Source organism: Euleptes europaea, chromosome 1, assembly GCF_029931775.1.
Source record: "Euleptes europaea isolate rEulEur1 chromosome 1, rEulEur1.hap1, whole genome shotgun sequence".
NCBI classification, from domain to species: Eukaryota; Metazoa; Chordata; class Lepidosauria; order Squamata; family Sphaerodactylidae; genus Euleptes; species Euleptes europaea.
Window position 1 is genome coordinate 180,808,162 of NC_079312.1, and position 119,271 is coordinate 180,927,432.

The 119,271-nt window shown below is 50.8% G+C and overlaps 3 protein-coding genes, 1 non-coding gene and 1 pseudogene across 4 annotated transcripts; 3 read left to right on the plus strand and 2 right to left on the minus strand.

Moving 5' to 3' along the window:
* The first annotated feature begins 24,882 nt into the window (after positions 1 to 24,882).
* Positions 24,883 to 24,954, plus strand: TRNAA-GGC (transfer RNA alanine (anticodon GGC)). The gene has a single exon. It is a non-coding gene; the product is annotated as a tRNA-Ala (tRNA).
* A 452-nt stretch (positions 24,955 to 25,406) lies between these two features.
* On the plus strand, positions 25,407 to 73,864 carry MAST1 (microtubule associated serine/threonine kinase 1). Its single transcript, XM_056855021.1, has 26 exons — positions 25,407 to 25,513; positions 32,628 to 32,716; positions 33,905 to 33,980; positions 38,882 to 38,960; positions 39,578 to 39,738; positions 41,354 to 41,429; positions 42,859 to 43,068; positions 44,061 to 44,162; positions 46,695 to 46,827; positions 52,843 to 52,910; positions 54,991 to 55,076; positions 56,644 to 56,852; positions 58,189 to 58,327; positions 58,496 to 58,628; positions 60,059 to 60,224; positions 62,112 to 62,213; positions 62,962 to 63,084; positions 64,382 to 64,491; positions 65,567 to 65,730; positions 66,946 to 67,214; positions 69,443 to 69,646; positions 70,961 to 71,190; positions 71,315 to 71,437; positions 71,561 to 71,697; positions 72,479 to 72,666; positions 72,765 to 73,864. Exons 1-26 carry the CDS (start codon positions 25,431 to 25,433, stop codon positions 73,862 to 73,864), a joined length of 4,560 nt encoding a protein of 1,519 aa, XP_056710999.1. The 5' UTR covers positions 25,407 to 25,430.
* Positions 73,865 to 87,240: 13,376 nt separating this feature from the next.
* LOC130493625 (U2 spliceosomal RNA) lies at positions 87,241 to 87,318 on the plus strand (annotated as a pseudogene).
* A 1,620-nt stretch (positions 87,319 to 88,938) lies between these two features.
* Positions 88,939 to 90,291, minus strand: LOC130493199 (nuclear factor interleukin-3-regulated protein-like). The gene has a single exon (XM_056866899.1). It carries the CDS (start codon positions 90,289 to 90,291, stop codon positions 88,939 to 88,941), a length of 1,353 nt encoding a protein of 450 aa, XP_056722877.1.
* A 17,229-nt stretch (positions 90,292 to 107,520) lies between these two features.
* LOC130478359 (uncharacterized) lies at positions 107,521 to 109,820 on the minus strand. Its single transcript, XM_056850509.1, has 2 exons — positions 109,772 to 109,820; positions 107,521 to 108,627 (listed from the first exon to the last, which is right to left on the minus strand). The coding sequence occupies exons 1-2, from the start codon at positions 109,818 to 109,820 to the stop codon at positions 107,525 to 107,527; spliced, it is 1,152 nt and encodes a 383-aa protein (XP_056706487.1). The 3' UTR covers positions 107,521 to 107,524.
* Positions 109,821 to 119,271: the final 9,451 nt, after the last annotated feature.

Below are 119,271 nucleotides of genomic sequence, written 5' to 3' on the forward strand. Positions count from 1 at the left end.
TGGCTGGGGGGGGGGGAAGCGGCCCTGCCCTGCACCACGGGACCGAGCCCAAGCAGGTCTACTTGGGAGGAAGCCCCTTGTGTGCCAAGGGGGCTTGCTCCCCGGGAGAGTTGCCATAGGATGGCACCCCCAGCGTGGCCAGGTTTATGCGGCTGGGTGCCAGAGAGCAGCCTCCATGTCGCCAGTTCTAGGCAGAGTGTCCATCTTTCCCATCCTGCGGCTGGGAGAAGCAGAGGGCAAAGGCCCGTTTGCCAGTTTGGTGAGGGGCTGCCCAGAAGAGCCATAACTGAGGATGGGAAGCAGGGGGGGGGGAGCACAGCCATGCCCTCCTGGGCCTGTGCTTTCCCCAGCCAAGCCCCTGGGACCTGGCGGGAACCAGCGCGGGCCCAGGAGGGGATGCCAGCCATCACCGCTGCCGTTGCCTGGGCAGGAGCCGATACCCTGCAGTCCGTTGGCACGCTCCCCCTTTGTGCCGCCTCGGCCGGAGAACCAGCCCTGGTGAGGCCGGGTCTCCCTTGGCGTGTGTGCGGGCAGCCGTTGGTTTCTCAGCGTAGCTCGGGCACATAAACAAGCCGGGCTGCCTACCCCAAGGAGTTTGTAGCTGGAGCATAAACAGGGGCGAGGACTGTGGAGGGAAGGAGGGAAGGCAGCCTTCGCTGGAGGGGAGCAGATGTCAGAAGGAGCGGAGGGATTTCGACGGGAGAACCCGTGGGCATCAGATGACAACAACAGATGGACAAAAGGAAATACTTCTTTACATGGGGAGGGATGAAAACGTGGCATTCGCTGGCCATGGGCATAGATGGCTTTAAGAGGGGATTCGACAGATTCATGGAGGAGAGAGGTCTATCAGGGGCTACTAGCCATGGTGACTAAAGGGAATCTCCATGTTCAGAGGCAGTCAATCCTCTAAATCCCAGTGCCAGGAGGCAACATCAGGGGAAGGCCTCGGCTTCTATGCCCTGTTGCTGGACCTCCAGAGGAACTGGTTGGCCCCTGTGTGAGACAGGATGCTGGACTAGATGGGCTCTCACTGGCCTGACCCAGCAGGGCTCTTCTGATGTTCTTATGAAGGGAAGGGCAGTGGGCCGATGGCACCGTGGGAGTGTGCTGGGAGTTCATTTCAGGCACAGGAGAGCCCACCGGTAGCCAAGAAGAAAGCCTGGCTGGTAGTAGTAATAGCTAGAATCTGCTGCCGATGGGTCTATTACTCTCGAAAAGCCAGCAATAATATGCGGGATTCGTTGCCACTCATAGCCACGAAGAGTGTCCTGCAGCAGTGAATTCCGCTGGTTAATTCTGCATTATAACGCCTAGTGGCCTCTGTCGAACCCTCCACCTGTCAGTTTCAACGGATGACGGCAGGTCTCCGCATCCGAAGCCATGGCATGTTTTCCATATTCCACTCGTGTTTGTGGTTTTATCGCCCTGTCGCGTGCCTCTTCTGTACCCGAGAGCCAGGGTGGTGTGGTGGTTAAGAGCGGTGGTTTGGAGCGGTGGACTCTGATCTGGAGAACTGGGTTTGATTCTGTTGTGGGGGTGGGGAAGGGAAGGTGGTTGTAAGCCGGTTTGAGTCTTCCTTAAGTGGTAGAAAATATTTTCTGGTAGGGTATGAGCTTTCGTGAGCCACAGCTCACTTCTTCAGATACAGCTAGAATGGGAATCCATAGGTCTTTAACATTCTAGCTGTATCTGAAGAAGTGAGCTGTGGCTCACGAAAGCTCATACCCTACCAGAAAATATTTTTGTTAGTCTTTAAGGTGCTACTGGACTCTTGCCCTTTTTGACTACTGCAAACAGACTAACACGGCTACCCACTGTGAATTAAGTGGTAGAGAAAGTCAGCATAGAAAAACCAACTCTTCTTCTTTTTCTGAGTTGGAGATGGGCTGGCTTTTTCTGCTGGGAATCTAATGGGTGGGGGGCTGTCGATGTATCCCCCCCTCCCCCAAAGCACCCTGTTATGTTTCCTGTCTTGCTTGCAACATTCCTTTTTCCAGCAGACGCTTGCGATGCAAACCTGCCTTCCCAAGAGCTCTTCAGGGAAGCCCCCCGGGGCCCAGTCCGCCAGTAGTTCTGTCAAGACAGTAAACCTTTTTCTCTCCTACCCCATTTTCTGTGTCTTTGGGCCAAGGCTCATTTGGTTACTGCCGTCTGGGAAATTTGGCCGTGTGGCCATGATGCTACTTGGTGGTTCTTGCCAAATTCCAGGTTTCTATTCCAACAACCATCGTCAGGTTGCAGTTGGATTTGGGTGTTTTTTTTCTAGCTTCAGGCCTGTTTTCTCCAAGATTGGTGACGAACATAAATTGTCGGGATTATCGTTTTACTTACTTCTTAGTAGCCTTTTTAATCGCGGCCCCCCCCAAAAAAAAGAACTGTCAAAGCTGTTTAGAATAATGTCACAATCAAACATAAGAATATAGAAGAAGAGTTGGTTTTTATATACCAACCTTCTCTACCTTTTAAGGAGCATCAAAGTGGCTTACAATCGCCTTCCCTTCCTCTCCCCACAACAGACACCGTGTGAGCTAGGTGGGGCTGAGAGAGTTCTGAGAGAACTGTGACTAGCCCAAGGTCACCCAGCTGGCTTCATGTGGAGGAGTGGGGAAACCAACCCGGTTCACCAGATCAGAGTCCGCTGCTCATGTGGAGAAGTGGGGAATCGAACCCCCCCCTTCTCCAGATTCGAGTCCGCCGCTCATGTGGAGGAGTGGGGAAACAAACCCAGTTCACCAGATTAGAGTCCATCGCTCTTAACCATTACACCACGCTGAACTTGAGGGCACGTGGTGGAGATGGTAAGCAGTAGATTCAGGATGGACCAAAGGAAGTTCTTCTTTACTCGGTGAGTAGTTAGGATTCACTGCCAGCGGATGGCCAGGAGCATAGATTTTAAAAGGGAATTATTTTCAGGGAGGAAAGGCCCATCCATGGCTACTGGCCATCCAGACTGTTGGGAATAGCAGCAAACCTCTGACGCCACATTGGGGGAAGGCCTCGGCCTCTCTTCTCTGGTCCCTGGCCTCCCGCGGCAGCTGGTTGGCTATTGTGTGAGGCAGGATGCTGGACTTGACTGACCGCTGGTCTGACCCATGAGATTCAGCGGCGCAAAAAACCGAATTGCGTCTTTCCTCCAGGGAACTGGGAGGCTTCTACTTCGAAGGGTTGTCGTGAGGACAGTTAGGGTGTAGGAGACCCAAGATCTCTCAGGGCACTTCAGGGCAAAGAGGGATCTGAACCCGGGTCTGCCAGCCCTTCCGCTATTCCCATCTTGCTTCGCCACGCTGGCAGTCTAGGATGGGGCTTGGAAGTGGCCTTCTGAAAGACTGGTAGTTGGGCCGTCAATGGGCGAGCCAAGCAGTCACTTAAGAGTGGTGATGTTTTTAGGGCATACCCTGTAGCTAAGAGCCAGGGGCTGAGTGCGAAATGGGCCAGCCACAGCAAAGATTTGGAGTTTTAGGGGAACCTCCAGGTTTGCAGGGGAAAAAATGACTTTAATTTCGGGATAACCCCCTCCCCTTGGTTAATAGTGACTTCTGTGCATGCGCAGACACCACAAGAAAAAAATCCCTGGCATGCAAACACTAGCGGCAGGTAGTGGAGTGAGGAGAGGTAATGTGGGGGGGGGGTCAGGAGGGCAGAGACCCCCAGCAGTGAGGGAAAGGGGGAATGGGATTTCCTCTCCCCCATGAGAAGGATTAGTGTGCATGTGTTGTTGCTGTAGCCTTGACCTGTGCCCAAGCCGGCCAGATCCTGCCAGCCCCACAGCGGCCTGCTTCAGGTAGGGTTGCCAATCTCCAGGTGGGGCCTGGAGATCTGGAATTACAGCTGATCTCCAGATGTCAGAGATCAGCTCCCTGGGAGGAAACAGCCATTTTGGAAGGTGGACTGTAGGGCATTATACCAGCGTGGGAGCCAGCATGGTGTAGTGGTTAAGAGCGGTGGTTTGGAGCGGTGGAGTTTGATCTGGAGAACCGGGTTTGATTCCCCCACTCCTCCACATGAGCGGCGGAGGCTAATCTGCCGAACTGGATTTGTTTCCCCACTCCTACACACGAAGCCTGCTGGGTGACCTTGGGCTAGTCACACTCTCAGACCCACCTACCTCACAGGGTGTCTGTTGTGGGGAGGGGAAGGGAAGGTGATTATAAGCCTGTCTGATTCTTCCTTAAGTGGTAGAGAAAGTCGGCATATGAAAACCAACTCTTCTTCCTCCTCCTCCCTCTTCTTCTTCCTCCTCCTCCTCGCCCCCCGCTGAGGTCCCTCCCCTGTCTGAACTCTGCCATCCCCCAAACCTCCAGGAATTTCTCAACCCAGAGATGGCAGCCTTATCTCCAGGGCCCTTCCAACATCCTTGTCTGCCCCTGCTAAAAGTAGCAGAACCAGCGAGCTGCCTTTGATGTTCCGGAGAACTTGTCCTTGCGCTTGACACGAAAGAACGACAAAAGAGGGAGACCGGGAGAAGTCCTCGCCGGCCCCAGGATGATTCAGGGTGCTTTGTGCAGGCACCCTGCGAGATCCATTTGCCCACCTTGTGCAAGATCGCGAGTTGCATGAATGCGCACGGGGACAGGGAAGCGACAGAGCCGGTGCCACATCCTTCCTTTGAGGTTGTACAAGCCGGCTGTTATTCTTATCTGCTTCTAGCGCTGATTAGAACTCCTAGACCCAGAGAGAGGGAGAGATGCTAGTATTTTCAGGCCTGCCGGTTAAGCAGAAGGGGCTCTTTCCAAGCTGTCGATGTTCCACATACCGCGTGCATTTTTCCATAAGCCCTGCTTCCGAATCTGGAGGCCCCCAACTTTTTCCTTCATGGGGCAGTGTTCCTTGAGCAGGGTTGCCGACTCTGGGTTTGGACATTCCTGGAAATTTGAGGGTGGAGCCTCAGGAACAACCAAAATGATCCGGGGGGCTAGAGCAACTGCCCTATGAGGAGCGGTTAAAACACTTAGGGCTGTTTAGCTTGGAAATAAGGCGGTTAAAGGGAGACATGATTAGAGGTCTATAAAATTATGCATGGTATGGAGAGAGTTAAGGATAGGACACTTTGGAGGGCATTGATTCATAGGGTCGCCATGAGTCGGAAACGACGTGACGGCACTTAACACACACAAACTCACATGGAGAGAGTGGACAGGGAGAAGCTTTTCTCCCTCTCTCGTAATACCGGGACGCGGGGTCATCTGCTGAAGCTGGAGGTTGAGAGATTCGAAACAGACAAAAGGAAGTATTTCTTCACACGACGCACAGTTAAATGGTGGAACTCCCTGCCCCAGAGTGTGGTGATGGCTGCCAACTTGGAAGGCTTTAAGAGAGGAGTGGACATGTTCACGGAGGAGAGGGCTATCCATGACTACTAGTCAAAATGAGTACCAGTCATGATGCATGGCTATTCTCTCCAGGATCAGAGGAGCATGCCTGTTATATGAGGTGTGGTGGAACACAGGCAAGATGGTGCTGCTACAGTCGTCTTGCTTGGGGGCTTCCTAGAGGCACCTGGTTGGCCACTGTGTGAACAGACTGCTGGACGTGATGGGCCTGGGTCTGATCCAGCAGGGCCTTTTTTATATTCTTTATATTCTTATCCCCGTTGAGTTCCCTCCAGCAGGGCTTTTCTTATGTTCTCATGAGCGCAGGTTTTGGGGAGGGGAGGGACGTCAGCAAAGTATAATGCCATCGAGTCTATCCTCCAAACCAGCTATTTTCTCCAAGGGAACTGATCTTGATTGTCTGGAGATCAGTTGTAATTCCGGGAGATTTCCAGGTTCCACCTAGAGATTGGCAACCCAGTGCTTTGGGGCTTCTGGGATTCTGGCTGCTGAAGTCAGCCTGTTTCTCTTAATTATGGTGGTCAGGGCTAGGATTGAGATTGAGAAAAAAGGCTTTAAGAATTTGTGCACATAGCGTTGTTTCACTCTCATTCAGAACTATGAGCCACAGCTCCTCTCACCATTGGTCCATCAAGGTCAGTATTGTCTTCTCAAACTGGCAGCGGCTCTCCAGGGTCTCAGGCTGAGGTCTTTTACATCTTCTACTTCCTGGTCCTTTCAACTGGAGATGCCGGAGATTGAACCTTCTGCATGCCAAGCAGATGCTCTACTGCAGAGCTATAGCCCCCTCCTTCCCATGAAGCTGTCTTATACTGAATCAGACTATCAATCCATCAACGTCAGCATTGTCTACTCAGACTGGCAGGGGCTCTCCAGGGTCTCAGGCTGAGGTCTTTCACATCACCTACCTGCCTGGTCCTTTCAACTGAACGTGCCAAGGATTGAACCTGGGACCTTCTAAAAACCAGCGTGGTGTAATGGTTAAGAGCAGTGGTTTGGAGGGGTGGACTCTAATCTGGAGAAATGGGTTTGATTCCCCACTCCTCCACATGTGCACTGAACTCTAATCTAGTTAACTGGGTTTGTTCCCCCCCCTCCTCCCCATGAAGCCTGCTGGGTGAACTTGGGCTAGTCACAGCTCTCTCAGCCCCACCTCCCTCACAGGGTGTCTGTTGTGGGGAGGGGAAGGTGATTGTAAGCTGGTTTGATTCTTCCTTAAGTGGCAGATAAAGTCGGCATATCAAAACCAACTGTTCTTCTTCGTCATGCCAAGCGTATGCTCTACCACCGAGCCACAGCCCGGCCCATCCCTTCCTTGGAGTTCTCTGTGCAGGCCGGAGGGGGAGGGGGGTAAGTCTATGTCTCTGTGCCAGAAAGAAGATGATATGCAGGTGGCAGGAGGTTTCTGCATCTTCTGTGAGCTAATTACTTGAAACCGTAGAGGCACGTATGCTTGCGTTCACTACCTATGATGCATCCATTTATGTTCCTGTCTCGGGCTGAAATGGAATCGGGGACGGGAGAGCATGAGTAGAGAGAAGGGAACGACTGTGGGGCGTGCGCCGCTGTGATTCAGTGACTTAAGTGCCAGTTTGCCACTTAAGGACGCAACGTGGCGTCGGATCCCTTTAATTGAGCCGCCTGGCCACAAGCGCTTCCATTAAGCAGAAGACCTTTGAATACCCAAACGCTACGCGTGGAAGAGTGTGCATTAATATCTTTCTGTGACTTCACCCTACACATGCAGCTGTCGTGCCGAATGGCTAGATTCGGGCCCAGTGGCCTTCCTCGCAAGGTATCTGTTGTGGGGAGGGGAAAACCTCAACCTCAACCCTCGCCCTGACCACCATAATTAAGAGAACCAGATTGTAAGCCGGTTTGATTCTGCCTTAAGTGGCAGAGAAAGTCGGCATATCAAAACCAATCAACTCTTCTTCTTCTTCCTCCTCCTCCTCCTCCTGCTCAGCACTTCACTTACCAGTTTCCGTGGCCTGTACGGACGGGGCAGTCACCATAGCTGTAGCTGGTCAGCTGAAATCTCATGCCTACAGAAACCATGGCTAGAAAACCATGGTTTTATTCTGGTTTGGCAGCTTGACTGCAAGCCAGGTGTCTTAATAAATCACAGGTAGATTTCTTTGATCGTGATGGTGTCCGAGTTGAGCTCTTACCATTTTCAGGTAGGCGATGCTTGGAATGGGGCAATTTCTAACTACCAGTTCATCTAACACCCTGGATGTGGATGGCTGAGGCTAGCCCAATTTCATCAGGTCTCGGAAGCTTAGCAGGGTCAGTCCTGGGTTAGTGCTTGGATGGGAGATCTCGAAGGGAGTCCCAGGTTGCTACGCAGAGGCAGGCAATGGCAAACCCACCTCTGCTCATCTCTTGCCCTGTCCTGGATGGCCCAGGCTAGCCCCATCTCATCGGATATCGGAAGCTATGCGGGGTCAGCCCTGGTTAGTACTTGGATGGGAGACCACCAAGGAAGCCCAGGGTTGCTACGCAGAGGCAGGCAATGGCAAACCCACCTCTGCTCATGTCTTGACTTGAAAACCCTATGAGGGCTCCCCGTAAGTCGGCTGCAACTTGAAGGCACTTTCTCTTTTTTTTTTAATAGAATTTTTATTGAGAAGAAAAATTTTAACAATAAAGAAATTACACTTTCAACTTCCACCGGTTCATCTAACTACATCGTACAGACACATGTTGTTGTATTGCGCTTTGCTTTATTACACTTTGCAGATAATGCATTTTTTACAGTCAGCAGCCATCAACATTATGGCAAGACCCTCCATCAGCAAAAAGATTACAACTCGCTGAAGGCTCAGATGAGGGTTAGCATTTTCTAGTGATAAAATATTTTTTAATTGATGTGTGTATGTTTTTTTTAGACATAATGCTATTGCACACTTAATAGAATTATAGAGTTGGAAGGAACCACCAGGATCATCTAGTCCAACCCCCTGCACAATGCAGGAAATTCACAGCTACCTCGCCCCCCACACACACACACAGTGCCCAGAAGATGGCCAAGATGCCCTCCCTCTGATCATCTGCCTAAGGTCACAGAATCAGCATTGCTGACAGATGGCCATCTAACCTCTTCTTAAAAACCTCCAGGGAAGGAGAGCTCACCACCGCCTGAGGAAGCCTGTTCCACCGAGGAACCGCTCTAACTGTTAGAAAATTCTTCCTAATGTCTAGACAGAAACTCTTTTGATTTAATTTCAAGCCGTTGGTTCTGGTTGGACCTTCTGGGGCAACAGAAAACAACTTGGCACCCTCCTTTATATGACAGCCCTTCAAGTACTTGAAGATGGTTATTGTCTGCCCCCTCAGTCTTCTCCTCTCCAGGCTAAACATACCCAACTCCTGCAACCTTTCCTCATAGGACTTGGTCTCCAGACCCCTCACCATCTTTGTTGCCCTCCTCTGGACACGTTCCAGCTTGTCTACATCCTTTTAAAATTGCGGTGCCCAAAACTGAACCCAATACTCTAGGTGAGGTCTAACCAGAGCAGAGTGATGCCATCACTTCACATAATGCTATTGCACACTTAATAGACTTCAGTATAGTGTAAACGTAACTCTTACATGCACTGGGAAACAAAAAATAATTATTATATGACTCGCTTTATTGTGATATTCACTTTATCACGGGACTCTGGGACTGAGCCCGCTTACGAGATCATGAAGCACATGGGTTTTGTGCAACAAGCAGGCCCGAAAATAGTGTTGTTGTGTACAGGTGGAAGATTTTATGTTTTTAATTTGCTCTTCTTTTGCCTTTGATTTACGCAAACGCCCATGGGTCCCCCCCCCCCCAAAAAAACCAGGGGCTTGTTGGTATTGTGTTTAATGAGTGGAGTGTTGATTTGAGTGAGGCTGCTTTTTTTTTTTTGACAACTGTTTTTAGGAGGCTTAGAAAATAGCACCCCCCACTCTCTAATTATGCAACGGTTTTAAAACAGAGCCACAGATATAAATAGTGCCCTTCCAAACTAGTTTGCGTGTAGCTGTGGTTCTCGTGATTTGCAGCATTAACCCTTTTCTGTGCAGTAATTAAAAAAAACATGGTAAGATTTCACCGTAATCGAGCACGGAGGTATTATCACGGTTGTCCCTGTAACAAAGGAAGCTTTCGGTGCTGAGTCCCGTCCCCCCATAGTGCAGGGATGGTTGTGGCTTCCTTCACGACACTTAGTGAGCTCATGGGACAGGTGAGGACTTGCACCTGGGAACCGTGCTTCGGTGGATGCCTCCGATTGCACCACGCGCTACTTCCTGGGGTGGCGAGCCACAGAAGGCCCTTCTTGGTGGCGGCACCAAAACCAAGACATTTCCTCCACTAGGGCTACCAGCTCCGAGTTGGGAAATACCTGAAGATTGTGGGGGTGGAGCCTGAGGAGGGCGGGGTTTGAGGAGGGGAGGGACTTCAATGCCGTAGGGTTCACCTTCCGAAGTGGCCATTTTCTCCAGTTGAACGGGTCTCTGTCGCCTGGAGATCAGTTGTAATAGTGGGAGATCTCCAGCTAGTACCAGGAGGTTTGGACGAAAACACCAGGCTAAAGAGTGGAACAATATGTAATGAAATAGACAAGAAACATACACAAAATACTACAATGTACAGCAAGACATGAAGAATCCTGGTGGACAGGTAAGTGTGGATGCTGGACAATGATCCAAAACAATGATCCATTTCCGCCAAAGGCTTCATCGGTCGTTCGATCTCTGAGATCGAATGACTGGTGAAGCCTTTGGCAGAAACGGACTTCTAATTTGCATCCGGAACAACCGTCTCCTTCTTTGATCTCTTTTTGACCTTTTTGATCCATTTTGGATCATTGTTCAGCATCCTGTCCACCAGTATTCTTCACGTCTTGTTGGATTTCTCTGTCTTATTTACCTCCACGTGAGGTTGGACCATGATGTTTGTTTATATGCGTGCTTAGACACTCTATAGATTGCTGTACATTGTAGTATTTTGTGTATGTTTCTTGTCTATTTCATTATATATAGTTCCACTCTTTAGCCTGGTGTTGTTGTTTTCGTTCAAACATCGCTTTTTACACCACCTGGAGGTTGGCAACCTTATCCTTCTCGGTAGGGTTGCCAACCTCCAGGTTGGACTTACCTATAATACTGTTGTTTGTTTGTAACAAGGCATAGTCCTCTCTTTGGTGTTACTTTTAAGGCAATAATTAACAACACATGTTTTTGCCTATATACTATCAGTGGTGGATATGTTATTAAATACCACTACTTTATAATCATTGTGTCTAGCTTGTGAAGTGCTGTTTCTAGTTTGCTGAACCTCCAGGTACTAGCTGGAGATCTCCCGCTATTACAACTGATCTCCAGCCGGTAGAGATCAGTTCCCCTGGAGAAAATGGCCACTTTGGCAATTGGACTCTACGGCATTGAAGTCCCTCCCCAAACCCTGCCCTCCTCAGACTCCTCCCCAAAAACCTCCCGCCGGTGGCGAAGAGGGACCTGGCAACCCTACTCAACGGAGAGATTCATCTGTCCTCCTCTATCCATATCGTCCTGCCAGTGGGAGAAGCCTTTCGTTTTGCTTGGCATTCCCTGATTGTCTCCTCTTTCTGTTTTTGGTTGTTGTGTGTGTCTTTTAAAATTTGGTTTAAAGGTTTGCTAATGGTTTGTCGCCTCAAGGGCTTTAATCGGTTGGAAAGGGGGGATAAAAAGAGTTTCACATAGAATGGTAATGCCTGGGGTATCAGCATCAGATCGACTGACTTGTGTGTGAGGACTGCCTTTAAAAAATATATATTTTATTTATTTTATATTAGGGGTACAGAAGGAAAAAAAGGGATGGGTAACCATGAAGGGATGTCCGTCTAAGGATAAAAAGAAAAACTGCATAAACACTTCATCTTAAAATATTAATCTAGCAGACAATGTTGTAACTTTTATAACTTTTCTGTTAGCTATTATCCGGGCAAGAATATAAATGCATTCAAAGAATAGCCATCTTATATGCTTTGTAACTGTCCAAACAATTTTTTGCTCTACACTGGGAGGCTGCCTTATGATTTTATAGTGTTTAATTTTTAACATTATTTCGATTAACCTTCAGCCTCAACATATCTGTAAAACGGTTTCCATTTATCAGTATATTGATCGTGAGCCCCATCGTCAATTTTGTTCATCATGTGGGTCATTTTGGCCATAACTGCCTTTTGATGGGTGATTGTCAGCTGTCATCTGGAGGCCTGGGGGTGGAGCCTGGGGAGGGTGGCTCAGCGACAGAGCCTCTGCTTGGCATGCAGAAGGTCCCAGGTTCAATCCCTGGCATCTCCAGTTAAAGGGACTAGGCAGGTAGGTGATGGGAAAGACCTCTACCTGAGACCCTGGAGAGCCGCTGCCGGTCTGAGTAGACAATACTGACTTTGATGGACCCAGGGTCTGGTTCAGTATAAGGCAGCTTCAGGTGTTCAGGTGCTCATGCGTGGGGTCTGGGAAGCGGAGGGACCTCAGTGGGGTACAATGCCACAGAGTCTACCCTCCGAAGCAGCCATGTTCTCTAGAGCAGCGGTTCCTGACCTTTTCTGTATGGTGACCCACAAGTTCAAATTTATTTGGTTTGGTGACCCATCTCAAGGTTTTTTAGGGCCCTAGCCAGACTATGACTTTAGCCCTAGGGTTGCCAGGTCCCTCTTTTCCACCGGCGGGAGGTTTTTGGGGTGGAGCCTGAGGAGGGAGGGGTTTGGGGAGGGACTTCAGTGCCGTAGAGTCTAATTGCCAAAGCGGCCATTTTCTCCAGGGGAACAGATCTCTGTCAGCTGGAGATCAATTGTAATAGCAGGAGATCTCCAGCCGCCTCCTGGAGGTTGGCAACCCTATTTGACCCCCATCTCCTTCAGCATACCATTTTCTACAGTGGCTAGCCAGATGTTTTTGAGAAACCAACAAACATCGCCAGAAGGACACAGCTGCCCTCCGCCCACTATGAACCCCAAGCAAGTGTTGCATTGTGACCTGCACAGCCTTTGCGTATGGAGGTTACTTTCCAGCCTCTGACCACCTTCTCCTCCTTCGTTTCTCCCTCTAATCCCCACTAAAATTCTAAGAAACTTACTCTAGTAACCATCAGGACACGTTTTACTTGATTAACATGTGTGTGCAATAAGAAAAAAAAGAAATACCAACTAATGTTTAGGGTTGCCAACCTCCATGTAGTGGCTGGAGATCTCCCGCTATTACACCTGATCTCCAGGCGATAGAGATCAGTTCACCTGGAGAAAATGGCTGCTTTGGAAGGGGGACTCTATGGCAGTGTACCCCATTGAAGTCCTTCCCCTCCCCAAACCCCACCCTCCCCAGGCTCCCCCCCCCCAAAAAAAATCTCCAGGTATTTCCCAACCTGGAGCTGGCAATCCTACTAATGTATGACATGGAAAATACTGTTTCCAGGGTCAGATCTTGGTTTCTAAAATACAAAAGAGAGCAATGGAAAGAGGAGGGAGGGCTGGCCCGCCACCCATGTTTGGGTCCCAACCCACAGGTTAGGGAACACGGCTCTAGGAGAATTGATCTCTGTTGTCTGGAGGATCTGTTGCTATTTTGGGGGATCTCCAGCCCCCAGCCTTACATCTGACCAGTGTTTAGATTGATCGGTAATTGTAACTTGGTGTTGCCCAAGTAATCGGGAAAATAAATTTGGAGCAGCGACAGGTCATTAACAAAGCTGTTTACTCTTCTGGGGGCGCTTGTGGAAATCCACTTCACACCTCCTTCCGACTTGATCGTGATTCATCCGCCACCTCCCTCTGGGAACAGATGTCCAAGGAATTGCCAGCCCACAGAGTGACCACACCTCTTTCGAGTTTCTTTGGTTTAAAAGAAAAGTTTTCTTTTGACAACGCCGAGGAAATCTGTCGGCCCCCATTCTGATGGACAAAAATGGCCCGTCCCGTCCGTAGCCTCTCTCTTTGCAAGGCCTCTCTGCTCACTCCAAATTTTTTAATCATATAATAATGATAAAAACAAAACATGGACAAATTATAATAGCAACGGAAATTACCATAAGTGTTATAGAAGGACACAAGCCAAAGTCTCCTTTAAGGATAACATAATAAACATATAATAATAAACATATTATTGCTTGAGAAAAGATAAAAAATGCGAAACTAAATGCAAATATAAGCAATAATAAGATGTATAATAAGATAATACAAATCACCACAATATTTATATTTATCCATGCATGGAATTGGTTTCTCAGATAGTTTGATTGAATAGTTATGGTGTTACTTATTAATTATTAGATTATGTTTCTAACATTAATTAAATTCAACATTCTACTAGTTATTTCCAGTAATACAACTTCAGTTTACCCCATCTTGACTGAAGCATGTGCACAACAATAAACACAGTAAATATTATCAAAAATTCTAAATTTTTGCATCGCAACTTTGTACTTCTCACTATTACCGCTCCCCCCTTTCTTTTTAAGAGCAATATAAGTAACATGCTTTACCATGGAATTCTTTGCTTGGCCTTTTGTTCACATAGTTAGTCAATTTTGCCATCACTGCGCAACTCTGAATTTTTTTCACTGCTCAGTTTTGGGGCGTATGCATAATCTCCACACCGAGAATAGCCCCTTATAGATCTTCATAAATATTGCACATATCATTGAAACCTCTACGCATCTATTTTGAGGCTGTCAGCCCTAACTTGAAATGCTTATGTAGAATCCACTTGTATTATGGACATTTGATTTTTGATGATGGAGATATATGTATATAGGAAAGATGTATGTTAGCACTGGTTTCGGATATGTTGTTAGTTTGTATTATGTTTGAGCACACACACTGAGTAGAACTTATTAATATAAATATTGTATCGTGGCTGTTCTATGCATATTACAAGAAGGCCAGATCAAAATATCTCCAAGTGTTAGTTGGATTTCTTGATTAATCTGATGCGGCTAAGCTGGAATAAATGTTGTCTGATAGAAACCACTGGGTGTAGCATCATAGAATAGAATCATAGAGTTGGAAGGGACCACCAGGGTCAACAAGATCAACTCCCTGCACAATGCAGGAAATTCACAACTACCTCCCCCCGCCACACCCCCAGTGACCAGAAGATGGCCAAGATGCCCTCCCTCTCATCATCTGCCTAAGGTCACAGAATCAGCATTGCTGACAGATGGCCATCTAGCCCCTGCTTAAAAACCTCCAGGGAAGGAGAGCTCACCACCTCCTGAGGAAGCCTGTTCCACTGAGGAACCGCTCTAACTGTTAGGAAATTCTTCCTAATGTCTAGACGGAAACTCTTTGGATTTAATTTCAACCCATTGGTTCTGGTCCGACCTTCTGGGGCACAGAAAACAACTTGGCACCCTCCTCTCTATGACAGTCCTTCAAGTACTTGAAGATGGTTATCCTATCCCCTCTCAGTCTCCTCCTCTTCAGGCTAAACATCCCCAGCTCCTTCAACCTTTCCTCATAGGACTTGGTCTCCAGACCCCTCACCATCTGGGTATCCAGACAGGTAGCTAAATTCTGTCTTGGGATATGTAAGACATGGGGATTAAAGCTGATGCAGAGTTTTAAACCCATTTGACTAGCTCAAATGTTCATGTAGCTATTTTTCTGTTGTATTGAACTATTGTCGTTTTAATGATGTTTTAACTTTGTAATACTGGTCAAGGACCACAATAAATTATACTACTACTGTTTCTGAGCTGTGACATGGAGGACTGGGATAACCAGAGGCTGTCGTTCTGGAGGGAGATAAATGGGGGGGCGGTGTCGAGACAACAGGCCAAACACCACCAACAAATATGGAGGGGGCAACCCCTTCTGCAAAAACGACAGCCAATATTATTGGGGAAGTGTTAGGGATTATCCTGCATCGATGGTCTTTACTTGAATAAGAGCCTCTGTGGTGTAATTAGAGAAACATGAATGGGGGAGTGGAGAATTACAAGGGATTTCAATTTCCCTGCACCAGGCTAGCAAATAAACTTCTTGTTGGGGCCAATTATTTATAATGGCATTAAAACAATTATTTCTGTCACCAAGTTGACATGGAAAGAACCGGAAGACATGCTGTGTTGAATTTGGCGCTCCTAGTTAGGAAAGCTGTAATGGGGAAGACAGTTATTGGGGCTAACCATGGGTCAAGTGCTAACAGATTAGTTGAGCTTGATTTGACCGGAACGGCAAGCAGATCTTGAACTGCAGACGGAAGTATTTTGAGATGCTAAGAAGGTTAATAGACACATTAGCTTAAGGATCCAAAGCTCTTGGTTGCTGAAGGGCAGCTGAAATGTCTTTGGTCACTTCGGCCTGGATTATCAACGGTTTCCTCACCAAGGATGATTGCAAGGGGGTAGCCATGTTAGTAAAATAAAACAAAAGTCCCGCGGCACCTGAAAGACGGTCAACGTTCATTTCAACATGAGCTTTTGTGAGTCACAGAATCATACAACTCATAGAATCATAGAGTTGGAAGGGACCCTAGGGGCCATCTAGTCCAACCCCCTGTTTAATGCAGGATCAGCCTAGAGCATCCCTGACAAGTGCTTGTCCAGCCTCTGCTTGAAGACTGCCAGAGAGGTGGAGCTCACCACCTCCCCAGGTAGCTGATTCCACTGTCGAACAACTCTTACTGTAAATTTTTTTCCCTAATATCCAACCGGTACCTTTCCGCCTGCAATTTAAACCCATTCTTGCTAGTCCTCTGCTGCCAACAGGAGCAGCTCCCTGCCTTCCTCTAAGTGACAGCCCTTCAAATACTTCAAGAGAGTAATCGTGTCCCCCCCTCAACCTCCTCTTCTCCAGACTAATTCCCAACTCCCTCAGATATGAGAGATGTATTTGGAGAAGCGACCTGGGACTCACAAAACATTGAAATAAATATCATTTTTAAAATATCATTGAAATAAATATCATCTTTTAAGGTGCGGCTGGATTTTTGGAGTGATTCCTGCGGACCTGTTTCGCTAAAGGCAGTGCCTTTTCTGGACCCCAGAAGAGAAAGATTTGGTTTTTATACGCCGACTTTCTCTACCACTTAAGGGAGAATCAAACTGGCTTAAAATCGCCTTCCCTCCCCACAACAGACACCCTGTGAGGTAGGTGGGGCTGAGAGAGAGCTCTGAGAGAGCTGTGACTAGCCCAAGGTCACCCAGCCAGCTTCGTGTGGAGGAGCGGGGAAACAAATCCTGTTCACCAGATTAGCCTCCGCCGCTCATGGGGAGGAGTGGGGAATCGAACCCGGTTCTCGAGACTAGATTCCACCGCTCTTAACCACTACTCCATGCTGTCTCTCCAACGCCGAGTGAGCACGTAGTAATGTTCCAACAGAAACGTGGTGTGTGCTTACACCCCCTTGATATGTTGTTCCCAAGAGGACATGTTTAGCAGCTATTTCCTGCCCTGACGTTGATGGGCCAGGCTAGCCTGATATCGGAAGCTGAGCAGGTTTGCCCCCGGTTAATACTTCAGCGGAAGACCACCAAGGAAATCTCGGGCTGCTACGCAGAGGCAGGCAATGGCAAACCCACTTGTGTTTATCTCTTGCCTTGACCTGGATGGCCCCGGCTAGCCCCGTCTCATCAGATCTTGGAAGCTGAGCATGGTCAGCCCTTGTTAGTATTTGGATGGGAGACCGCTGAGGAAGTCCAGGGATGCTATACAGAGGCAGGCAATGGCAAACCGCTTCCTGTTCACCTCTTGCCTTGAGCTGGATGACCCAGGCTAGCCTCCTCTTATCAGATCTTGGAGGGTCAGCGGGGCCGGCCCTGGTTAGTACTTGGATGGGAGACCGTCAGGGAAGCCCGGGGTTGCTCATGCAGAGGCAGGCAATGGCAAACCGCCTCTGAGCATCTGCTGCTTGGAAAGCCCCTACGGGGACGCCATCATTCGGTTGTGACTGGATGGCCCTTTTCACCACCATCAATTTCCCGAGTAGACGTGACTGGTAGTTTCCATATCAACAGCCCCAGAAGCTGCGTTGGCTATTTTGCCATGACCTGAATTAATATACAGTGACTGGCCAGATCCCTGAATTGACAAGTTTTGCCCCAGCGGAAGGAACATGAAACAAGACGTCCTTTTTTATTAGCTCAGGGCATGATCCGCCAGGACTCTCCTGCAGACGAGCCTGCTACAGCACGCAGGAGTTGTTCGAGAGCTTTGCTGTTCCCTTGTGAGTCGGGGTTTGGCTCAGCCCGTCTTCTACTCAGCTACCCCCTCAAAGATGGTCAGAAGCTGCTTCGTACCATAGAATCATAAGAAGCCATAGAGGCCATCTAGTCCAACCCCCTGCTTAATGCAGAATCAGCCTAGAGCAGTGGTTCCCAACCTTTTTTTGACCAGGGACCACTAGGACTTTTTTGTTCGGTGCAGGGACCCCAAGGTTCAAAATAAAAATTCAGAGAATTTGAAAATAAACTTTAATCATAACTGTTAGTTAAACATTAAACTTAGAATAATATTTGAATATATATTTTTATAATAGAGAACTTTTAATTGAAAATATTAACTTATTATGGGTTTATAACTTTTGTTTTGCGGACCTTAATTTAGTTCTCGCGGACCCCTGGGGGTCCACGGACCCCTGGTTGGGAACCAGTGGCCTAGAGCATCCAGACAAGTGTTTGTCCAGCCTCTGGTGTAGTGGTTAAGAGCGGTGGTTGGGAGCAGTGGACTCTGATCTAGAGAACCGTAGTGGCTGAGAGCCAGCATGGTGTAGTGGTTAACAGTGATGGTTTGGAGCGGTGGACTCTGATCTGGAGAACTGGGTTTGATTCCCCGCTCCTCCACGTGAGCGGTGGACGCTAATCTGGTTTCCCCACTCCTCCGCATGAAGCCAGCTGGGTGACCTTGGGCTAGTCACAGTTCTCTCTGAATTCTCTCAGCTCCACATACCTCGCAGGGTGTCTGTTGTGGGGAGGGGAAGGGAAGGTGGTTGTAAGACGGTTTGATTCTTCCTCAAGTGGTAGAGAAAGTCGGCATATAAAAACCAACTCTTCTTGTTTCAGGAGCAAACCAGGTTTGATATTATGCCTGAGCCATTTTTTGTGTGGCGTGCAGATAACGGCAGAGAACAAAAAACACTGGTTGAGATGGTACACGAACTGGGGGGGGGGTTTTCTTGATTCATGGATGGAAATGGATTTGTTGCAATCCATTTTAGTACAATTATATAAAGAGAAAAGGACTCTCGAAAGCTTAAACCCTTGAAAACTTTGCCTTTACGATGCTGCTGGGCTCGGATCTTGCTCCTTTACTGCAGGCTACCCGCCTTATATGTTCACAGGGCCAGTCTCTCCATAGGCCTGTCCTCACTCTCATTTTACTCCCGTAACTAATGGGATCTTTCTTTCTGTTTTGCTTTGCAGAAGGATCTTCCCCTGCCCAGGAAAAGCAGCAGGTAAGTATAGGATTTTTTTTGTGTGTGTGTTAATTCTGGAGGCGTAACAAAGAATCTCAGGATGAGAGAAGGCCCTTTCCCACTTTCCCGGGGTGGGGGTATATTTATTTATTTACTTAATTTATACCCCACCTTTCTCCTCGATGGGGACCCAAAGCGGCTTACATCAATCTCTCTGTCCTCCATTTTATCCTCACAACAACCCTGTGAGGTAGGCCAGCTAAGCAGGATCGGCCTTGGTTAGTACTTGGATGGGAGACCACCAGGGAGAGTGTGTGACTGCCCCAAGGTCACCCAGCAAGCTTCCACTGTACGAGTGGGGGATTCGAACCCGGGTCTCCGAGATCCTAGTCTGATTATAACCAGTGCGCCACACCAGCTCTCAATTGTATTTGCCAAATCCATGTTGCTCTTTCCCCAGCTTAAGAGCCAGTGTAAATATTGTGCCCTGCCTGGTGGAGAGTACCGAAAAGCCCTCCTTGTTGGTGCGGCTGGCGTAATGTTCAAAAGCTCCTTCCTACATGCACAGCCCCATCTGATTGCCGTGTATCCCCGGTAGAGGCAGAACTGGAACGCAGACCTTGCACATGATTGGGGTGTGACCTTGGAGTGTGGACCTTGCAAACGATAACCCCTGCCATATAGAGTACTACTGTGGGAAAAGCCTTCTGACAATCGCTGGGCAGCAGTGAGTATGAACAAGATCTTGGGGTTCGGGTGGACCGTAAGTTGAATATGAGCAGCAAGTGTGATGCAGCCACAAAAAAGGCTAATGCGATCTTGAGGTGCATCAACGGAGGCATCCACATCCAAATCGCAAGATGTCATAGTTCCCCTGCACACTGCATTGGCCAGGCCGCACCTGGAGTATAGTGTGCAGTTCTGGAGGCCTCAATTCAAAATAGAGGTGGACAGAATCGAGCGGGTGCAGAGGAGAGCGACGAGGATGACCAGGGGCCTGGAGACCGAGCCCTACGAGGAAAGGCTGAGAGACTCGGGAATATTCAGTCTGGAGAAGAGGAGGTTGAGGGGGGACACGATTGCTCTCTTGAAGTATTTGAAGGGCTGTCACTTAGAGGAAGGCACGGAGCTGTTCCTGTTGGCAGCAGAGGATAGGACTTGCAATAATGGGTTTAAATTGTGGGGGGAAAGGTACCGGCTGGATATTAGGCAGGAAAGTTTTTTACAGTGAGAGTTGTTGGACAGTGGAATCGGCTACCTAGGGAGGTGGTGAGCTCCCCCTCCTTGGCAGCGGCTGGACAAGCACTTGTCAGGGATGCTCTAGGGCCGATCCTGCATCAAGCAGGGCGGTGGACTAGATGGCCTCTATGGCCCCTTCCAACTCTTTGATTCTATGAACTTCTATTCTATGAACTTCTAAGAGGAGGACATCGCAATATTTCCGGGGTCCCCAGTGTGGTACCCATGGGCGCCACATTGGCCACCGACATCTTTACTGGTGAGTACTTTTAGAAAGTGGGAAGGTTTAGGTGGGGCATTTGCCCAGCAGGGCTTCTGATTGGCTGTGCCGACTGTTCAACCGAGCTTCTGCCTGAAAAGTTATATGTGAGATCGAGCCTGACATTTTGTGGTTGGCTCCACCTCCCACCCCCCAGCAGCTGTTTTGTGGTTGCACCTCCTGCCCTGTGTCAAAACTCCAAAGGTGCCTGTGGGCTCGGAAAGGTTGGAGACCACTATAATATTTTAATTGGACCATACAAATTGCATTAAAATTTAATTTTTGGAATATTCACTGTTTATATCTTAATAAGACTGATTCCATTTTCAAATACCTGCAGGGCCAGTTCTAACGTTCATTCTGCTTTATGGACAAAGACTCTTCTTTTGGCTTCTTTTTTTCCTAATTAATAAGTTTGTCCTAATCGGCAGATGATACTTGTAGGAGACCAGCTTTTCCCCAGACGTCTCAAGTTACTGAACCATATGCTAAGGGGTGTCTTAGTATAGTTATCCGTAGCTGTCTGGGTCGGGGAAGCCCAGAACTGGAGTCTGGAGGTTGTTCTGTTAACCCGCTCTGTTAAATCTTTCTTCATTCTTACACAGACACAAATACTTTGCTAACTACAACTGAAACTTCCTGTATAAATGGAGTATTGTTAGTTACGGGTTTTCATTTGTCAGTTCTGAGGTCATAGAATCAGTTGGAAGGGACCACCAGGGTCATCTAGTCCAACCCCCTGCACAACGCAGGAAATTCACAACTACCTCCCCCCCCACATCCCCAGTGACCCCTACTCTATGCCCAGAAGATGGCCAAGATGCCCTCCCTCTCATCATCTGCCTAAGGTCATAGAATCAGCATTGCTGACAGATGGCCATCTAGCCTCTGCTTAAAAACCTCCAGGGAAGGAAGGCTTACCACCTCCCGAGGAAGCCTGTTCCACCGAGGAACCGCTCTAACTGTTAGAAAATTCTTCCCAATGTCTAGACGGAAACCCTCTTGATTTAATTTCAACCCGTTGGTTCTGGTCCGACCTTCTGGGGCAACAGAAAACAACTTGGCACCCTCCTCTATGTGAAAGCCCTTCAAGTACTTGAAGATGGTTATCATATCCCCTCTCAGTCTTCTCCTCTCCAGGCTAAATATACCCAGCTTCTTCAACCTTTCCTCATGGGACTTGGTTTCCAGACCCCTCCCCATCTTTGTTGCCCTCCTCTGGACACGTTCCATCTTGTTAACACCTTTCTTAAATGTCTTCCAACGTATGAAATTTTTACAGAAGATTTTAGACTCTGCTACTTGAGCAGGATAGCCCTGGCCAGCCCATTCTTGTCATAACTTGGAAGCTAAGCAGGGTCAGCCATGGTTCGGGCAGGCAAACCACCTCTGTTCATCTCTGCCTTGACCTGGATGGCCCGGGATGGCCCAATCTTGTCAGATCTCGGAAGCTAAGCAGGGTCGGCCCTGGCTAGTACTTGGAGGGGAGACCACTGAGGAAGTCCAGGGTTGCCACGCAGAGGCAGGCAATGGCAAAACCACCTCTGCTTGTTTCTTGCCTTGAAAACCCTACAGGGTTACCATAAATCAGCTGTGTCTTGATGGCACTTTACACACAACCAAAACTGCCTCTTTTCACTTTCATGAGTAAAATTCCCCTTGGAGTAAGGAAATTGTGGAGTAGGTACCGTTTTATTTTTTGTGCACAACCAAATATGCAGTAGTCCCTTAAGAACATAAGAAAGGCCCTGCTGGATCAGGCCCATCAAGTCCAGCAGTCTCTTCACACAGTGGCCAACCAGGTGCCTCTAGGATGCCCACAGACAAGACTGCAGCAGCATTATTCTGCCTTTGTTCCAATGCACCTAATATAATAGGCCTGCTCCTCTGATCCTGGAGAGAACGGGTATGCATCATGACTAGTATCCATTTTGACTAGTAGCCATGGATAGCCCTCTCCTCCATGAATATGTCCACTCCCCTCTTAAAGCCTTCCAAGTTGGCAGCCATCACCACATCCTGGGGCAGGGAGTTCCACAAGTTAACCGTGCGTCGTGTGAAGAAATACTTCCTTGTATCTGTTTTGAATCTCTCACGCTCCAGCTTCGGCAGATGACCCCCCGTGTTCTGGTATTATGAGAGAGGGAGAAAAGCCTTTACGCTCCTGAAGAGGCATGCCCCTGTTCAGTCTAGAAAGTGTCTGGGCTCTTCAGGCCTTTGAGCTGCTGAAGAGAAAATGCCAAAAGGCAGGAAACTCAGACTGTGTTGTGGTTCATTTATTGTGCTTGTCCGTTACTATATGGATCGTGGCAATCCTACTTTGTCTCTACAGCGGAATGCCCAGAAAGAATGCGTGTGAAAAATTCTGGAATTACAAATCCATGTTGATTTTCCAGGAAATGCCCTCTAAAAGACTAAATTCCTGGCAGCGCCCTCCGTGAAATTCAGATTTGACACGCAAATGGCAGGAACATGGTGTTGTCTGTGCTGCTTGTTTCTTGTTTCTGCTCGCCCACATTTATTCTTGACCCAGTCTTATTAAACATAGCAGTTGTGGATGTGTGTTGGTTGCTAGGTGGGCAAATAGGTCTGAAAAGAAGGCAGGGATTGGAGTAATGGCTGTTGGTGTCGCGAAGGACACCGGAGAAATAGTGGTATTTTGTCATTCGGCTCCTTGGGGATTTGAGAAGTCTGTTTTGTAAGTTAAAGATTGCAGGTTCCTCTAAAACAGACTGTCATCTTTTCTCCTCCAATTTCCATGAACACATGAAGCTGCTTTATACTGAATCAGACCCTCCTGGGTCCATCAAAGTCAGTATTGTGTACTCAGACCGGCAGGGTCTCAGGCAGGGGTCTTTCATATCATTGATGGACCAAAGAGTTTCCATCTAGACATTAGGAAGAATTTTCTAACAGTCAGAGCGGTTCCTCAGTGGAACAGGCTTCCTTGGGAGGTGGTGAGCTCTCCTTCCCTGGAGGTGTTTAAGCAGAGAATAGATGGCCATCTGTCAGCAATGCTGATTCTGTGACCTTAGGCAGATGATGAGAGGGAGGGCATCTTGGCCATCTTCTGGGCATAGAGTAGGGGTCACTGGGGATGTTGGGGGGGGGAGGTAGTTGTGAATTTCCTGCGTTGTGCAGGGGGTTGGACTAGATGACCCTGGTGGTCCCTTCCAACTCTATGATTCTATGACCTCAGAACTGACAAATGAGGTAGTTGTGAATTCCTGCCATGTGCAGGGGGTTGGACTAGATGATCCTGGTGGTCCCTTCCAACTCTGTGATTCTATGATTCTAAGGGTCTGATTCAATATAAGGCAGCTTCATGTGTTCATGTGAATCCGCTCATCATGGGGTACGATTGTGATGTGTCACAGGTTGTGCTTCTCAGGAAGAAAACCGCACCCCATCTGTTGAATGCAACTTGCGGGGGCTAGAGAATGAAACACCCCCCACACACACACACACACACATAAATATACTTCGCTTAACCTTGCATTAATTCTTCTGCGTGGCTTCCAAAGCTGCGGGTAGCGTTTCCATCTCTTGTCAAACGCTTTCCATCAGTGTTCCAGATCCAAATGAAACCCAAGAGAAGGACAAAGTTGATGAATGCTGCAGGAATGGAGAACAAGGGTGTCTGGGGCAGATGGGCAGTAACTGTGGGCGGGGGGCGGAGAGTTTCGGATAATTCCTCTAGCTCTTTATACACCTTTCCAAGTGTTCTATAACCACTAGAGGCTAGAAACGCCTTTTAAAAGGAAGAGGGCATTTGCTTCCACAGTTAAGAAAGCGAACGTGGTGTAGTGGTTAAGAGCAGTGGCCTCTGATCTGGAGAACCGGGTTCGATTCCCCACTCCTCCACATGAGCAGCCGAGGCTAATCTGGTGAACTGGAATTGTTTTCCTGCTCCTCCCCACGAAGCCAGCTGGGTGACCTTGGGCAAGTCACAGCTCTCTCCGAACGCTCTCAGCCCCACCTACCTCGCAAGGTTCCTGTTGTGGGGAGAGGAAGGGAAGGCGATTGTAAGCCTTCACAGACCACCATGGGTAGAGTTGCCAGATGGGGCCTGGAGATCTCCCGGCATTACAACAGATCTCCAGATTACAGAGATCAGTTCCCCTGGAGAAGAAGAAGAGGAGGAGTTGGTTTTTATATGCCAACTTTCTCTACCACTTAAGGGAGAATCAAACCGGCTTACAATCTCCTTTCCTTCCCCTCCCCACAACAGACACCCTGTGAGGTAGGTGGGGCTGAGAGAGTTTGGAGAGAACTACAACTAGCCCAAGGTCACCCAGCTGGCTTCGTGTGGAAGAGTGGGGAAACCAACCAGGTTCACCAGATTAGCCTCCGCCGCTCATGTGGAGGAGTGGGGAATCAAACCCGGTTCTCCAGATCAGAGCCCTCCGCTCTTAACCACTACACCAAGCTGGCTCTCATGGCTGATTTGGAGGGTGGACTCTATGACAATATACCCCGCTGAGTTCCCTCCCCTCCCCAAACTCTGTCCTCCCCAGGCTCCACCCCCAAACCTCCAGGAATTGCCATGCCTGGAGTTGGCAACCCTGCCCACAGAACTGTCTCAGGAAGCAGGCACCCAATTGACATAACAGCGCACAGTTCATGCTCAGTGGGCCTCCAAAGGAAACGGCGCGCTCGCATATACCTGTGTGGGGAGGGGCTGTGGCTCAGTGGTAGAGCATCTGCTTGGCACGCAGAAGGTCCCGGGTTCAATCCCCGGCATCTCCAGTTAAAGGGACTGGGCAAGTAGGTGATGGGAAAGACCCCTGCCTGAGACCCTGGAGAGCCGCTGCCGGTCTGAGTAGACAGTACTGACTTTGATGGACCAAGGGTCTGATTCAGTACAAGGCAGCTTCATCTGTGTGTTCATGTGTGTTTACCCAGAGCCCACAGGTGTGCGCACCCAGCCAGCGTGTACCCAAATGCGCTCCCGTGGAGTGGAGGCACTCCCGGCTCCCGTTGGCGCACGCCCCGGCCCGGGGACAGCGCCGCCCCCTCCCGCCTCCCCCTCCCTGTTCTGCCTCCCTCTGTCTCTCTTCTCCCCCCTCCACCCCAGTCCTCCTTTCTTCTCCAAAAGGGAAGGCTCGTCACAGATCTCCGTTCTCCCCCCCCTCCGCCTTTTGCTCCAGCGTGGGCCGGGAAGGTGCTCGGCAGCCTGCGGCAACCCCCCACCCCACCTGCCACCATGACCCCCCGGGGGGATAATGTCTGAGTCCCTGTGGACGGCGCTCTCCAATTTCTCTATGCCCGATTTCCTTGACAGCAGCATGTTTCGCCGCACCAAAAGGTACCGAGACGGGGAGAGCATCTCTCCCTCCATCTTCTTCCCTCTCTGGCCCCTCCCCGTCTCCATTCTTCCCTTGGTCCCCGTCCCTCCTGCCTCCCTCTTCCCCTCCTCTGTGCCTTTCCCCTTCTCTCCTTCCCTGGTCTCCATCCTTCCCCCATCCCCGATTCCTCCTCGCCTCCCCCCAACACTGCCTTTTCCCCAAGGATGGAGAAAGGGTTCTTGTTATGTGTGCCTGCAGGGATACAGAGGCGATCCTCCCCTCTCCCCATTCCTCCCCAGTTATGGGCTGGCGGCTCAGAATTTTTTTTGGGGGGTTGCAGTGGCTGGAAGGGTTGTGGCGCAGTTGGGGGAAGGGGAGAAAGATGCGCGGGCAGCGGAGGGTGCCATGGAAACTGACTGCCAGGGACCGGCGCAATGGCTGCGTAGAGAGGACCCAGTGATCCATGTCTGTGGTTCTACCTGGTCCTCGGGTCTGGATGCGGGGGCTGGGAGGGGGGAGCCCCTCCTTCTAGGGATGTTCATTAACCCGCTCTTTGACTGACAAGGTGGCGGCTGCCAGAGGGACAGACAGGCGTGAGCACGGAGAGCGAGCATCAGATGGCGAAGGGGAGCGTAGGATGCGGAGGAGTGCGCGAATGGCTTGGCGGGGGCCGCGTGTTAGTGGACGCAGAGGTGGGAGACTGCGGATGGACAGAGGATGGACGCTGGAAGGACAGAGATGCCCATGGGCTGGAGCAGAGGGAGGTGTGAAGGGGGGCCTGACGGAACGGGGTGCCTGCCGTGGAGGCAGTCAGGTTGTGGCGCTCTGCTTTGCGCCCAGGAGATGCACGCAGCCGCGAGTCCTCCGCATGCCTCTGAGCATAACCTCACGCTCTCGCCCCGACATCTTTTCCTAGCAAGGGAGGCGAGTGCATGGAAAGCTAGGCGTCAGATGACGTGGAGAATCCTCCGGCGTCTCAGTAAAGGACAACTGCGTGCATAACATGTTCCGCTCCCTTCCAGCAATTCCCGCCATGCTCATAATGCCCGAAGGCATCCCAGCCCTACACGTCTTTCCCTTCCCAGGCTATGCTGGGCACATCTGCATTTCAAAGGCTGGCCGAAGGGCACGCCCAGAGTCACCTTGAGGGGTGTTGGCAGAGCTGGCAGTTGAAAAATCAGCCCTCCCTGCTAGGTAGGTCTGTCAGCAAAGGCTCGCTTGGAGCTGTTTGGGTCGGCTCAGTTGGAGTGGTGAGGGTCAGCCGTGTGGCTCTCGGCATTTCCGTGTTACCCTTGTACAATCCCCGTCCGTGCCTTTGAATACTGGTAAATGAAAGGTGAAGAAGAAGAGTTGGTTTCTCTATATGCCGACTTTGTTTACCACTTAAGGGGGCCCCTCCCCACAACAGACACCCTGTGAGGTAGGTGGGGCTGAGAGAGTTCAGAGAGAACTGTGACTAGCCCAAGGTCACCCAGCTGGCTTCATGTGTAGGAGCGGGGAAACAAATCCAGTTCACCAGATTAGCCTTCCGCTGCTCATGTGGAGGAGTGGGGAATCGAACCCGGCTCTCCAGATCAGAGTCCACTGCTCCAAACCACCGCTCTTAACCACTACACCATGCTGGCTCTCGAAGGGAGAGGGTCATAAGAGAAGGGTAGTGTGTGTTTAATGTAAAGAGGACAGAATATGTGTTCTCGATTTGTGGAAGCACATTCATTTTAAGGATTAGGTGTCGAATCGCGGCGCTAGAAGACAACTTGTTATGTGCAGATTCCCAGCAGGCTCTCTCCAAAGACAGACACCCCCACCCCGAGAACGTTCGTAGCAGAGAAGGGGGATTGCTGAGCCCCAAAGGTGGGAAACCAGGCATGGGGGGGGGAGTTTCTGCCCCATTGCTCCATCTACAGGAAATGCGGGTCCTCAGACTAGCAGGAGTAACCTTACCAGACGATTCCATCCATGTGGTTGGAATGAAATAGTTATTTGTTCCCTACATTTTAATCCTTTCCTTCCTCCCCCTCCCAGGGGCTCAGGGGAGCAGATTGGAGGGGTGCCATGTTTTATCCTCATAACAACCCTCTGAGGAAGGTTGGCCATCTTCTGGGCATGGAGTAGGGGTCACTGGGGTGTGTGGGGAGGGAGGGCAGTTGTGAATTTCCTGCATTTTACAGGGGGTTGGACTAGATGGCCCTGGTGGTCCCTTCCAACTCTATGATTCGATGATTCCCTGGTTAGGGTATCTCTGTGCCTTGGGGTTCAAGGTCACCCCGTGATTTTTTGTGGCTGAACAGAGAATTTGGTGGGTTTTCCAAGAGCGTGGACGTTGCAACGCCTTCCCAGAAAACGGATCATACTGCTTTCCCAGTATCAGACGTGGTTTTTCTGAAGTGCTTTAGGGAAGAATTGCTATTCCGCTGTGAAAGAGAGACGGGTCTGAGCATGTATACATGAACAGGTCAACATGCGTAAACAAACATGGGTGCTCTTTTCACATTGAGCTTGACCATAACACTGGATCAGGACAGGAGGACAAAGTTTTTGCTCCAGAGTCGGACCCTCTCCTGAGTTCATCTCCCAAATCCATGCTCACTTTGTCCATGTGGAAGACCTTTTCCTTTGGCGGTGCTTGTTTTAAGTTATGCTCAATAAAGCATCCCTTGTGAAATGTTCTATCTAGTGCATTAAGCCGGACTTAATTTAGTTCATTGATAACCCACCTTTCTCCCCAGTAGTAACCCAAAGCGGCTTACCTCCTCCTCCTCTCCTGTTTTATCCTCACAAGAACCCTGTGAGGTAGGCGAGGCCGAGAGCATGTGACTGGCCCAAGGTCGCCCAGCACGCTTCCATGGCAGAACAAAGATTCAGACCTGGATCTCCCAGATCCTTGTCCAACACTCTAACCGCTACACTACGCTGGGCTGGGATCTTAAAGATCTGAGTTCCAGAATTCCCAGTCAGGCCTTGGGCAGATCTCCTGCAAATGTTTTAAAGCACCGTGAACGTTCAGCGGAGCACACCGTTTCTTATTTGTAGTTCACGAGTGTGCATGACAAAGGACACAGAATCCATTTTGTTTCACTTCTCTCTCAGGGCTATATCGTGGATTACATTTCCACGTGCTTGTATAAGACATTTGCATGAACATGCATCACAGCATTTACATCAAATACCTGCAGGTACAGGGAATGTGCAAAGCTGTGCGCCAGGGGGCCAGGAGTATCTGTATCCAGCACGTTCCCACAGTGGCAGTTGTGCATGCAATCAGGAATATAACGTTGGTAGTAATCATGCACGTAATGCATAATGTTTCTTCCAGCCTCTGGTTGCTTCCCCTGTAGCAGGTGACCTGGGTCATGCGGAGCTTGGCGGCGCATGGGTACTGTGGGAATATTTTGGTTCTATGCACATGAAGAGTGTAGTGTTCGGTGCAGAATTCTGGAAGAGCTCTTTCTTTAAGCAAGATTTTTTAAAAGCCCTTGGTCATGCAGATGCGCCTAAATATGTGCGGGGAAATCCACAGTGGATTTCTGGGGCTGGAGGGCTTACCCAAGCCCTGACAGCCAGAGGATGTGACGTCATAGCCTTACCTCGCCCCTCCCTGTGGTTAGCAGAGCATGAAGGATGCCAAATAAATTATGCAAAATAGGAGAAAGCCTGCAAATGGGTTTAATTTGCATAATTTATACAGGTCATGGTGCAGTTCTCCTTGTGACCAAATTATTTTGCTTGTAGCATGCTATAATGGCCCTTGACTATAATGGTGGCCATTAATTCTTATTCTCTAATAATACCCATCGCAGAGAGATCGGTGCTGCCTGCTGGCGGCGGGTGGTTAAAAAAATGGGGCGTGCCCTTTGTTCCTTCTTTGTGCAAAAGTCAGGGTTCAGCTCTGTCAGGCGGGTGCAAGAGAGCCGTGTTTTGAAAAACCCAAACCTGGGAAGAGGTCTCTAATGCCAGAAGCAGCCTTGGAATTCATGAGCTTTTTGTGTGATTTTTGGTCACAGAACCTGGGTTTGGGAAATGGGCTCTCTCTCCCTTGGGGTTCTGGTCCAGAGTCCAATCCGGCCAGAATCGCTTGTACGAACCAAGCAGTCTTTATTCATTTGTTTGAAACGTTTATTCTTCCCTACGGGGAGCGCAAGGCTCCTTACAATAGAAATACAATGTATAAAATAAGAGTACATAAAAGGATGGGAAACCAACATTTTAAAGAAGATCACTTCTTCTGTATCTGAAGAAGTGAGCTGTAGCTCACGAAAGCTCACACCCTGCCAGACATTTTGTTTGTCTTGAAGGTGCTACTGGACTCTTGCTCTTTTCTACTGCTAGTGACAGGTCTATCAATAAATATTAGAGTCGGTCCTGGTTAGCATTTGGATGGGAGACCACCAAGGAAGCCCGGGGTTGCTACGCAGAGGCAGGCCATGGCAAACCCACCTCTGCCCGTCTCTTGTCTTGAACTGGATGGCTCAGGCTAGTCAGATCTCAGAAGCTAAGCAGGGTCGGCCCTGGTCAGTACTTGGACGGGAGGCCACCGTGCAGGGTTGCTACGCAGAAGCAGGCAATGGCAAACCACGGCTGTTCACCTCTTGCCTTGAAAACCCTTCGGGGTCGCCCTAAGCCAGCTGTGAATTGACAGCACCCTACACACAGACATGTAACAGGAATGACGCAGAGTGGAAGGGGAGGCAATGGCGTGGCTTTGAGCAATGTGGGTGTTGAATTGCAGGCTGGACTGATGTAATGCAATCTGTCTGGGTCATCCCTTGAAGGCAACCTGGAAACTTCATTTGGTATGGAATCCTGTGGCTCATTTATTAGAAGGAGATGGCTGCCGTATAGGTGTTATACCTATCTTAAAGGTAGTATGGTAGCCCGCTTGCTTGTTTCCAGGCCTACTTCAAAGAGCTCTAAGGGCCTTTCATAGTTTGGAATGCTTGTGTCAGCATAGGTTGCCAACCTCCAGGTGGCAGCTGGAGATCTCCTGCTGTTACCAGCTGACCTCCAGGAGACAGAGATCAGATCACTTGGAGAAAACGGCCACTTTGGAAGGTGGGCTCTACGGCATTCTACCTCACTGAAGTCCCTCCCCTCCTCAAGCCCTGTCCTCCCCAGGCCCCACCCCCCAAATCTCCAGATATTTTCCCCGGGGAGCTGGCAACCCTATGTCAGCGGGATCCTTCCCCTTCCCCATACATTACTGTGCGGTAGATAAGGTCCTCAGCTCAAACCCATAATCGGGGCAGATTCAATTGATGCCTGTCTGGACCAGAGGCAATTTCAGAGAGTTGCTATGTTTGGTCTGCAATCGATGAGTTAGATTTGAATCCAGGAGTACCTTAGAGGCCAACAGTATTTTTGGAGTATGAGCTTTGGGGAGTCAAAGCTCTGGTTGTCAGATACTTGATACCTGCAAGGGTTTCAGGGGTATATACTGACCTTCTTGCTTTTCTGATGCCACAGGAAGGAAGATTTATTCAGAAGAGCCTTTCCAGATTAGTAGCTGTTTTGGTGGCTGAATTTGATGTATCAACTCCAGTTGTCTGCACTGGATTTATAAAGCTGTACCTGTTGATGGTTGTTGTTGGTTTCTTGGACGAGTCATGCTGCAATTCACCTTTTTTGAGAGAGGCTTGGGGAAAATGCCCTCAATAAATAAGAAAGAGAAGGGTTTAGCTCAGCTAAAAATGCACCTTTTCTTGTAAATAAAAATGGACCCATTTTTTTATGGGAATGTGTGCGTGGAAAAAATATGCACGGCTGATTTGGTCCAAAGCTTTCTCCCTGATGGGCTGGTCTTGATCAGGAGACTTAAGAACCTCAGAAGAGCCCTGCTGGATCAGACCAGCGAGGGTCCATCTAGTCCAGCATCCCGTCTCACATAGCGACTGACCAGTTCCTCTCGAGGGCAAACCGTCCCAAGTTCAGTTTTCAGCATCACCCAGATCTCAGGTGGCAATTCTGGGAACCTCCTCTTAGCTGCAGATTTGGAGAGAAGCTCTGGGAGTGGCGCAGAGTGGTCAGCTGCAGTACTGCAGTCCAAGCTCTGCTCACGACCTGAGTTCGATCCCGGCGGAAGTTGGTTTCAGGTAGCCGCTCCAGGTCGACTCAGCCTTCCATCCTTTCGAGGTCGGTCAAATGAGGACCCAGCTTGCTGGGGGTAAAGGGAGGATGACTGGGGAAGGCACTGGCAAACCACCCCATAAACAAAGTCTGCCTAGTAAACGTCGCGATGGGACGTCACCCCATGGGTCAGGAATAGCCCGGTGCTTGCACAGGGGACTACCTTTACCTTCTGCCTGGGAGTCAACCTAGTGGGGAGAGGGACCAATGATCATATTCCACGTAAGGCAGCCACGTGGTGTATCATGATGCAGAGGAGGCAGAAGATGTAACCCCTTTGTATTAAAAGTTCCAGTTGGGCCAAAGATTGAGTGGCAGCTGAGATTTCCTGCTGCTGAACACGGTCGTTGATTCATACCCAAGGCAGTGGGGAACCATATTAGAAAAGGCAAAAAACTTGTTGCGATTTGAAGAGCCAGCATGGTTTGGAGAGCCAGCATGTTGTAGTGGTTAAGAGCGGTGGTTTGGAGTGGTGGACTCTAATCTAGACAACCAGGTTTGATTCCCCACTCCTCCACATGAGCGGAGGACTCTAATCTGGAGAACTGGGTTGGTTTCTCCACTCCTCCACATGAGCAGTGGAGGCTAATCTGGAGAACCGGGTTTGATTCCCCTCTCTTCCACATGAGCGGCGGAGGCTAATCTGGTGAACCGGGTTGGTTTCCCCACTCCTCCGCATGAAGCCTGCTGGGTGACCTTGGGCTAGTCACAGCTCTCTCAGCCCCACCTACCTCACAGGGTGTCTGTTGTGGGGAAGGGAAGGTGATTGTATGCCGGTTTGATTCTGCCTTAAGTGGTAGAGAAAGTAGGCATATAATAACCAACTCTTCTTCTTCTGAAGTGGTTGTCCCAGTTGAAGTGGGAGGAGAACCGATTCCGCCCCAGTGAGATGGATCGGCCAAACATTGCAACTCTGGTCGTTCAAGTGAAATCTGCTCTCCCGTTTCATAGTAGACCCTGACTTAGGTCTGTCTTGTTTTCCTCTCCTCCTTCCCTCCTCTTTTCCTACAGCTGCCGAACCAGTAACAGGAAGAGCCTGATCCTGACAAGTACTTCACCAACGCTGCCGCGGCCCCACTCACCACTCCCAGGTCATATTGGTGAGTTCAGCCCCTGGACCTGTTCCATCCTTGCAAGAATCTCATCTTTGATGAGTCTCATTCAACACTGCACATGCCTTTGGGGCCTGCCTCTGTTTCCCTGTCCAGCTGGTGGCTTCCAGGTTCTTCCAAGAAGGCTTAGCTGCCAGTTAGACTGCCTTTGAGAAGGCACGGGTTTTCAACCCCAGTAGCTGCTGCCTGTATTCCAGGACTTGTAGGCATCTTTAATTCCTAACCAGGACCACCTGATACAAGTTCTTTATCTTCCCCTACCTTGTGAAATTTGAAGTTCCTCCACACTTGATCCACGATTGCTTGAACACTGCGGGGTGTTTCGTGGCTAGTGACACACACCTATGTTTTCCACAGTAGGGCAGGATCACCACATAAATCCAAAGGGAAGTCTAGTCACCCCGGTTTCTGGGTTAATGTACAACCAACCACCATTGTGGGAAAAATACTCCAAAGCCAGTCATACCAGGCGGCTCCAGAATCAAGTTGGCCTTGTCGGGGTTCATCCATGTTCCCGGCCACTTCTTGGGGAAGGGCTGTGGTTCATTGGTAAAGCATCTGCTTGGCATGCAGAAGGTCCCAGGTTCAATCCCCAGCATCTCCAGTTAAAGGGACTAGGCAAATAGGTGATGTGAAAGTCCTCCGCTTGAGACCCTGGAGAGCCGCTGCCAGTCTGAGCAGACAATACTGACCATGATGGACCGATGGTCTGATTCAGTAGACGACAGCTTCATGTGTTCTTCATCCAATCTGTATTTTCCCCACTTATCTGTCTTTTGTTTGCCTGTGCATGGGGGCCATCTGTCTTTCCATCCGTTCATTCAGCAGTGACAACATTAAAATCACCTCATCTTCCTATCTTTCTATCCATCTGTGTGGTCATTCATCTAACTCACCTTTTCCTCTGGCTACCTACCTAGATCATTGGTCATCAACCGACCTTCTGTGGTCCATCCATCTTTTCTGCTGATTTATTCAACTCTTTTTACCTGTCCTATCTGTTTCTCTCTCCACCCAGCATCCTGTTTCTTAGTATCTTTGTGTCTTCTGTTTTGATGTTTTAACATGCTCCTTTATATCTCTGGTCCTAAAGGCTTGTTGTTAGGGTCGCCGTGACAGCTTTCACCAGCAATGTGTGATTTTTTTCTGTGTCTTCTTTTCTGGCCCTACTCACAGGTAGCAGCCCCCTGGACAGCCCTCGGAATTTTTCCCCAAATACACCAGCCCATTTTTCCTTCGCTTCCTCCCGCAGGTAAGATCAATTCCCCATTCTTGGGGGGCTCAGATATGAAACGGGTTTGGTGGAGTTTGCATCTGGACACCCTGATTCCCTAAAGACTCTCTTGAAAGCTTATGCTCCCCCCCCCCACACACACACACCAAATCTTGTTGGTCTCTAAGGTATTACTACACTCGAATCTAGCTCTTGATTGTGGGATCCTGCATGGTGGGGGGAGGGTTGGGGTCACTGGGGATGTGGGGGGAGGTAGTTGTTAATTTCCTGCATTGGGCAGGGGGTTGGACTAGATGACCCTGGTGGTCCCTTCCAACTCTGTGATTCCATGATTCTTCCATAAAGACTGTAATACATGGAATTGCACCAAGGATAGAAACTGGGGACAGTACTGGGATGAAGGAATATCTGTCCACTATCCTAGCAGTGTGACTGATCAGTAGTAACCTTGAAGTAGAAAAGCGCCAGAGTCCAGTAGGACCTTAAAGACTAACAACATTTCTGGCAGGTATGAGGTTTCGTGAGCCACAGCTCACTTCTTCAGATTCAGCTAGAATGTGAATCCATCTATCCTTAAGTAGAGATGAGTGAATTACAGTGCATTCCTGAGCTGAATGCCTGCCCCTGCCTTAGGAGGCAACACGGCGGCTCTGCCTCCAAAGGAAGTTTCGGCCTCTGTGAAACCTCCGCCAGGCGCAAAAAACGCCCAGAAACGCCTCCCGGGATGCCGCCGCAGCCTTTGCCTGCGTTCAGACGCCGGTGGAAGGCTCCGTTGCCGGCCCAGCGCTGCCGCAGCAGCAGCCAGCGACCGGCGTCTGGGCCTTCACGCCAGCATTGGGGCCACAAACGCCGGTGTAAGTTGCCCGGACGTTGGTGCGGGGGGGCCTTATGCCGGTGCAGGCCTTGCCCAGCCTCCTAATGGACTTTTGTCCTGGACACCAGCGCAGGTCAGGAATACACTGTTAGACACACAATGGCAGTGTAAATGTAAACAGCAAGTAAATGACATTAGCAGGCATGATTGGATTAGGTGTGATATGCAGAGGGGTAGTAGGCGTGGAGAAATGAGCATTGGTAATGAGACAAGAATCCCAGATCTCTATTCAGTCCAGGAGAATGCATTGTTGTGAGCTTCATTATTAGTTATAATTCAGCAGTCTCTCTTTCTAACCTCCCTTTGAAATCCCTTTGTGAGAGAACTGCTACTCTAAGCAATAAACTTGCGTGTTTTTTTTAAAAGAGAGAGAAAATGAGGATTTTGTCAAGTTCCTGCATAATAAATATTCCAGCTCACTTAACTTATTTACACCAGTTGGATAAAAGACAATGACGTGCCATTTTTTCAGGATTGGTTCTGAATAAAAAATGTGGAAAATGATTTCCTCTTCCTTGTATCTGATGAAGTGAGCTCATCAGAAGAAGCCATCTTGTTGGTTTAGAAAGTGCCACTGGACTTCTTTTCTTTTCTTACAACAGACTAACAAGGCATCCCCTCTGGAATTTCCAAACTTATGGGTTGGCTAGGCAAAGGCCCTGGGTCCACAAGAATGACCATGTAGCAACCAGCGCAGTTGCGCTAGGAAGGAGAATGTCCCACACCCCTGTCCGGTTGGCCAGCTTCCTGCCTCTCGCGCAAACCACGGCAAGATCCCATTCTTCTCATGGGCTCGGGAGGAATGCGGGGCTCTGGCTGTCAGCGTGGAGCCGGTTTGCTCTGCCAGGCCCCCGCGGGCAGAACGTGGCGGCGCGAGGAACATGTGAGGCGGTAGCAGCCTCTGCATCTGCCGCCCCCCACTCCCCATCTGCTCCCTGTTCTTTTTATAGACATGCGCGCGCCACTCCTCCCTCCCGCCTCTGCCCCGCAAAAGCAAGGGAACAGACTGTGAAGTTCCACCTTGCGTTGATAAAGTACCAATTAGATCCACTCTGAGCTGTTGACATCTCTCCGTTCTGTGATTTTCTGCATGGGGCTCAAGTGCATGAATGGTTTTATAAGACGAGGGCGGCTGCAAATTACCTGGTGCCAGGGGGGATGCAAAGTCCCACCTGTTACTCTGCATCTGTGTGAGCCTGTAAAGTCCCTCCTGTTTCTCTCTCTGTGTGTGTGTGTGTGCATAAGTAATACTAGGTCCAATTGTGGGGTTAAGTGGGCAAGCAGAACTTACCTGTGCACTGCTGAACACACCCAGTTGCTGTGCATACAGTGTAAGCACTCTAGCGAACTGGCATTATGCTGCCGGGCTAACAATCACACACATAAAAGCCAAGTTTGTACAACGTGCAACATTGCACATAGTCCTGCCAGCGTCATGATTAAAATGGCTTTTATTTTCAGTGCAAACTATCTGTGAGCGAACCCAGCGTGGAATAATGGTTAAGAGGAGTGGTTTGGAGCGGTGGACTCTGATCTGGAGAAACGGGTTCGATTCCCCACTCCTCCACATGAGCGGCGGAGGCTAATCTGGTGAACCGGGTTGGTTTCCCCGCTCCTCCACACGAAGCCAGCTAGGTGACCTTGGGCTAGTCACAGCTCTCTCAGCCTCACCTACCTCACAGGGTGTTTGTTGTGGGGAGGGGAAGGGAACACATGAACAAACACATGAAGCTGCCTTATACTGAATCAGACCCATCAAAGTCAGTATTGTCTACTCTTAGAGCTCTCTCAACCCCACCTACCTCACAAGGTGTCTGTTGTGGGGAGGGCGATTGAAAGCCGGTTTGATTCTTCCTTAAGTGGTAGAGAAAGTCAACATATAAAAACCAGCTCTTCTTCCTCTTCCTCTTCCTCTTCTTCCTCCTCCTCCTTCCTCTTCCTCCTCCTCCTCTTCTTCCTCTTCTTCACCAATGGTATAAGAAGAGGGTAGTATTACAGTGGGTTCTAGATCAAGTTTTGCCTCTGTAAGTATATGCATGTGGCGGAGGGATGGGGGAAGATGGCCACTGTAGACGTCATCCACAATTGTGGGGGGCCTGGAGATCTCCCCAAATTACAACTGATCTTCAGTTCCGTGAACACGTTCCTTGAACACATGAAGCTGCCTTATACTGAGTCAGACCCGTGGTCCATCAAAGTCAGTATTGTGTACTCAGACCGGCAGTGGCTCTCCAGGGTCTCAGGCAGGGGTCTTTCACATCACCTACTGCCTTGTCCCTTTAACTGAAGGTGCCAGGGATTGAACCTGGGACCTTCTGCCTGTCAAGCAGATGCTCTATCACTGAGTCACAGCCCCTCCCCAAGGTTCTCCAGGGTCTCAGGCAAGGTCTTTCACATCACTGACCAGCAGTGGCTCTCCAGGGTCTCAGGTAGAGGTCCTTCACATCACTTACCTGCCTAGTTCCTTTAACTGGAGATGCTACCGGAGATTGAACCTGGGACCTTCGGCATGCCAAGCAGATGCTCTACCACTGAGCCACAGCCCCTCCCCTGGAGAAGGCTATTTTGGAGGGTGGGCTGTTTGGCATCGCATCCCTGCTGAGGGTCCCTCCCCTTGCCAAACTCGACCTTTCCTAGGCTCTGCCCCCAAAATATCCAGGAACGTGCCAACCTGGAGTTGGCAACCCTAACGTCATTACACATGACCAAATGTCCAAGGAGTTGGAGCCTCATCCCTGTGTGGAAAGGTGAACATGTTGGGGGGCTTTTTAGTGTAGGGGGCTTTTTAGTTTAGGGGCAGCGGGAGGCAAAAAAAGTAGTTTATAAGGCTGTGAATAGTGTAGAGAGATAGGTTTTCTTTCTCATACCCTGGGGCTCCCCCCTTCCCAAAAAAATCTGATTGGAAGCACGTTTAGGACGAACAAAAGGAACTAATTTTTACGCCGCGCTTAGTTAAGTTATGGAATTCACAGCTTGAACACATAGGGCACTTTCACACATGCCAGATAATGCACTTTCAATCCACTTTCAATGCACTTTGCAGCTGGGTTTTACTGTGTGAAACAGCAAAATCCACTTGCAAACAATCATTAAAGTGCATTGAAAGTGGATCGGAAGTGCATTGTTCAGCATGTGTGAAAGCGCCCATATAGTCATGGTCACAAGGTGAGCTTGTTGTTGTTTTTTAAAATTTTGTCAAATTCAAGTCGGGATAAGCCTGTCCATAGTTCTTACCAGTAGAGTCCTGGAGGGACCATAGAGGGCATCTAGTCCAACTCTCTGCTGAAAATCTAAAACCAGAGCCGCGTTAACTAAATGTTCAGCAGCAGCCTGTTTTTGAGTACTTCCATGTTTACAAGCAGTATACCTTTGAGGAAGAAAGAACGGCACGACCCTGTAAGAAGACTTCAGCACAAAAGCTTCCCTCGGAAACTAATAAACAGCTTGGCATGCCTAGGGAAGTTGAGTTTGAAGAAGGAGAATTGGTTTTCGTACCCCGCTTTTCTCTTCTTTTAAGGAGCCTCGAAAGAGCTTACAATCGCCTTCCCCTCCCCACAATAGGCTCCTTGTGAGGTAGGTGGGGCTGAGAGAGTTTGGAGAAAACCGTGACTCGCCCAAGGTCACCCAGCAGGCTTCATGTGGAGGAGCAGGAAATCGAGCGTGGTTCTCCCGAGTCCATTGCTCTTAACCGCTACACCACGCTGCCTATCTTGAGATGAAATGTGCAGTTTGGCATTAAGTGATGTCTGTACATTCTCTACCTCTTTCTGCCCTGAAAGTCAGCATAGGCTTATTTTCCGCAAGGTGCATTTCTCAAAAAGGCAACAAATAATGGATTTTTGTCAGAACGCCTTCTGCCTTTCTCCAAGTAGATAGCTTCAGTAGGGTCCATCTTGGTCTACAGCAGAAGAGCTGGATTCGAGTCCAGGAGCGCCGACGAGATTTTGGGCGGCATCAGCTTTCGAGAGCCAAAGCTCCCTTCGTCAGATACCTTTCTCCAGAACTTTGAGGCACTCAAAGTTCGTTTTGCTCTTGGTAATTTCAGGGCAGATGGCCGGCGCTGGTCTTTGGCTTCCCTGCCGTCGTCCGGATATGGAACCAACACTCCCAGTTCCACCGTATCGGTAAGATCGTCTTTGGAGGAAGGAGACTCTGTCTAGACATTAGGAAGAATTTTCTAACAGAGCGGTTCCTCAGTGGAACAGGCTTCCTCGGGAGGTGGTGAGCTCTCCTTCCCTGTTTAAGGCTAGATGGCCGTCTCAGCAACGCTGATTCTATGACCTTAAGCAGATGATGAGAGGGAGGGCATCTTGTCCATCTTCTGGGCATGGAGTAGGGGTCACTGGGGGTGTGGGGTGGAGGTAGTTGTGAATTTCCTGCATTGGGCAGAGGGCTGGGCTAGATGACCCTGGTGGTCCCTTCCAACTCTATGATTCTATGAGACAGCTGAATCCAGGAACTGTTTAGGAGACAGCAGTAGTGCTAAGGTGGAGAGGTTGGCCTGGATCCAGACAAAATTTTCTGCCAACGGAAGGGGCGGGGGGGGGGGTAATTCCCACCGATTCAGAAGACTTCTCAGCCCACACGACGAAAGTCAGGCTGCACACCAGCACTGCCTTTTGCGCCAGGCGACGCGGTTGCCCCGATGTCAGTTGTGCTCTACTCTGGAGCTGGCGGCCCCTCGACGTCAGCTAAAGTGCGGTGGGGCGGGGAGCAATGACGGTCCTTCTCTTCCTCCAAGTCCTCGTGCTCCTCCCAAGAGCGCCTTCACCAGCTGCCTTATCAGCCCACCGTGGACGAGCTCCATTTCCTGTCCAAGCATTTCGGCAGTACGGAAAGCATCACCGACGATGATGGGGGCCGGCGGTCCCCTGCCGTGCGGCCCCGGTCCCGGAGCCTCAGGTGAGCACGGAACGGCCGAGAATCCCCGCGAGAGCAGTATCCCTTTGTGACCTGGGTACGAGTAGTTGTGTCGGTCTGCCGTAGAAGGCCAAGGTTCAAGTCCTGTAGCACCTTAAGAGACCAACCAAATTTTGGGGGTATAAGCTTTCGAGAGTCAAAGTATCTGACGAAGGGAGCTTTGACTCTTGAAATCTCATACCCTGAAAATCTGGTTGGTCTCAAAGGTGCTACGGACTCAAATCTAGCTCTACTTTTTGAAAATCACCAGGGCCTTTTATGCATGGCTGTTTCCCTTGCAGTCAGCCCCTTCCCCGACTACTTTGGGGCTTTGTTTTGATTATGCATGCATTTGCCGACCTTCAGAGGTCGCCTCGCTCTCCCTGCGCATTTCCCCCGCATTTTCTGGATGCTGTTTAGTCAGGATCCAGAAAACGTGGGCAAAACGCATGAAAAACACATGGGGAGAGCAACCGCTGATAGTTGGGAAATGCATGCATAATCAAAACAAGCCCCTAAATAATTAGGGAAACAGCCATTCATAAAAGGCCTGGGTGACTTTGGGCCTGTTGTGTTCTCTCATCCTAAAACTGGAAAAAGAGAGGAGGGGGGAACCACAGACAGTCCAGCAGTCTGTTCTTACAGGCCAACCAGGTGCCTCTAGGAGGCCCACAAGCAAGACAGCTGCAGCAGCATTATCCTGCCTGCGTTCCACAGCACCTAAGATAATAGGCATGCTGCTCTGATCCTGGAGACAATAGGTGTGCATCATGACTAGGAGTCGTGGATAGCCCCATCCTGCATAAGAACACAAGGAAAGCCCTGTTGGCTCAGACCAAGGCCCATCAGGTCCAGCAGTCTGTTCACACAGTGGCCGACCAGATGCCTCCAGGAAGCCCACAAGCAAGACGGCTACAGCAGCATTGTCCTGCCTGCGTTCCACAGCGCCTAATATAAATAGGCATGCTCCTCTGATCCTGGAGAGAATAGCTATGCATCATGACTAGCACCCTTTTATACTGGTAGCAACGGATAGCCCCATCTCCAAAAGAACATAAGAAAGGCCATGCTGTATCAGGCCAAGGTCCATCAAGTCCAGCAGTCTGTTCACACAGTGGCCAACCAGGTGCTTCTAGGAAGCCCACAAACAAGACGGCTGCAGCAGCATTCTCCTGCCTGCGTTCCACAGCACCTAAGATAATAGGCATGCTCCTCTGATCCTGAAGGGTCTCCCCGCCCCCCCAAAAAACCCACCTGGCACATCTAATGTAAATCAGGGCAAGTTCTGTACAACATCTAGCAGATCATTGTCGAAGGCTTTCACGGTCAGAGTTCATTGGTTCTTGTAGGTTATCCGGGCTGTGTAACCGTGGTTACTACTCTGAAGATGCCTGCCACAGTTGCTGGCGAAACGTCAGGAAAGAAAATTCCAAGACCACGGTTACACAGCCCGGATAACCTACAAGAACCAATCTAGCAGATCGTTGGTCATAAATACCTATTTAAATAAAAATAATGAGTAGAATCCCCCTATACAGGATCGAGGAGCATGGGGGTGGGGTATAAGGGATCAGAAGAGATTGCCACGGACAACTGATGCTTTTTTCTTCCTTCGCAGCCCGGGCCGGTCTCCCTCTTCCTATGACAATGAGATAGTGATGATGAATCATGTTTACAAGGAACGATTCCCCAAGGTAAGAGCTTTTCTGTCAAAGACCCTCCTGTGGGGAATGCCTGACCTGGGAACCTGAGAAATGGCCAAGTGCCTTGCTAGTGGGAAAGGAGGCGACGAGACAGGTTTTGCCCTGGGCCACTTCCTATTGGCAAGACCCAAGAGAAAGGCTTCAGAGTGTTGAACCCCGTTGCCCGTGTTGTGCCTAGTAGAGACAGCCTCTTGTCAAAGAAGGCTTTTTTTTTTTGCGTTGTTCTCTTATAATTATTACAGTATTCCACACAAAAATGTTGAGAAAGACTGAAAAAGAGAAAGAATCGGGACCAGAGTCTGAATCAGAACCCAACAGGGGCATCGATACCTGAATATGAAATGCAATTATTGCTTATATCAGGGATCCCCACGTAGTGCCTTTGGGCACCATAACTCTTGCATATACCTTTCCTGGTGCCCGCCAAGTGACAGAATGCCAGAGGTGCCCCACAGGCTCAGAAAGGTTGGGGACCTCGGACTTACATGAATAAATATGACAGAAAATTGTGTAATCCGCTTTGAGTCCACTTGAGAAAGGCGGACTACAAATAATGGAAATAAATGAATGAATAAAAATAGAATGGTTTTTTTGTGCGTGTGTACCCCTCAAAAGAAAATAGAAGGAGAACCTCTGAGCCTGGATGCTCATTGTAAGATGCTTTAAAGAGAGAAAGGGGACTGTATAAAGCTAGATGATTTATTTTTTAATTAATTTTTTAATTTTCCAAACAACATAAAAACAACTCATACAACATAGAACACCCCCCCCATATACATAGTCAATGATCCATGCCTAAAACAGGGTCTTCATCTATGAACGGAGATACATCAATCTGTATTATCTAGCATTAATCTTTAAATCTTGCCAGTAAATACATCTTACACCAAGCGGGGGCTATATATAATTATCCTCCCCCCCTTCCAGCAAAATTAACAACCATGCGAAACTTAAAAATTATTTCCTTATACTTATATCCATTACTATATCATCAATTATATCTAAAAAATGATTATACAAATTTAATATTATTCAATCTAGAAAAGAAATATGCGTATCTGTCTATAGCTACTTTCCACCATGATGGCATACATTTGTGGCCCTACTTAACATTGGCAATAGCTTTCTATATATTGGCAATAGCTTTCTAAAGCTAGATGATTTATTGATGCTTTCACCTTGATATCTGGTCTAAGGAACGCTTGTGACCTATCAAGCATTTTGCTTAAACATGAAGGTCCTTGTGAGCCAGGATTTCACTTTTTTAAAATTGAGGAGCATAGAGGGCATAGCACATTGTTTGGGAACCTGAATTCCCTGGCTCGCATCTTGGCATTGGAAAGGGGGTTGGGTCTACCCGGGTTGCTTGAACAAGTCCTGTTTTCCCCTGGACACGAACCTCCGTTTCTTACCCAAACAGGCCACGGCTCAAATGGAAGAGAAGCTGAAAGATTTTGCCAAGACCTACGAGCCGGACAGCGTGCTGCCTTTGGCCGATGGGGCCCTCAGCTTCATACACCACCAGGTCATCGAGCTGGCCAGGGACTGTTTGGCCAAGTCCCAGGAGGGCCTCATCACCACCGTCTACTTCTACGAGCTGCAGGAGAACATGGAGAAGCTGCTGAAAGACGTGAGTGCACGTGGATCTCTCACGGGCTCGGCGGGGCTCGGGAGAACGGGCAGGGTGTCAGAAGACATACCCTACTAGTGTAACCATCCAGGGTTGGCTTGGAGAGGAGGTCTCTGGAGAATGCTAAATTTAGGAGCGGATGATGGTGGGGTGGTTTGGAGCAGTGGACTCTAATCTGGAGAACCGGGTTTGATTCCCCACTCCTCCACATGAGTGGTAGACGCTAATCTGGAGAACCAGGTTGGTTTCCTCACTCCTTCACATGAGCAGCAAACTCTAATCTGGAGAGCCAGGTCTGATTCCCCACTCCTACGCATGAGTGGTGGACTCTAATCTGGAGAACCTGGTTTGATTCCCCACTCCTACACATGAGTGGTGGACTCTAATCTGGAGAACCTGGTTTGATTCCCCACTCCTACACATGAGCGGCGGAGTCTATAATCTAGAGGACCGGGTTTGATTCCCCACTCCTACACATATGCAGTGGACGCTAATCTGGAGAACCAGGTTTGATTCCCCACTCCTACACATGAGCGGCGGAGTCTATAATCTAGAGGACCGGGTTTGATTCCCCACTCCTACACATATGCGGTGGACTCTAATCTGGGGAACCAGGTTGGTTTCCCCACTCCTACACGTGAACGGAACTGGGTTAGTTTCCCCGCTCCTCCACATGAAACCTGCTGGGTTATCTTGGGCCAGTCCCAGTTCTCTCCGAACGCTTTCAGCCCTACCTGCCTCACAAGGTGCCTGTTGTAGGGAGAGGAAGGGAAGGCAATCATAAGCCAGTTTGAGTATCCTTAAAAGGTAGAGAAAATTGGGGTATAAAAACCAACTCTTCCTCTTCTTCTGTATAATAAAGCGACCCTAGTAGTCCAAGGGAGGTATCTGGGACCCCAGGAGCTTTGCGTCAGAGGGTCATGGAGGGAGGGCCCTGGTGATTTCCCCCACCAACTCCTTCTCTGACCAACTGCCTCTTCTCTTGCTTGCAGGCCTACGAGCGATCTGAGAGCGAGGAGGTGACCTTTGTCACTCAGCTGGTGAAGAAGCTGCTGATTATCATCTCCCGTCCAGCCCGGCTACTCGAGTGCCTGGTGAGGCATCGAAAGATGGTGGTGGGGGAAGGATGGGGAGAATAGGCAGGACAGCCCAGAAGGATCCGTTACTCCAGCAGAACAGCAAGATTGGAGTCCAGTAGCAACTTAGAGACCAACAAGGGTTTATATGCTGCCCCAAGAATTTAGGGAATGAATCCTGCCCCAAGGTAACTATAGCTGCCATTCTTCCTTCTGGAATTGAGAAGGTGCTCTCTCTGTGAACCTGAGACCTTCTGCATGCCAAGCAGATGCTCTGCCGCTGAGCCACAGCCCCTCCCCTCCCTCTCTGTCTCTTTCTCTCAGGTTCTGTCCCCACCTGCCCCCTTCACGTTCTCCCCTCCTGGGGACAGACTGTGGCCCAGGAAAGGCACTCCGTTCATGCTCGGAGGCACTTCCCTGTACCAGGGTTGCCAGCCTCTTGGTGGGACCTGGAGATCTCCTGGAACAACCGATCTCCAGATGACACAGATCTGTTCTCCTGGAGGAAATGGATGCTCTGGAGGGTGGGCTGTATGGCATTATACCTGCTGAGGTCTCTCTCCCCTTCCCAAACCCTGCTCTCCCCAGGGGTCCCCCCCAAAAAAAATCTCCACAAGTTTCCATACCCACGCTTGGCAACCTTAGTGTGGTGCAGCCATTTCCCAGGTGATAAACCTTGTGGGATTTACTTTGCACGTGGCCTGCAGCAAAGAGGGCAAGCCCGTATTTTAGCCGCGGCACGTACAAGCAGGGCCGGTGCCAGTCTTTTTTGTGCCCTAGGCAAGGCTAACTACTTGTGCCCCCCATTGCTAATCAGTTTTCAAAAACAGATGTCTTGTAGAAAAAAATAAAAGCCTGATGCATTCCTACAAAACTTTTTATAAGACGTTATAATTAATTATTTTCCATAGCACTGTTGTGGTGCTTATCTTAAAATTAAAAAAAATATAAATTGTCAGTTGCATTTTTTCAAGAAATTAATCTGTTCAAAACTGTGCCCCTCGGGCCAGTCCTGCACCCCTCTGAGGTCTGCCCCCTCGTTCGCCTGATGGTGGTACCGGCCTTGAATACAAGCCAGGATTAGACACTCCGTTGGGTTTTGTTCCCAGCTGTTGCTTTGGAGGATGGTCTCAACAGGGTTATACCTGCAGCGGTCCCTCTCCAGGCGCCACCCCCAAATCTCCAGGGATTTCCCAAGCAGGAGTTGGCCACCTTATCCTGTCCTGTTGCATGTTCCACATCTGGGCTCTCCCACTGGAAGCAGAACGCCCCCCCCAGATGTGGCACCGAGCATCGCTCGCTCTACCTGTACAGTCAGCGTTGAAGGTTGCCTGCTGGTTTCCCTAACAACCCTCCAGCCAACCACGAGGCACGCTCGCTTCCTCCACCTGGCTAATTGCCATCCGGCTGGAGGATAAACTGCATCGCCCATCACTTGCGGAGGGATGAGAGGGGGGATGCGTGGTGTTTTTAAAGCATGCATGGATTTTGAACACTTTTAGCCATCCAACTTTTTTTCCCAAATAAAAAATGGGGTTTAGAAAAGGCCCTTCACCTTCCCGGTTTTGCATTGCAAAAGGTCGGACCAGAACCAACGGGTTGAAATTAAATCAAAAGAGTTTCCAGCTAGACATTTCAGAGAAGCAACGTTCAGGTTTTGTGATCCAGACTGCATTTGGATAACTTGACGGTTATTTTTAGCTGGTTTGGACAAAAGTAGAAGAAAAACGTATCAAATTAATTTATGCCTGTTTCTCCTTCTAGTGCTAGTGTTACCTTGCATTTTATTTTTTTGGCAATGAAACTGCTAATAATGTGGGTGCTTGGTGGTTTCTTCCTAACTCAGGCTCCATTTATTCATGGAAGGTTTTGTCTTGGATTTGCCACTCTATAGATGCACATTTCCCCCATCCGAATTCTCAAAACTCTGCATGGGGGCTTATTGTTGAGTTTTGAGAATACGAATGGGGGAAAAGTGCATGTAAAGAGTGGCAACTCCAAGGCAAAACCTTCGAAAAGGTTGTTAACTGGTATTAAACATTTTAAGGGTTTTCCCACTTGTTTGAGGGGAACATGTATATTTTCTTACCATTAAAGACTTGCTAAGAAATAAAATCTGGGATTTGGAGGGGGGGAAGAAAGGTTGGGGGGCCCTGGTTTAGGCAGTGCAAACAGAGAAGATCCTATTTTATCCTATTATTATTATTAATAATAATAACAACAGTAGCAACAGCAGCTACAACAACAATAATAATAATAGAATTTGTTACCGCGCTGTCTATCCAACCAAGGCTGGGCTCAGAGCGGCTAAGATGAATTGGGTTGACAGAATGGCCGGCCCAGGCTTACCCGGTGAGCTTCACAGCTAAGCAGGGATTTGAACTCGGTTCCCCTCCAAGTGTGGCTCTCCAACAACGACAACCACATAGAGCCTTGATGACTTCCACCAAGGAGCCCCTTTGCAGCTAAGATTCTCCCGTTCGGTGGAAATAGTGACGCCTTGATGGGACAGTCCTCGACTCTAATCCTGACCGTTCCGCTGCCTTTCAGGAGTTCAACCCTGAGGAGTTTTACCACTTGCTGGAAGCAGCCGAGGACCACGCCAAAGAGGGGCACCTGGTCAAGACGGACATCCCTCGCTACATCATCAGCCAGCTGGGGCTCACCCGAGACCCCTTCCCAGGTAGCTCAGCAAAAAAAAAAAAAACTCAAAAAAAAAAAAAACCCTCCAGGCAAGCAGGCGGCCTTTTCTATACGTGCCTGGGCCACAATACGTGTCATGGGGTACATTGTCTGTGATTCCATGCATGTTTCCGCATGCGTGCCTTGTGACTTCTGTGGGTACGTGCAAGCCATCCTTCATTCTGGCTGTTGAGTGTGGCGTTACATTGATCCTGAGAACCGCAGGCTGTTTCTCCCCTACCGAGTGCATTTTTCCTCCCGGGTGTGTCCTTATTGTCTCCGCAGTGCTCAGAGTAGTGTTGCCAGCCTCCAGGTAGGGCCTGGAGAACCCCTGGAATTACAACTGATCTTCATGAACACATGAAGCTGCCTTCTACTGAATCAGGCCCTCGGTCCATCAAAGTCAGTATCGTCTACTCAGACCGGCAGCGGCTCTCCAGGGTCTCAGGCAGAGGTCTTTCACATCACCTACTCGCCTAGTCCCTTTAACTGGAGATGCTGGGGATTGAATCTGGGACCTCCTGCATGCCAAACTGAGGCCACTGAGCCACGGCCCCTCTCTAAGGCTCTCCAGGGTCTCAGGCAGAGGTCTTTCACATCACCTGCTTGCCTGGTCCCTTTAACTGGAGGTGCCGGGGATTGAACCTGGGACCTTCTGCAGGCCAAGCAGAGGCTCTGCCACTGAGCCACGGCCCCTCCCCACGACTGAGGTCTGTTCGCCTGGAGAAAAGGGCTGCTTTGGAGGGTGGAGTCTATGGCGTTACACCCTGCGGAGGCCCCTCCCTTCTCCAAACCCCGCCCTCCCCAGGCTCCATCCCCCAAATATCCAGAAACTTGTAACCCAGAGTTGGCAACCCTAGCTCAGGGCGATCGATCGCTCTGTGTGCCGGGTTGTATGGCCAGGTGGTCTGTTTCCTAAGCAGAAACCCAAATAGAGAAGCACTAACAGCCGAGCCTGTGGACATTTTCACGGTCTTAATGAAGAATTGACCCCTATGGGGGGAATAGTGATTAGTGGGGTGCCCCGCAGAGGCATGAGAATGACACAGAATAGGTGCCCTTTGCACAAGGCCAGAAATGAAAAGGGGGGAAAAAACCTTAACCTTAAACAACAACAACTAGAATTAGGTACCATAAGGGTGAGAAACAACGTGTACCATGGGGCTAATATTGATTCAAGTGATCTTATGAATGACATGTAATAAAATTTAATACATACACTAATAAACAACTTATATCTAGCCCTGTTCAAGACTCTTATCTATTCTGAATACAAATGACTGACAGAATTTGAACAATGTACTTCAGTAGATACACGGAAGCATAAATCCAAAATAGGCAACCCTGGATGGAGATTGCATGAGTACATTTTGAATTTTACAAACACCATTTTACTCAGTCACAAAGACTGTAATATTCACATAAATTCAGGTTCTTGTATAATGGCATAGTATTCAGAATTTTACGTTTGTAGACCACTGAAGAAGTTTTTACAACCAAAACGCATCTGGTCAAAGCTTTGGTATTTTTGCCTGGTCGTACTTTTGTGTTTATTTATTTTGTATATTTAATATTCACGTTGGATGCATAGAGGCTCGAACAGGGCTAGATATAAGTTGTTTATCTGTGTATGTATTAAATCTATTATATATCATTCATAAGATCACTTGTATCAATATTAGCCCCATGGTACGTGTTGTTTGTTACCCTTAGGGTACCTTATGCTTGCCCTTTGCAAAGGAACAAAATTATTTAGTGCAGGATTGCCTTGAGCTGTCCCCGACCCCCCCAGCCCAAAAAAGCACACATGCATGCACATTCAGCACATGCGATGGGAGGCGAGGAATGTGACGCTTCCACTATCTCCCAGCAGAACTTTGTTTGGTTCCCCAAACAGCCCCGTTATTTTTATTTTAAACTCCCGCTCCGTTCCTCTCAGCAGCTCTGCCACAGTGAACTGGACACTGTGCCAGAGGTAGCCGGCTATGAGTCCTCGTCTTCTCACGACGCTAGTTCTCGCTGAGGCACGACCGCCAAGTGGAGGCAATGATATGAACCCCCACCTGCAGCCTAAAATGGTATTGCCTAGCCGGAGGCTTGCTACCTCAGCGAGGACTAGGTTCCCATGCACGAGCATGAGCGGGAGCCAAAGTAGATGTTCATCAGGAGCGAACATCGAGGTGCAAATCGCTACCCATGCTACTCTACTGGAACGATCATCTAAGGATAGGGTAATTAATACGTTTGGGCTTAAATTTTGGGGACTGCTCTCCCAGACTAAAGAGCCCCGTGGCGCAGAGTGGTAAGCTGCAGTACAGCAGTCCAAAGCTCTGCTCACGACCTGAGTTCAATCCCAACGGAAGTTGGTTTCAGGTAGCCGGCTCAAGGTTGACTCAGCCTTCCATCCTTCCAAGGTCGGTAAAATGAGTACCCAGCTTGCTGGGGGTAAAGGGAAGATGACTGGGGAAGGCACTGGCAAACCACCCCGTAAAACAAAGTCTGCCTAGTAAACATCGGGATGTGACGTCACCTCATGGGTCAGGAATGACGTGGTGCTTACACAGGGAAAGTTTACCTTTACTCCCAGACTAACTTACGTGTTCTACATGGTACAACCCTGGATAGTACTGGGGGCGCTTTCACTTACTTATCAACTTTTAGGGCTAGTACAATAGACTATATTGCTGTTTCTTCTGCCCTACTGAACTCCGTGGTTAAGTTTGAGGTGGCTAACCGCCCCCTAAGTGATCATTGCCCATTGAGGCTATTTCTTAACATCAATGCCAACACTTTACTAAAACCAGTTTTGCATCCTGATGAAGACACAACGCCGGACCTTAGGAGACTGCTGCTATCATACTGCCCTTTTACAAATCTATGGTGAGACCACACTTGGGATGCTGTGTACTGTTCTGGTCACCACACCTAAAAAAGGATATTACAGAGCTTGAGAAGGTGCAGGAAAGAGCAACCAAAATGATCAGGGGACCAGAGCAACTGTCCTATGGGGAGCGGTTAAAACGGTTAGGGCTGTTTAGGTTGGAAAGAAGGTGGCTGAGGGGAGACATGATAGAGGACTATAAAATTATGCGTGGTTTGGAGAGAGTGGACAGGGAGAAGCTTTTCTCCCTCTCTCATAATACCAGAACGTGGGGTTATCTGCTGAAGCTGGAGGGTGAGAAATTCAAAACAGATAAAAGGAAGTACTTCTCCACACAATGCATAGTTAACTTGTGCAACTCCCTGCCCCAGGATGTGGTGATGGCTGCCAACTTGGAAGGCTTTAAGAGGGGAGTGCACATGTTCATGGAGGAAAGGGGTATTCATGGGCTACTAGTTAAAATAGATATTAGTCATGATGCATGGCTGTTCTCTCCAGGATCAGAGGAGCATGCCTATTATTTTAGGTGCTGTGGAACACAGACAGGATAATGCTGCTGCAGTCGTCTTGCTTGTGGGCTTCGTGGAGGCCCCTGTTTGGCCCCTGTGTGAACAGACTGCTGGACTTGATGGGCCTGGGTCTGATCCCGCAGGGCTTTTCTTATGTTCTAGACTTAGATGGTTGGAACAACTCAATTCTAAATTTTCTTATATTTTTGAAAGCGCTGAAATGGAGTCTCGGAGGAAGCAGATGTTCACTTGGAGTTGGGTTCGGGTTCCCTGCAACTCCGCAGCAGCTGGGGGGAAATGGCCATTAGACAATAAAGGAGAGTCTGTTTCGGCTCGGGACACCATTGCGGGGGGAGGAGGGGTTCCTGCTTCCCCCCCCCCCCAGCCATTTTCCATGCCAAAACAGTACTGGGCATGGGTGGGGGGGCGGTTTGAGTTATTTCCCTGTTTCTGCTGCTCCACATGCACCGAGTACTCCAGAGATTATTCCGGGAAACACGGACCCAAACCGTGAAGCAAGAAGGGGGCTGACGCGCCCATCTTCCGGGTGACCGAAAGCACAGAGATTGGCGGCAAAGTATCAGGAACGTCCTGTTTTTGCATCCAATCCAACATTGCCTCAGCCTCCCGCCTCGTCATGTCTTTTCCCTCTATAATCTTCTTGCTGGCTGTACGCTAAATTGGGCTCAGATGGCTGAATAATGAGCAGAAGGAGTTAACTCTGGGGTTGCTTTGGTTCAGGTGACAGGCAGATCCTACGCAGGGTGCATCTCAAGGGCTGGGGCCGCTTCCTGCTTTCCCCTGGCATGCTGAGAGCCAGACTATGCATGATAAGGGGAATTCTTGTGCTGCTTCTTGGCTTGGTCTTTTCAGGGTGGGGTGCTCCAAATCTGATCAGAGCACCGGCATGGGGGTATGAATCTTTAACCTTGCCTCGTGGGTGAAAATCAACACCCCCCAGCTCCTTTTCTCCCTGCGGGGAAGGGAAATTTGGACCTGTCCTGTCCTGTATAGTTTGGCCCAGAGGCCAGACTACAGTACGTCAGGAAGTGTCTACCTGGATTCAGGATTCTGATACTCAGGGAAGTAAAAAGGTAAAGGTAGTCCCCTGTGCAAGCACCGGGTCATTCCTGACCCATGGGGTGACGTCACATCCCGACGTTTACTAGGCAGACTGTGTGTACGGGGTGGTTTGCCACTGCCTTCCCCAACTGTCTACACTTTACCCCCAGCAAGCTGGTTACTCATTTTACCGACCTCGGATGGAAGGCTGAGTCCACCTTGAGCCGGCTACCTGAAACCGACTTCCGTCGGGATCGAACTCAGGTCGGGAGCAGAGCTTTGGACTGCAGTACTGCAGCTTACCACTCTGCGCCACGGAAGTACAGGTCCAATTTTGGGGTGTCGAGGGGCTTTTGGGGCCCTGAGTTCAGGAGGGATCCCAAAATTGCACAATGAAATAGTAAATGTAGATGAATTACTATACCAACCTGTTGATATACGTTTCTGGCTGTTTTTGTAAGTGTTTGTATGTTTGCCTTTATGTGCCCAGGGTTTCACTGCTGTGTGTATGTTCCAGCGTGAGTGAAACAACCATTATATCTGCTAGATTTGAATCTAGTAGCATCTTAGAGACCAACAAGATTTTCGGGGTAGGAGCTTTCGAAAGTCAAGCTCCCTACATAGAATCATAGAGCTGGAAGGGAACACCAGTGTCATCTAGTCCAACCCCCTGCACAAAGCAGGAAATTCACAACTACCTCCCCCACACACCCCCAGTGACCCCCACGTGCCCAGAAGATGGCCAAGATGCCCTCCCTCTCATGATCTGTCTATGGTCATAGAAGCAGGATTGCTGACAGATGGCCACCTAGCCTCTGCTTAAAAACCTCCAGGGAAGGAGAACCCACCACCTCCCGAGGAAGCCTGTTCCACTGAGGAACCGCTCTGTTGGAAACTTCTTCCTAATGTCTAGACGGAAACTCTTTTGATCTAATTTCAACCTGTTGGTTCTGGTCCGACCTTCTGGGGCAACAGAAAACAACTCGGCACCCTCCTCTCTATGACAGCCCTTCAAGTATTTGAAGATGGTTATCATATCCCCTCTCAGTCTTCTCTTCAGGCTAAACATACCAACAAACATTAATCAGATATGAACTCTTGAAAGCGTATACCCTGAAAATCCTGTTGACCTCTGAGGTGCTACTGGGCTCGTATCTACCTCTTCTCCTGCAGACCAACACGGCTAACCTCTGAAACTCGGCCATTATTTGAACACCTGCGCACACGCAGAGCTAACGTATACATCTTTCACTGTGTCGACGTGCACGAGAGCATGTTTTGCCCGGGGGTTTTGTTTCCGCAAAGGCATGAGTTGCTTCTCCTGATCTGCCAGCTAAACTCACGTTAGCATGCCAGCGATTGCACGTGTGTATCTCACTTGCACGTATAGCATGCAGAGTGTGCGTATGTCTCGACCACATGCATGCGCGCTCGTGTGCATGCATGGCTGTGCACGCCATCTCGGTCTCGTTCCTTTCTGTGCTTTCATGAATGACAACGGGGATGCTAAAGTCTTGTTCCCTTGGCTTTCCCTTTGGCTCTTTCCAAACCCTGTTGTCGTCAGATGTCCTGTATGTGGAGGAGCACGATAGCGGAGGATCCAACACCCCAGAGACAGAGGAGTTCGCGGAGGTCAGTACGCTGGGCTCGGCTCTGCCGGCTCCGGCCCTGCGCCATCCACCCCAGCTTTTCGCACATACACAAATCCCGGAGTCACCTTCGCCTTCACCCCTGTTTACTGTTTCCGCTGCTGCTGTTGCAAACACAACCACGTGAATCGTGCTGGGGAAGGGGTGGTGGTGGAGCGCAGGGGTGGTGGTGGAGTGCACCCCGTTTGGCCAATCGTTCGCTCTCGCACAGGGAAAAAAGAACACGAGGAATTGGGCTCAGGATGAGGTTGCGGAAATACCCCTCTATGGGTATGCAAAGTAGATTTTTGAACCTACCATACTCGGAAAGGACTCATTTGTGCTCTTCCGGCTCCATCGACTCACAAGCTCATGTGCTCTTGGAATGTTGTTTCTGTGTGGATCTTAGATTACGATATATTTCTCCTCTTTGAACAGACAAATCTAATGCCTCTGTATCTGATATAATGCCTTTTTTATTAAGTGATAGAGATCCCCAAGGCTACACTGGCAGTGGCAAAATTTATTTCAGTCCCTATATCCTCCATATAAGATTTAAAACCGTGGTGCTCAAGATAAATGGATCAAAGAGCTTCTAAGGGATAAAGGAAAGGAAAAGTTGCGGAAATTCTCCATTTCCCTGTGATTGCATCTTCAAATGTAGATAACCCCCCTCCCGCAAAAAAAAAAAAAAAAGGTTGAGGAAAGGATAAAATCTGTTGCAATAACATATGTAATCCTAGAAAAACAGCCTTCCTTTAATAAATACGCTGAAGGGATGTAAGTTATCATACAGACCAAAGGAGGGAAATATTTTTGGGGGATATCATGTAGACCAAATGCATTTCAACTAGAGTCTTCCTCAGTGGTCTCTAAAAAAATGGTATTGATTCATAAAATGTACTTATTTATTTTTATTTACGTCACTGATACCCCACCTTTCATCCCAATGGGGACCCAAGGTAGCTTACCCCGTTCTCCTTTCTTCCACTTTATCCTCACAACGACAGCCCTGCAAGGTAGATTAGTCTGATAGTGTGTGACCGGCCCAAGGCCAATTAGCCAGCTTCCCTGACAGGGTTGGTTGGGATTTGAACCTGGTTCTCCCAGACTTTAGTCTGACACTCTTAATCACTATACTGCACTGCCTTTCTGCGTTCAGATTGCCACTGGAGTGACCACAGAGGAGTTCTGTGGTCACTTTTCTCCATTGCCTGTAGGGTTGCCAAATGCCCGGTGATGCCTGCCAATCCACGGGGCTGCCTGCCAACCCTCAGCTGGTTGACAGGTGAAAGCAAGGAAGAGAGCAATCCACATGCGTGCAGTGCGCCGGAATTGCGGGGGACACTCTAGGAATTTCCTCCAGAAACGCTATGTTTTCCATAGAGTTTTTGGAGGAAACTGCTAGAGCATCCCGCACGATGCAGGCACTTGCAGGGTAAACCCAGAAGTGATGTTATCATGCCTTATGTGCACGCGTGCGCGGATCGCTTCCCACAGCCCTGCGCAGAGGAAGCTCCCACCAGTGGCCAGCGAGAACCCGGCCACCCTAACTGTCTGCCATTTTCCTTGTGTTTTTCCTCCACTGCGCCACCAGAGGGCTTAAAAAAATCAATAATTGGGATTGCGTTATAGCTCTGTTACCATGATTATTTTTTAATGCATGAAAGCTGAGGATTCAGAGAGGTCCTAGTAGATTCCATCAATAGATGGTTATAACATTCTCATGCTATAGCAATCTGACTCTATTGGGGGTTACCGCACTTTGTATTCCCAGCGATGTATTAAGAGTTTGAAAATGTTATAAAAAAACATCGCTTTAAAAGGTTTTTTGGATACCACGGCTTATAAATGGTTGGAAGACGTCTTCACAGCTAAAGGGGCCAAACAAAGTGCGAACAGTATTTTTTATAACGTTTTCAAACTCTAAATACATTGGTGGGAATACATAGAAAGTTCTAACAGTATTTTTTATAACATTTTCAAACTCTTAATACGTCGCTGGGAATACAAGTGCGGTAACCCCCTATGTCCGCCTTACGAACCACATATACCTTCTTACCCAACATGCTTGCTCATTACAGAGCCGTGGGACAACTCCGAAGCCGAAGAAACCGCCGGGAGAAGGGGACTTCGAAACCATTAAACTAATCAGCAACGGGGCCTATGGGTAAGTCAGCGGCCTGAGGGTACCAAACCGCTTGGTCATGTCCGCACAGGAGGTTATCCTGGCTTGGGGTTCAGCTCCAAGACAGGGCCATATTCCCTGTTGCCAAACAGAAGGGGAAGGCTGGTCCACCATTTTCACCATGTAATGTGTGATATTTATTGTGTGTGTGTGTGTGTATGTATGTATTCATTCATTTATTTATTTATTATTTCCGCTTGTTAACCCGCTCTCCCCCGCCAAAACCGGGCCCAGGGTGGCTTACAAAATATAAATGTCCCATTAAATCAGTAAAAGCATTAAAAAAAATTTAAAATAGCCCTATGAAATCAGTGTGGTGTAGTGGTTAAGAGTGGTAGTTTGGAGCGGTGGACTCTGATCTGGAGAACCGGGTTCGATTCCCCACTCCTCCACAGGAGCGGCGGAGGCTAATCTGGTGAACTGGGCTTGTTTCCCCCGCTCCTGCACACAAATGCAGCTGGGTGACCTTGGGCTAGTCACAGCTCTCTCAGCCCCACCTACCTCACAGGGTGTCTGTTGTGGGGAGGGAAGGTGATTGTAAGCCAGTTTGATTCTTCCTTAAATGGTAGAGAAAGTCAGTATATAAAAACTAACTACTACTACTACTACTACTACTCTTCCTCTTCTTCTATAATTTACCTAAGGCTCCTCTAGAGTGTAACACAAAACACAAACTTCAGCTAGGCGAGCAGATGGAATAAATACAAATTGAATTAAAAAGATATTACCAAAGCAGGGAGGTTTGGGAGGCCAGTGTTCATATATAGGAACCGTAGCTGACCTCAACCATAAGCCTGGTGGAATAGCTCTGTTTTACAGGCCCTGCGGAACTCTCCAAGGTCCTGCAGGGCCCTGGGCTCACTAGAGAGGCTATTCCACCAGGTGGGGGCCAGGCCAGAGAAGGCCCTGGCCCTGGTCGAGGCCAGCTGGACACTCCTCGGGCAGGGGACCACCAAAAGATAGTTATTAGCTGAGTCCTCTGGGGAACATACCAGGAGAGGCGGTCCCACAGATACGAAGGTCCCAGACCATGTAAGATACCGGAAAAGGTTCTCATAGGCCCCCAATTCATGCGGCCTCCCTGTCTCCCAGTCCGAAAGAAGATGGAGACTTGGGTGTGAATGTGAAATAGCCACATCACACGTTACGTTTCAGGGTAACTGAGGTGGAAGGTGCATGAAATCCCCCACTCTACATAGGAACAGGGTCTGTTTTGTAGATAGTCTGCCTTTCTGAGACTCAAGGTTGGGTTACGCTGTGTAAGTCAAGTACAATCAACAGGATAGGACATCCTATGAATAGCTCAAGAGGGTTTGGACTTCTTCTTCTTCTAAATGAAGTAAATAATGATAAAGAACTGGTGTTGCTGAGGATTGAACCTGGGACCTGCTGCGTGCCATGCAGGTGTTCTGTCACTGAGCCGCAGCTGTGCATGATGACTCCTGGTCTCTGTTTCTTGTGATTTCGGGAGGGCCCCCAGAGTCCTGTTGGCTGGAGCCCAGGAAGCGACTCCCGCTGACTGCGTCTCCTCTGCTTCTTCCTCTCTCAGAGCCGTGTATCTCGTGCGGCACAAAGAGACTCGCCAGCGCTTCGCCATGAAGAAGATTAACAAGCAGAATCTCATTCTGCGGAACCAGATCCAGCAGGCCTTTGTGGAGCGGGACATCCTGACGTTTGCCGAGAACCCCTTCGTGGTCAGCATGTTTTGTTCTTTCGAGACCAAGCGCTACCTCTGCATGGTCATGGAGTACGTTGAAGGTACGGGGTGGAATGCCCTAGTGCTGCGGGCTCTCTGCAGTTGCCTTCGCTTAGGGCTTTTCCGCATTCTCGTTTTCCTTGCTTGTACGTTCCTGTAGCTTCAGGGTTTTTTCTTTTCTGCATGTGTTTTTCTCCCTCTAGTGGTCGATTCATTATTACACCGGTTTATGTCCGGCATATCTCCCTGTAGATTAAAACTGCAGGTTTCTATGCCAGACATAGAGCGATGGAATATCAAATCAACCACTAGAGGGAGCAGAACACATGCAGAAAAGAATAAACAAAGCAACAGGAACACATAAGAGAGGAAAATGAGAATGCAGCAAAGCCCCTAGACCAGGGGTGTCAAACTCAATTGTTACAAGGGCCGGATATGACATAAATGTCGGTTGGGCTGGGGCATGGCTTGCCAGGCCAGATCAAGAGTGGGGGTGAGGGTGGGGTGGCTGGCTCGTGGGCCGAATAAGTGCCCTCAAGGGGTCAGATCAGGCCCGCAGGCCTTATGTTTGACACCCCTGCCCTAGACTGTGCCAGGGGGGCATTGGCAGAGGTTCAGGGAGCAGTTGCCTTGGGGGTCCGGAAAGTTATTGGGGTGCAGGATTTTACAGAGTTAATTCAACATCACATTACTAAGAATTTCAATTAAGAGAAGTCAAACATCAACTACGTTTATTTGATTTATTTCTTATTTACGTTATTTATAGTCCCCCTTTCTCGCTGGGACGCAAGGTGGATGACACAGAGTGAGTCAAATACAGTCAGCAAGATGGGATATTCCGTAAACTGTGCAATAGGACTAGGGCTGTAGAAGCAACCAGAAATCTTAAAAAAAAATTGAATTTGCCATTTCATTAGTCTAGCCCTAGAACCTGCTTAGATTAACGTACCACAATCTCACTTGCACGCAAGAATGTTGTTTTATTTTGTTCTGTTTAGAATAAATTTGTGCTTCAAGCAAAGTTCCCAACACCCACTGCACCCATTTCCACGAAACACCTGCCCTGGTCCTCTCCCTAACCACTGGACCTTCCTTCCAGCATGGTGTAGTGGTTAAGAGCGGTGGAGTCTGATCTGGAGAACCGGGTTTGATTCCCCACTCCTCCACATAAGCGGCAGAGGCTAATCTGGTAAACTGGATTTATTTCCCCACTCCTACACATGAAGCAAGCTGGGTGACCTTGGGCTAGTCACAATTCTCTCAGCCTCACCTACCGCACAGGGTGTGTGTTGTGGGGAAGGGAAGGGAAGGTGATCATAAGCCGTTTTGATTCTTCCTTAAGTGGTAGAGAAAGTCGGCATATAGAAAAGTAACTTTTCTTCTTCTTCCTTCTGGCAGGCGGGGACTGTGCCACGCTCCTGAAGAATATTGGGGCTCTTCCCGTTGAGATGGCTCGCATGTATTTTGCTGAGACCGTCCTTGCCCTGGAGTACTTACACAACTACGGCATCGTCCATCGGGACCTGAAGCCAGACAAGTACGAGACCGAGCAGCGGCCCCCACCCATCCAGTTCTGTTCCTTAAGGGGAGACAGCACTGTTCAGTGGGGAAGGGCACTGATCCCCCCTCCCTAGATCACTTCTTGGTCGAGGGGCTGGCCGTGACGCGCTCTCTGGCCCCTCTGATTCTTCTGCTTCCTCCCCAGCCTCCTCATCACTTCTATGGGACACATCAAGTTGACAGACTTTGGTCTCTCCAAGATGGGTCTCATGAGCCTGACCACCAACCTCTATGAAGGCCACATTGAGAAGGACGCCCGGGAGTTCCTGGACAAACAGGTGGGGGACCCTTGAGGTGAATGCATACGCGTGTCCATGTGTAAATCTCTAGAGCAGAAATTCTGCTAGAAGGTTAGATTTGAGTCCAGTAGCATTTTAGAGACCAACAACGTTCTGGGGGTGGGGGACAATCCTAAGCAGGTCTACTCAGAATCCTAGACAGGTCTAGTGCATCTTACTCTGAAAATAAATCATAGAGTCATAGAGTTGAAGGGGACCACCACGGTCATCTAGTCCAACCCCTGTATAATGCTGGAAATTCTCAACTACCTCCCCTCTCAACCTTATTGACCCCAACTCCATGCCCAGAAGATGGCCAAAACAAACACACAAATCACACTAACACATTTTAAATAGAAAAATAGCAGTCGCATTTTATGCTAAATCTCTTCTAATTTAAACATATGATTATCATCTAGATGATAATCTAGTTTGGTTCTTTACTACTGATGAGATAATCAAACAGGTGGATCTAAGAATACACCTGATATGTGCTCATTATCTTTTCTAAAGCAAGATTAGGAGGCCAGCGTTCACTCTTAACTCTTGGCCTGCTGCCTTTATAATAAAGGCAATGTCTACTATTTCTGTAACTTTTAATTAGCTGTCAAAGATAAAAGTAAACCCTTACGCAATCAGAGTTCACCAACAGTTGAACCTGGTACAAACCCACACTGCAGGAAAACACACATGACCAGCAAGGAAAGGGATGATATAATCAAATGCCTTCCATGGAGATAGATCGCGATGGGTAGCCGTGTTAGTCTGTCTGTAGCAGTAGAAAAGAGCAAGAGTCCAGTAGCACCTTAAAGACTAACAACATTGCTGGCAGGGTGGGAGCTTTCATGAATCACAGCTCACTTCTTCTGAAGATACTTGAAGGTATTTGAGGAAGGTATCTGAAGAAGTGAGCTGTGACTCACAAAAGCTCATACCCTACCAGAAATTTTGTTAGTCCTTAAGGTGCTACTACTAGGAGCCCTGTGGCGCAGAGTGGTAAGCTGCAGTATTGCAGTCCAAGCTCTGCTCACGACCTGACTTCTATCCCGACGGAAGTCGGGTTCAGGTAGCCGGCTCAAGGTTGACTCAGCTTTCCATCCTTTCGAGGCCAGTAAAATGAACACCCAGCTTGCTGTGGGTCAAGTGTAGGCGAATGGGGAAGGCGATGGCAAACAACCCCGTAAACGTAGTCTGCCTAGTAAATGTCGGGATGTGACGTCACCTCATGGGTCAGGAATGACCCGGTGCGTGCACAGGGGACTACCTTTACCTTTTACCTAAGGTGCTACTGGACTCTTGCTCTTTTCTGCTGATATAATCAAAGTACTGCTACGGGCGCACCGTTCCGTGTTTCCCAGAGAGTTCTGTGGAATTGCCCCAGCCTGAGCGCAAGATTGGAGCGAGCTAAATGAACATTGGCGTTTCGACAGGTGTGCGGCACTCCGGAGTACATTGCTCCTGAAGTGATCCTTCGCCAAGGCTACGGGAAGCCTGTGGATTGGTGGGCGATGGGTATCATCCTGTACGAATTCCTGGTGGGCTGCGTGCCCTTCTTCGGAGACACGCCTGAAGAGCTGTTTGGCCAAGTCATCACCGGTACGTGGAAGGCAGATGTTAAGTCGTTTTGGTGCGGCCGGGAGCAGCTACCCAGCCTTAGAACCGGCTTGAGGTGTGGCTGGGGGGGGGGGGTGAGGGGCCCCCTGCTCTTTTCTGGTTGTGAACAAGGGATTGAGCCAGGGAAGAGATGGGGTTGTGCCAGACTGGAGAAGCGAATAATAGAATCATAAAGTTGGAAGGGGTCACCAGGGTAATCTAGTCCAACCCCCTGCACAATGCAGGAAATTCACAACTACCTCCCCCCACACACACCCAGTGACCCCTACTCCATGCCCAGAAGATGGCCAAGATGCCCTCCCTTTCATCATCTGCCTAAGGTCATAGAGTCAGCATTGCTGACAGATGGCCATCTAGCCTCTGCTTTAAAACCTCCAGGGAAGGAGAGTTCACCACCTCCCGAGGAAGCCTGTTCCACTGAGGAACCGCTCTGTTAGGAAGAATTTTCTAACGTCTAGATGGAAACTCTTTTGATTTAATTTCAACCCATTGGTTCTGGTAAGAAGAAGGGAGGACTGCTGGAAATGGAGCGTTGGGGTGGAGGTGTCATTTGATTCTTCAGGTTGAGATAATTTTTGGGACAGATATAATATTTTAGCTGCAGCCATAAGTATTTTTTTTATAGATCGGAAGCCTTTATAAAAATGCCTTTCCCAAAAAAAGGTGCTCCGGCCAATCAATGCAATAAAAATTGGTTTTAAAACACAGAAATGGAAACCACTACATCAACGCTAATTCGAAACAAAACACCAGAACCAAACTGACCGATCGTAAGAGTTCTTTGAAACGAAACAGTGCTGCACCCCTCCCGGAAAACAGCCGGAGAGGGCGCGCTGCTATCTTCCAGTGGCAGCCCGTTCCGCAAGACAGAGGCCGGCAGACAGCAAGGAGACGCTCCGGTGAAGAGTGTCACGGTCCGATGGGCGCCTAGTGAGAGTCAGTCCTTCTGATTAAAAATCTTTTTTAAAAACATTTTATTTTTATATAAAAGGATACCGAAAAAGAAAGGGGGGGAGTCGAATAAAAAAAAGGGTGTCGGTGTCCAAGCTTCAATATAATACCGGATACATTCATCTGTCTTCAACTTTAACTTTAAACTTGCACAATTAAAATCCTATATTGAATTACATATTAAAAAGTTAGAAAATTGGGAGCATTAATAGGTGGCTAATAATCGAGTATTGGCTATTGCAATTTGACTGTACATACCCTTTTTATATCAGTATTCTAAAACAACCAACTTCTAAGGCTAGCCATTACCTTAAGATTCAGCCTCTATAGCCGCAAAAAAGTCAGACATCTTGAAACACATAAATATTTATCATATAGTGGTTGCCATTTCAAGTTAAAATCGTATATTTGATAGTTTTTCATCAGATGTGTTAGCTTTGACATGAAGCGTACTCAAATAACTTATTAATCCATTCAACCATGTCTGGGGAATTACAAGATTTCCAGTATATTCTGATTAAAAAACTTAACGCAGTCTCTGCCTTGGAGAAGTCGCATGCTCCAAAAACCAAACAGACCACAAGCACACCAGATTCCCGCCGGGGTTCTTCTCTCAGCTTGGGCTGGGCATCGGGTTGCCAAGTCCCTCTTTGCCACCGGCCGGAGGTTTTTGGGGCGGAGCCTGAGGAGGGCGGGGTTTGGGAGGAGAGGGGCTTCCATGCCATAGAGTCCGATTGCCAAAGCGGCCATTTTCTCCAGGTGAACTGTTCTCTATCAGCTGGAGATCAGTAGTAATAGCAGGAGATCTCCAGCTGATACCTGGGGGCTGGCAACCCTAGCGGGGCAAGATGGCACAGCCGGGGTTCCTGCCGCGTGCGACCCCTCCCAAGAGTCTTCTCTCTGATCTGCCGCTTTCAGATGACATCTTGTGGCCAGAAGGCGAAGAGGCGCTTCCTGCCGACTCCCAACACCTCATCTCCTGCCTCCTGCAGACCAGCCCCCTTCTGCGTCTGGGTGCAGGTAAGGACTGGTACCGACAGACGGGCTACGGTAGGAGTTCGGTGTCCCGGGTTGCGAAATTTCAGACACAGAAAACAAGGGGTTTTCGAACGGTAAAACATACTTTTATTATGCAGTAGCTAGACAATTTGATTGATTTTTATATTTTTATAATTATAACTATACATTTAGGTATATTCTGTTTTACTTGATTAATATTCATGCTTGTTATATGGCACTGTATTTGATTAAGTGTCAAAGATAGGACATTTTGGAGGACTTTCATTCATAGGGTCGCCATGAGTCGGAAGCGACTTGACGGCACTTAACACACACACACATTTGATTAAGTCTATTGTTTTATTGATATGCTACATTGTTTTTGTGTTTTAAACGGTTTTTACCCTTCCCTATATTTTCCTTTCTGTATCCCCCTAATAATAATAATAATAATAATAATAAAGAAAACAAGGGAGTTTTGATAGAACTCCCTCGTTTTCTGTGTCTGAAATTTCGCAACCCGGGACACCGAACTATTGGCCGGCTTTGGGTTCGGTGAGGTCCTTGTGAGCCTTCCCAAAGCACTTGGGACATGCCCTATTTTCTCTGTTTAGGGGCAGTATCGCTACTTTCTAGGCAAGATCACCTGGTCGCCCACCCACTTGGGCACACACACCCTTGCCAGTCTGTCCTGTTCCCCATTTATCATCCCCCCCCTCTGATTCGTGGTGGCGTCCCGGAGAGGAGAGCAGTGTCGATTGTATTGCAGGTGGCGCCTACGAAGTAAAGCAGCACTCCTTCTTCAAAGATCTGGACTGGAACGGGCTGCTGAGGCAGAAGGCGGAGTTCATTCCCCACCTGGAGTCGGAAGAAGACACCAGCTACTTTGACAGCAAGTATCGCAAGGGGGTTCCCCAACATTATGTCTACCAGTATTTCCCTTGGCGTCCACCGAGGTTTTCAGAAAGTGGGTGGGGCCATTGTAAGGCAGGGCTCATTTTTGGCTTCCTTCATTCAGTTGAAAGAGTTTCCCACGGGACAATGAGGAGGACTGGAAAGCAACTGGTGTGGTGGTTCCATTCCCCCTTCAGGGTTCCCTTCTTCCCAGGAGATGTGAGGAGGGAGGTATTCTGTTTGGCTCTGCCTCCTGAGGCAGCCATTTCAGATTTGGCTCTACTTCCACGGCAGCCATCTCATCAAAAGGCTTAACCCGACTCTAGTCCATGAAACCTTGGCAGTCTTTAAGCCGCATTCCTACAGTCTCAAGGTGAAAGATACCACCACAAACAGGAAGATAATGAAAATCTGGTTAGTGTTTAGGGTACCGCCAGGCTCCTGTGGAGTTTTAGACAGCAAGCGCGGCCCTTTTCGGCTTCCAAATTCTGCATTGGCTGACGGAGTGAAGCCGGTGATGATTTTCCACCATCTGCTGACCCCACACCTCTCTCCCTAGCTGCACTCCATGAAGGGCTACCACCCCTTTCCCCCGAAAATGTCCCCTGCTTTGAAATGTTGGCTAGTGACTTGCAGTATCACTTTATTTTCCAAGGCAATGGTAAGCAGGGAGGATGCCATCAGTGGGACTCACTGCCTCAGGAAGTTCACCAAAGGACAGACCCAATGGTTCTCTGGAAGAGCGGCATTACCCAAAATATCCATCCAGTCAGTGGCATTATTGCTGCTCGGACACTCTCCTTTTCAGGGGGTTGTTTAGGTAGAGACGAAATGCTTTTTCAGATGGAAACCGTGTTGATCTGCGTAGAATAGAACAGCGAGATTCAAGTCCAGTAGCACCTTAAGGACTGACAAATTTCCAGGGTATTTTGAGAATCAAAACTCCCTTCATCAGATTTGTTGTGTTTAACAAAGGGAACTGTGACTCTCGAAGACTTCGACCCTGGGAACCTTTCTTTAAGGTCTTTAGTCTTTAAGGTGCTGCTGGATTCAAATATTGCTTTTTTAGATGTTGTCTTCCTATTCGTAGTGGGATCATTCATCTGAGTACATGGATACAGCAGTTTGCTTACTTATAAAACACTGGTAAGCCCACCTCGTTCGTGACCCATTTGGGGCCTTTAGGGGTTCCTGTTCCTGCAGTTTGGGCCGGGCTTAGCTGGGATGGAGCGAGACCCCCCCCAGCACGAGGCCAAAGAACTCTATGAGCTCCAGCAGGCTTTTCTCTTCCACAGCCCGGTCTGACCGCTACCACCATACCACCTCCTATGATGACGACGACACGACAGAAGACGAACCGGTGGAGATCCGGCAGTTCTCGTCTTGCTCCCCCCGATTCAGCAAGGTGGCGTCCTCGTTTGTTGCAGCTCGTTTTAATTTTGTTGTCTAGTCTTCCAATTTTGCTTCACTTAGGAAGCTGCCATTCTTTTTAAACGTTTTTCAATTTTCAGAGGGTAGCCATGTTGGTCCGCAGTGGAAGAGATAGATTTGAGTCCAGGAATGCCTTAGAAACTAATAAGATTTTTTGGGGGGGTAGGGGTATAAGCTTTCAAGAGTCAAAACTCCCTTTGTCAATTTTTTCCCAAGTGTATAATGTATCTGTTTATTTAGATGGGTTTACCCCACTTTCCCAAAGGGACTTACAACATTGTTCTCCTCCATTTTATCCTCACAACAACACTGTGGAGTAGGGTAGGCTGAGAAAGAGTGATTGGCCCAAGGGTGCCCAGTGGACTCAATTGGCAGAGCGGGGATTTGAACTTGGGTCTTCCACATCCTGGTCCGACGCTCTAACTTAGGGGTGTCAAACATACGGCCCGCGGGCTGGATCCGGCCCCTTGAAAGATGTTATCCGGCCCATGAGGCAGCCACCTCCCCAGTACCAAGGTGTCAGTTATCAAAGACTGTTAAATAAAAGGAAATGAGAGCATTATTGTTTTAAGCAAGTTTGAATTGTTAGTAAAAAGTAACTAAAAATAATATAATTAACGGGCTTTGCCTGTGTCTTCTATAAAATTTATATCTCCAGTACCTGGCATTAAATTTAAAGTTACACATGGCCTGGCTCTACCAAGTGATGTTTATGTCATATCCGGCCCTCGTAACAAGTGAGTTTGACACCCCTTCTCCAACCACTATATCATGCTGGCTGCTAACCACTCTGCAAATACAGAGATGGGGGCCTTTATGTGCATGAATGGATAGTAGGGTTAAGAGAATAGTAGCACCTCAAGTTAATTGTTGCAGGGGGTAGTTGTGCCATGTGGATTTTTGTTTTTGTTTCAGGCATCTGTAGTATCTTTGAAGATAGTTTCATAGGGTAGCTGTGTTGCTCTGCACCAGGACGTAGATTCGAGTCCTGTAGCACTTTAGAGACTGACAGTCTTCCTGAGTCTCGTTTTCCCCTGTCCTGCCTGCAGGTGTACAGCAGCATGGAGCACTTGTCCCAGCACGAGCAGAAGGCCCCCGTAGTCACGAAGCGGGACCAGAGCAACAAGCACAAGGATGAGAAGATGGGGAAGAAGGAGAGCCTGGGCAGCTTCACCCTTCGAGACAAAAGCTGGCGCACGAACTCACCGGAGATGTGAGTCTCGGGCAGCGCACTCCTGCAGGGGGGGCTTCTTTCCTAGAGACGGAGGAAGCTGTGTCACTGCACCCCCTCAAACACCCATTCAGATTATCGTGGGGAATTAGCTCACATGTTTGTGCAGGGCACAGCAAAGCGGGATCTTTTACCTAAAGAGGTGGCTGTGAGCAACAAGTCCTTAGAAGGAAAAGGATGACCGAGACTTGATAAAGAGGCAGAGGTAAAGGTGGGGTTTCTCAGATGTTCGAGGGATCCAGTCACACCTTCTTTCCCCCGATCTTTGGTAGCCAGCTGTTTTTAGCCAACATCAAGTAAAGTCCCCTCCTTAACATTATTTCACATTCCCATGGGGGTGGGTGGGTGTCCATGTCAGCTGATTTTTAAAGGTTTGCTTAATTCATAATCTCCCTAACCCAGTAAATCAGTTAAATCCACATATGAATGTTTAAAGAAATGTACATATTATGAAAACCTCAGAGCCTTGTTAAGATATTGAAGGCGATGTGAGATCATACAGTTTGATAAATGAAAGCTGTTGCTCCTTGCGAGGGGGGCAGAAGCTGTCTTTCTCCGTCTATTATTTTCTTTTTCATTTGTTTTCACATTTATTGTTACGGCCATTGGCTGGCATAATTTGTTTTTACAGTAAGACATCTGGTGGAGAAACCTCTCCAAAATAGAGTGGTGGAGAACCCTCTCCAAAATAGAGAGGTGGAGAAACCTCTCCAAAATAGCTTCAGCTCCCATTACAAATGTGAACTCTCTCAACCTGTAGTTCAGGGATCCCCAACCTTTTTGAGCCTGTGGGTGCCATGAAATGGCTTCAGGAGGTGGAGCCGGACGCACAATGGCTGCCACAGCTTGCCTTCAGTCGCACCATGAAGATGCTTGTGATATGGTGGCAGCTGCAGCCAAAGCATTTTTTTAAAAAAATCTGCAACGCCAATCAGGTCTCCAGTGGCCAACCAGAAGCTTTGCTGGGCAAAAGCCCCACCTGGCCCTGCCCGTTTGCTAAAAACTCTTGGTAGGTGCCAGGAAAGGTGCCAGCAGGCACTGTGGGGCCCACGGGTTGGGGACCCCTCCTGTAGTTGATTAGGCTTCACATCTCCATCGAACCAGTTGTGTGGCTATGCCACAGTTAAGCCCCGGCTGAGAGTTTGACTCAGGTTTGGTTTCTGTGGCTTAGCCAGTGTGCTTGCTTCTGTCTCGCAGGAAACGCCTCTCCGCCTCGGAGTCATCCTACACAGAGAGCGATTCCAGCCCCCCTCTGGGCGCCCGGCGGCGTTTTTCAGCCCTGATGGACACCAACCGTTTTGCAGTGCCGCTGGAAACCGAGAGCGAGGCGCCGGCCAAGGGGCCCGCGAAGGCTCCCGCGGAAAACGGGGCTGCCGGGGCCACCCCACAGGCCGAAAGGAAGGAGAACAAGGAAGGAGCGGCGGCTGACGTGGGGCAGTGTCCTGCCGCTGGGGAGGTTGAGGCAGGTGAGCAGGGCCGAAGGTCAGGCTGGAGAGCCTCTGGTGAAAAGCTGTCACGCTGGTAGGTCGAGGGAGTGACGATCCAAGCCTACTATGAGATAGGTGTACAATGCCCTGACTGTGGGTCAAGGAGATTCCTTCCGTCTCCTCTGTGGGGAGATGCGTTTTGGCTCGGAAGGAGACCTCACACCTCTTGTGGAGAGGGAGAAGAGTACGGCCACTGGCATTTAGAGCTCTCCCAAAAGGGTCCAACTTCTCCGGTTGCCTTTTAATTTTATTGTAAACCCCAAGCATGCACTCGTCCCGTAAAGGTCTTCCAGTAGATAAGCGATAACTACACCATTGCTGGTTGGCGCCAGGGAGCGCTTGCTTCAGCTGGTGGTTGCGAGGAAATTGCAATTTCCTAGCATTTGTAGCAGCCAAGTTTTGTGGCCTGGAGTATGTAGTCTCTCTTTTTCTCTCTGTCATTCCCCTGGCAGGCGGGAGGGGGGCGGGCACATCTCCTGACGCAGTGTCAGGAGCAAACATCGGATACAGGCCTGGGCAATAAATATTTTGCTGCACGAGTCAGGAAATCAAAATGTTGGTCCCCTCCCCATTGGCGCAGCGTTCGGTCGTCTCTGTGGGCCTTCGGCAGGAGATCTTCCCAGTGGACAGGATGCCCTGTGGGTCAGATCTGTCTGCCTCCCGCTTGGGGCTACTGCTTTGTGCTTCATAGTCGAGTGGAGGGTCCCCCTGGTGTGCCACAGAAATGAGGAAATAATTGTTGAGTCCTTTAAAAAACAAAAAACATGCAATAGAAAGGGGTGGAACTCTCTCCAGTAACACCCGGTCATTTCATTGACCATTTTCTTTTCTAGGTTTTTTTTGGGGGGGATATAACTTCGTTATTTGAGGGTTGTGCCCCTGCCACCATCCACCAGTATAGGAGCACGCATTTCTCCTTTTTTTTAAAGAAAAGAAAGTGGCAGGAAAACTCCCTTTCTCCCATCCATTCTCTAGGGTTGGGATTTGTGTGCCACTGGCACGGGATTGAGGCCGGAAGCGCTTCTGCCGTGCTAAGAATGCAATCGTGTGAGGTTGTTTTCACGTTTTGTCGGGCATGTTATGGCTGCAGATGTCCTGAAACTCCTAAAATGCTCCTGACGTATAACAGCACAACCTCATACTGTAGCATTCTGATACTGGGAGAATGGAGGCTCAGGCAGTCGGATTCCTGTGATTGTGGCACGCAGCGCCCCAATGGTCAGCATGGAGCCACCTGCCCCCTACCTCCGGTGTAGCGCTTTGGGAGGGGTGGGATGGAGAAGGGGCCCCTCACCTCCCTTTGCATGACACCCCCTACAAGCTAGCTGTTTTGGCTAGGAAGGGAGGGGGGTTGCGATCCCCTACCTGGCATGGCTGAACCTGGCAGCCTGAAGCACCCAGCTGTGTGGCTTCAATCCCGCGGCAGCTCGGGTCGCCCCAACGCTGCTTTGTCTGATCCGTGGGCTCGGATCGCCCGTCATGAGGACTGGTAACTTGGCATTAGCGATGTGTGTATAGCATTTCCGGTGTGCAGAGTGCGGGGGAGCCGTTCCCCACCCCCCTTTTCTTACAATACCTGTGAGGTTCTTCGCTAGACCGGGATTTGAACCCATGGTCTCTGGTCTCCTGCTGGGGTACACTAAATGCCCCCTGCATCCTGAATTTCGTATTGAGAAGGTACGGCCAGGTCGATTTCCCCTAGAAGGTACGGCCAGGTCAATTTCCAATAGAAGGTATGGCCAGGTCGATTTCCCCTAGAAGGTATGGCCAGGTCGATTTCCCCTAGAAGGTACAGCCGGATCTATTTCCCCTATAAGGTACAATCAGATCGATTTCCCCTAGAAGGTACTGCCAGGTTGATTTCCCCTAGAGGGTACGGCCAGGTCGATTTCCCCTAGAAGGTACGGTCAGATCGATTTCCCCTATAAGGTACAATCAGATCGATTTCCCCTAGAAGGTACTGCCAGGTTGATTTCCCCTAGAGGGTACTGCCAGGTCGATTTCCCCTAGAAGGTACGGCCAGATCGATTTCCCCTGGAAGGCCTGACGTCTGCCAGCCGTCAGAAAGGGGAAGTGTGGGGCAGAGCCCTTGAGATCTCCTGGTGGGGTGGGGGGCAGTGCCTGTGGTGGAGCCCCGGGGATCCCTGGAGGGGGGTCCTGTGATGCAGGGCTGGCGTCATCATCCCTCTCTCTCCACTCCCCAATAGGCGATAAATCAAAAGCGGGTGAGCTGCAGCCCCCAAAGGAGCTGGACCCTTCAGCCCCCAAAGCTACCAATGACTTGGTGCTGCGTCGGGCCCGGCACCAGCAGCTCTCAGGGGACTCCACGGCTGAGAAGCGCAGCCCCCGCACTGGGGGCAAGGTCATCAAATCCGCCTCAGCTACTGCGTTGTCCGTCATTATCCCCACAGGTACGGCCCTCCTCCTCTTGCCCCCCTGCCGCACATCTGCCCCCAGACTAGCAGGCACAGCACTGACCCATCATGCTTTGAGCCTGGCCCCTCCCCAAGGTCCACAAACCACCACCACCACCCCCAGTGGGACCACTGGAACAACTATCCTACCGACACTCTCCCGACCCCCTCGTTTTCCACAGTATCCTTCCCATGTTTCACCCAGCTTGCACAGAACCGTACCCTGCCCCCCACCAGACCGGCCTGATCCCAAGGGGGGCATTCTGATGAAGACTGTCCAGCCCCATAGGGGCTGTTTGTCCCCATTCCATCGGAACACTCTCCCCCTCGCAGGCTGTTTCCTCTCCCAAACAGGCCTCCTAGCGGATCCATGCCTTGCTATCCCGCATGCTGCACCCCCTCCCCTGCTATAAGTCACATAGCTGCTTGGGGGCTATGTGTATTCTGCAGTAAAGACCCTGCCGCCAGAAAAGTGGGATTCCACAATCCGCATAAATTATGCAAGTGATGCGTCTTTGCACGATATCTTTTATTTTGCATGACTGTTCTGCAGATCCTGCTGTTTTGCATAATTTGTTCTGCTTCTTCTACTTACGTGCAAGGAAAGGAGCTAAACAGGGTACCAAAAGTTCCCCATTCAGCCATTGCCTCTGGCTTCTGGGATTTCGCCAGCTCTCATCCATGCTTTTTGAGGCATATCTTCAAAACCATGAAGGACTTGAATCTCACTTTTCATTTCCCATGAAATCTGAGTTCTCAAGAAGCCAAACTTTGTGCACTGTTCCGTGGCTTGGAATTGCCGCATGCACATGGCTCCGACAATTGCCCCACTATGACCAAGAGTCAACGCTGTGTGCTTGAAACTATGCTCAGAATGGTCCTTTTGAGGCACCACAGCTGGGCACCGATTTCCCTCTCCAGCTCAAAACATATCCCAGGCTTCATTTGTCTTTGGGACATCAGGGAAAGCGTATTTCTGCCTTGTTGGAAACTCATCCCGAAGTATTGCTCTGAGAGCTGCGGGCCCAGCGCCCTCGTTTGACCCCTGAAACAAGCCCTCCCTTCTTTAGGGTCTGGACCACTCCCTTGCTGCCAACGGGTTGGGAAACAACGAAGTCCTCCGAGTTCTGAGGCCTCCCCGAGGCTGGCTGTAGAGGCCAGAGAGCAACGGTGGGCTAAAGCAAGGCAGGCTGGGAGCCCGGACTCCTGGGTTCTGTTGTCCATTCGGGGAGGCCAGAGGTGCCACTCAGTGTTGATGCCGTGCAGTTGCAGAGGCCTTCCTGCTTACTCTTCGTCCTTTTCTCCCGACAGTGGAACAGCACAGCGGTTCTCCCCTGGCCAGTCCCATGTCTCCCCGGTCACTCTCCTCTAACCCGTCCTCCCGAGATTCCTCGCCGTCACGGGACTATTCGCCAGCGGTCACCAGCCTGCGCTCGCCCATTACCATCCAGCGCTCCGGGAAGAAGTATGGTTTCACGCTGCGCGCCATCCGAGTGTACATGGGGGACAGCGATGTCTACAGCGTACATCATATTGTCTGGGTAAGCATGCCTGGCGAGAGAGCCCTGCGGGCAGGCAGCGCTCAATGGAGCAGTGGTGCCACGGGGGGGTCTTACGTGCAGGTCGAGAAACCTCCTTGCGCTCAGCTCTGTCTTTTCCCTGCAGCATGTTGAGGAAGGTGGTCCAGCTCACGAGGCAGGTCTGTGTGCGGGAGACCTCATCACCCACGTCAATGGAGAGCCCGTGCATGGACTGGTGCACACCGAAGTGGTGGAGCTGATCCTGAAGGTATGCACCTGTTGGGCGGGGGCTGTTTCAGGTCTGCCACAGATAGCTTTTCGTCAGCTCACCAGCCTGACGCGCAGGGCTCCTCTTCCGGTCACACAGCCCGATTCTTCTCCCTTCCTCTAGAGCGGGAGCAAGGTGATGGTGACCACCACCCCCTTTGAGAACACCTCCATCCAGATCGGGCCGGCCCGCAAGAGCAGCTACAAATCCAAGATGGCCAGGAGGAACAAGAGGAGCGTCAGCAAAGAAGGGCAGGAGAGGTGAGGGGGGGGGAAGGGGAGGAGTTGCCGTGGCTCAAAAACGGAGCGCCTGCTTGGCATGCCATAGGTCCCAGGTTCAAATCCTGGTCTCCAATCCTGGTTTAAAGGACCAAGTGATGTGAAAGACCACTGCCAGTCAGAGTAGGCAATACTGTAATGGACTGAGGGTTTGGTTTAGTAGAAGGCAGCTTCATGGGTGTTTGGGCGGGGTCACGGCTCAGGGGCAGAGGCTCTGTTTGGAACACAGAAGGTTCCAAGTTCAATCCCCGGCATCTCCAGTTAAAAGAATCAGGTAGAAGGTGATGGGGAAACCTCTGCCTGAGACCCTTTGGTGCTGGTCTTTATGGCGACCTCCCTGTTGGCTGTCCAGAAATTAAGTGCGGATTCCTGGGGAGCTGCTACAAATCTGAGTAGATCAGGGGTGTCGATCAAACTCATTGGTTACATGGGCTGGATATGACATCAGTGTCACTTGGTCAGGCTGGGCCATGCCTCACCAGCCCAGATCAGGGCTGGCGGGGGTGTGTGGCTGCCTTAGCTGGCTCGTGGGCTGGATAAGAGCTCTCCGGGGCCGAATCCAGCCCTTGGGCCTGGAGTAGACAATACTGACCTTCATGCACCCTGATGATCTGATTCAGTACAAGGCAGCTTTGTGTGTGTTCAAGGGAAAAGCAGAAGGGGGGGTTGAGGAAGGGGCCATTCCTGTCACAGAGAAAAGCATGCTGGGAGAACAAACACCTTGGGGTTAACCCTCCCCCCAATCCCTTTTCTCCACCAGCAGCAAGAAGCGCAGCTCCTTGTTCCGCAAGATCACCAAGCAGTCGAACCTGCTGCACACCAGCCGCAGCTTGTCGTCGTTGAACCGCTCGCTGTCCTCCAGCGACAGCCTGCCCGGCTCGCCCACCCATGGCTTGGGTGCCCGCTCGCCCACACAGAGCCTGCGGTCCACCCCTGACTCGGCCTACCTAGGTAGGGAGCCTGGGATGGCTACCGGGGGGGGCCCCCGAGGGACTGTCTGCTCCCGTGGGGAGGAGGGCAAAATCTTCTTCCCTTTGTCCCCCTCACAGGCGCTTCTTCGCAGAGCAGCTCCCCTGCCTCCAGCACCCCCAACTCGCCGGCCACGTCGTCTCACCACATGCGCCCCAGCACTCTGCACGGCCTTTCCCCAAAGCTGCACCGCCAGTACCGCTCTGCCCGCTGCAAGTCAGCCGGGAACATCCCCCTCTCCCCCCTGGCCCACACCCCCTCCCCCACGCAGTCCTCGCCGCCGCCACTGCCCGGCCACACCGTGGGCAGCTCCAACACCACCCAAAGCTTCCCGGCCAAGCTGCACTCGTCGCCGCCTGTGGTGCGGCCCCGCCCCAAGAGCGCTGAGCCCCCTCGTTCGCCCCTCCTGAAGCGGGTGCAGTCGGCGGAGAAGCTCGGCTCCCCGCTCAGCTCAGAGAAGAAGGTGGTGGTCAGGAAGCACAGCCTGGAGGTGGTGCACTCGGAATACCGCAAAGACTTCTACGGCGAGCCCGGACTCCACAGCCTGGCTGAGTCGGACGGCGAGAGCCCCAGCGAGTCCGGCGCTCCAAAGCCGTTGGCCACGAGGCGCCTCGGCCGGCAGGAATCCCCGCTGAATTTCGGGGCATCTGACGGGGAGGTCGCCATGGAGACAAGCGCCAAAGCCAGGGGGCCAGAAACTCTGCTCGGAGACTGCCGGAGGAGCCAAGCAGTGCAAACCGAGGAGGCGTTTGCAGGAGTGAATCGGGCCCTGGCTAAAGCCCTCAGCCCTGTGCAGGAGCATGAGCAAGGCAGGAAGGGCAGCGCCGAGGCAGAGGTGGCCCCACGGGGTCCAGTCCCTATTGTGTTGGAGCCCAAGGAGAGCCAAGAGCAGCTCGGTGGTGAGCCCGCTTCGGACCCTTCCCAAGACAAGGCCGGGTCACCCAAGGAGAAGTGGATCTTGGAGGTGGTGGAGGAGCACACCACGCTGGGGACCTGTGCCAAGACGCCCGGTTGCCTGTGCCCAGAGGGGACCAAGAACGGACTGAAGCGAGCCTCATCGGAGGCAAAGGGGAAGCGGGGCAAAGAAGAGGTGCCTGTCCTGGGGTCGGGGAGCAAGTGTGCAGGAGACCCCCCCCGGCCCTCACCCCCTGCCCTGGAAAAAAAGGGGGCTGCGCACTGAAGGATCAGGGTGTTCCCTTTCTCGTCGTACTGGCCGCCAGGACCGCATCCCCAGACCCCCTTCCTAGACTTTGCCTTCCAGCTCAGTGCTAGTAGGGTAGCGAGGAGCCACATCGTCTCACTGGAGGGGCTCGGCCTTGACTTACTTGTACATATGAAGGGCGGAGGCAGTAACGCCCCCCCAACACACACACACACACACACATCCCCCCTTAGCCATCTCCCTGTGAATGGCATGTCCTGTGTTAGGCCTTGTAAAGTACCTATACATATCTCTCTCTATATATATTATATTATATTATTTATATAAATATAAATATATATATATATGAGCAAGACTATGCTATACATGAAAAAGGTTAATACTGTGATCACTCCCCATCCCCTTCCCGCCAATGCTTCAGGCTACTCGTTCGAGTCTGTACAACGAAAGGGGATGGATCCGTAGGAAAAGGATATTAAGAATTTGGAAGATGTTTAGAAAGCCTAAGGTGGAGTGGAGAAGATTTTAACTCCCCAAAGTGCAAAAACCGACATCTCGTTCTTGTCGCATCGGGATCTTTGCATGCAAAGCCAGCAGCGTCCAACTCTTCATGTGAATTTGCCATTGATTCATTGGGATTTGGGCGTGGCAGAGAGCCCCGAGGACGGGGCAGCCCAGCTCAAGGTGGGCGGCATGGGCCTTGCGGTCGCACTACCAGGTTGTTGCACGGGCGAGCGAGAGAGCTCCATCCTTCGCACCCAGAGCAAGTGTGCTGAGCCAGCTCTCCTTTCCATCTGCCAGAGGGAACCAAAAGAGCTGCAGATGCCTTGAATCTGTTCTTTGCTTTTTCAAGTGACCGAGGGGGAAATGAGGTGGAAGTTATGACATCCTACTAAAGTGAGCCATTGACATATCCAAGTGGCGTTTCTCGCCAAACCGGTTGGGTCATCTGTCAGCCCGTGGGCTTGTTCCAAACCTGTTCGAAACGCAACAAGAGCCAGGATTTGGATCTGATGCCTGAAGGGAAACAGCTTCCTGGCTTCCAGCCCTTGAAAAGTTCCAGGCAAGCCTTCCCATGAAAATGGAAAGGTCAGGTGGTGCTTTAGGGGCCCCCAGTAAAGGTAGGAGAGTGGGAGACAGACAAGTGTGACCCACGAGGCACAATCTGTTCACAAGTACCCTCGTCCGAGGAATTCGTTCCACCGGGCCTCCGATGCCAAGCGAAGCAGTGGACAGGAATGCTTTTCAGATGTTCCTGGCTGCCACCATGCCCCGGTAGTCCCCCAAAGAGAGAAAGTGTCCCACCTCCCCTGATGGCTACCCACCTCCTCGTATTTTCCATTTGAGCTCAGTGAATCATGCCTGCCATTGAATCTTCGACCACGAGTTCGAACTCGAAAAGCCTTCATTAAAGTTGATTGAGGAAGAGGCGTATGACGTTGCGTCAGGGGTACCTGGTGACCAAGGAGCACGGGAACTAACGAAAAGGGGAAGAACCCCAAAAAACTCAACCTTAACTGGACAAAGAACCTAAAAGTTGAGCTGAAAATTATAACGAAATACTGATATTGTTTATTATGCAGTGTGCACTAAATTAAAAACACTGGGCCTTAAATGTACAGGCTGATCAATTAGAAGAATATATAAAATAGTAGAAGGTTATCACAGCACATCTTTATATGTATATGTATTTCTGGATGTGTTTTTAAGTATGTAAATGTATATAATGACCACTGAAGAAGGCTACGTAGGCCGAAACGCATTTGGGTTATTTATTGGTCATTTACATTAATTTTTTATCATCAACTATGTTGGAAAATTAGCAACTATTTTATATGTACTTTTAATTAATCAGCCTGTACATTTAAGGCCCAGTGTTTTTAATTTAGTGTACACTGCATAATAAATACTATCTGTATTTTGTTCTAATTTTCAGCTCAACTATTAGGTTCTTTGACAAAGGAGCAAGTCCATTTTAGGTGGTGGTGGAGGGGAGTTTCCCAAACTGCTGCTGATTTATTATTTTATTATTGTTTTCCTTGTCGGTAGCCTACCCAGGAAACCCCAGAACATCTTAGATGGGGGCACAGCAGTCCAGGGACTGATCTTACCCACCCACACTTAGCTTCAAAAATGCTATAGCAGGAGGTGGTCCGTAAATGTGGTTTGAAGGAGGAGAGTGTGTGTGTGTAAATTAGCCCATGATGGTGGCAGTTTGGTATTTAGGATTGGAACCATGACTTACGAGCATGCCCTACAGCTTTTAAATGTAGTTCTGTTTACAATTTAGGGTTATCAGGGCTTCTGAACAAATTTTGAGTCCAGCAGCACCTTAGAGGACAACATTATTTTCCAAGGGATATGCTTTTGTGAGTCAAAGCAACCTTTGACTCATGAAAGCTTATCCCCTGAGAAATGTTGGTCTGTACGGTGCTGCTGGACTCGAATTTGGTTGTGCTACTGCCCTAACCTGGCTAGCCCCAGGCTAGCCTGATCTCGTCAGATCTCAGAAGCTAAGCAGGGTCAGCCCTGGTTAGTATTTGGTAGGGAGACCTCCAAGGAATACCAGGATCGTGGCACAGAGGCAGGCAATGGCAAACCACCTCTGAACGTCTCTTGCCTTGAAAACCCTACGGGGTCGCCACAAGTCAGCCGCAACTTGACAGCAAAAAAACAACCACTATAGACTAACTCAGCATGCCACCTAAAACTGTCTTCGGGGGTCCCGAAGCCCAAATCCTGACAGAGGGAGGTGAAGCAAAATCAAGAGGGTGGCCAACTCTGGGGGAACTCCTGGAGATTTGGGGATGGAGCCTGAGGAGGGTGGAGTTTGGGGAGGGACCTCAGCAGGGCATAATGCCATAGAGTCCACCCTCCAACGCTGCTAATTTCTCCAGGGGAATTGATCCCTTTAGTCTAAAGATCAGGTGTAACTCTGGGAGATCTCCAGGCCCCACCTGAAAAGCAACAGTTCTCACACCAAGCTCCGCTGGCCGCACATAGTATCTAGTTTTTGTGTATGTGTGTGTTCGTGATGCCTCTCGTTCTTGAGGATCAGAGAGGGGAAACTGTGATTTGGGTATTAGACCGTGAAAACCCATAGCCCAGGGGTGTCAAACTCATTTGTTATGAGGGTCAGATATGACATAAATGTCACTGGTGGGGGCCAAGCCATATCTCGCCAGCCCAGATTGAGAATGTGGGGGGTGGCTATCTTGGTTGGCTCGTGGGCCAGATAGGAGCTCTTAAGGGGCCATATCCGGCCCACGGATCTTACGTTTGACATCCTTGCCATAGCCTTTCTTCCTTTGCTTTTGGCCCTTCTCCTTTGCCTGGAGACCCTGAGAAGGTGGGTAACTTGGGATCAAATCCTGCAACTGGGCAACTCTGCACAAATGTCGCGATCACGGCATGCCCATTAGGATGACACCAAATGGCAACTTCACTGCACTGATGCTATTTCTGCCGGGTCCATCTCCCGCTGCCTTTCCTGATGGCGCTCTCCCATTCCGATTACCTCTGAAGGGAGAGAGACTCTCTATGCAATTACAAGCTGATGGCAAATGCCTCCCCTGAAAACCGTTCCTTCTGTCCCTACAACAACTGACATGAACGGTCGTCTTTCTGATGTCCCCCGACGATAACTTGGTTTGCTACTGAGATCTCGACTTGGAGATGTTGGATTCGCTTGCTGCTTCAGGGTGGGGTGAGGAATCGCATGGAGTTTCAGGGGGAAGTCAGAGCTTCCTTTGAACTCTCGCGACTGATGTGCTGTTCCATCTTGAACATTTCCTTCCATGCAGGGGCCCATGTGAGGCTTGTACAACTGGCCGCCTGCTTGCCACGAATTGCAGTTTACAAGCAGCTGTGTGTGTGTGCGCATGAGTGTGTGTCACCGTCGGGCTGCGGTGGGAATCCTGGGACACGAGTGGTGCAGGCCTGCTCCATGTGCATTCTCTCCCCCTCCCCAAATCCATCCCATCTGGTGCAACGGCTACGCAAGAGCGTGCTCCGGGCAAGACTGCAATATACGACGAGAGTCATTTGAGAACTAGAGGGGGCATAACTCTTCACCTGGAAAGGAGAAGAGGCAGGGAAAGATTTATCCTAAAGATTCATTTTCTCCCCTAATCCGGAGCCACTGTATGTGTAGCCCCCATAGGGAGGAAAGTAAGGAGAGAGATAACACGCCACCAAACTCGTGTTTGCGCAAGTGCGTGCAAGATGTTGTGCCCCCTCAAGATCCGCCTTGCACGAGAGCTTGGAGAGGGACCCCCCGCCAGATTGACATCTGTTGTGTATTGTGGTCATCAGCCTGTCGCCCACTGCCTGCGCAAGGAGATCGGAAGCGGGCAGCCACCGTTTTCTGCCTGCGGGTGTGACCTGTGGCTTTTGTAACTCTTTGCAGGCTGATTAAGGCAGACACATTGTCATGTTAATAAACCAACCTGTACAGCTTGTCTGGTTCTTCATCTTTTGTGTCTTCGGCTAAACAGGAAGAACTTTCTGACAGTTGGAACGGTTCCTCAGTGGAACGGGCTTCCTCAGGAGGTGGTGGGCTCTCCTTCTTTGGAGGTTTTTAAGCAGAGGCTAGTTAGCCATCAAAGGCCTTTTATGCAGGGTGGTTTCCTTCCAACTGGTCTGGTGCTTCGTTTTGATTATGCGCTTCGTTGTGATTATGCGTGCCTTTCCCGACCGTCAGAGGTCACCTTGCTCTCCCTGTGTGTTTCCACGCATTTTGCCTGTGTTTTCCGGATGCTGTTTTAGCAAGAATCCAGAAAACGCAGACAAACAGTGCGGAAACGCGCAGGGAGAGCGAGGCGATCTCTGACAGTCGGGAAAGGCATGCATAATCAAAACAAAGCACCGGAGCAGTCGGCAGGGGTGACCGCGGAGAAACAGCCCCGCATAAATGGCCCAATAGCAATGCTGATTCTGTGACCTTAGGCAGATCGTGAGAGGGAGGAGAGGAAGGGTTGCGTCAGTGCTTGGCTCTCATGGCCCCTTCTTATATGCCCAGGGAAATGCCGATCGCCACTTTAGGGTCAGGAAGCAATTTTCCTCCAGGCCAGATTGGCCAGGGATCCTGGAGGGGTTTTGTTGCCATCTTCTGGAGTTGGTTTCCCCACTCCTCCACATGAAGCCTGCTGGGTGACCTTGGGCCAGTCACGGTTCCCTCCGAACTCTCTCAGCCTCACCTACCTCACAAGGTGTCTGTTGTGAGGGAGAGGAAGGGAAGGAGGTTGTAAGCTGCTTTGAGACTCCTTAACAGTAGAGAAAAGCGGGGTATACAAACCAACTCTTCTATTTAAAATTTTTATTAGCTGCCTTTCTTTCCTATAGCTGGATTTGAGTGCAGCAGCACTTTAGAGGCCAACAAGATTTTCGGGGTATGAGCTCCCTTTTGTTGGTATCTGACTATGGGAGTTGTGACTCTTGAAAGCACATACCCTGAAAAACCTGTTGGTCTCCTGAGATTCTGCTGGACTCGGATCTAGCTGTTCTACTGCAGACTAACACGGCTAAAACATCTTCCTTATGGAGTTCAAGGTGCCTTACAACACAGATAAAATACACAAAAAAACAAAATAGAATCACGATTTAGGACTGCTAGATACAAGTCCAGTAGCACTTTAAGAGGCCAACCAAATTTTCAGGATATGAGCTTTCAAGACGCAAAACTCCTTTCGTCAAACACATGTTGACTTGGTAAGCAATGACATCTTTGACTCTTGAAAGCTTGTACCTCGAAAATCTTATAGGGTCTGTACGGTGCTCCTGGCCTCGTATCTAGCTGTCCTACAACATGACGACCCTCCAAAACTCTTCAGTTTAGGATTGCTAGCAAATCAAACATGGTCCTGAATCAAACCGCCTGCCTTGTTTACTCAAAGGGTTTCCCGGTGCCCGAGTTCCTTCTCCTTCCCATGTGCCTCCCGAGTCATGTGGCTTCGTGCAAAAACTTCCTCCTTTCTGGCCTGGGCTCCTTTCAGCAGCCTCCAGCCTGGCGGTTACGTAACAGGTGGGGCACTGTGCCGGGAGGTTTGTGTTACAAACAAGGCAGCTGCTGCGCACGTGAGGCCCGTCTCACACGGCCCGTGCGGCAGGACGAGGAAACCAGCCCAAAGCCACCTCCACTGGGACAAAGGCGCTCCCGCGGCCCAATTTCGTGCCGTTGGTATGTGGCTGGGGCTGCTCCGGCGGCTTAGTCAACATGTTGACTTGATGAGCGACGAAGCATGCCCGGGTTGCCCAGCTTTGGTCCAACGGGCTGGAGAACAGATACCAGGAAGTCAGCCTTTGGGAACCACGTGTGGGTTGCCTGATCATAAGAACATAAGAAAGGCCCTGCTGGATCAGACCAAGGCCCATCAAATCCAGCCATCTGTTCACACAGGGGCCAACCAGGTGCCTCCAGGAAGCCCACAAACAAGACAACTGCAGCAGCACCATCCTGCCTGTGCTCCACAGCACCTGATATAATAGGCCTGCTCTTCTGATCCTGGAGAGAATAGGTATACATCATGACCAGTAGCCATTTTGACTAGTAGCCCTCTCCTCCATGAAATGGATAGCCCTCTCCTCCATGAAAATGTCCATTCCCCTCTTAAAGCCTTCCAAGTTGGCAGCCATCACCACATTTTGGGGCAGGGCGTTCCACAATTTAACTATGCGTTGTGTGAAAAAATACTTCCTTTTATCTGTTTTGAATCTCTCACCCTCCAGCTTCAGCAGATGACCCTGCGTTCTAGCATTACGAGAGAGGGAGAAAAACGTCTCCCTGTCCACTCTCTCCAAACCATGCATAATTTTATAGACCTCTATCATGTTTCCCCTTAGCCGCAGCCTTTCCAAGCTAAACAGCTCTAAGCGTCTTAACCGCTCCCCATAGGACAGTTGCTCTAGTCCCCTAATCATTCTGGTTGCTCTTTTCTGCACCTTCTCAAGCTTTGTAACATCCTTTTTTAGGTGTGGTGACCAGAACTGTACACAGTATTCCAAGTGTGGTCTCACCATAGATTTGTACAAGGGTAGTATGATATCAGCAGGGGTCATTGGCCTTTCCATGCCCGCCAACGCCTTTTCTGGCACCCACCAAGTGTTTTTAGGAAGCGTGTGGGGCCAGGTAGGGCTTTTGCCCAGCAAGGCTTCCGATTGACTATTGGAGATTCGATTGGCTGTGCAGATTTTTAAAAAAATGTTGATTTAGCAGCAGCTGCCACCACAGCACGAGGATTTACGCTGCGTTACTGAAGTTAAGCAGCTGCGGCAGCCATCGTATGGCAGCTGTTTTGCTGATCTGCCCACCATGCTGTGTCGTAACCCGCAGTGTGCCAGCAAAAAGGTCAGGGACCCCTGGCTTAGGGCTTCGTTCAGAACAAACGCTTCATTTCCCACCATCCCGAACTGCATCACAGTCACATGAGCCTGTTTCTTCATTCCTTGGCCAGTCGTTGGTCGGCCCTTCGGTTCCCCCGCTGGCTTCCCCGAGTGGCGCTCTTCCTCCCCTGCCCCAGAGGAGGACCACGGCATTTCATTCTGGGAATCATTAGCCCAATGGAGGAGGAGGAGGAGGAGGAGGAAGAAGAGTTGGTTTTTATATGCCGACTTTCTCTACCACTTAAGGGAGACTCAAACTGGCTCCCCACCACAGACACCCTGTGAGGTAGGAGGGGCTGAGAGAGAGTGACTAGTCCAAGGTCACGCAGGGCAGCAGCCAGGGGAAATCAGCTCTGGAGGGAGGTGCCGTCTTGGTACGGCAGGCGGGGCCGTCCCGGACACCTTGTCCTCTACCGTGACTCAGCAGTACCTGGAAGCCACCAGCATCCGAGCAGTAAAGGTGACCAGGCGGTCACATGGATCCCAGCAGCCAGCAGGAATGACGCCATCCCATAAGTAGGTCACTGAATCACGGCCCAGATTACTAGTGTGAGTTTCCAAAGGGCAGGGAGGCACGGGGAGAATGGTGACCAATAAACTTTTGCAGGTGCCTTCCAGGTCCGCTTCTCATCCAGGTCCCTTTGGGGCTGAGTGCTCCATCGGGCTAAAGAAGATGTAAGCGTGCATCTCTCTCCTCGGGTTACCAACCTCCAGGTAATAGTTGGAGATCTGCTATTACAATTGATCTCCAGCCGATAGAGATCAGTTCCCCTGGAGAAAACGGCTGCTTTGGCAATTGGACTCTTTGGCATTGAAGTCCCTCCCCTCCCCAAACCCCGCCCTCCTCAGGCTCTGCCCCAAAAATCTCCCGCCAGTGGAGAGGGGGAACTGGCAACCCTACTCTCTCCCACCCCTCGTCTCAAACATCCCGTGTGTGATTTTGCCGTCAGGTCACAGCTGACTTATGGCAACCCCGTAGGGTTTTCAAGGCAAGAGACGTTCGGAAGTGGTTTGCCATTGCCTGCCTCTGCGTGGGCTGAGAGAGTTCAGAGAGAACTGTGACTGGCCCAAGGTCACGCAGCAGGCTTCGTATGAAGGAGTGGAGAATCGAACCCGGTTCTCCAGCTGACATATGGCTACCCCATAGGGTTTTCAAGGCAAGAGAGGTTCAGAGTTGGTTTGCCATTGCCTGCCTCTGCATAGCAGCCCTGGACTTCCTTGGTGGTCTCCCATCCAAGCACTAACCAGGGCTGACTCTGCTTAGTTCCCAAGATCCGATGAGATCAGGCTAGCCTTTGTCAAAAAGATATCACGGTCTATAAGTTGAATTATTATTTTGGCCAGTGTCCGAAGAGGGTGATGAAAACACCAACGTTAATGGTTAAGTGAAGTCAAGCATTGCCCTCTGGACAAAATGGCCCAAGAAGCATCTTCTCAATCCTTGGTGAAGTTTTCTGGCACCACGTCACTTCGCATGAGATGAGTGAGCCCTTCTCCCTGCCCTACTAGGAAAAGACTGAGCTGAAATTAAGACTGGTTTTCCTAACAAAATTGGCATTATGCACGAGGACATTTACAGGCGTTCCTTGGTGCGGGGTGGCGGTCACGCCGACCCGGGCTGACCCAGAACATCCTGTCTTCAGTCAGGAAGAAAGAGAACTGGCGTTGGCCACCTTTATTTGCAGAGGGAAGACAGCTGAGTGGAAATTAAGCCAAACGTTTTGTCTCCAATACTGCTTGCGGCGTAAGGTGGAAGCTGCCAACCACCCCCTGCCATGTACGGCATGGCGTCACCGAGTTTTAAAATGCAGGTTTTTCAGTTACAAAAGGGCGAGGTGTTTAATTTCCCTTCTGTTAAGTCCCAGCGCTGATTTGCCTACAGGGTTAGCAACTCCCCTCCCCAAAAAAACGGTCCTTCCAAAGCCCCATCACACCTGAACGTGAGCAGATGAAGCTGTCTGACATCGCTAGGCTGCCAACTCTGGGTTGGGAAATTCCTAGAGATCTGGGGGATGGAGCCTGGGGAGGGCGGAGTTTGGGGAGGGGGTGAAGGGTATAATGCCGTGGGATTCACTCTCCAAAGCAGCCACTTTCCCCAGGAGAACTGATCTCCATTGCCTGGAGATCAGTTGTAACCCTGGGAGGTCTCCAGGCCACACCTGGAAACTGGCAACCCTAGACATGCTTCCTCACGCCTAGTTCTAGGGATGCTGAGAGTGGCCTCGATCCAGGCGTTATGTGCTGTCCTTTGCCTCTCCTTAGCCCAACGGTCTACTCTCTTGCCAGGGACTCCTTGGCTTCTTTATGGGGCTCGCCAACCTCCAGGTGGGGCCTGGAGATCTCCCGGAATCACAACTGATCTCCAGATGGCAGAGGTCAGTTCCCCTGGAGAAAATGGCTGCTTTGGAGAGTGGACTCCAGGGCATTATAGCCCGCTGAGGTCCCTCCCTTCTAGGGTTGCCAGGTCCCTCTTCGCCACCAGCGGGAGGTTTTGGGGGCGGAGCCTGAGGAAGGCAGGGCTGAGGGGAGGAACTTCACTGCCATAGAGTCCAATTGCCAAAGCGGCCATTTCCTCCAGGTGAGCTGATCTCTATCAGCTGGAGATCAGTTGTAATGAGGGTTGCCAACCTCCAGATACTAGCTGGAGATCTCCTGCTGTTACAACTGATCTCCAGCCGATAGAAATCAGTTCCCCTGGAGAAAATGGCCGTTTTGGCAATTGGACTCTATGGCATTGAAGTCCCTCGCCTTCCCAAACCCCACCCTCCTCAGGCTTCGCCCCCAAAACCGCCCGCCAATGGCAGAGGGACCTGGCAACCCTAGTTGCAATAGCAGGAGATCTCCAGCTAGTACCTGGAGGTTGGAATTCAAAATATAGCACAAAACAATTGTTTCTAAAATAAAGAAACCAAACAATAGCAACTCATGCTATTACAGATATATATTGGAAACATTCAATAACCACAATTCTGGAGCAAAAAAATGTATATCACAGTTGGTCTAAGTAAGACCCCAGCTCTCAAGGCTTTACAATGCAAAATATAAGCCAAAATGCTCAGTCCTTATTCAGTCCGTATTAATAGTTTCAATTTCATAAAGTGCATCAGTAAACCACGGAAACAAGATGTAGAGCAATGGAGAATTGCTCCAGAATTGTGGCTATTGAATGTTTCCAATATATATCTGTAATAGCATGAGTTGCTATTGTTTGGTTTCTTTATTTTAGAAACAATTGTTTTGTGCTATATTTTGAATTCCACACTCCTGATTAAGCACTTGCAAGCCGTTTTTTGATTAGTACCTGGAGGTTGGCAACCCTACTCCCTTCCCCAAACACTTTCCTTCGCAGGCTCCAGCCCCAAATCTCCAGGAGTTGGCAACCTTTTGGAAGGAGCGCTTGGACTCTGCTTCCTGACCAAGGCCAGCTTCCCTATCAGCCGCCTCCCTCCCTTCCTCCCAGTCCTCTCCTGGCGACCCCCTTGTGATGCTCCATCTTTTTAGCCCAGGCCGTCGTTGCCGTGGCAACACAGGCTGGGCCTTTTGACGGACAGAGCGGCTTCCATGGGAGAGGACCGGCTTTCCGCCACCCTCGAGCAGTGTGCGCGCGCACTCATGTGCAAAGGCGGGAGCCGATGACCTACTTTTGATGCCACTTTCTTCTTGCCCTCGTTAATCGGGGATAATCCCGATCTGACCTAGGGAGGCAGCAGGATGCAGAGCGATGGCGCTGGGCGAGGAGACCGCAGCCTTCGCCTGCAAAGAGGGAACAAAGGGTTTAAAGGCTAAATCTGGCTGCAAACAGGGTTGCCATCCTCCAGGAGGGGCCTGGAGCTTCCCCAGAATGACAGGAGATCTCCAGGCCACAGAGATCAGTTCCCCTGGGGAAAAAAACAGCAGCTTCAGAGGTTGGACTCTAGGGCGTTATATAGGGTTGCCAACCTCCAGGGAACAGCTGGAGATCTCCTGCTATTACAACTGTTCTCCAGCTGATAGAGATCGGTTCACCTGGAGAAAATGGCCACTTTGGCAATTGGACTGTATGGCGTTGAAGTCCCTCCTCTCCCCAAACTCCGCCCTCCTCGGGCTCCACCCTGGACAGCAGGGTTGCCAGCTCCGGGTTGGGAAATTCCTGGAGATTTGGGGGGCAGAGCCTGGGGAGGACCTCAGCGGGGTACAATGCAATAGAGTCCCACCCTCCAAAATATCTATTTTCTTTAGGGGAACCGATATTTGTAGTCTGGAGATGAGCTGTAATTCCAGTAGACCCCCCCCCCAGGCCCCACCTGGAGGCTGGGCATCTTTAGTTCACCTGGAGGAAAGGGCTGCTTCGGAGGGTGAACACTAGGGCATTACGTTCCGCTGAGCTCCCACCCCTCCCTCAACCCCGCCCTCCCCAGTCTCCACCCACAAAATCTGCAGGTATTTCCCGAGTCAGAGTCGGCAACCTTAGCTGAAACGGGCAGGGCGGCTCAAAGCACACACCCACACATACCCCCACTCTAAAACAGGTAGCAGACGCATTGCGACTGCAGACAAAAATTAGAATAGTTAAGCGCAGCTTAATTCCTTGGTCAGATTTTTACAAGCAACTCTTCCAATATTCCGGAAGCGCGGCTTTTGATGCTCACTCATATGCAAATAAGGTATAACATATGCAAATAAGGTGTTTGTCCTCAAGGGCCAATACGCAATATCTTACTTTCCTTCACACACACACCCCAAAAAAAAAGTTTGGAAGAGACTTTAATCATGGTAGCTAAATGGAACCTCCATATTCAGAGGCAGTATATCTCTGAATACCAGTGACTGGCAAGCTAACCATGGGGGGCGCTCTTCCCTTCCTGTGCTGCTTAGGAGCTTCCAGAAACTTCTTGAAACTGACGACTCTTGGAGATGTAATGCTCGGCCGTTGGTCTGGTCTATGAGCGATTTTTCTTATGACCTGAGAAATCGGCTTCGTTGTCTTTACACTGCCGATCAGGTCAAGATCTTTCACATCACCGACTGCCCAATCCTTTTAACTGGGGATGTGGGGATCGAACCTGGGACCTTCTGCATGCCACACAGATGCTCTAACACTGAGCCACGCCCCCCCCTCCAGGACACATGAAGCTGCCTTGTATCAAATCAGCCCATCAATGTCAGTATTGCCTACTCAGACTGGCAGCAGCTTGCCAGGGTCTCAGGCTGAGGTCTTTCTCATCCTCTACTGCCTGGTCCTTCTAAGTGGAGGTGCCGGGGATTGAACCTGGGACCTTCTGCATGCCAAGCAGATGCTCTGCCACTGAGCCACAGCCCCTCCCCAAGGTTCTCCAGGGTCTCAGGCAGAGGTCTTTCACATCACCTACTTGCCTAGTCCCTTTAACTGAAGATGCCGGGGACTGAACCTGGGACCTTCTGCATGCCAAGCAGATGCTCTGCCACTGAGCCACAGCCCCTCCCCTAATCAAAATCCAGCCCTTGATGCACACATACACCTAAAGACACTTCTGCCAAAAGAAACCTGTGGAACTATGTTCCACCAGCAGGAGGGAAGGGAAATTATGGAAGCTGCGCGTCATCCCCTCCAAACAAAACAGAGTGGGGACTTTGAGCTCATGTAGCCCCAGTGGTGCTTCCTACTGGATGCACAGAGCAGGCCACAAGGAGAGAGGAGGCCGGTGCTAGATGCCCATTTGTTTCCAGGCTAATTATTTCCTTTCCCTAGATTTAAGAGCCACTGGCTATCCATCAACCACTTCACACTTTAAAAAGGGGAGATGAAATTTAATTTTTTCCCCTTGACGCCATAAAGGGAAAAGTTGCCGTGTCTCTCATGCAATTGACCAATCTATTTGACAGCAGGTAACGCAGAATCCGCTTCTCAGAAAGTGTCTTTAGCTGTTCTATCCAGGCGGTGATGTATTTATTTTGTGCAATATTATTTTGTGGACATGCTAAAACAATGTGGGCTAGGGACTCTATTTGATCCGGACAAAAAGGGCATTTTTGTTCTTCTGCAGTAATTTCATTGTATTGCTTTTCGGCCTTTTGGCTAAGATCAAGTGTAGTAAATTATTATTATTATTTATTTTATTCCATTTGTACCCCACTCTGTTTCTCAAACGAGGCCAGGCTCAGAGAGGCTGACAACTTTAGATGCATAGATTCCAATAATCGGTAAAAATTGTAAGTACTTATATAAGAAGACAGTTATTTAAAAGAGCCATTAAAATCTGGTTATACTAATTGGCACCATTGATAAAACACTCAGCCGCAGAGAGTCCAGGGCACAGTGCCAGGGCAGGAAGTCCTAGGTAGATCAGGAACGGGTTTTCCTTACACGGCGCTTCCTCCCTGCGGAACCTCTCCTTTTGGGGCCTGCTTGGACTGTAATGCCAGCTCCCTCCAGGTTGTTTGAACCCCGGTTAAGATTTGCTTATTTTGCCCAGTACCCCAGGAATATATTCATAGAATCACAGAGTTGGAAGGGCCATAGAGGCCATCTAGTCCAACCCCCTGCTCAATGCAGGATCAACCTAGAGCATCCCTGACAAGCGCTTGTCCAGCCTCTGCTTGAAGACTGCAGTGAGGGGGAGCTCACCACCTTCCTAGGTAGCTGATTCCACCATCAAACAACTCTTACTGTAAAAACTTTTTTCCTAATATCCAGCCGGTACCTTTCCGCCCGCAATTTAAACCCATTATTGCGAGTCCTATGATTCTCTGCTGCCAGCAGGAACAGCTCCCTGCCCTCCTCTAAGTGGCAGCCCTTCAGATACTTCAAGAGAGCAATCGTGTCCCCCCCCCCAACCTCCTCTTTTCCAGACTAAACATCCCCAAGTCCCTCAGCCTTTCCTCGTAGGGCTTGGTCTCCAGGCCCCTGATCATCCTCATCGCTCTCCTCTGCACCCGCTCGATTCATGGCCTTTGGCGATTCATGGCTTTTGGCTATTTTTTGTGTATCTTTTTTAGGAATGGCCCTTTGGGATACTGATATTTCAGATCGTCAACCTATTTTGCATGTACTTTTATGATTTTTTTGTTGCCACCTTGTGGGTTGGGTTTGATGGAAAGGCATAACACAAGTCTACGAAATCCGAGAACTTTGGTGAATCTGCCTGCCACTGAGGACAGGATTGCACCATCCGGCTCACCCCTGCTGGTCAATCTTTCCCCTCACCCCCAGTAACACGAAGCAACTCCCAAGTATTTTCTAAAATTTTCTGTCCATTTATTTTAATATTTAAAACACAAATAATGTCTGTTGAATCAAAGAGTTCCTGACACAGAGAACGATGTAAACGTCGGCGATCCACCATCTTTCCCAGCTGTGGATATCTGGGAACCTCACATCTGGGAGCGAATCGGACAACTTTTCCAGTGTTTTCCTGATGAAACCGATCCCCCCAAATTTGATCAAGTAACAATACCTCGCAGCAGCTGCGCTTAGTAGGACAAATTCTGTCGATGCACTGAATCCCCGGCCTGGCAGGGTAGGGAACCCTCCACCCTCTAGATTCCAGCCGTTTCCCCAAATCCATCTTCTCGCTAGGCCCCGTTCAAGTTCGCCCAAACACAGGCCCTTCCCTGCCCTGCTGTCTTCTGACCCTGGGATCCGAGGAGGCTCCGAATCCAAGACTCACCTGCAGATACCTTTATTTTTGTGCGCAAAATGTCACTGTTAAAAAATACCAAAAAAATCCTATCTCGACCCCTCGCCTGAGTCTTGTTCAAGTGGGCCGGAGTCCATTGTCGTGACAACCGTCCTCCCACTGGCCACCATGTTCCTTGGGTACTGCATTGTCCGAGTGGAGTCCGGCGGCAGGGCACAGGAGTCTCTCCAGGGCCCCTGCCGAGGCTGGCTGCTCGTTGAGAAGCAAAGCTTGCCGTACAAGGGCCGACACCTCCTCATGCCTATCGCTGTCCCAGTCTGGCATGGAGGGGGTCTCCGGACAGCAGGCTGCTGGCGCAGGACTCGGACCGGGGAACACCTCTTGAACACCGCTGCTGTGCGCCCGGCACTTGAGGCGGAGTTTGTGGGGAAGAGCTGCCGTCTTGACATCAGGATGGGCATCCGGCAGCACCGCAAAGGGAGCAGGCAAGCATCTCCAGCTGGGCTCCTCCCCATGGTCCTCGCTGGAGTAGCTCTCAAAGGGAGACATGGGCTCCTGCACCTTCGGGCCCTGCTCCACCCCAGCCAGCTCCCTGTCCAAATAATCCGGGGCGATGCCGTAGCTCTGGGATTTGGAGCAATAGCCGGGGTGAGGCTGCAGATCCTCCGCCTGACAACGGGCATTGCTCTCTGGGCTGGGACTTCCAGGCATCTCGACGACGCAGCCTTCCACTCGCTCTTCTTGGTGAGGGAGCAGCGGATGGGGTGGGGCCATGGCGGTAAAACCGTTGGCACTGAAGAGGATGACGCCCCGAGGAACCGGGCCCTTGGCTTCTGTGGGGTGCTGCAGGGGAGCTTCTCCATAAGCCCTGCTGACCGCCTGGACTTCGCCGAGCGTCTGTGGCACAGGGCTACCCCGCGAGGAACCGTCCGACATGTCCGAGAGGGATCCCCGGGGCGAATATTTGGCCACCGACGCACTGACGCTGTCCCTGCTCGACTGCTCCGTCTCGGAGGAGTCCTCCGAGTGGTGGGACCGGGAGAGAGCCCCGGAGTACCGGCCGCTGTCGCCGGCCCCGCAGAAATCCTCAGCGGAGGTGGCGCTGGCGGTGCTCAGCTGCTGGCTTTTCTCCATGAAGGCCGCCGTGCTGATCAGCCCGAAGCGCAGCTTGAGTTGGAGGAGCTCGGTCTTGAGCCGTACATTCTCCTCATTGAGCGCCATCACCCGGTTCTCCAGCACCAGGTCATTGAAGCGCCGCTTCTCCCGGGAGCGCTTGGCGGCCTCATTGTTCTTCCGGCGCTTCTCCCAGTAGCTGGCGTCCTTCTTCTCATCGGAGATGAACTCCCTCTTGCGCCGGCAGTTGGCGTTGGGCTTGCTTTTCAGCGCCCGGGCTCGCTGAAGCACGCCGTCATGGTGGAAGCCAGGAAAGCTCCCGGCCACGCACAAGGTAGGCGAGTTGAGACTCTCCATCGTGCCAAGGAGGGGTGGCAAGAACCCCCCTGTGTGATTAGAAAAAGGCAGATAAACTTGTCTGCCTACTCTTAGAATGCTTCCCTCCCAGTTGCTTAACCTGCAGGAATCAATGCTTTTTTCAGGCTTTACAACCAGACGGGGTTACCAAGCACTACTACCAAGGGTGTCGCTTCCAATGTGGCCTTGAGCCTGCCTCCCGTTGCCACAGTTCAGTGGGATCCAGTCACCCACCAAGGCCAGAAAGACTGCCCGACACAGCGAGACCATCTTCTAAGACACAACCCAGAGCCGGCCTTCCTTCAGATTTGTTCCAACGAGAAGCCCAAGATTTGCTGAACGCCGGCAGGATAATCTTTCAGTCCACTGGAAACATGTGGCGCTTGGCCGTGGCACTTCTGCAGGCTCCGAGAACAGAGATGTTGCTGGACACCGGGAGCGGTGAGAAGTGAAGGGAGTCAGCGGCAGCAGCAGTGCAAGGCCCAGCAGGCAGCAGAAACGCCTAGAGGAGGAAGGACATAAAAGAAAGGGGGTTACACCTCTGCCTGCCTGCTGTCACACACCTCCGGCTCCGTTTACATAATCCAGCAGGTTCAGACAACATTGTGGCAGCCAATGGCAGATGTGGGCCACACCCCACATTCCAGCTCTCTCGAGAAAGGGCTGTGTGGTTGCCCATAGTGGGTGGAGTCCCCTCCCCACACACACACACAAAGGAATGGCACTCACACACACATTGTTTTTTTGCAATGGGCATTATGCTGCATGGCCAATTGCCCCGGTGTCCAAAGCACAGTACACAAGCCAGCTTCATGCCGTATAGGCAACACAAGCATACTATCAACTCTCGTCGTACAAACAAGAGAGACAGTACGCATAAAGAGGCCACAAACACCATACACACACAGCAAAGAAAAGGAGGTGTACGCAAATGTGCCAGACAGGCGTTATAGCACCGGAAGGGCAGAGGGCTGTGTCAGGTGGCAGACTTAGGGCGCCCTTATGGGGGGCAGGGCAAAGGCGGGCATATCAGCACCGCAGGGCACCCAAGATGCGCCAATGGACACCACACGGGCGCCTGAGTGTTCTTATCAGGGAGATTTGTGCAGTAAAGAGTAATTAGTGGAAGGGTTTGGGTACCTCTTGGATCCACTGCCCCTGGAACCAAAAAAAACCTCTCGAGTTGGCTCCAGAGCCACCTTTTACCGTGGCGCACCCCCAGACACCCCAAGGCACATGACACCCCTTTCCCTTTCACGCACGAACCACGTCTCACCTCACACACACTCAACCACACGCGCCAGCCTCTCCTTCCATCTTTGAAATCGCACCCGAGCGACGCGCTTCTCCAGAGTCCTGACGCGGAGGACGCCGACGCGGCTCATTCACAAATGCGCTCGGTCAGACGCCGGTCCGTCGCTCATTCTCAAAACCGCCACACGCACGGAGCTCCTTCCCCTCTTGCGGGCAACTAATCCTTTCCTTCCTCAAACACAGCCGCACCCTCGCTCTGCCCGTAAGCTTCTTCTGTGTATGCATGAGGAGGGGGGGGGTCTGAGAAACAGTGGTTGCCTCGCCCCACCTTGACTACTGAGGAACGAGGCCAGCAAACCCGGCGGGTCGCCGAAGGAAAAGCCAAGAACTGGCCAGAGATGTGCTCCTTTCCCCCGCCACGACGCATGCACAGGAATGCCAAGAAAGCCAGGGCCATGTGTACAGAGCAGCGCACTCCCCCCCCCCGCCCGGCTGCGGGCCCCTCCCCCCCATCCCTTTCCCTGGCATGTGATCTACGCGCATCAGGCGCAAGCGGAGCGGAATATAGGTCAGCAAACACTGAATATTTATCAGGCCAGGCAGTCAAAACAGGTCTGATGCTTGCCGATTGCGTAACCACTCCCGAAGAGCAAGCGGAGGCGCCGTGCCAACAACCTACTGGCCTAGAAACCGTTCCTGCACAAGGAAACAATAGAAGCAGGCGGGCGGGGAAGATTTGCCTGGGAGCAGGGGAGAGGAGGAGGCCCCAAGGAGCCGGGGCCTCTTCTGTGAGGTCTCGGCTGGGCCTGGCGTGTGGCAGTGCCACGGGGCCCCAGCGCGCAGCACGCTCCCGGGAAGAGGCCAGGTGGGCAGAGCATCCCACCGGCCTCCCTGGACACGACCGCCGTCGGGCTCGCTGGTTGCTCGGGGCTGCTTCGTGCATGGATGTCCCCACACCGGTCGCTTCCACTTTGGAAACAATGAGTATGCCCGTGCTCGTAAAATATAAGCATGTTGCTTTTTTTATTTTTTAAGGAAGCTGGAAGGAACTCGGACGCGCTCGCCGAACCCTGGAGAGAAAAACAGGAACAGAATATTCTGTTCTTCACGAAAGCAACCCACGACAAAAATGTAATAAGGGGGGGGGGGGAAAGGGGGAAAAACTTTCTCTTCTGGCAAAACATTTCCTTTCTCCCACCGCACATTTTTCAATGGGGAAAAAAAAGCACACACAAAGAGAGCCGGTGTGGTGTATCGGACTAAGATTTCGGACTAAGAGTTTCGGGCTAAGATTTCGGAGACCCAGCTTCAAATCCCCGCTCTGCCCTGGAAACACGCTGGGTGACCTTGGGCCAGTCACACTCTCTCCGCCTAACCTACCTCACAAGGTTGTTGTAAGCAAAAAACAGAGGGGGATGATGTAAGCAGTTTTGTGCCCCTACTGGGGAGAAAGGCGAAGTATCAATGAAACAAACAAACAAAAAGCAATAAAGACCCATCAGATTATCGGATGTGACTGTGTTAGGAAGCCGGGTTCCAAGAGCTCTCCCCCACACACACACACACCCAGAAAAAAACACACCTCTGAACTAGAAAACAGCCTTCAGAAAATGATTGGGCATAGTACAAAGGCCAGAAGAAAGTATGGACTGGTATGGAGCCATGGTAGGGCCCCTTGCAAATAGCTGGGGGGAAATTATGTTTGAAAGACACGCAAAGAGATCAACCAGGGGTGGATTGGGAAGTTGAAATGGGCCGGCGACGAGGCGTGCCGAATGGAGAACGGACACCCAACCTGGCTGCCAGCGAGTCCAAGCCAAACAGCCCCGGTGGCATCGCCAGCAACTCGGAGGCTCAGGTTCTCCGGAAGTTAAAGGGCTGCTCCACCCCTGGAGATCCCCCCACCCCCCGGGGTAGCGCTGGAAGAAGAAAGCCGACCAGACCAACGCCAGCCAATTGACTGGAGGAATATTCCACCCATGGTGGTGAGACGGACAACACGCACATGGCTCTCTCAGAGACAGGTGGTCTATTCTCTCGCTTCAGGAAAAGAGGAAGGGATATTATAATGCCTGGGGAAAGGGGAACTGGGAAATTCTCAATTCACAATTGCAGTAGTTTGGAAAAAGGGAATTTTGCCTTCGACCCAGTGATAAGGACTGTTATCTGCTGCTATTGTTGCTACTACTAAGGCTGGGAACACTTGAACACGTGAAGCTGCCTTACGCTGAATCAGACCCTGGGTCCATCAAAGTCAGTATTGTCTACTCAGACTGGCAGCGGCTCTCCGGGGTCTCAGGCAGGGGTCTTTCACTTCACCTACTTGCCTGGTCCCTTTAAATGGAGATGCCAGGGATTGAACCTGGGACCTTCTGCAGGCCAAGCAGATGCTCTTCCACTGAGCCATGGCTGGCCAAAGAGTACGGGTGGAGGTACTGGGATCTACGGAACCTCCTGCCTAGCTCTCCCATTCGCTGCCCTCAGTTCCCACGGGCCCATCTGCTTCAGCATCCCTTTTCCCCCCGCCCCCATACTTTCCTTCCCGTTCTGGGCCAGGGCAAGAAAAATAACTCCCGTCTCAACAACCTGAATCCCACACCCTGCTCAGCCTGCAGGGCTTGGCCCCGTGTCTCCCTGGCACATGGAGTCACCAGCGGGAAGGCCTGGGCGTGTGCGGGGAGGAGGAGGAGGAGGATTCAACTGCAAGCCCGGGCACGAAGAGCACCCTGACCTACTTCCCCATCTGTGTCATCTCCCTTGGGGCAGGCCGGCTTACATGCCTGTAAAGAAGGTCATCTGTGCAGGCAGATCCGCTCCTTGAGCCCCGAGCTGAGGAGGGGCAGCACTTTGGAATAAAACCCATTCATGGGTTGTTGTTTTTCTTCTCAGCAACAGATTTTGTGCCACTAAGCACCAGGAACTGGTCCTGGGAGATCGGAAGCAACAGGAAAGTCAGAGAACATAAGAACCTCAGAAGAGCCCTGCTGGATCAGACCAGTGAGGGTCATAGAATCATAGAGTGGGAAGGGACCACCAGGGTCATCTAATCAACCCCCCTGCACAATGCAGAAAACTCACAACTACCTCCCCCCCCGCACACACACCCAGTGACCCCCACTCCATGCCCAGAAGATGGCCAAGATGGCCCCCCTCCCATGAACTGCCCAAGTTCATAGAATCAGCATTGCTGACAGATGGCCATCTAGCCTCTGCTTCAAAACCTCCAGGGAAGGAGAGCTCACCACCTCCCGAGGAAGCCTGTTCCACTGAGGAACCGCTCTCTCAGAGACACTGTCCTTCAGTGTTACTCCTCTGAAGATGCCGGCCACAGCTGCTGGCGAAACGTCAGGAAAGAAAATACCAAGACCACGGTCACACAGCCCGGATAGCCTACAAGAACCGATCTTCTGATTTAATTTTAACCCGTTGGTTCTGGTCCGTCCTTCCGGGGCAACAGAAAACAACTCGGCACCTGGTCCATCTAGTCCAGCATCCCGTCTCACACAGTCGCCAACCAGTTCCTCTGGAGGTCCAGCAACAGGGCAGAGAGGATAAGGACTTCCTGGGTTAGCCGTCTTGTCAGATCGCAGAAGCTAAGCAGGGTCGGCCCCAGTTAGTACATGAAAGAGAGACCACCAAAAAGTCCAGGGTTGCTATGCAGAGACACGCAATGGCAAACCACCTCGGCTCATCTCTTATCTTGAAACTCCTACAGGGCGACCATAAGTCGGCTGCGACTCAACAGCGGTTCACAAGCCAACACAGACTGTGTGTTTTATATCGTAGGTCCAGTCATTCAGTCAGGGAAGGGTTTTGTCTGCTTCCATTCCTGCAACCCAGTGTGAGAAGGAGGGCATCTCGGCCACCAGTATGGGAGGGAGGGCATCTCGGCCATCTTCTGGGCATGGAGTAGGGGTCACTGGGGATGTGTGGGGGAGGAGGTAGTTGTGAATTTCCTGCATCGTGCAAGTGGTTGGACTAGATGACCCTGGTAGTACCTTCCAACTCTATGATTCTATTTCAGGCCAAGAAAATGATGCGGGGTGTGTGTGGGACCTGAAGCCCCCTCTCTGCACGTTGCGGTTCCGATTCGACTTGGGCCCATGCTTACCTGGGAATTACGTTCCAAGCACAGTACGCCAGGCGTCCGTCCAATGGACAGGAACAGTGGCAGCTGTAAGGACTTTGTAACATGCAAATTGGCTGTCAGGGTTTAGGAAATTTTGGATCCCAGATAGGGTTGCCAGGTCCTTCTTCACCACCGGCGGGAGATTTTGGGGGCGGATCCTGAGGAAGACGGGGTTTGGGGAGGGACGTCAATGCCATAGAGTTCAATTGCCAAAGCAGCCATTTTCTCCAGGGGAACGGATCTCTATCGGCTGGGGATCAGTTGTAATAGCAGGAGATCTCCTGGAGGTTGGCAACCCTCATCCCAGATCCCAGCAAATCCTTGCTCTCCTAAATTCGTGTATTGTAGGCCACAAGTACTCCGCCTGCCCCCAAAGGGCTGACCTTTCAGGGTTAGCGGTAAAACCCCAAAAGCCACACTGATCTGCCAGAAAGAGTCACCACGCAGCAATCCGGAGGAATCTCGCGTCCCAGCCTTGCCACAGAACCGTAAGAAAGGTGGCGTGGGAGTAGCAGACAGCAGACAGACCAGAATATATTCCGAGAGAGCGTGTGCTGGTCCTTCTTACTTTCCACAGCCTGCCTCACAGGGTTGTTGTGAGGAAAAACTGAGGAAGGCTAAACCACTCATACTGCCCTAAGCTCCATGGAGAAAGGTGGGATTGAAAAGGCAAACCCGGTTCTCCAGACCAGAGTCCACTGGTCCTAACCACCGCTCTTAACCACTACACCACGCTGGATCAACAGGATTTTCAGCACACCAACAGCAATGCTGGAATTCCCTTGGGAGGGCAGCATCCCTGCAGACTTCAGCTCGCTTTGGGGTGAAACCCTTCTCGGGGTTCTTCCTTCGCTCTGCAGCCCGAATGCCCTTCCCGAAAGCCCATGACTCGCGCCGCCAAAAGCCGTGTCCCCTCCTCTGTGCCCCATCTCTGCAGGACTTCCCACAACTGCCCAGTCATGAAGCATCGCTCCATGATAGCCTCCCATGTCCCGTTCCTGCCAGCGCTGGAAATGAGCCTTTTCCTCCAGATTAGTCTCCGCTGCTCACGTGGAGGAGTGGGGAATCAAACCCAGTTCTCCAGATCAGAGTCCACCGCTCCAAACCACCGCTCTTAACCACTACACCACATATGTTCAGCTTCCGTTTACAGTTACTGTAACACCAACGTGTGTTAAAGGATGCTGAACATGCATTCTTGTTCAGAACATGAGAAGTGCTTCAGTGGTTCAGACCAAAGTCTCCCCGGTTCCATGTTTTTTTACAAGCCCCCACCCTCCGCACCAGGAGGGGCTCGGTGCCCCGCCGGAAACTGGCCACTGGTTCACTGGGGAGGGGGCTGACCGACCATCAGCCCTCTTTTCTAGTGTGGTGCGTGCAAGGGTCTGTTTCTACATGTGGCAAGCAAATGCAACAGACGTGTGTACCCCTGGGGCAGGAAGGAGGGAAAGAGAACCTGTGCGTGGTGTCAGGCACACCACGAGCATACATTTCCTTACACGCATTCCTGTGCACATGTCGACAACTTTATCGGAAGACCACCATTCCATGCTGCCTGCAGAGTGCCCCAAAGTGTAACCCCGGCTCTCTAGACCGGATTTCTCCCTCCCAGCTCTCAGGATTCGAGTCCAGGAGCACCTCGGAAACCAGCAAGATTTTTGGGGGTAGAGGTTTCCAAGGGTCCAAGGTATCTGAGGAAGGGAGCTTGACTCTCGACAGCTCCTACCCTGAAAATCTTGTCGGTCTCTGAGGTGCTGCTGGACTTCGAAGGCCATTGACGGTCAGCAGGTTTTGCCTTGGATTCGCCGGTCTGTAGATGCGCATTTTCCCCATCTGAATTCTCGAAACTCAACAATAAGCCCCCCATGCAGAGTTTTGAGAATTCGGATGGGGGAAATGTGCATGTAGAGAGCGGCGAATCCAAGGCAAAACCTCCTGTGTGTAAATGGCCTTCGAATCGACCTCTTCTATTGCAGACCAACACGGCTACCCCTGCCCAACAGTTCTCAGAGCAGCGGCTGGCTCTGCTTCCTCAGGTGTGCGGCCAAAGCCCTCTGCTCATGCTCACAGGCACCCAGGACATTGCTCAAGGCCTGCCCCTCCCAACAGGTTGAAGGCCTTCAACCCTCTGCCTTTCCCATTCAATGTTTTGGTCAAGATTCAAGAAAAAAAGGAACCCGAGTTTCATTTCAACGGCTGTCAAAATTTCCCCTGAAACCATTTGCCAAATTGGGGGGGGGGGTGTTCACTTGACAATGGGTGCCTTTCCTAGGCTTGGCTGCTTCGCACAAACACACACATACACAGCACTCACGCCCTGCAAAAAGAAAAGGGAGGGGAAGGAAAGTAGGTCAAGAGGAGGAGCTGGAACGGTTGTGTTGTTATGTGTACATACTAGGGGGGGAGGGGAACAATCCTGCCGGGAAGTTCTCCTGCGCAGCACCCCACGCGTGGCAGCGAGGCGTGCGTGTGCCAGCCGGGGAGGGCATGCGCGCAGGAGACCTTCCCAGCCCGGGTGCACGCACGCAGGAGACCTTCCCAGCCTAAATGCACGCGCGCAGAAGACCTTGCACCCGCACAGGAGACCTTCCCAGCTCGGATGCATGTGTGCAGGCGACCTTCCCAGCCTGAATGCACATGCGCAGGAGACCTTGCACGCGCGCAGGAGACCTTCCCAGCTCGGATGCATGTGTGCAGGAGACCTTCCCAGCCCGGGTGCACGTGCGCAGGAGACCTTCCCAGCCTGAATGCAAGCGCACAGGAGACCTTGCACGCGCGCAGGAGACCTTCCCAGCTCGGATGCATGTGTGCAGGAGACCTTCCCAGCCCGGGTGCACGTGCGCAGGAGACCTTCCCAGCCTGAATGCACGCGCGCAGGAGACCTTGCACGCGCGCAGGAGACCTTCCCAGCTCGGATGCATGTGTGCAGGAGACCTTCCCAGCCCGGGTGCACGTGCGCAGGAGACCTTCCCAGCCTGAATGCACGCGCGCAGGAGACCTTCCCAGCCTGAATGCAAGCGCGCAGGAGACCTTGCAGGCGTGCAGGAGACCTTCCCAGCCCGGGTGCACGCGCGCAGGAGACCTTCCCAGTCTGAATGCACGCGCGCAGGAGACCTTCCCAGCCTGAATGCAAGCGCGCAGGAGACCTTGCAGGCGCGCAGGAGACCTTCCCAGCCCGGATGCACGCGCGCAGGAGACCTTCCCAGCCCGGGTGCATGCATGCATGCATGCATGCATGCACGCGCGCACATAGGCGCACCGAGCTTTGTGGCTGCAGGAGACGGAGGCACGAAAGCACGGACCGGGGGGGGGGAAGGAGAGGGGCCCCCGCCCCCCGCGCGCCATGCAGCCCTTTCCCACGAGCGAACAAAGCGCGCGCGTGCAAAGCGGGGGAGGCGCGGTGCACGCCCCCCCCCCCGGCCGCCACTCACCGGCACCCTGGCGCCGGGCTCCCCCGCCGCGTCCTCCTCGTCCCCGGGCTGCTGTTCCGCCGCCGCCCTCCTCCTCCTCCTCCTCCTCCTCCTCCTCCTCCTCCTCCTCGCCCGGCCCGGCCCGCCGAATGTGTGTTAGTAGGTCAGCCGGTTGCATAAGCGCCGCTCGCAGCGCCTCCCTCCCTCCCGCCCTCCCTCCTGCGCCCGGAGACGCCGCGCAAAACCGAGCCGGGAGGGGAGGGGGGCTGGGCCGGAGCCCGGCGGGGAAGGACAGGCTGGAGCTGGGGGGGCGGCTCTCCTCCCACCCACCCCCCATTCACACACCTCCTTGGGGGCTGGGCGAGGAGCGGGTCTTTGTAGGCTGGGGGGGCAGCAGGCTCTGAACGCGCAAAGCTGCCTTCTACTGAATCAGCCCCTTGGTCCATCAAGGTGTTGTCTACTCTGACTGGCAGCGGCTCTCCAGGGTCTCAGGCGGAGGTCTTTCCCATCACTTGCTCGCCTGGTCCTTTAACTGGAGATGCTGGGGATTGAACCTGGGACCTTCCCCATGCCAAGCAGGGGCTCTCCCACTGAACCTCAGCCCCTGCCTAAAGGAAGGCTTAAATCAGACCCTTGGTCCATCCAAGTCAGTATTGTCGGCTCAGACCAGCAGCGGCTCTCCAAGGTCTCAGGCAAAGGTCTTTCACGTTACCTACTTGCCTAGTCCCTTTAACTGGAGATGCTGGGGATTGAACCTGGGACCTTCTGCATGCCAAGCAGAACCTCTCCCACTGAACCTCAGCCCCTGCCTAAAGGAAGCCTTAAATCAGACCCTTGGTCCATCAAAGTCAGTATTGTCGCCTCAGCGGCTCTCCAGGGTCTCAGGCAAAGGTCTTTCACATTACCTACTTGCCTGGTCCCTTGAACTGGAGATGCTGGGGATTGAACCTGGGAACTTCTGCATGCCAAGCAGATGCTCTACCACTGAGCCTTGGCCCCTCAAACACCCATGAAGCTGCTTCATGCTGAACAGACTCTTGGTCCATCAAGGTCAGTATTATCTACTCAGACTGGCAGCAGCTCTCCAGGGTCTCAGGCAGAGGACTTTCCCATCACCTACTGGCTTATTCCTTTTAACTGGCGATGCCGGGGATTGAACCTGGGACCTTCTGCATGCCAAGCAGATGCTCTACCACTGAGCCACAGCCCTCTCCCTTTCATGATCTGCCTAAGCTGCTTATCGTACATGCCCAAGGAAATGCTGATCAGTCACCACTTTGGGGTCAGGAAGGAATTTTCCGCTAGGCCAGATTGGCCAGGGATCCTGGAGGGTTTCCCTCCCCCCCAATCTTCTGGGCATGGAGTAGGGGGGTCACTGGGTGGAGGGGAGGTAGTTGTGAATTCCCTGCATTGTGCAGGGGGTTGGACTAGATCAGGGCTTCTTAAACCTTTTCCACTCCCAACCCCTTTTGGGGTTTGGCTTCCCTTATTGAGTCAATCCATCTCTTGTTGGGTCTTCCTCTTTTCCTGCTGCCCTCAACTTTTCCTAGCATTATTGTCTTTTCCAGTGACTCTTGTCGTCTCATGACGTGACCAAAATACAATAGTCATTTTAGCTTCTAGGGTCAGTTCAGGCTTGATTTGATCTATGACCCACTGATTTGTATCCGTAACACTTTCCTCCAGCACCACATTTCCAAGGAATCTATTTTCTTCCTATCAGCTTTCTTCACTGTCCAGCTTTCACACCCATACATAGTAATAGGGATTACGATGACATGAATTAATCTAGTCTTGGTGGCCAGTGACACATCCTCATACTTCAAAATATTTTCTAGCTCCTTCATGGCTGCCCTTCCCAGTCTCAATCTCCTTCTGATTTCTTGGCTGCAGTCTCCCTTTTGGTTGTTGGTGGAGCCAAGAGAATAGAAAGTCTTGAACAATTTCAATGTCCTCATTGTCAACCTTAAAGTTGTGTAATTCTCCTGTAGTCATTACTTTTGTTTTCTTGATGTTCATCTGTAGTCCTGCTTTGGCACTTTCTCTTTTAACTTTCAGCAGTAGTCGTTTCAAATCTTCACTATTTTCTGCCAATAATGTAGTCTCATCGGCATATCTCAAATTATTAATGTTCCTCCCTCCAATTTTCACTCCACCTTCATCTAAATCTAATCCAGCTTTCCTAATTATATGTTCTGCATATAGATTGAAGAGCTAGGGAGATAAAATACATCCTTGTCTGACACCTTTGCCAATTGGAAACCATTCCGTTCCTTCATATTCTGTTCTAACTGTGGCCTCTTGTCCAGAGTACAGGTTGCGCATCAAAACGATCAGATGTAGTGGCACACCCATTTCCTTTAAAACCAGCCATAGCTTTTCACGATCCACACAGTCAAAAGCTTTGGTGTAATCTATGAAACACAAGCTGTTTAGCTTGGAAAAAGAAGGGGAGACATGATAGAGGGCTATAAAATTATGTGTGGTGTGGAGAGAGTGGACAGGGAGAAGATTTTCTCCCTCTCTCATAATACTAGAATGCCGGGTCATCTGCTTAAGCTGGAGGGTGAGAGATTCAAAACAGATTTCTTCACATACCTATTCTCTCCAGGTTCAGAGGAGCATGTCTATTACATTGTGTGTGTGTACTAAGTGCCGTTTCCGACTCATGGCGACCCTATGAATCAATGTCCTCCAAAGTGTCCTATCCTTAACAGCCTTGCTCAGATCTTGCAAATTGAGGGCCGTGGCTTCCTTTATAGAGTCAATCCACCTCTTCTTGGGTCTTCCTCTTTTCCTGCTGCCTTCAACTTTTCCTAGCATGATTGTCTTTTCCAGTGACTCGTCTTCTCATAATATGTCCAAAGTACGATAGCCTCAGTTTAGTCATTTTAGCTTCTAGGGTCTGTTCAGGCTTGATTTGTTCTAAAACCCACTGATTTTTTTTTTTTGGCGGTCTAGGGTATCCGTAACACTCTCCTCCAACACATTTCAAAGGAGTCTACTTTCTTCCTATCAGCTTTCTTCATTGTCCAGCTCTCACACCCATACATAGTAATAGGGAATACGATGGCATGAATTAACCTGATCTTGGTTGCCAGTGACACATCCTATTACATTAGGTGCTTTGGAACGCAGGCAGGATGGTGCTGCTGCAGTCGTCTTGTTTGTGGGCTTCCTGGAGGCCTGGTTGGCCACTGTGGGAACAGACTGCTGGACTTGACGGGCCTTGGTCTGATCCAGCAGGGTTTTTCTTATGTTCTTAGGAAAAGACCTTGAGTGATCTGGGCAGCATTTTGGGTTGCCCTGGTTTCAAATAATCCAATTGCAAGGTCACACCATTGGGAAACCACAGTGGAAGTGATAAATCAGATTGGCACCGACATTTCCAAATGGGCTTACAGTGCCCTCTAAAGGATTTGTATGCTTTTACGGACAAGTGCTTAATTCGTCATGAATGTTTGGGGAGAGAGAGAGAAGGAACTTCGTCTTTGCATTTATTTGTTTGTTTATATGCACGCTATTTATTCTCTGCCATTCTCTGTGGCAAATTACCCAGCGCGGGTCCCTGTAATCAGTCAGGTGAAACGTCTCATAAGCAATGTGATAGGACTGGGATCGTAGAAATCTGAAACGAGCAAAAAATCTGAAACAAACATTAAGTATTAAAGAGGTATCTGAAGGTAGTGAGCTGTAGCTCACGAAAGCTCATACCCTGCCAGAAAATATTTTTGTTAGTCTTTAAGGTGCTACTGGACTCTTGCCCTTTTCTACTACTGCAGACAAACACGGCTACCCACTGTGAATTAAGTATTAAGCATGACATGCTAAGCAAGAAGTAAATGGTATCGTTGATGGAAAGTGCTGTCAAATCACAGGCGGTTTATGGTGATCTCATATGGTTTTCAAGGCAAGAGATGCTCAGAGGTGGTTTGCCGTTGCCTGCCTCTGTGCAGCAACCCTGGACTTCCTTGGTGGTCTCCCATCCACGAACTAATAAAGGCCAACCCTGCTCAGCTCCTGAGATTGGACTAGCCTGGGCCATTCTGATCAGGGCTTACAATATGGTATTATTATTATTATTATTATTATTATGGTATGGTATAATAATAATACCATATTGTAAGCCCTGCTCTTGGTCCTGGCTAATATTTGGATGGGAGACCTCCAGGTGACAAAGGTCAGTTCCCCTGGAGAAAATGGCAGCTTTGGGGGATGAATATGGTATTATACCCTGCTGAGGTCCTTCCCCTCTCCAAACTCTGCCCCCCAGGCTTAACCCCCAAATCTCCAGGATTTTCCCAACCTGTAGTTGGCGATGCTAACTGTAATCCTAGGATGAAGAATTTGCTGGGCAGGGTGACTCTTAGGTTTCATGCTAATCTGAATGTGTTCCATATCTGTCTGTGTGTCGATCAATAATCTGTTTTCATGCTAATCTGATTGTGTTCCGTATCTATCTGTCGATCGATCGATCGAGTTTCATGCTAATCTGAATGTGTTCTGTATCTGTCTGTCTGCCTGTCTTTTAGTTTAAGGGAGACCCATCATTATTATTATATTTTGGGGCTGGACGGCTTAAATCAGCATTCATCTGAGAGGAACCAATTTTTATTTGCACGTTTTAGGTTCTCAGGCATTTTTAACGGTGGTGTTATTACCCTAGTAAGGAACGTAAAAGGAGATGGGAGTTTCTTCTAATTAGTGTTCTGTTTATTAAATTTTAAGTTATGTCAAAAAGGAATCCATCGCGACAGTATGGTAATATACAAGTTTACTCAATTAATTAATTGGCTAAAAAAGCAGAATATAAATCAGCGAAAACAGTCTTCAAGCAGTTGCCGGCTCGAATATTTTAAATACCAGGATTCTACAGGTCAACATATTAAGTACTAAGAAAGACAGGGGCGGTTCTGAGCATGTGCAAAGTGCTTTCCTTCCACCACAAAACATCAGCAACAATTTCTCTCTCCTTTATGATGGCCAGAGGGTTTGCCTTATTTATTTGTTATTTATTTAAACATTTATATCCCACCTTTCCTCGTGGTTCAAGGCGGCTTACAGTAACGAGTTAAAAACGTTTCTCTCTCCTCCCTCCTCCCCTTAAAAGATGCCCGCCATTCCAACCTCCTCAAAAACCCTGGCCAATGGGCAGGCCTCACAGCGCCTCCTGGAGGTCTCCAAGGAGGGGTCCCATCTCACCTCTTCAGGGAGCCCATTCCACAGAGCCAGAGCCACCGTGGAAAAGGCCCTGCGCTCTGGTCAATTTTGAACAAGTCACGCTAAGTGGTGGGAGAGCCAACAGAGATGGCCGCCTGGCCGCCGTAGTTGGTCCACAGAGACCAGGCAGGTCTCTGCCCCAGGACCTCTTGATTTTTGGGAACAGCAAGGAAGAAGCAACAGGGGACGCGGTGCTGGACCCCAACTTGTGTGTGTGTGTAAAATGCTATCATGTTGCTGTTCACTTAGGGCCACCCCGTAGGGTTTTCAAGTTAAGAGACAGACACAGGTGGTTTTGCCATTGCCTGCCTCTGCGTAGCAACCCTGGACTTCCCTGGTGGTCTCCCATCCAAGTACTAACCAGAGCTGACCCTGCGTAGCTAACAAGGTCAGGCTAGCCTGGGCCATCCAGGTCAAGGCAAGGAGATGAGCAGAGGTGGTTTGCCATTGCCTGCCTCTGCGTAGCAACCCCGGACTTCCTTGGTGGTCTCCCATCCAAGTATTAACCAGAGGTGACCCTGATGAGATCAAGCTAGCCTGGGCCATCCAGGTCAAGGCAAGAGATACACAAAGGTGGTTTGCCTTTGCCTGCCATCAACAGTGGACTTCTGTGGAGGTCTCCCATCCAAACACTAGCCAGGGCTGACCCCACTTAGTTTCTAACAGCTGATGAGATCGAGCTAGCCTGAGCCATCCAGGTCAGGGTGGGCCCCCAACTTAGATGCCCCTATTCTCACCCCTTTCCCTGCTCACAAACAGCCCGCCCATCTTCATAGTCATAGAATCATAGGAGTTGGAAGGGGCCACACAGGGCCACTTAGTCCAACCCCCTGCTTAACGGAGGATCAGCCTAGAGCATCCTAGAGGCACCTGGTTGGCCCCTGTGTGAACAGACTGCTGGACTTGATGGGCCTGGGTCTGATCCAGCAGGGCCTTTCTTATGTTTTTATCCCTGACAAGTGTTTGTCAAGCCGCTCCGTAAAGACTGCCAGGTTAAAGACTGCCAGGTCAATAAACCATTTCTGTTTCTTGACCTGGCTACTGAAGGAAGAAGAAGAGTTGGTTTTTGTATGCCGACTTCCTCTACCACTTAAGGGAGAATCAAACCGGCTTACAATCCCCTTCCCTTCCCCTCCCCACACAGACACCCTGGGAGGTAGGTGGGGCTGGGAGAGCTCGAAAAGAGCCGTGACTAGCCCAAGGTCACCCAGCTGGCTTCATGTGTAGGAGTAGGGAAACCAATCCAGTTCACCGGATTAGCCTCCACCGCTCCTGTGGAGGAGCAGGGAATCGAACCCGGTTCACCAGATCAGAGTCGACCACTCCAAACCACCGCTCTTAACCACTACACCACGCTGGAACATCCTTGTACTCATCCTAATCTACCCCATTTTTCCAAGCAGGAATGAAAAATGGGGAGGGAGAGGAAGTGAGCCCACCCGGCACCCTGGGAAAGAGAGTTTTGACCAAGGAATCAAGAGTCTGGAGCAATCCTGGGCTGATCTCTTAATGATGATGGAGGCTTCCTTCCAAACAGAGTTCTGAGGTTGCCAATGAGAATACTACTGATGGCAAACCCCTTCCCCTGAAAGGCAGATTGCTCAAAAATCCCACCTTCCTTCCCAATGGGAACAACGAAATGGCTTGCATCGTTCTCGTCTCCCCCCTTTAACCCTCACAACAACCCTGTGAGGTAGGCCGGGCAGAGAGAGCGTGACCGGCCCAAGGTCACCCAGCAAGCTGCCTTGGCAGAGTAAGGATTCGAACCTGGGTTTCCCAGATCCTAGTCCCGACGCTTTAACCGCTACGCCACGCTGGCTCTCTCACTCTTGTCCTGTGATACACTGCGCACATGTTGGGCCTGCATGAAGCAAGTACCAAACAGATGTGACTGGGAGGGAGCGTTTCCATGCTCAGAGCTCTCAACCATTCCCCCCCCCACCCCGTATATATAGCAACTGTCTAAGGTCATGATCGTGGTAGGGAAGGAGAAACCTAACCCTAACCCTTCCCCACGCCACTATTTTCTGAAATCGGAAATGGCCACGTAGACATATGATGCTGGTCACAGCCTCACAAGGCCCTTTCAGGTTCAGAAAACATTCCTGGGAGGAAGGCTCTCTCTGGTCTTGATCCAAACTGAGTCTCTGTGCAGCAGCTACTCAAGCAGCAAAAAGGCTCGGGAACGCCAACAACAAAACGCCCAGTACCTCGCCTGGCCCTGAACTTTTATTTATTTATTTAATTTACTTCATTTATATCCTGCCTTTCTCCCCAACGGGGACCCGAAGCCGCTTAAATCCTCCTCCTCACAACAACCCTGTAAGGTAGTCCAGGCTTGAGAATGTGTGACTGAGTCAAGGTCACCCAGGGAGCTTCCACGGCGGAGTGGGGATCCAAACCTAGGTCTCCCAGATCCTAGCCTGACACTCTAACCCAGGGGTGTCAAACATAAGGCCCGCGGGCCGGATCCAGCCCCTTAAGAGCTCTTATCCAGCCCGTGAGCCAGCCGAGGCAGCCACCCTCCACCCCCCACTCTAAATACAGGGCCTGGCCTGACCAAGTGACATTTATGTCATATCCAACCCTTGTAACAATTAAGTTTGACACCCCTGCTCTAACCAGTTCACCATGCTGCCTTTCTTGTAGCCTGAAATCTTCTGAAGTGTGTGAAGGCTCCTAGACAAAAAGCATACAATAGGAAAACCACTGCAATGCGAGGGGGGGAATCGCATATTCCAAGGATGGAGTTTTATTAATGAATCATAGAGCTGGAAGGGACCACCAGGGTCATCTAGTCCAACCCCCTGCACAGTGCAGGAAATTCACAACTACCTTCCCCCCCACCACACCCCCAGTGAGTCACCCCTACATGCCCAGAAGATGGCCAAGGTGCCCTCCCTCTCATCATCTGCCTAAGGTCATAGCATTGCTGGCAGATGGCCATCTAGCCTCTGCTTAAAAACCTCCAGGGAAGGAGAGCCCACCGCCTCCCGAGGAAGCCTGTTCTGTTGAGGAACAGCGCTAACTGTTAGAAAGTTCTTCCTAATGTCTAGGCGGAAACTCTTTTGATTTAATTGATTTAATGCAAATAGAGCGAGTGGGAAATAACGGACCCTGCAGGGACCAGCTCTGTACAAATATACACACAAAGGGCTGCGGTGTGGGGGACGGAGAGGGCAGACCCCGCCGGGACTGGCCCTGCCGTCTTGCCCTTCCCTCAGTTCATCTTGATCAAGATCTGCTCGGAGAAGAGTTTCTTCAGCTGGGCCACCTCGGCCGAAAGCGACGCCAGCTGGTTCCGCAGGCTGCTGTTCTCCGTCTGGTACCCGGAGCCCGGGAGGGGCGGCAGGTGGGCGGGAGGGGCCTCCGCTTCACAGCAGCCGTCGAACGCCACCATGCCCACGGGCACGGGGCCAACGTTCCTCTGCTCCTCGCGTGGGGCAGGGCCCCTCCAGGTTCCCACCGGTGGAGACGGCGGGTAATGTCCTGGCGGCTCCCCGGCCATGTCCTCCGACCCGCCCCCCATTTTGAAACGCAGCTTGTGGGGAAGGCCTTTGACGCTCTCCCCGGCCTCGAAACGGCTAACTCGGCCCAAATCCGGCCCGTCCTCAGAGGAATCGGGCACAAGGCAGTGTGCGTCGTACACAATCCCTTCCTCGGCCCTCTCGCGCTCCTCAAAGAAGACCGGGCTCCCCATGCTCGAGCTGCCAGGTGTGGAGAACCCCGAATCCTCGGAGCTGGCGGCGGCCTCCGGTCGGAAGGGGCAGGCGTAACGGGGTATCTCGAGAGCAGCCGGGTAGTGCTGGGGTGCGGGCACTGGCCGGTGGGGTTCGGAGGCAACCGGAACTGCTGGCCCAGAAGGGTCCACGGGATCCCGAATCAGGCCAAAGCGAAATTTTAGGGCCAGGAGCTCTGCCTTGAGGCGGGCGTTTTCCTCCAGGAGTGCCAGCACCCGTCCTTCCAGGGCCAGGTCGCTGACCCGCCGCTTCTCCCGAGAACGCTTGGCAGCCTCGTTGTTCTTCTTCCTCTTGTCCCAGTAGCCGTCGTCCTTCTTCTCGTCGGGGGTAAACTCACGCTTGCGCCGGGCCGCGGCCGATTGGCCCCCCGGCTCTTTCGGACGGGCCCCCGCGCCGGCCGGCGTCCTGAGCAGGGAATGGCTTAGCAGGCCGCTGGCCGAGAGCAGCGAGACGGTCTCCTCGGCGAAGCAAGACACGGCGGTGCGCAGCTCACACAGCTGCGGAGCCGGGCCGGGGGGCTGCAGCAGCTCCGAAGGATGGAGGGCCGGGGGGTCCTCCAGAGGCAGCTCCATCTCCAGAACGGCTGCGTGGGGGAGAGAAAGGAGAGCAGGTTAGCGCAGGGGGTTCCCAGCGTGGTGCCCCTACCTGCCAACGTCTTTCCTGCTGCCCGCCAAATGTTTTTAGACACTTTAGATATAAACTTTTGAAAAAGTTTTTAGATATAAAATTATGGATGGTATGGAGAGGGTGGACAGGGAGAAGCTTTTCTCCCTCTCTCGTAATACCGGAACGCGGGGTCATCTGCTGAAGCTGGAGGGTGAGAGATTCAAAACTGATAACAGGAAGTCTTTCTTCACACAACGCATAGTTCAATGGTGGAACTCCCTGCCCCAGGATGTGGAGATGGCTGCCAACTTGGAAGGCTTGAAGAGGGGAGTGGACATGTTCATGGAGGAGAAGGCTAGCCATGGCTACTAGTAAAAATGAATACTAGTCACGATGCATACCTGCCCTCTCCACGCCTGCCCTGCTGTGCCTTTTCCTCGTTAACAGTTTATCTCACCTTCCTTCCCAGCCAACTCCCCTTTCCCTTTTTACTTTTTAATCCTCACAACAGCCCTGTGAGGTAGGCTGGGCCGAAAGAGTGACTGGCCTAGGCCATCTGGTGACTCAAACCCCAGCCTTCAAGCCACACCGGCTCCCTTAACACAGGGCAGGGGTCCCCAACCATTTTTGAGCCCGTGGGCACCGTTGGCATTCTGACACAGGGTGGTGGGCGCAGCCACAAAACGGCTGCCGCAGGAGGCGGAGCCAACCACACCGCCGGAGGAAGTTCAAATGCAGGTGAGGAATAATGTAAAAAATAGGCTGGAAAAGAGGAGTGAGAGAGAATAAAACCAACACTGTGGTTAGGGTTGCCAGTTCCCTCTTTGTCACAGGCAGGAGGTTTTGGGGATGGAGCCTGAAGAGGGTGGGGTTTGGGGAGGGACTTCAGTGCCATAGAGGCCAATTGTCAAAGTGGCCGTTTTCTCCAGGGGAACTGATCTCTATCAGCTGGAGAGCAGTTGCAATAGCGGGAGATCTCCAGCTAGTACCTGGAGGTTGGCCAACCCAAACTGGGCTATCAGCTGCCACCAAAGCAATGACATTTTGGTTGAGACAGCGAACTAGATCTCCACTGGCCAATCAGAAGCCCTGCGAGGCAAGTCCCACCTGGCCCCACCCACTTCCCGAAAACACCTGGCGGGCGCCAGTGAAGGTGCTGGTGGGTGCCATGGCACCCAGGGGACCCCTGCGCCAGGACGAGGAGCACAAGGTGGTGAAGCAGAGAGCAAACCCAGCGCAGGCAGCGACGTTTGGATGCTGAGCTCCCTGGGGCCTGCCTCATATCCCTGCCCCTTCCCTGCCAGGGCGTTAATCTCCTCCAGAGCCGAGGGAGTGAGCCAGCGACTTCAAATCCCCGTGGAACGACGTCCTCGGCTTTAACTAGGCCGGCCCCTCCCAGCCGACCTCCCATAACCCGATGCGCTGGGAGTGTTCCAGACCAGGGACAGAACTGGATGTGCCTGCCCCATGAAAAAGAGGCTGGAGGGGAGAAAGGGCAGGCGGTTTCACAAGCCAAAAACGTCGCTGGAGAACTCAATTATCTTTGCTCACGGTCGCTAAGCCGGTGCCTCCCTGGCTGACGCATTCGTGAGACGCGCACAGGGAGCGAGAAGGTGCATTTCGGTTCTGAGCAGGTGCTCAGGACCGAAATGCGCCATCTTGCTCCGTGTGCGCGTCTCACGAATGCGGCAGCCAGGGAGGCACCGGCTTAGCAACTATCTTGAACGCACATGAAGCTGCCTTATACTGAATCAGACCCCTGGTCCATCGAAGTCAGTATTGTCTACTCAGACTGGCAGCGGCTTTCCAGGGTCCCAGGCAGAGGTCTTTCACATCACCTACTTGCCTAGTCCCTTTAGCTGGAGATGCCGAGGATTGAACCTGGGACCTTCTGCATGCCAAGCAGAGGCTCTTCCACTGAGCCACAGCCCTTTATATTAAGCTATCTGATACTGAATTAGAATGCGGCACCCACGGAGATGCCGGGGATTGAACCCGGGACCTTCTGCATGCCAAGCAGAGGCTCTACCACAGAGCCAGGGCTCCTCCCCACAGTAGCAGCTCTCCAGGGTTTCGGGCAGAGGTCTTTCACATCACCTACTTGCCTAGTCCCTTTAACTGGAGATGCCGGGGATTGAACCTGGGACCTTCTGCACGCCAAGCAGATGCTCTACCACTGAGCCACAGCCTCTTCCCTCTTCTTTGGCTGGGCAATAGGGTTGCCAGCTCCAGGTTGAGAAATACCTGGAGATTTTGGGGGCAGAGCCTGAGGAGGGCGGGGTTTGAAGAGGGGAGGGACTTCAATGCCATAGAATCCAATTGCCAAAGTGGCCATTTTCTCCAGGTGAACTGATCTCTGTCGGCTGGAGACCAGTCGTAACAGTGGGAGATCTCCAGCTACCACTTGGAGGTTGTACAAAATCAGTATAGGAATCAAATAATCACTAGATACACAATTCACATAAACAAGGGTAACCAGTATCAAGTAACAGAATATAATCCATGTAGAGACTTGCAAAGAAATACAATAGAAATACTAATATACTGATATAACTAGTCAACAAGAAGCCTCTATTGTATTACCAGCATATTAGTATTTCTATTGTATTACCAGTATATTAGTATTTCTATTGTATTTCTTTGCAAGTCTCTACACCACTGGTTCCCAACCGGGGGTCCTCGGACCCCCAGGGGTCCGCGAGAACTAAATTAAGGTCCGCGCAACAAAGTTATAAACCCATAATAAATTAATATTTTCAATTAAAAGTTCTCTATTATAAAATATATTCAAATATTATTCTAAGTTTAATGTTTAACTAACAGTTATGATTAAAGTTTATTTTCAAATTCTCGGAATTTTTATTTTGAGCCTTGGGGTCCCTGCAACGAACAAAAAAGTCCTAGTGGTCCCTGGTCAAAAAAAGGTTGGGAACCACTGCTCTACACGGATTATATTCTGTTACTTGATACTGGTTACCCTTGTTTATGTGAATTGTGCATCTAGTGATTATTTGATTCCTATACTGATTTTGTACAACCATTTATAAGTATAGAGGCGTGATTTTCTACCATCTGGAGGTTGGCAACCCTACTCTGCAAAGATGCCTAAATTCTTATTTTGGCAGCTGAAGGCATTGGGTTAATGGCTGGTGGCCGTCCCAAGTCCTCAGAATTTGTGCCGGTCCTGCCTGCCAGGGTGGGGCAGAGTCTCAAAAGAACTGAGCAGGTGGAAGTCTGTGTGGCAGGGGCAGGGGAATAATTTGCTTCGGAGGGCGAGGAGAGAACGAAGCCATCCTCTGTTCCAACTGGCAGCACCGCTCGATCTTTGGAAAACGTGTGCTGCTTCCAGAACAACTTCTTCCCTTTGCTTAATAAAGCAGATATTGCAACAACCCAAAAAAAAACATTACAAGGAAACATTCCAAAAAAGGCTACTCCGAGACCTTCTACCACTGCGGGAAACAGGGGCAGGCACAAATCCACTGGATCGGCTGCAGTGCTTAAAAAATACCCCCCACGTTTTCAAGCCCCGCTAAAAATTCGACACAAGGCCAGGCACAGGATCGGCAAGCAGAACTTAAAACCCTTCTGCGTCTCCCTTTTTCAGATCTCCCGCGCGGAACCAGCAGGCGAACGGCACCCCATCAGTTTCCGATGGAGACACGCACATACACAACCTCGCACAGATAACCACATCACAAGGTACATGCCAGACTCCAAAAGCATTCATAGCAGACTTGTGCATGGCACCATAAGAACGTAAGAAAAGCCCTGCTGGATCAGACCCAGGCCCATCAAGTCCAGCAGTCTGTTCACACAGTGGCCAACCAGGGGCCTCTAGAATCATAGAGTTGGAAGGGACCACCAGGGTTATCTGGTCCAACCCCCTGCACAAGGCAAGACATTCACAACAACCTCCCGCCCACACCCCCAGTGACCCCTACTCCATGCCCAGAAGATGGCCAAGATGCCCTCCCTCTCATGAACTGCCTAAGGTCATAGAATCAGCATTGCTGACAGATGGCCATCTAATCTCGTCTTAAAAACCTCCAGGGAAGGAGAGCTCACCACCTCCCGAGGAAGCCCCTTCCACTGAGGAACCGCTCTAACTGTTAGGAAATTCTTCTTAATGTCTAGATGGAAGCCCAAAGCAAGACGACTGCAGCAGCATTATCCTGCCTGTGTTCCACAGGATCTAATATAAAAGGCATGTTTGTCTGATCCTGGAGATAATAGGTATGCATCATGACCAGTATCCATTTTTAATAGTAGCCATGGATACCCCTTTCCTCCATGAATATGTCCACTCCCCTCTTAAAGCCTTCCAAGTTGGCAGCCATCACCACATCCTGGGGCAGGGAGTTCCACCATTTAACTATGCATTGTATGAAGAAATACTTCCTTTTATCAGTTTTGAATCACCCTCCAGCTTCAGCAGATGACCCCGCGTACTAGTATTATGAGAGAGGGAGGAAAGCTTCTCCCTGTGCACTCTCTCCACATCACGCATAATTTTATAGACCTCTATCAAGTCTCCCCTTAACTGCCTTCTTTCCAAGCTAAACAGCCCTAAACAGGGCATGGCTGAGCAGAGCAATGTAGCTACGCCACACCATTCCAGAATCCTTTGCGGTGGCACAGGGGTGCACCCGTGGGGCCTGCTTCCTAAAAAGACGGCACCCTGAGGTTGCTGGTGCTGCCACAAGCACGCACGTTCTGGACAGCCTCCAAAAGCTGACCTCAACCACCTCAAGGCAGTCTTAGGTGCATGCACGCAAGGGGCTTGAAGCTGCTAGATGCCATCTTGGCTTTCAAGCTGCGGCGGGCAAACAAAGAAGAGGAAAGACAGCCAAGCGCAGGCCATCCTGGACGTCTCGGGATCCCCGGAGTTGCCAACTCTGGGTTGGGAAATTCTTGGAGATTTGGGGGCAGAGCGTGGGGAGAAGGGAGTTTGGGGAGGCCGCTCAATAGGGATGGGATGCCATAGAGTTCACCCTCTGAAGCTGCAATTTTGTTTTCCTCCGGGGGAACTAGTCTTTGTATTTTGGAGCAGTTATAAGTCTCTGAGGTCTCCAGGCCCCACCTGGAGGATGGCAACCCCTAGATTACCACCTGAGATCCTGCCTGGAGGTTGCCGACTCTAGACTGGGAAATGCTTAGAGATTTGGAGGCAGAGGGTGGGGAGGGCATCGTTCAGAGAAGGATTTCAGCAGCATCTTAATTCCATAGTGTCTGCCCGGCAAAGCAGCCATTTTCTCTGGGGGACTGATCCCTGTCATCCAGAGGTTGGTTGTAATTCTGGAAGATCTCCAGGCCCTACCCGGAGGTTGGCAACCCCAGGGTTGGCACATTCCTGGAGATTTGGGGGCAGGGGTTTGGGAAGGGGAAGGGGAGCTCAGCAGGGTCGAATGCCACGGAGTCCACCCCTCCAAAGCAGCCCCTTTCCCCAGGGGAACTGATCTCTGCCATGTGAAGATCAGCTGTAATTCCGGGAGATATCCAAGCCGCCCAGGAGGTTGGCAACCCCACCCCAGATGGCAGGGTTTCCAGCTCCGGGTTGGGAAATTCCTGGAGATTTTGGGGGTGGAGCCTGGAGAGGCCAGGGTTTGGGGAGGGGAGCGACGTCCATGGGGTATAAGGCCTTAAAGTCAGCCATTTTCTCCAGCGGAACGGACCTCTTTCGCCTAGAGATCAGTTGTAATCCCAGGAGATCTCCAAGCCGCCCTGGAGGTTGGCAGCGCCACCCCAGATGGCAGTGTTGCCAGTTCCCGGTTGGGAAATTCCTGGAGATTTGGGGGGTAGAGACTGAGGAGGGTGGGGTTTGGGAGGGGAGGGTCTTCAATGTCCTGGAGTCCAATTGCCAAAGTGGCCATGTTCTCCAGGGGAACTGATCTCTATCGGCTGGAGATCAGTTGGAATAGCAGGAGATCTCCTGCTATCACCTGGAGGTTGGCAACCCTACCTAGAGTCCACCTTCCAAAGGGGCCATTTCCTCCAGGGGAACGGATCCCTGCCGCCTGGGGACCTGTTGCAACCCCAGGAGATCTCCAGCCTAGGACCGCCAGGTCTCTCTTCACCACCGGCGGGAGATTTTTTGGGGGGGCGGAGCCGAGCGAGGGTGGGGTTTGGGGAGGGGAGGGACTTCAACACCATAGTGTCCACATGAACACATACATGAACACCTGAAGCTGCCTTCTACCGAACCAGACCCTTGGTCCATCAAAGTCAGTATTGTCTACTCAGACCGGCAGCGGCTCTCCAGGGTCTCAGGCAGAGGTCTTTCCCATCACCTACCTGCCTGGTCCCTTGAACTGGAAATGCCGGGGATTGAACCTGGGACCTTCTGCATGCCAAGCAGATGCTCTGCCACTGAGCCACGGCCCGAAATATAATATACACATGAAGCTGCCTTGTACTGAACCAGACCCTTGGTCCATCAAAGTCAGTATTGTCTACTCAGACTGGCAGCGGCTCTCCAGAGTCTCAGGCGGAGGTCTTTCCCCATCACCTACCTGCCTGGTCCCTTGAACTGGAGATGCCAACCGGGGACCTTCTGCGTGCCAACCAGACCCAATTGCCAAAGCGGCCCTTTCCTCCAGGGGGACCGACCTCGGCTCGCTGGGGATCGGTTGCCACAGCAGGAGACCTCCGGCTAGCCCCCGGAGGTTGGCAACCCTACCACCGCTGGAGCCCCCAGACGGCCATTGCGCGCGCGGGGAGGGGAGCGGCGCGGAGAGGGGCCGGCGTCTGCACATGCTCGGGGGCCTCCCTGCCTGCGCAAGGGGAGGGGGCGTCGCCCCCCAGCCGAGGCGACCCCCCCCCACCAGGATGTCGGGTCCCCCATCCCCGTCCCGGGGCTCACCTCCGCGCGCCCCGGAGGCGCACGAGCCAAGCGCACCGCACCGCCGCGCCTCGCCGGCCGCTTCCCCGAGCCGCGCTCGGGCCGCTCCCCGTCTGTCCGGCCGCCCTGCCCGTCTGTCCGTCCGTCCGGCCGCCCTGCCCGTCTGTCCGGCCGTCCGTCCGCCCTGCCTGCCTTCCTCGCTGCGCTCCGGCGGCGTCTGGGCCGGGCTCCGGGCGCGCTCCTCCCCGGGCGCGCCGGCACCGCCCTGCGGCCGGGGTCAGGCCGGGACGCCGCCTCGCCCCGCTTCACCCCCGCAGGAGGAGGCGGCGGGCGGGGAGGAGGCGGCCCCTTCCCCCGGTTGCCATCCTCCCGGCGAGGCCGGGGGCCTCCCGGGATGGCAGCAGGCCGAAGAGAGCCCTTTCCCTGCAGGACGGGGCGGCTTTGCAGGGGGGTGGGGGGAAAGCTGCGGCCGTTTCGGCACGGGAGGCGTTGCCTTGGGTCCGCCCCTCTCCCGGGGCGCGGGTGCCCCAGCCAGATTCCCAAAACTCAAACACGAGCCCCCCCCCCCCCCGGCAGAGTTTTGAGGATTCGGGTGGGGGAAATCCAGAGATTCAGAGCTGAGAAAAAAAAAGGGCAAGAGTCCAGGAGCGCCTTAAAAAGGAAAGGGCAAGAGTCCAGGAGCGCCTTAAAAAGGAAAGGGCAAGAGTCCAGGAGCACCTTAAAAAGGAAAGGGCAAGAGTCCAGGAGCACCTTAAAGACTAACAAACATATTCTCTGGTAGGGTATGAGCTTTCGTGTGAAAGCTGGATATTGAAGAAAGCTAATAGGAAGAAAGTAGATTCCTTTGAAATGTGGTGTTGGAGGAGAGTGTTATGGATACCCTGGACTGCCAAAAAAACAAATCAGTGGGTTATAGATCAAATCAAGCCTTAACTGACCCTAGAAGCTAAAATGACTAAACTGAGGCTGTCGTATTTTGGTCACGTCATGAGACGACAAGAGTCACTGGAAAAGACAATAACGCTAGGAAAAGTAGAGGGCAGCAGGAAAAGAGGAAGACCCAACAAGAGATGGATGGACTCAATAAAGGAAGCCACAGCCTTCAATTTGCAAGATCTGAGCAAGGCTGTCAAAGAGAGGACATTTTGGAGGACTTTCATTCATAGGGTCGCCATGAGTCGGAAGCGACTTGACGGCACTTAACACACACATGAGCTTTCGTGAGCCACAGCTCACTTCTTCATGACCAATGCTGATTTCTCCACACCCATCTCTCCCCTGGACATCACAGACTCTTCTGCATACCACACCTAATCCCATCACGCCTGCTATTCACATTTACATATTGTTAACATTTACATACTAATGCTTGTCTGAATTCACTCTCCTCTACTTAAAGACAGATGGATTCACATTCTAGCTGTATCTGAAGAAGTGAGCTGCGGCTCACGAAAGCTCATACCCCACCAGAAAATATGTTTGTTAGGCTTTCAGGTGCTACTGGACTCTTGCCCTTTTCTACTACTGCAGACAGACTAACATGGCTACCCACTGAGAAAAGGAAGTACTTCTTCCCACGAGGCATGGGTAAATGGTGGAACTCCCTGCCCCAGGATGTGATGACGGCTGCCAACTTGGGAGGGGACATGTTCATGGAGGAGAGGGCTAGCCATGGCTACTAGTCCAAATGGATACTAGTCAAGATGCATACCTGTTCCCTCCAGGATCAGATGAGCATGCATGGAACATAGGCAGGACAATGCTGCTGCAGTCGTCTAGTTTGTGGGCTTCCTAGAGGCACCTGGTTGAACACTCTGTGAATGCTGGACTGGATGGGCCTTGGTGTGATCCAGCAGGGCCTTTCTTATGTTCTTATGGAGGATGGGGCTATCCATGGCTACTGGTCCAAGTGGATACTAGTCATGATGCATCCCTGTTCTCTCCAGGATCAGATGCTGAGGAACGCAGGTAGGATAATGCTGCTGCAGTCGTCTTGTTTGTGGGCTTCCTAGAGGCACCTGTTTGGCCTCTGTGTGAACACACTGCTGGACTTAAAGGGCCTTGGTCTGATCCAACAGGGCTTTCCTTATGTTCTTATGTTACGTTCTTAACTGGAATGATTAAAAAAAGGCAGAAAAGAACGTGCCGCAGGAAAAGACGGGGGGAAAACAGCCCTTCTGGAAGTGCTCCAGACATTTTAAACAGCCCACTGTCGCGATTCAGAAGCACGAGGAAAAACAGAAAACGGGAGAAAGCAGTTTTCACTAAAAAATGGTGAATTCTTTGCAGGAGTTTCTTTCTTCAGAGGCTTAGAGGCCTTGGGGAAATCCATGCCCGTGGGCCTAGGATGCCCGTCGGCAGATCCTTCCCTGCCCTCTGACTCTCTTCCGACTTGCCCCCAGCCAACCTTGCCCTCCGCCCTGTCCTCTCCTTACCCTTCTTTCCCCTCCTCCACGTGGCCTTCCTCTCGGGTAATCATTTACGAAGCCTTTCTAGGAAACGCTTGTAGCAAACAAGTGGACACAAGTTCATGGCGGGAATCCAGTTTAGGGCAGCGTGGAAGGCGCTGTTGTTTGCCTCAGAGGGCAGATGGAGGATTTTGAGATGTGTGCTTTTAACGCCTCTATTTGCCTCCGTAAGATGCCATGTTTGTTCCAGCGTTTTCTGTTTTCATCTAATTCTGGGGCGCGATCCCCTCAAAGTTAAGGACTTTTAATACTTATTTCAGAAGCTCGGGACATGGGGTCCCTAAACTTTTTGAGCCTGTGGTCAGGTGTGGCCACAAAACGGCTGAGAATGTATGACTGGCCCCAGCTCACCCACCTGTGGCAGAGTGGGAATTCGAACCTGGGTCTCCCATAGGGTTGCCAGCTCCCGGTTGGGGACTACCTGGAGATTTTGGGGGTAGAGCCTGAGGAGGGCAGGGTTTGGGGAGAGGAGGGACTTCAATGCCATAGAGTCCAATTGCCAAAGCGGCCGTTTTCTTCAGGGGAAACTGATCTCTATCGCCTGGAGATCAGTTATAATAGCGGGAGATCTCCAGCCACCACCTGGAGGTTGGAAGGAATCCAGACAGCACTCACACAATATATATTAAAGTACTAATTTATAAAGGTGAAGGAAGGTGCAAAAGTGAACAATATATACAACAAGGTAATAACCAGATACACATATAGATATCAATAGCAGTCCAGCAGCAAAAAAGTTCAATGTATAAATATCCTGGGAGTCAGGTAAGTCAACGTCAATTCCTGAGTGTCCTGAGTAACAGGTAAGAAAATTTTTATACTCAAATATGGACTTCTTTAGATGTTGTAAGTTGCTGGAAAGCGGAGTCCCAGGCAGGAGCCACGGAGGGAAGCTGTTAGGACGTGTTGTCTAGATCCAAATCACGTTTCGCTCATGGCTTCATCAGCTATTTGTATCAGTAAAGTGCAAGGAAAAAACACAGTCTCATAGGACCAGAAGAAATGCATGTAGGTCTCAAAGTGGACAAGTGCATCAACCTGGAGGTTGGCAACCCTAGTCTCCAGGTAGGGTTGCCAGGTCCCTCTTTGCCACAGGCGGGATGTTTTTGGGGTGGAGCCTGAGGAGGGCGGGGCTAAGGGAAGGGAGGGACTTCAGTGCCAGAGAATCCAATTGTCAAAGCAGCCATTTTCTCCAGGTGAGCTGATCTCTATCGGCTGGAGATCGATTGTAATCGCAGATCTCCAGTTAATACCTGGAGGCTGGCAACCCTAGGCTGGGTGGACTGTGACGTTATAGCTGTACAACTCCAAA

Excerpts from the sequence above, each read along its gene's own strand:
- MAST1 (XM_056855021.1), top strand. The coding sequence starts at position 25,431 with ATGTCTGAGTCCCTGTGGACGGCGCTCTCCAATTTCTCTATGCCCGAT. Across the intron at positions 41,430-42,858 it reads ACAAGGAACGATTCCCCAAG|GCCACGGCTCAAATGGAAGA; the intron begins GTAAGAGCTTTT and ends TTACCCAAACAG. Across the intron at positions 67,215-69,442 it reads CGCTGGGGAGGTTGAGGCAG|GCGATAAATCAAAAGCGGGT; the intron begins GTGAGCAGGGCC and ends ACTCCCCAATAG.
- LOC130493199 (XM_056866899.1), bottom strand. The coding sequence starts at position 90,291 with ATGGAGAGTCTCAACTCGCCTACCTTGTGCGTGGCCGGGAGCTTTCCT.
- LOC130478359 (XM_056850509.1), bottom strand. The coding sequence starts at position 109,820 with ATGGCACCCACCAGCACCTTCACTGGCGCCCGCCAGGTGTTTTCGGGA. Across the intron at positions 108,628-109,771 it reads CCGCCAGGTGTTTTCGGGAA|CCGTTCTGGAGATGGAGCTG; the intron begins GTGGGTGGGGCC and ends TCCCCCACGCAG.